We start from the raw sequence: 120160 nt of genomic DNA on the forward strand, positions 1-120160 counted from the left end.
CACATAATACCGGGGTTTAAAAAACTCAAGCCACTTGAGGTGGGATGTTTTTCTGAGGAAATACCTGGACAAAGGTGCATTTGTGTCCACTAAGGAAAATGCTGGAAATGCCCTAAACATTAAGAATAGGAGATTGGTAACCCCACAGTAACAGACATTCAAAATCTAGAACTATTATCATTGTAACTTAGCAGTGGTAAAGCCATAATTGGAAGCCAGTCTGTCTGATATCACTATCAGGTCTTACCCCAAGCTGCACTGCTTTCTATCTGCATTTCTCATTCATTTCACCTGGGCTGGTTCTCGCCGCAAATAAGGCAATGAATCTGGAGAAGCAGCTCCTACAGAACAATTTATATCAAGGCGAATGGATACTTTAATTTTCATACTAATGCAAGTTAACACTTGCTGTTGCCAAACTCCAGACAATGTGGGAAGGTTTTAAATCACTCTCTCGTTCAGTTCTTCATTTAGCCTTGGGAGGTGAGAGCTGGTTATTTTCTTTTCTTTTTTGAGGGGGATGGAGCCTTACTCTGTCACCCATGCTGGAGTACAGTGGCATAATCTCGGCTCACCGTAACCTCCGCCTCCCAGGTTCAAGCAATTTTCCTGCCTTAGCCTCCTGAGTAGTGGGGACTATAGGCGTGCAGCACCACATTTGGCTAATTTTTGTATTTTTAGTAGAGATGGGGTTTCACCATCTTGGCCAGGCTGGTCTCGAACTCCTGACCTCAAGTGATCCGCTCACCTTGGCCTCCCAAAGTGCTGGAGCTGGTTATTTTATGACACTGTGGTTATTTATAACACTGTGGTACACTTGTGTGCTCCTTCACCATTAGGTTCCCCCCGCCTCCCTCCTTCCAAACCAAGGTGGGGTAGGCCCTATAGGTGTGTGCAGTTTTCTCTCTCTTCAAGATAAACACACTGCTTGTAATTTTGAAAGGCATGTTACAGACAGATAACTGAGCTAATGCTGAATTTTAAAAAAATGGTCCAAAGACAAATTATTCAACTAAGTGAACAAATTGTGTAATTGCTATGTATATCTCAAAATCATAACAAAATAATTCATTGAAACTTGACAGTTGGATGAAATATAATTTCTCAGATGTTCTCTTTTTGTTTTGAGACAGGGTCTCACTCTGTTCCCCAGGCTGGAGTGGAGCGGCACCATCAGGGTTCACCGCAGCCTCAACCTCCCAGGCTCAGGTGATCCTCCCACCTCAGCCTCCCAAGTAGCTGGGACTGCAGGCACACGCCACCACACTAGGCTATGTTTTGTATGTTTTGCAGAGATAGGGTTTCGCCATGTTGCCCAGGCTGGTCTTGAACTCCCGGGGCTCTAGGGATCCGCTAGACTCAACCTCCCCAAATATTGAAATTACAGGCATGAGCCACCACACCTGGCCTCAGAATGTTATTAACTTAAAAATTATCCTGAGTCGGCAGTTTTGATAAGCTGCTTTCTCCTACCTATGCAGATTTTGTACACATAATAAACGTTGGCTGTACTAAAAATGCCCACGTCTGATTTTATGTCTTTCTGCTTCTTTTTTTTGAGACAGGGTCTCCCTCTATCGCCCAGGCTGGAGTGCAGTGACAAGCTTCGCCTCCCGGGTTCACGCCATTCCCCGGCCTCAGCCTCCCCAGTAGATGGGGTTACAGGCGCCCACCACCACGCCCGGCTAATTTTGTGTATTTTTAGTAGAGACGGGGTTTCACCGTGTTAGCCAGGATGGTCTGGATCTCCTGACCTCGTGATCCGCCCGCCTCGGCCTCCCAAAGTGCTGGGATTGCAGGCTTGAGCCACCGCGCCCGGCTGATTTTGTGTTTCTTTTAGCCCATCTTCCAGAAATGTCCAGACTCTACTGTCTTTGCTGTAAAAAGAGCATATTTTATTTTTTGTTTATTGTTTCTTCCTAGCGGTTTATTTTTAAAAGACAGGAAAATGATCAGCTTGCATCCTGAATCGGACCACTTATAAACGATAGTTCTTCTTTGGAGCAGACGATGACATTTTACTTTATATTTAAGGGGAAACACATTCAAATGCTATTTGGACTCAAATTTCTAAGGAAGAAAAGGAAGTGGTAAACTCTGAAGATAGAGCCTCAATTCCCTTGCTGAGTGACGGGGTCAGTGAGCACCAGTCGCCTGCGGGAGGCCAGAAAAGGCTGCGTGGTGCCCCCCTTTCAGGGCCTGGTCCTGTCCACCTGGGCCCTGGTGACGCGCAGCCGGGACTTTTGCTGTAAAGTGACGCAGTGCTCTCCCTGGGAGGACAGTGGGTCCAGCAAACCCAACTGAGCCCTCAGGGGGCACTTGAAATTGTAAATACCCCAGGCCTTTGGAAACAACCCTCAACCCTGAAAGGGGAAATTCCCAGTGGGAATTGACGCAAACTGTGGTCAGTTACACAAAAGGGTAAAGAATATACTGTAATCTGGGGGCTATTTTTGGTTGCAGAAAGAATCCCCGGAGTAGAGAAGGCGGCCAGGGAGGCTCAGTTCGCCGCTCGCTCAGAGCCGCCCAGGTGCGGGGGCGTCTTCACCATAAATCGCTGCTCCCGCGCGCCCCACCCTCCCGGGCCCTGCAGATGCTGGGTCCTGGGCCAGCACCAGGCCCTTCGGCTCCTGCTGGAGACACCAGAAGACCAGGCGACCAGGACAGCGGGTCGGGCCAGTGCGGTGTGACACGGGGGCTCGAGCGGCTTCGCAGTTTAAACCTGTCCGCAGCCTACACCTCCCACGGCTGTTTTGGATTCGGTGCCTTCGTGCACCTCAGCTTGCCCAGCGGCACGTGGGCCTCAAGCCTTGTCCCTAGCGGCTGCGCCCGCCTAGCTGTGTTCACCTTGGGGTTGCGAGGGCCTCCCACCGGCTGGCAGCCAATGGACACGCTGTCAAGATCGGGGGAAAAGAAGGAAGGATGGAGGCTAGGGGGACACAGGGCTGGTGGCCTCCGCACTCTTTGACCTGCGACGGGCGCGAGCGCACCACCGCGCCTTTTGCACACAGACTTTCCCCCAAGATTGGCTCAAGACGCCTCCGACCCCGAAGTCAAGGGCTCCCCGTGGCAAATCCTCACACGCCCTCCTTCTCCCCGCCCATCCCCGGCGCCAGGACTGACCGGGAGAGGGCAAGGCCGGCCAGAGGGGCTCTGGGCCTGGACTGCGGCTGTCGCCCGCGGCCCTTGCTCTTTTGGGCAGCCTCCGGGGGTGAATCCGCAGATCCCAGCACGTGACACAGGCTAGGCGTGGGGACGGGGAACTCCTTGTCGTCCGTTCCCACCCAGATGCTCCCTGAGGTTCCGGAACACCCCGCTCCCAATCCCAGGGTCTGACCAACCCACAAGCCACGGCCGGCCCGGGTTCTGCGAGACCGGGGGACTCTGAGGATCGTCCCCCCCTCCTGGCTGGGACTCCCCCAAGGCAGCCAACGGCCCCCAGTTCAGAGTGGCAGCCCCCCCACAGCACTCCCCGGGCCCAGGTCCCAGGTGGACCGCTCCGCTCCGGCTCCTCCGCCCGCCAAGCGCCCCGGGGATTCCCCGGCCTCAAAGCAGCCGCTGCCGGGTGGAGTCCGCCCCAAAGCCCAGGATCCCCCGAAGGGAGAAAACCCGCTCGGCACCTCCGAAGCCACGGGAGAGACTGGCCCCACCCTGGCGCGGGGGCCCGACGCCCTCGGCGGGGGCCGGCTCCAGGGATCCGAGGTTCCCGAAGCTGGAGGCCGGCTCCACCCCGGCGTCCCCCCACCGCCACCTCCGTCCCCATCCCGCGGGCCGCGGAGAGGGGGGCGGGGCGGCTCGCCGCCCGCGACTCGGGTTCGGCTTCTTTAGTAATTGCTTCTGCTTCTCCCGCGCGAGCTGTCCGCAGCTCCGGGGCAACGCTGCCAGGTGCCCCGTCCCCGCGCTCGAGAGAGCGCGTGCCTGGCTCTGAACTCTGGCCAGGAACGGGCCCCGGGGAAGGCCCCGGGTGAAGGCGTGTCCCTGCGCCCCGCCCCGCCCCGCCTCGGAAAGCCCCCGCGGTCCCGCCCACCCCAGGGACTCGCTCAGCCTCCGGAGACTTTTTTCGCTGAGCGCAGCCGCCTGGCGCCGGTTTCCGCCGAGCTGGAGCGCGCGGGCCACGGCTTCCCTGGGGACGCAGAAGCGAGAAGCGGGGACCTCGGCGCGCGCCCCGCGTCCCGCTCTCCTTGCCCGCGCCCCGGCCCCCGGCCCGCGCCCCGGCCGCAGGCATGGTGCTGCTGGCCGGGACCGGGCCGGAGGGCGGCGGGGCGCGCTGCATGACCCCGCCACCGCCGTCCGCACCCCGGGGAGCGCAGGTCGAGGAGGACCCCACTGACTACGAAGAGTTTGAGGACTTCTCGAGTCTGCCCGACACCCGCAGCATCGCCTCGGACGACTCTTTCTACCCTTTCGAGGACGAGGAGGAGCAAGGCGTCGAGAGCGCGGAGAGCGTCCCGGAGGGCGTCCCGGAGGCGGCCACTCTCCTGCGCGCCGCCTGCGCCAACAACGTGGGGCTGCTGCGGACGCTGGTGCGGCGCGGGGTGAGCGTCGAGGAGGCGCAGGAGACTGACCGCAACGGCCGGGTAAGCGGGCGTCCCCGCAGGATTTGGACACCCCACTGCCCCGCTCCCTTCCTCCCAACCATATCCCCGTGCCTCCCAGGTCCTGGCTCCGGACGCGTCCATTGGTCACTCAGCCGCCGCCCAGAGCTCCTTTTCGCCGCTGTTTGGGAGCGCGGTGTGTGGGGTGCCCTAGGTGGCCTCCCCGTCCCAGGCTGGGGGACGCGGTGCGGGGAGGGAGCAGTTTGCTCTGCCCGCGGTGGCAGCGCGGCAGGAAACGCCAGTCCGGCGTCCTCACCCCATCTCCTTCTCGTTTACCGGCCCCCAGGGACTTCCTGACTGAATTCGCGCTGGCGGCCAGTGCTGCAATCCAGGATTGGCTTTTTGCGGGGTTTCTTCAACCCGGTCCCCTCCTGATCATTACCTTTCCCCAGGCCCCTGGCAGGGGACCATTCCTCCTCGCCTGCAGGAGACAGCCCCTCCTGCCCAGCGCCCCATTTGTCCCCTGGGCCCTTCGCGCTGCCCTTGTTCTAACACGCTGGGGCTCAGATCGGCTCCTCCAGTCGCAGTGATTAGGACGCAACAGTTTATTCCTTCGCCGGGACAGCTTGGTCCCCTACCCCACCTCCGCTGAGCGTTGTGGCCCGCGCCGCGACCAGCCAACGTGATCTCTGACTGGTCTGTCCGCACGGTCACCTCCGCGAGCCAGAGACAGCCGGGGCTCCCCAGAGGCAGGGCCTGGGGAGAGCCCCAGAGCCGCGGGGGTAGGGCACTCGGGTAGGGCAGGCGGCGTGGAGGCAGGCACAGGCTATCCATTCGTTATGACCAGACTCAGAGAAAGCAAGAGATGTTTAGAAAAGAAAAGAAAAGAAAAAGTTGGCTTAAGAAGACCTGAGAAGGACTGGCTGGTGGAACACCTTCCACCAAGCAAAGCACTTCAAGGGAAAACTGCAGAGTGACCATGGTGGCCAAGTGCCCATTGGTCTGTGCTCAGTGGGCAAATGGCAGCGTTCTCACCTGATTTTTATATTCCCCAAGGTACCTTGTATCTGCAGATGCAGCCTAGCACAAATGCAAATGCTTTTGCTCGGGAGCCTGCAGCTGATAGAAAACATGTGCTTTCACTTGGGGATCTGGGTGACCTTGTGCCTTTGGTTTATCCTGCAGTGGGTGGGGCAGGTGGTTTGCCCTGACTGTGGTTTGGGCTGGGCTTAGGTGGATGGGAAGCCCTTGAATGTCACTTTCTGCTTGTACTACATTGCCCCGTGATTCCATTACCTCCACCTGGTCCCTCCCACAGCACTTGGGAATTCAAGATGAGATTTGGGTGGGGGCACAGCCAAACCATATCACACAGCATTTGAACTTGGAGGAAGGGTCTGCACTTGTCATGTGTTAGGCAGTGAGACCAGACGTAGGGTCCCCGTGGGTAGCATCACCTGGAGCCCTGTAGTTCCTGCTGCTGTTCCCCTTGCAGTGCCCCCTCCCCCAGCCCCAGCGACAGATGCCCTGGCTGGCATGTGATTAGGGCTTGGAGCCCCTCCCAAAGTCCTAGGGCCTGTTTCTCAAGCTCTACATTTGGTTTAACTATGAGTTTTCAGGCCCAAATGTGTGTCTCAGAAATCTTGCTTTCTGGAAGCCGGTATGGGGACCAGCTTTAAAGGAAGCCCCACCAAGCTCATAAAGGAACAGGTGGGGTGGGTCTCTCCCGCTTCCTGGGCAGCCTGGTTGTCTCCAGTGGGCTGGAATGGGCACAGGAGGGGCCTGGCTCGCCCAGTCCCCACTCTAGGGCACCACTGGGCTCAGCTTTATATAATGTTTGCTTTAGGGGCAAAACATAAATGTTTGAAAACAGCTGCGTTGGAGAAAACTGACAGCAACGTAAACCATCCCCAGGGGCTTGAGCCTAACAGACTGAGTCTCCAGGCCACACAGCAGAGAGGCAGGGGAGGGCTGTGGTATGGGAGGCTAGCTCCAGCCTCCCAGCAGCTCTCTGCCTCAGTTTCCTCATCTGTAAAATAGGGATAACGGCAGCCTTTCCTCCTAGGATGTGAGCATAAAATGGCTTCGTACCCACAGGGCTCTGAGAAGTCCTGGCCCCAGGCCTGTGTTCACCATCTTGTTTCTCGTTCACCTGCCTTCTCTTGGCTTGGAAGAGAGCACCTTCCAGTTTTATTTTGTTTTGTTTTGTTTTTTGTCTTCTGCCAGGCAAGGCTTTTTTCTCTCTCTGCTTTTCTTCCCCCTTGATTACAGCAGAAGTGAAGACTTTGTTTCTCTGTGTCACGTAAAATAATGATGTAGGCCCATACATAGCCTGCTAACTTAAAGACCCCTGGACTCCTTCATCTTTGGACCAGAGGGAGCAGGACCTGTGTTCTGTGCTTTGGGGGGTCAGTGGGGGCAGTGAGGCAGGAGCCTCAAGGCTGTTGATCAGACATCTTCCTGAAAAACAGCTGAAAGACTCAAGTGTGGCAAAGCCCTGATGGCCCGCTGTGTGGTCAATGCCGTGAGTCATTGCGAAAGTTTACTGCAAACCTACTGTGCTCCCGCTAGGTGCTTTAGCAGACTCAAAGCTGAATCCAGCAGCCCCTGCCTTGGAGAGTCCTCGCCTTTTAGTGAGGAGAAGAACTTGCAGAGGAAGAGCAGCTAGCTAAGACCTAGGAAAGTGGGAGACGGACTGCTTTTCGCATGATGGTGTCCAGTCTGCCCGACGGCAGCATGGCTCCTGCATCACTGCCTGCAGGCTCCTGGTTTAAGGGCACCTTCCCTGGGATGCTTTTCTGTTTCCTCTCCAAGCCTACAGAACCTGAAAGCTGAACAAGGGTAATGTAGGCATTCAGACATTGAGGGCTGAAATTATAAATAGGATGATCATTTAGAGAGCAGGTGACGTTTGGGCAGAGATGGTATCTAGGGGAAAGAGGAGTTAGACAGAGGGAACAGTGTGTGCAAAGACGGGGCGGGGGTGGGGAACCTCGTTGGAGCCTGGTCTCCAAGCTTATCATGATTAGTGACAGTGAAAACCTTAACGAAGGCCCGGACAGCTTTGGTGCAGTGGAGGGGTAATTGCATTAATAACAGAATGACAGCTCACAGGTACAGCCCACAGCCGGCCTTCTAGGAGGAAATGATGTCAAAAGGCGTCTAAACTTTTCTGGGACATGCTTGTTGAGCTCTTCATCTCTGGGCATTTAAGAAGGGAGCTTTGCCTGAGCTGACAGGCATTCCATTTGGTCTGGGTAACTAAGGGTCAGATGAGTTTTGTTTAAGAAAATGCATTCTCTCCTGCCTCCTGAGATTGATAGAATGTTGGATGTGGCTCAGGACACCATTTTCCTTCTAAAATATTTATTGCTCTAAAAGCATTGCATGATTTAATATGCAACATGTAAATATTTGTCAAATAATTGCCCAGAAACATTCAAAGGGTGCTCCTGATGTCATCTGGGTTTATGGTTGTTTTGTTCCTTCTGACTTCAGGCAGTGAAAGCTGCCATAATTCTTTTTCTTAATTCTTCTCTTCCACTTATTATCACCTGAAGTTCACCTTTATGGCCTTGGTGGCTCTTGAGATGACAGTGAAAACAAACGAAGTGTGCGGTTTTAATTGTTGCAGAAGAGCAGTTTAAATGTCAGACAGCTCTTGGACTTAATTAGGCCCAAATACGTGTTCAATTTAAAATATTGCACTCCTGTCTTGATGGGATTCTGCTTCTGCATGTTTGTGCTTGTTTGCTTTTGAGGCTGAGTCTTACTCTATCACCCAGGCTGGAGTGCAGTGGCGAAATCTCTGTTCACTGCAACCTCCGACTCCTGGGTTCAAGTGAATCTCCTGCCTCAGCCTCCCAAGTACCTGGGATTACAGGTGTGTGCCACCACGCCCGGCTAATTTTTGTATTTTTAGTAGAGATGAGGTTTCACCATGATGGCCAGGCTGGTCTCGAACTCCTGACCTCAAGTCATCCTCTTGCTTGGCCTCTCAGGTTCTGGGATTACAGGTGTGAGCCACCATGCCTGGCCCGCTTCTGCATATTTAAATTTCCAGGGTCTCTTGGTGACGTTTTCCAAAGGCCCCTCCATTGGTTTGTTAGGTCAGCAAAGCCCACATCACACCCAGTGTGGGTGTTTCCCTTTACTCTTGAGGTGTTTAAAATTAAAACTTAATTTTCATAGATTTATAGCTATGATCAGGGCTTTATCTTGAAATGTATGTAAGAAAATTTTATTTTTATTTTATTTTATTTTATTTTTTTATATGCTTCAAAAAGATTTATAAACTCCAGAATCACTTTTCCCCTAAAATGAGACTCCAGTTACTGGAACAGTGCTTCATCTTTACCGGGCCTCGATGCTCATGGCCTGTGTGTGCACTGAAATGGGCTGATTAGCATAGAAAGTGACTTCTCTGGTTCTTGTTAGTTACCACAGAAAGTTAATTCTGGCCTCAGGCCTCTGTATGCTTGCCAAGGGCCTGCAAGCACAAGGGAGGGGTTTGCTTTGCTTTATAGGAATGTATGTTAGGTTGGGCGTGGTGGCTCCTTCCTGTAATCCTAGCACTTTGGGAGGCGGAAGCAGTCAGATCACTTGAGCCTAGGAGTTTGAGAACAGCCTGGGCAATGTGGTGAATGCCCGTCTCTAAAAAAAATACAAAAATTAGCCAGGCATGGTGGTGGATGCCTGTAGTCCCAACTACTAGGGAGGCTGAGGCAAGAGAATCGTTTGAGTCCAGGAGGCGGAGGTTGCAGTGAGTTGAGATTGCACCAGTGTGCCCCAGCCTGGGCGACAGAACAAAACCCGTGTTTGAAAATAAATAAATAAATGCATGTTTGCTAGTGTTTTAGTTGCATCTCCAGATTTTGAACTGTGAGAAAGGGGATGAGGAGGGCAAATTGAGCAGAATGCTAGACCGGGAGTCCGAGGGGCTGGAGTCAGAGGACTCAGCTGAAGTGGGTTTGGCGGGGGGTGGGCGGTTGGGGGCGCTCTGGGTCTAGCAGCAGTAGAGAGGCCCATGTGTTTTTTGTTTGTTTGTTTGTTTGGTTGGTTTTTTTTTGTTTTGAGTTGGAGTCTCGCACTGTCACCCAGTCTAGAGTGCAGTGGTGTGATCTCAGCTCACTGCATCCTTCACCTTCCAGGTCCAAGCGATTCTCCTGCCTCAGCCTCCTGAGTAGCTGGGATTACAGCCACGCACCACCACGCCTAAGTTTTGTGTTTTTTTTTTTTTTCTTTTTCTTTTTTTTTTTTTTCATTTTTTTATTATACTTTAAGTTCCAGGGTACATGTGCATAACGTGCAGGTTTGTTACATATGTATATTTGTGCCATGTTGGTGTGCTGCACCCATCAACTCGTCAGCACCCATCAATTCATCATTTATATCATGTATAACTCCCCAGTGCAATCCCTCCCCCCTCCCCCCTCCCCATGATAGGCCCCAGTGTGTGATGTTCCCCTTCCCGAGTCCAAGTGATCTCATTGTTCAGTTCCCACCTATGAGTGAGAACATGCGGTGTTTGGTTTTCTGTTCTTGTGACAGTTTGCTAAGAATGATGGTTTCCAGCTGCATCCATGTCCCTACAAAGGATGCAAACTCATCCTTTTTTATGGCTGCATAGTATTCCATGGTGTATATGTGCCACATTTTCTTAATCCAGTCTGTCACAGATGGACATTTGGGTTGATTCCAAGTCTTTGCTATTGTGAATAGTGCCGCAATAAACATACGTGTGCATGTGTCTTTGTAGTAGAATAATTTATAATCCTTTGGGTATATACCCAGTAGTGGGATGGCTGGGTCATATGGTACATCTAGTTCTAGATCCTTGAGGAATTGCCATACTGTTTTCCATAATGGTTGAACTAGTTTACAATCCCACCAACAGTGTAAAAGTGTTCCTATTTCTCCACATCCTCTCCAACAACTGTTGTTTCCTGATTTTTTAATGATTGCCATTCTAACTGGTGTGAGATGGTATCTCATTGTGGTTTTGATTTGCATTTCTCTGATGGCGAGTGATGATGAGCATTTTTTCATGTGTCTGTTGGCTGTATGAATGTCTTTTGAGAAATGTCTGTTCATATCCTTTCCCCACTTTTTGATGGGGTTGTTTTTTTCTTGTATATTTGTTTGAGTTCTTTGTAGATTCTGGATATTAGCCCTTTGTCAGATGAGTAGATTGCAAAAATTTTCTCCCATTCTGTAGGTTGCCTGTTGACTCTGATGGTAGTTTCTTTTGCTGTGCAGAAGCTCTTTAGTTTAATGAGATCCCATTTGTCAATTTTGGCTTTTGCTGCCGTTGCTTTTGGTGTTTTAGACATGAAGTCCTTGCCCATGCCTATGTCCGGAATGGTACTACCTAGATTTTCTTCTAGGGTTTTTATGGTATTAGGTCTAACATTTAAGTCTCTAATCCATCTTGAATTAATCTTCGTATAAGGAGTAAGGAAAGGATCCAGTTTCAGCTTTCTACTTATGGCTAGCCAATTTTCCCAGCACCATTTATTAAATAGGGAATCCTTTCCCCATTTCTTGTTTCTCTCAGGTCTGTCAAAGATCAGATGGCTGTAGATGTGTGGTATTATTTCTGAGGACTCTGTTCTGTTCCATTGGTCTATAGCTCTGTTTTGGTACCAGTACCATGCTGTTTTGGTGACTGTAGCCTTGTAGTATAGTTTGAAGTCAGGTAGCGTGACGCCTCCAGCTTTGTCCTTTTGACTTAGGATTGTCTTGGCAATGCGGGCGCTTTTTTGGTTCCATATGAACTTTAAAGCAGTTTTTTCCAATTCTGTGAAGAAACTCATTGGTAGCTTGATGGGGATGGCATTGAATCTATAAATAACCTTGGGCAGTATGGCCATTTTCACGATATTGATTCTTCCTATCCATGAGCATGGTATGTTCTTCCATTTGTTTGTGTCCTCTTTGATTTCACTGAGCAGTGGTTTGTAGTTCTCCTTGAAGAGGTCCTTGACATCCCTTGTAAGTTGGATTCCTAGGTATTTTATTCTCTTTGAAGCAATTGTGAATGGAAGTTCATTCCTGAATTGGCTCTCTGCTTGTCTGTTGTTGGTGTATAAGAATGCTTGTGATTTTTGCACATTAATTTTGTATCCTGAGACTTTGCTGAAGTTGCTTATCAGCTTAAGGAGATTTTGGGCTGAGACGATGGGGTTTTCTAAATATACAATCATGTCATCTGCAAACAGGGACAATTTGACTTCTTTTCCTAACTGGATACCCTTGATTTCTTTCTCTTGCCTGATTGCCCTAGCCAGAACTTCCAACACTATGTTGAATAGGAGTGGTGAGAGAGGGCATCCCTGTCTTGTACCAGTTTTCAAAGGGAATTTTTCCAGTTTTTGCCCATTCAGTATGATATTAGCTGTGGGTTTGTCATAAATAGCTCTTATTATTTTGAGGTACGTTCCATCAATACCGAATTTATTGAGCGTTTTTAGCATGAAGGGCTGTTGAATTTTGTCAAAAGCCTTTTCTGCATCTATTGAGATAATCATGTGGTTCTTGACTTTGGTTCTGTTTATATGCTGGATTATGTTTATTGATTTGCGAATGTTGAACCAGCCTTGCATCCTAGGGATGAAGCCCACTTGATCATGGTGGATAAGCTTTTGGATGTGCTGCTGAATCCGGTTTGCCAGTATTTTATTGAGGATTTTTGCATCGATGTTCATCAGGGATATTGGTCTAAAATTCTCTTTTTTTGTTGTGTCTCTGCCAGGCTTTGGTATCAGGATGATGTTGGCCTCATAAAATGAGTTAGGGAGGATTCCCTCTTTTTCTATTGATTGGAATAGTTTCAGAAGGAATGGTACCAGCTCCTCCTTGTACCTCTGGTAGAATTCAGCTGTGAATCCATCTGGTCCTGGACTTTTTTTGGTGGGTAGGCTATTAATTGTTGCCTCAATTTCAGAGCCTGCTATTGGTCTATTCAGGGATTCAGCTTCTTCCTGGTTTAGTCTTGGGAGAGTGTAAGTGTCCAGGAAATTATCCATTTCTTCTAGATTTTCTAGTTGATTTGAGTAGAGGTGTTTATAGTATTCTCTGATGGTAGTTTGTATTTCTGTGGGGTCGGTGGTGATATCCCCTTTATCATTTTTTATTGCATCTATTTGATTCCTCTCTCTTTTGTTCTTTATTAGTCTTGCTAGCGGTCTGTCAATTTTGTTGATCTTTTCAAAAAACCAACTCCTGGATTCATTGATTTTTTGGAGGGTTTTTTGTGTCTCTATCTCCTTCAGTTCTGCTCTGATCTTAGTTATTTCTTGCCTTCTGCTAGCTTTTGAATGTGTTTGCTCTTGCCTCTCTAGTTCTTTTAATTGTGATGTTAGAGTGTCAATTTTAGATCTTTCCTACTTTGTCTTGTGGGCATTTAGTGCTATAAATTTCCCTCTACACACTGCTTTAAATGTGTCCCAGAGATTCTGGTATGTTGTATCTTTGTTCTCATTGGTTTCAAAGAACATCTTTATTTCTGCCTTCATTTCATTATGTACCCAGTAGTCATTCAGGAGCAGGTTGTTCAGTTTCCATGTAGTTGAGCGGTTTTGATTGAGTTTCTTAGTCCTGAGTTCTAGTTTGATTGCACTGTGGTCTGAGAGACAGTTTGTTATAATTTCTGTTCTTTTACATTTGCTGGGGAGTGCTTTACTTCCAATTATGTGGTCAATTTTGGAATAAGTGCGATGTGGTGCTGAGAAGAATGTATATTCTGTTGATTTGGGGTGGAGAGTTCTATAGAGGTCTATTAGGTCCGCTTGGTGCAGAGATGAGTTCAATTTCTGGATATCCTTGTTAACTTTCTGTCTTGTTGATCTGTCTAATGTTGACAGTGGAGTGTTGAAGTCTCCCATTATTACTGTATGGGAGTCTAAGTCTCTTTGTAAGTCTCTAAGGACTTGCTTTATGAATCTGGGTGCTCCTGTATTGGGTGCATATATATTTAGGATAGTTAGCTCTTCCTGTTGAATTGATCCCTTTACCATTATGTAATGGCCTTCTTTGTCTCTTTTGATCTTTGATGGTTTAAAGTCTGTTTTATCAGAGACTAGGATTGCAACCCCTGCTTTTTTTTGTTTTCCATTTGCTTGGTAGATCTTCCTCCATCCCTTTATTTTGAGCCTATGTATGTCTCTGCATGTGAGATGGGTCTCCTGAATACAGCAGACTGATGGGTCTTGACTCTTTATCCAGTTTGCCAGTCTGTGTCTTTTAATTGGAGCATTTAGTCCATTTACATTTAAGGTTAATATTGTTATGTGTGAACTTGATCCTGCCATTATGATATTAACTGGTTATTTTGCTCGTTAGTTGATGCAGTTTCTTCCTAGCCTCGATGGTCTTTACATTTTGGCATGTTTTTGCAATGGCTGGTACCGGTTGTTCCTTTCCATGTTTAGGGCTTCCTTCAGGGTCTCTTGTAAGGCAGGCCTGGTGGTGACAAAATCTCTAAGCATTTGCTTATCTGTAAAGGATTTTATTTCTCCTTCACTTATGAAACTTAGTTTGGCTGGATATGAAATTCTGGGTTGAAAATTCTTTTCTTTAAGAACGTTGAATATTGGCCCCCACTCTCTTCTGGCTTGTAGAGTTTCTGCCGAGAGATCTGCTGTTAGTCTGATGGGCTTCCCTTTGTGGGTAACCCGACCTTTCTCTCTGGCTGCCCTTAAGATTTTTTCCTTCATTTCAACTTTGGTGAATCTGGCAATTATGTGTCTTGGAGTTGCTCTTCTCGAGGAGTATCTTTGTGGTGTTCTCTGTATTTCCTGAATTTGAATGTTGGCCTGCCCTACTAGGTTGGGGAAGTTCTCCTGGATGATATCCTGAGGAGTGTTTTCCAACTTGGTTCCTTTTTCCCCCTCACTTTCAGGCACCCCAATCAGACGTAGATTTGGTCTTTTTACATAATCCCATACTTCTTGCAGGCTTTGTTCATTTCTTTTTCTTCTTTTTTCTTTTGGTTTCTCTTCTCGCTTCATTTCATTCATTTGATCCTCAATCGCTGATACTCTTTCTTCCAGTTGATCGAGTCGGTTACTGAAGCTTGTGCATTTGTCACGTATTTCTCGTGTCATGGTTTTCATCTCTGTCATTTCGTTTATGACCTTCTCTGCATTAATTAGTCTAGCTGTCAATTCTTCCACTCTTTTTTCAAGATTTTTAGTTTCTTTGCGCTGGGTACGTAATTCCTCCTTTAGCTCTGAGAAGTTTGATGGACTGAAGCCTTCTTCTCTCATCTCGTCAAAGTCATTCTCTGACCAGCTTCGATCCGTTGCTGGTGATGGGCTGCGCTCCTTTGCAGGGGGAGATGCGCTCTTATTTTTTGAATTTCCAGCTTTTCTGCCCTGCTTTTCCCCCATCTTTGTGGTTTTATCTGCCTCTGGTCTTTGATGATGGTGACGTACTGATGGGGTTTTGGTATAGGTGTCCTTCCTGTTTGATAGTTTTCCTTCTGACAGTCAGGACCCTCAGCTATAGGTCTGTTGGAGATTGCTTGAGGTCCACTCCAGACCCTGTTTGCCTGGGTATCAGCAGCAGAGGTTGCAGAAGATAGAATATTGCTGAATAGCGAGTGTACCTGTCTGATTCTTCCTTTGGAAGTTTCCTCTCAGGGGTGTACTCCACCCTGTGAGGTGTGGGGTGTCAGACTGCCCCTAGTGGGGGATGTCTCCCAGTTAGGCTACTCCAGGGTCAGTGACCCACTTGAGCAGGCAGTCTGTCCGTTCTCAGATCTCACCCTCCGTGTTGGGAGATCCACTGCTCTCTTCAAAGCTGTCAGACAGAGTTGTTCGCGTCTGCACAGGCCTCTGCTGTTTCCCCTGTTGTTTTTTAGCTGAGCCCTGCCCCCAGAGGTGGAGTCTATAGAGACAGGCAGGTTTCCTTGAGCTGCTGTGAGCTCCACCCAGTTCGAGCTTCCCAGTGGCTTTGTTTACCTACTTAAGCCTCAGCAATAGCGGGCGCCCCTCCCCCAGCCTCGCTGCTGCCTTGTGGTTAGATAGCCAGACTGCTGTGTTAACAATGAGGGAGGCTCCGTGGGCGTGGGACCCTCCCGGCCAGGTGAGGGATATATTCTTCTGGTGTGCCCGTTGCTTAATGCGCGGTATTGGGGTGGGAGTTACCCGATTTTCCAGGTGTTGTGTGTCTCAGTTCCCCTGGCTAGGAAAAGGGATTCCCTTCCCCCTTGCACTTCCCAGGTGAGGCGATGCCTCGCCCTGCTTCAGCTCTCGCTGGTCAGGCTGCAGCAGCTGACCAGCACCGATTGTCCGGCACTCCCTAGTGAGATGTCCCCAGTACCTCAGTTGAAAATGCAGAAATCACCGGTCTTCTGTGTCGCTCGCGCTGGGAGTTGGAGACTGGAGCTGTTCCTATTCGGCCATCTTGCTCCGCCCCCAGTTTTGTGTTTTGAGTAGAGAGGCAGTTGCACCATGTTGGTCAGGCTAGTCTCGAATTCCTGAGCTCAAGTGATCCACCCACCTCGGCCTCCCAAAGTGCTGGGATTACAGGCGTGAGCCACTGCACCCAGCCCCCATGTGTTTTTGATATGAGTGTCAGTCATCTGTGGCCACAATCATGTTGCCTAACAAATAGCTACAAAATCTCACGGGTGTTTACAACTGTAAATGTTTTGCTGGGGGTGGCCTGGCTTAGCTGATGGAGGCTGGATTTGCTCATTCACCTGCATTCAACTGGTGGTCAGCTGCGAATGGCAAGACCAAAACAGTCTTAACTGGGAGGACTCATCGTTGCTCCATTTGGTCTCTCATCCTCCAGCAGGCTGGCTCGGCTTGTTTTCCATGGCAGGGGCAGGGTTCCAGGAGAGGAGGCTGAGCAAATATGGCCTCATGATACTTCAGCTTGGCTGAGGTTCAGTATCACTTCTGCTGAAGCAAGCCGCAAGGCCAAGCCCAGATTCCAGAGATAGGAAAATAGACTCCTCTCAATGCAAAGTCACATAACAAGAGGTGTGGATAAAGGGATGGGAAGAATTGTAGCCATTTTTGCAGTCTGTCTGCCAGAATAAGGATGAGACTTTGATAGGGGTTTTCTGATGAACTCTCCCTCTGGGGCATCTCAGGCTGAACATGTGGTCTGCAGTGTGCTTCTAGCTTTTGAGCTGGGGTTGGGGAGCCGTGGAGTCCCTGGAGGGGAGCTTGAGGTCTGAAGGAGGCAGTAGGTTTTGCAGGAGTTTTCTGACTGATGCAGTGTGGCTGCTTTGTCAGGTATTGCTTCTTCATTTTATTTTATATTATTTTGAGATAGAGTCTCACTCTGTTGCCTAGGCTGGAGTACAATGGCATAATCCTAACTCACTGAGCTTGACCTCCTGGACACAAATGAACCTCCCACCTCAGCCTACTGAGTAGCTGGGACTACAGGTGCACACCACCATGCCAGGCTAATTTTTATTTATTTTTTGTAGAGACAGGGTCTTGCTATGTTGCCCAGGCTGGTCTCAGACTCCTGGTATCAAGCAGTCCTCCTGCCTCGGACTCCCAAGGTGCTGGGATTACAGGCATGAGCTACCATGCCTGGCCTCCTTTATTCTTTTCAATGAGATTCTTTAACAACATGACCCAATTATCTTTTTTTGTCAATTAGGACTCATTAAAGAAGAGAAAACAGGCATTGAGTTTTTAAAAAAAAATTCCTTGATATAAATGTGTTTGTATTTATAATATTGTAATTATTATTATTATTGGTCAGCTGCCAATCTGAAAACAAACAGAACAGGTAGAATAACCCATTTCAAGTCTGTACTTACAGTGCTGATTTCCCCCACAGTCTGTGACTTTGCCCCTGATCTTCAGTGTGAAATGGAGAGGGGGCTCTGCTGCGTTTGGGTTTCTTGAGTACTTATTTTAAAATCTTACTTGTTTATTTATTTTTTTTTTGAGATGGATCTCACTCTGTTGCCCAGGCTGGAGTGCAGTAGTGCGATCTCGGCCCACTGCAACCTCCACTTCCCGGGCTCAAGTGATTGTCCTGCCTCAGCCTCCTGAGTGGCTGGGATTACAGGCATGCACCACGACACCCAGCTAAATTTTGAATTTTGAGTAGAGATGGAGTTTCACCATGTTGGTCAGGCTGGTCTCAAACTCCTGACCTCAGGTGATTCACCCACCTCGGCCTCCCAAAGCGCTGGGATTGCAGGCATGAGCCACCGCACCTGGCCTCTTGAGTATTTATTTGCGCCAACAGGTGTCCATACTGGGGCTTGCGCCTGGACCCCAGAGCGTGCTTTTCGTTGCGTAGTCCTGATCTCCAGCTCTGATTTTTTAGATTGAGGAAATATCCATCACCTCAAGGAGTTAATAGTTTTCTGAAATAAATTTAAAAAACAAAATTTGGATAAATTTGAACAACAACAACAACAAAGTTTAAAAAAATGTGAGTCCAGATTTCTGAGGCATTTTGCACCAGGTAGTCTCCCAGCGACGGTGGTTCCCAGCTTGGACTGTACATTAGAATCATCTGGAAAGGTCTGTAAAAGTCCAAGTGCCCAGGCCACATCTCAGAATTAACTGAGAATCTGAGGGTGAGATAAGACATCAGTATTTTCTTTTTTCTTTTTTTTGAGACGGAGTTTTGCTCTTATTGCCCAGGCTGGAGTGCAATGGTACAATCTCGGCTCATTACAACCTCCGCCTCCCAGGTTCAAGTGATTTTCTTGCTGCAGCCTCCCAAGTAGCTGGGATTACAGGCACCTGCCACCACATCTGACCAATTTTTGTATTTTTAGTAGAGATGGGGTTTTACCATGTTGGCCAGGCTGGTCTCGAACTCCTGACCTCAGGTGATCCACCCACCTTGGCCTCCCAAAGTGCTGGGATTACAGGCGTGAGCCACCACGCCCGGCCAGGACATCCGTATTTTCTAAAGCTCCCAGAGTCAGTTCAGTGTGCAGCCAACATTGACAACCACTGGTGCAGACTCTTGAACTCAAAGTGGGGTCCTCAGCCCCGGAGCAGGGGGTTCCCTGCTGGGGAACTTGTTAGGCGTGCAGAATCCCAGCCCTCCCCACCAAGACCTGCTGAGTCAGGGCCTACTTTTCAGCAAAACCTGCCAGGGGCTTTGGAGGCAATGGAGCCTTTGAGAAGCCTTAGCACAGAGCATCTCATTCTACTCTCAGAGCACCGTGATGTGGATGTGGGTGTCTGTGGTGAATGGATGAAGTCACAGGTTCAGGGAGGTACTGTAGGCGCTCCGTGGTGGAGCCAGGAGGCAGTTCCAGTGCAATCTGAGTCTGAAACTTAGCATCCCCACAACACATGGCTTCACCTACTGCCCATGCTGCAGCATTAGTGACAGGCAGCCTGGTCTGGGCCTGTTCCCCAAGTGGACACTGGAATACGACTTCTATCTTTCCTTGTCTCAGAAAAAGTGTGCCACTATGAATGCACTTAACACCGTTCACTGGGCACCTCTGCTGAGCACAGGCCGACATGGTTATGCCTGCTTCTTCCTGGGCCTCCCTGTCTGTGCCTCTCCCAGCTGGAATGTCCCTTGCTAGAGGTATGGGTCGTAATTCAAGAGCCAGGTAAGCATCCCAGAAACAGAGGCCAGAGAGAAATGCTTCATTCTTCATTCCCGTGTGATCAGATGCCGGCTTCTGATCTGAGTTTCATCAGACCCGACAGAAATATGCCTCTGGAAGCTTACATTGTTGTTTCTCGGTTTCTTTGAAATTGCTCTCAAATCCCACCACTCCAATCCAATCAGTTGCCACTGAGCCAGCTGTGACATGGGATTTCACTTCTACCTCAATTTCTGTATCTCTGACTTAGTAGAAATAAGTAAAATCCACCTTCAACTGTCCTTTAAATTCAGGGACATCATTTAAAAATAATCTCTTCCAGCTGGGCGCGGTGGCTCACCCCTGTAATCCTAGCACTTTGGGAGGCTGAGGTGGGCAGATCACGAGGTCAGGAGATTGAGACCATCCTGACTAACGTGGTGAAACCCCGTCTTTATCAAAAATACAAAAAATTAGCTGGGTGTGGCGGCAAACTCCTGTATTCCCAACTACTTGGGAGGCTGAGGCAGGAGAATCACTTGAACCTGGGAGGCAGAGGTTGCAGTGACCCGAGATCGCGCCACTGCACTCCAGCCTGGGCAACAGAGCGAGACTACGTCTCAAAAAACAAACAAACAAATAAAAACAAAACAAACAAAAAAACTCTTCCAATTCTTTTATGGACATACATACTGTATTAGTCTATTTTCATACTGCTATAAAGAAAGAAAGAACTGCCCGGAACTGGGTAATTTATAAGAGGTTTAATTGACTCACATTTCTGCATGGCTGGGGAGGCCCCAGGGAACTTACAATCATGGCAAAAGTGAAGTGGAAGCAAGGCGTGTCTTACTACATGGCGGCATGAGAGAGAGAGAGAGCGCGAGGGGAGAAGTGCCACATTAAAACCATCAGATCTTGTAAGAACTCACTCTCATGAGAACAGCAAGGGGGAAATCTACCCCCATGATCCAATGACCTCCCACCAGGCCCCTCCTCTGACATGTGGGGATTACAATTTGAGATGGGATTTGCGTGGGGACACAGGGAAACCATATCACATACTTAATTACATCAAGGACTCCTGACACCCTGCTTTATCTTAAACTCTGACATCATCAGATCTACAAACAGGTAACACCATCATACCCCTCCACTCCCCATCACGACTAAAAGGGGCATCTTCTCAGTCATACTCTTCAGGTCTGTGTGACTGCCATCAACCCCTTCCTTGCCCATGGGCTCTTTTACACACGAACAAACATGAGTGAGCATGCGTATATACACCATACACACATATCATCCACTGGCTGTCTAAAAGAGTGCCACCTTTTGTGAACGAAGCATATTTTCTTTGTTCACATATTTTAATAACTTTTCTACACCCTTATTTCTTTTAATTAAAAGGATTTATGTATTCTTTTACATATGGAATTGTCTTGACTTAATTTGGAGAAAAATTTCACATGGTTATGATTTAGAATTATTAGCCCAGTAGTCTGTAAAGCCAAGCTCAAGAAAATGCAAAAAAGTGGCGTCATAAACACCATATTCTCTGAATTTGGTTCATTTCTTTTTTCTAAATCTAACACAATTGTAAACTCCTAGGTAAAAAGGGAAACCATAATATAAATTAGAGCTGAAAAGTAATAAAAATACTACATATCAAAATTTGTGGGGAAAAGCAAAAGTGGTATCTTGAAGGAAAATTATAGGTAGAATAAAAACTAAAGGAAGGAAATAATCAAATGAAAAGCAGGAATTGATGAAATGATGAAGATTATAGATCCAGGACAAAAGCTGATGCTCTGAAAGTAATCATAAAATAGATATTTTTGACAATAGTTGTCATAAAAAAGAGAAATAGCACAAATTTGAAAATACAGGATAACAGGTTATAGCACAGTTATAACCAAGATTACAAAGAGATCCTATAAGAATGTCATCCTATTACATTTTAAAACTGGCCAGGTGCAGTGGCTCACGCCTGTAATCCCAGTGCTTTGGGATGCTGAAGCAGGAGAGTTGCTTAAGGCCGGGTGCTCAAGACCAGCGTGGGCAACATAGCAAGACTTTGTCGCTACCCAAAAAAAAAAAAAAAAAAAAAAATTAAAAGTTAGTCAGGTGTGGTGGCACATGCCTGTTGTCTCAGCTACTGGGAAGGCTGAGGTGGGAGGATCACTTGAGCCCAGGAATTCAAGGCTACAGGAGGAGCTAGGATGGTGCCACTGCACTCAGCCTGGATGACACAATGAAACCCTGTTTCCAAGATACAAACAAACAAACAATTCTCACTTAAGACTCTTGCTGGTGGGCCAGGCGGGTGGCTCACACTTGTAATCCCAACACTTTGGGAGGCCGAGGTGGGCAGATCATGAGGTCAAGAGATCAAGACCATCCTGGCCAACATGGTGAAACCCCATCTCTACTAAAAATACAAAAATTAGCTGGATGTGGTGGTGCATGCTAATAATCCCAGCTACTAAGGAGGCTGAGGCAGGGCAGGAGAATCGCTTGAACCCGTGAGGTGGAGGTTGCAGTGAGCCGAGATTGCGCCACTGCACTCCAGCCTGGCGACAGAGCAAGACTCCGTCTCAAAAAAAAAAAAAAAAAAAAAAAGTCTTGCTGGATTTATTACTCCTTCCCCGTAGTCCTAATTCTATGCCATTGTTGGGCCTTACCTTTATGAATAAATAAACAGAGCCTGGCAAATGAAACCAGTTTTCTGTCCTTTAGAGCTAAAGCTAAGGGTAAATGTGACAGACAGAGTCCCCTATTTAAGTTGGAGAGCTTCCTATAGCTTTCCAGAGTATGGCTAACACCATCTCCAGAGACCTTCTGCTGCACATTCAAGCAGTTCCAGGCCACTCTGCTTCCCTTCACAGGGACACTGACTTACTCTTGCTGATTTAAAAATAAAGGAAGGCCAGGGAATTACAGGGAGTGGAAAGAGCCAGTCTCAGAAGGTTATATGCTGTGTGCTTCCATTGACGTCACAGTCTTGAAATAATGCTGTTGTGGAGATGGAGAACTGATCAGAAGCTGCTGGGGCCGAGGGTGGGGAGGGGAGAAGTGTTACCATAAAGGGGTAGCTGGAGGGGGCCTTTCAGTGCTAGAGCCATTCTGTGCCTTGTGGTGGTTACAGGAAGCTACGTGCATAGACGGACGTATACACACACACACGCACAATTGTGTGCATACAGGTGCAATCTGAATAAGCTGCTTGGATTGCAGCAATGTCAAGTTCATGGCATTGTTATTATATGGTAATTGTGCAAGGTGCTACCCTTGGGGAGGACAGGTGAAGGGTACAAGTTCTTGTGGGGCTGTAACTATTTCAAAATAAAAAGTTGAATGAGCGTGAAAGGCTGCACACATGACCTTTTTTCTGTAGCCTTGCTTCCATCAATCAATCAAATTTTGGACCTGAAAGCGGGGTCAGACCTAGTTGTTAATAGGTGGGAAGAGGACTCCCTGGAAATATTGGGCGACAGAACCTGGCTACCTTCACTGTGGCTCATGGGCCAGCAGCATTGGCATCGCCTGGGAGCGTCTACCAAATGCAGGATCTCAGGCCCCTGAGAATCTGCATTTTAAGGTCCTGAGATAATTTGCACATACATTTAAGTTTCAGGAGCTCTAGAACCTTTCTTAGAGTAGAAATCCAGTTTGTTGGTTACATGATCCTGGACAAGTCCCGCGATCTTTTGATCTTCAGGTCCCTTTAGATCCCCATCTAGAAATTGGGAGGCTTACTATGAAGGTAACAACACCTCCTAGAGGTACTAGGCAGAATTAACGAGTAAGTTATAGAGAACGTGCTTCTGCCGTAATAGACACTCAGTAAACAGAGCTGTCGTTTTTTAGGGGCGAATGAATCTCCAGATGGTTTTCCAGTGCTGCTAGTTCCATTTTAGCCAAGGGGAAAAGTGGAAGCAAAGTGAATGTTTAACCAAAGAGGAGTAGTTAAGAAAACAGCACATCCACGTGGTGAGGCCTCTTTTGTAACTGTTAAAAGTGGCAGCCAGTGCCATGGGGAGAAGCCCAGAAGGGAGCAGAGGAGGGTGCTGGGGCTTCTGGTGCATCTTGTGGGCACCTCTGGTGATGGCAGGGTGGAGCCTGAGACGCTGGCCCAGGAAATGGAATAGAAGCCTATCGCGGGTGGGAGGAGATTCGGAAGCGGCATAAGGAGAGCTTTTCAAGGAGGGGGAAGAAGCTCGTGCCGGGGATGGTCACAAGCCTTTCCCTTTTCTTTCTTTTTTTTTTTTCTTTTGAGACGGAGTTTCGTTGTTTTTGCCCAGGCTGGAGTGGTGCAATGGCGCAATCTCGGCTCACTGCAACCTTTGCCTCCCGGGCTCAAGCAATTCCCCCGCCTCAGCCTCCCGAGTAGCTGGGATTACAGGCACCCACCACCACACCCGGCTAAGTTTTGTATTTTTAGTAGAAACGGGGTTTCACTATGTTGGCCAGGCATGTCTCGAACTCCTGACCTCAAGTGATCCAACCACCTCGGCCTTCCATAGTGCTGGGATTACAGGCATGAGCCACCGTGCCTGGCTGCCTTTCTCTTTTCTTCAGCATTTCCCTTGAGTACCAGTTACTGCAAACACCCCTGGAGTCAGGGTCCATCCTGGGTCTTGCAGGGACTGATTCTGTCTGGTGTTGGGCTATGCACAGGTGACTGTGGTGGATTCCCGGGTTCTCCCCACATCTGCTTCCCTTGAACGCTGTCAAGGCAGCCATCCAAAGGGCCTGGCCCTCTCCATGTGTAGCGGGAGGGTCAGTCTGTATCGTTTGCTTCTAGACCTTACAGCTTTTGCATTTTAAAACTCGAGGGACAATAGTCATCTCCTAAAAATAGCAGCAGTGACATAGCTCCGCAGTCAGTTTTGCTGGCACTGGGAATTCAGCTTTTGTCTCTGGTGTTAGATAATGGGCAGGTTTCTAGGAAATGAATTCCATGTACAGCCAGGTTCAGTTGACCTCACTGGAGACCTTGACCCCACCTTGCTGCACTGTGGGGTCCTTTAGTCATCTCCCTGCTGACCTCCATGCTTTGGAGGGTCCAGGTCTTTGGGGGACATGTTTCCTTGGGAGTGCAAAGGCCCCAGACACATAAGAGTCACGTTTTAGGAAGCTGGCATAGCCTGGGATGGGCCCTCAGGAGTGAGGGAAGGGGCGGTGCCTTGTCACCTGTATGTCCTCTGTTGAAGGGTGAACTGCACCAGGCCATCTCTGAGGCTCTTTCACACACTGTGATGGGTGAAGGCCACTTTCAGCTGCAAGTACAGGCCCTGTAGGCAGTCAGCTCATTCTGGTTTGCCTGGGACTTTCCTGGTTTTTGTTTTTAGCACTGAAAATCTTGCATCCTGGGAAACCCCTCTGTCCCCAGGGAACTGGGATAGTTAGTCACCCTGCCTATGAACAAGGCCACCCTTAGGTTGAGGCTGCACACAGAGTGCTGCCTAAGAGAAACTGAAGGACCCACCAACCACAGAATTTCTCCTTTAGCACTATCTGGCCCCTGACTTTGGAGGAAAGCAGCGTGTTAAGTTACATTATATGGAAGGAAGCATTGAACTAAACTTAGTCCCTTATACTGCGTTCTTTTATCACACAAGAAAGCCATCACCCAGCCAGGGGCAGGGCCCACACGGGGACACAGGACAGATAGATCTTCTTGGGAGGATTTTGGGAGATAGGAGAGCCCTTGATCAGAGAGGGCCTATGGGGTGGAGGGTGGGACTGAATTGGAGTTGGGGAAAAGTAGATTAAATACATTTCTTGAAAAAATTCAGTTACTTAAGATATGCTAGAGAAGCTACGGTCCATTTCTTTTTAATAGAAATAATCATTTTAAAATTTTATCAAGTGTGAACAAATTTGAACCATCGGGTTTGTTTATGAGGCACAAGTGTTTTGAGTTAATTTTGAAAAACCCCAAACCTATCTCATTTGTTAGAGACAGTGACTTATAGTGACTCTACTAGTAACTTTATTGGGTCTAAGAATACTTAAGATACTCTTGGCTGGGCGCAGTGGTCATGCCTGTAATCCCCCCGCACTTTGAGGGGCTGAGGTGGGTGGATTGCCTGAGCCCAGGAGTTCAATACCAGGCTGGGCAACATGGCAAAACCCCATCTCTACAAAAAAATACAAAAGTTTTCTGGTCATGTGGCATGCATCTGTAATCCCAGTCACATAGGAGGCTGAGGCTGGAGAATCACCTGAGCCCAGGAAGTCAAGGCTGCAGTGAGTGGTGATTGCGCTACTGCACTCTAGTCTGGGCAAGGGAAGTGATACTGTGTCTCAAAAAAGAAAAAGAAAAAAAAGATACTCTCTTTTTTTTTTAAATTCCCTTGTTTTAATCTGGCAGAGGGACTTTGAAAATACTTAAATACTCATATCATTCTTATGGATTGGTTTGGGTGTGTGAGTTCTAACATAGGAAGGCTGTGTTTCCTATCAGTAAAATCCAAGAAGCCTGTGAAATAATGTTTTTTTTTTTGGAAAAGAATAGATTTTCCTGAACTTTATTAAAACAATATCAGGTGCTGAAGGGATAATTTTGAAATTCTGTATTTTGAGTGTCTTTCCAGTTGCAGAAGAGGTATGTAGTTTTTAAAAATTTCTGAATATAACTACTTGTGCATGACTTTGAAAAAGCCACTTTCACTCAAAAAATACCAGGGTCTTTATCTGGAAAATTAATCGATGCTCATATAGATTATCTCTAGCTCTAAAAATTGATGGAATTCTATCTTATGATTAAAAAAATTAAATGATTAGAATTAAATGATTAAAGTCATCACGGGATGACAAGGAACAGAAATTTTTTTTTAAAGAAACCTGACGTAAAAGATCAAAGTAATGGGAAATCCCCAAAAAGCATAATAAAAGAAAGTAATTTGAAAGGCAAAGTGAAGAAAAAGGAACCTTTTAAATAACAGCTGTATTGCTATAGAATTCACATACCATACAATTCAACCGCTTAATGTCTACAAATCAGTGGTTTTTAGCATGTTCACAGAATTGTGCAATTGTCCCCACACTTAATTTCAGAACATTTTCATCAATTCAGAAAGAACCACATACCTTTTAGCTTTTACCCTCTATTCCCCACCCCCTCCAGCCCTAAGCAACCATTAGTCTACTTTGTGTGCCTATTTACATGATTTATGGGAGGATTTTTATGAAAGAACCAGATCCTTATAACTTTATGTTACCCTGTCTTGATATTTTCCTCAGTAAAAGAGTAGGGCATTCACTCCACCACCAGGAGTGGCTGCCACATGCAAGACATATGCGGGTTCTACCTGTCAGTATCTCACCGTAAATTACCTGTCAATTACAGTGGAGGATGAGGGGCTGAGTCTTTTCAAGTAGGCAAAGCCCTAAGTCTGACTCATTCTGTGTTGAGCATTGGGTCATGCTGTCCGTTCATTCATCTCTAGTTGGTTTGCTGACCTGTCGCTGCAGAGGTCCTCAGGGTGTGGTCCCCACCCAGCCTCACTTGGGACCTCACCTTAGACCCCTTGCTGGGGCAGGGTCAGCATCACTGTTGAGCAAACCCTCCAGCGGGTTCTGTTGCCTGCTCGCCTTTGAGCACCATGGATGGACTGTTTTCAGGACATCGTCTATTTTGATGTTTCTTGCCCCCTCCACCCCTGGCCCCGCTGCCCCTACCCCACCACCCTTCAGGTTTTCTCTCCTGCTTTCTTTTCTGAAGAGAAGCTTGCGATTGGTTTCTCTGGATCTTGTCTGTTCCCTTCCTCTCTTTTCTTTCTTTTCTTGCTCCTGCTTCTGGTTTGAGGTGGGGGCAGCTCTGTGGAGAGTAGGCCATTTGGCTTTGCCCTTGGTGGGGTGTCCGGGGGTGGGGCTTGGGAGGGACTTGGGAGTGGACAGATGTTGATGGACATCTGCTTCTGCCAGTGGCTTGGGTCCGGACTTGCCCCTGGATCAGGTCTCGTCAGTGGCTTCCTCCCACTGCCTCCTCTGCTGGTTCTTTCCCTCCTTTTCATGAACATATTTAGATCCCTCCTGTCATAAAAACAGAACCAACCCAAAACCCCAAACTCATTTGGCAGTGGGTTGGGCTCTGGTAGGTCCTCTAAATCTTCTGCTTCCCAAGGCCAAAGGGCTGCCAATTGGTGGGTCCTGTGTCCTCGTCCTGCCTCCAGCCTTGGGGTGGACTGGTTCTGCCCTTGCCAGCCCAGGGCTTCTGCCTTCTCAGGCAGCTTCTCCACAGCATATGTTGGCTTTATTGGTGGGTGTCATGAAAGCATCTGTGCCTGGGGCCTGGCCCTACCCCTTGAGTCTTGATTTCTTCCCCATCCAACCCACTGAGACTTCTCATGACCTTGGCAGGGCTGCCTCCTCCTCCCCAAGCGTTTTGGGCACTGTTGTCAGAATTGGAACATGATGACAAACCTGCTTTGGGGGCTGGGATGCCAGGGCAGAGTCTCAGATTCCCTTAGCCCCTTGCCTCTCAACCAGGTGTCCTAGGTGTGAGCAGCCTGTTCAAGGTGCACAGTGGCCCGGCGCTCTGGGCTCGCCAACACTAGCTCCTGGGAACTGCTCTGCGTCTGGGATCCTGACACCACAGCCTCCACCCTGGACCCGGGAGCCTCTTTTTGCTTCTTTACACTGCTCAGTTTTGGTCTCCCCTGGATGGTCTGGTTTCCCTTCCTTTGCTCCACGAGGTGCTTTTCACGGGCTGGCCTCTTTACTCCCTGTCGTGGTTAGTTTTATGAGTCAGCTGGGCTAGGCCACAGTACCCAGATATTCAGTCAAACACTGGTCTAGGTGTTCTGTGCAGGTATTTTGTAGCTATAGTTAACATCTACAGTTAGTTGACTTTAAAGTCAAGGAGGTTACTCTCTATAATTTGGGTAGACCTCATTCAATCCATTGAATAAAAACTGAGGTTTCTTGGAGGAGAAAAATTCTGCCTCAAAGCAGAAACTCCTGCCTGAGTTTCCAGCCTGCCTTCCTGCCTGCCCTGTAGATTTTGGACTTGCCAGCCCCCACAATCCCATGAGCCAATTTCTTAAAATAAATCTCTTTATGTCTGTATCTCCTCTTGGTTCTGTCGCTCTGGAGAGCCCTGACTGATGCATTCCCATAGGAACATTGTCTGCTGGCAGAGCCTCCGCAGGCTCACGCAGCTGGTGCCAGCTCTCAGCCCTGGACCACTTTGCTAAGAGTCACGTGTGCATTTAACCTCATGTGCAGAGTTCCTCCTGCCAGTCTTCTCCCAGCTTCTCCTTCTTAACGTGTTCCTGTTGACTCCGGGGCCAGCTTCCTGGGTGTACAGCCTGTGCAGTCCACAGGCCTGTGCGTAAAAGGGCCCTGTGTCTGGTATAATGCTCTGCTGTTACTGTTTTGAAATTCTTAATGGTTTTGAACCAGGGCCTGCATTTTCATTTTGTACTGGGGCTGCAAAGTACAGAACTGGTCCTGGCTGTCCCTGCGTTTCTGGCTACCCATGTTTACAATCCGAGAGTCAGCCCAGCCTTCCTCGTCTCCTGTATCCAGTCACTTCCCAAGCAAGGGGATGTCCACCATGATGGTCTCCCACGTTTCACTGGGGTCTCACTTAAACAAGTGCTATAACTGCCCGCCCTGGAGTCTCTCACCAGTCTGTTCTGCTGCTGCTTCTAGATTTATCTTCATGTATGTGGCTTTTTTACTTTCTTTTTTACAGCAACTCGTCTTTGGAAACTCTCCCTGGAGGGCCCCTCCCAATAGTTCTCCAGATGCTTCCCTCTGTGTCACAGAAGCTTCCCTCTGTGTCACTTGCTGTCCCCCCAGCCGTGCGCTGTGCCTCCTGCTCCCTGATCCACCACAGTGGATCCTTGTTCTCCATGGACCACACACCTGTCCCTCCTTTGACTACAGGCCACTCAGAGGTCCCCTCCCACGGACTTCCCCGTGGGCCCCTTTGCTGCATGGCTTCCCCGACTTTGGACCCTCATTGCAGTTTGCAACCTGGCGTAGACGCCTTTCATTCTGCATTGTTTTGTACTGATTGGTGGATATTTTCTCTTGAAGCTCGGTCAGCTGCATGAGGGAGACACTCAGCCTCATTCAGTTTCTGCCCTGTGCAGTCCAGCAGTTTGTTGCACATGGTTGGTGGATGATTGTCCCTGCTTTTTTTTTTTTTTTTTTTCTTTTTTTTGGGATGGAGTCTTGCTCTGTCGCCCAGGCTGGAGTACAATGGGGTGATCTTGGCTAATTGCAACCTCCGCCTCCCGGGTTCAAGTGATTCTCCTGCCTCAGCCTCCCGAGTAGTTGGGACTACAAGTGCATGCTACCACGCCTGGGTAAGTTTTTTGTATTATTAGTAGAGACAGGGTTTCCCCATGTTGGCCAGGCTGGTCTTGAACTCCTGACCTTAGGTAATCCGCCTGCCCTGGGCCTCCCAAAGTGCTGGGATTACAGGCGCGAGCAACCGCGCCCGGCCTGTCCTTGCTTTTTGAACATGATTCAAGTACCGTGCTCTGTTGCCAGTTACATACATTATTTTGAAAGTTCTTAAAAATAAGGTAGGTCTCAGCACTGTGGACGTTTTGGTTCCAATAATCCTTTGCTGTGGGAACCCGTCCTGTGCATGGCAAGGTGCTGAGTAGCGTCCCTGGCCTCTGCCCACTGGATACCAGCACCTGTGCCTTCCCCTTTGTGACAACCAAAGTCTCCAGACATTGCCAGTTTCCCCTGTCGAAGTCACTGGAATAGAGACTGAAGGGAGTAACATTGTTGGAGTTGTGAACCTGGGCGCCTTCTTACCTGGAAGGATCTGCGGTATTTGGCACTGCTCGCTGCTCTCTCCTGCCTCTTCCTCACCAAGAGTTTTGTCAGGTGCTTTTTACAGTTAAAGAATTTATGTACTTTGGTAGGAAAATTGTGTTTACCAGCCCCTCCAACAACAAGTGGTCCTATTCTGTAAGATGGAAAATACCTACAATTAGAGTTCCTGGCTCTGTAAATGATTCTCTGTTTGTTATTTGGAGTGTTTGTTGTTTGAATCTTAACATTTGACCGTATTTTCCTCTTGGATTTGTAATAGGACAAGGGAGCTTTTAAAAGTGTAATCTGAGGAGATTAGCCCCAGGAGGCATGAAATATCCCTCTGAAGATCCCAGTTGGTCTTTTGAGCACACCTGCCACGTTTATCCAGTGCCTGGCATGAGCAGCCTAGAAGATGAGTGGCGGCAGCTGCCACCTGCCCGGTGTAAATGTAATTGACAGGAAGTTAATGAGGGGCCAGAGACGACTGTTTTACACCTAACAGAACCGCATGACACGTGTTTTACCAAGAAACCATGCATTTGGCTTTGATTTTCAAAGTGATTTTTATGAACTAATAACACTTCAAGCAGGCACTTTCTCTGTTGGAATTCTCCCTTTAAAAAGAACTATCAGCTGGGGGCGGTGGCTTATGCGTGTAATCCCAGCACTTTGGGAGGCTGAAGTGGGCTGGTCACTTGAGCTTGGGAGTTCGAGACCAGTCTAGGCATCATAGTGAGACCCTGTCTCTACAAAAAATGCAAAAATTAGTCAGCTGTGGTGGTACATGCCTATAGTCCCAGCTACTTTGGAGGCTGAAGCAGGAGGATCACTTGAGCCAGAAAGTTGAAGGTGCAGTGAGCCATGATCATGCCACTGCATTCTAGCCTGGGAGACAGAGCAAGACCCTGTCTCCAAAAAAATAAAAAATAAAAAATAAAGAAATGTTACAGAACAGTTTGCCTTAAATAAGCCTCTTGATTCAGCATGAAGTTGCCTCTTTTTCAGTTTAATGTATTTATTTATTTAGCAAATATTTATTGGACAGGGGTACCTGTGCCAGGCTCTGTTCTAGGGGACAGAATGCCAGACAGGAATGGAGGTTGCTGCTGAAGTGGAGCTTATGTGATTTTTGGGGAGAGAAACAATAACAAGCTTAAATACATGCACACCTTCTCAGGGGAGGGAGCAAGTGCTCAGGAGATGTGATAAGGCGGGGAGGGAAAGGGTTTTGCAGCACTGGGCTGAAGCTGAAAATTTCCATCATCACTGAGGAAGGAACCTTTGAGTAAAGAGCTGGAAGGAAGTGAAAGTCTTGCTGTTTGGAGGTCTAGGAAAGAGCCTTCCAGGCTGGTGGAGTAGGTGTTAGAGCCTGGAATGTTCTAGAAGAGCCAGGAGGCAAGGGGGACTAGAGCAGAGCACCGTGGGGAGAGGGCAGGAGATGAGGTCAGAGTGACCAGTGCTTAACTCACAAAGGGAAGGACAGACTCGGGTAAGGATTGCTGGGGGAGAAGGAAGAAGACCCACCTCCAGTCGTAAGTGAGAGCTTTGCTAGCGTCTTGTGGAAGTGTGGTCCTCTTTCAAGTGAACAGAGTCTTCCAGGGCAGATCTTCTTAGGTTCTGGTTGTGGTGAGCTCGTCTCTTATATTGTGCTTAATTAGATCAATGGCTTTTCAGTGTTTGTCTAAATCAACAAGTGTTTTCCTGGATGCATATAAAGCTGGAACCTGAGGTCCCCTAAACATTGTCCTTGATGGACAAATCCATATTTGGGATGCTGACCTGTGGTCCTCAGCTTAGGCGTTTTAGGTCTGACTTCAAGTCTCTGCAGTCATTTCCATTTGACAAAGACAGTTTAAGCATGTGATTAGATGGGGTCTGTGGAGCATGTGGCTTTGCTTGTTCTGGGGAAAAGAAACGCACTGAGAAACACCTAGAATTAGCACGTCCTGGGTGTTTGTGGCTTCCTCTGTTAGCCCCGGAGACGTGGCTGCCCAAAGGCCTGTGTGGCTAACAGGTGTGCTGGAGATGTCTGGGTTGTAGCCTTGGTGGGCGCCCTAATGAAAATGATGCCCTGGGCCCAGGTGTTTGATGGGTTACCATGCTGGGTGAAGGCGCTGTGCCAACAGCGTAAAGCATGGGGCCATGGGGGCCATGCGTGAAGCAGAGCTGTGGGTCTGATAGATGGGACTTACCGCAGGGCCCCTCCTCTCTGTCCTCACCTTAAGCAGATGCAGCCATCAGTCTTTCGCCCATCCCAGAGTTTTGGTGATGGCTTCTCCATGCCAGGCTTTCCACAGGAGACTGGAGGCCAAGAGAAGGACAAGCCACGGGGCTCTATCAAGGACCCAACAGGCGGCAACACAGGCTATGGTGAAGACCCTGAATTCTATGTTCCTGTGGGTCTTGGGAGTTTCTCTGTTGTCTCTGCTGAATGCCAATTGCATAGCATTTCTTTCTTCCATTATGTAACACCGAGAAATACAGACATTGTTCAGGACATGTGAGGGATTTGTTCCAGGACTCCCCCACCTATACCCAAATCTGCATATACTCAAGTCCCACAGTCCGCTTTGTGGAGCCCCTGTATACAAAGAGTCAGCCCTTTGTAGGTAGATTTGACTTCCTACTATTTGGTTGAAAAAAATCTACCTCTAAGTGTATTCTGAGAGTTCAAGAGTTGTTTAAGGTTCAACTGTAACGCAGCCCTATGTGAAGAAGAAAGAAAGGGCCAGTGTTGGTGCCACAGCCAGTGGCTCTTTACTTGATTGGAAGTTCTTGTTTAGACCTGATACGCTGTGAGAATACGACGTGCATTGGGTTCTTGTAACTTGTGTGTGTGTGTGTGTGTGTGTGTGTGTACGGCTTTCTTCTCTTTATTTTCCATACAGTTTATAAGAGGACATTTAGACCAACAAACAGTTCTCATCTTCAGTCTTTTAGTGCTGAATAAGTTTTGCTGTGTGGCATCTTAATGCACAATTTAGGAAATTGCTCTTGGTATCTTGCAGTCACAGCCAGAATCCGTTGGTGAAGGATCTTTCCAGTGCAAACATGGCCTTTTCCAATAATTTACATATCCTGGGACATTACTCATTTGTTTCCTGGCTTTTAACTTCACTGACTGCAAATATGGGCCTTTTCCGATACATTTACATGGATCAGGACATTTGTCATGTGTTGCCTGGCTTTTAACTCAACCGCAGTATTTGCTTAGCTAAGAAGTTGGGAGAATTTTTTGCTTACTGAATTTAAAAAAGCAATGAAGTTGGGAGTATGTGAAGTTTTCATTGTGGGAGAATGTTTCCGATTTTAGTGATTTTATTTTATTTATTTATTTATTTATTTATTTATTTATTTATTTATTTATTTATTTTGAGATGGAGTCTCACTCTGTTGCCCAAGCTGGAGTGCAGTGGTGCGATCTCGGGTCACTGCAACCTCTGCCTCCTGGGTTCAAGCAATTCTCCCACCTCAGCCTCCCAAGTAGCTGGGATTACAGATACCCGCCACCATGCCTGGCTAATTTTTGTATTTTTAGTAGAGATGGGGTTTCACCATGTTGGTCAGGTTGATCTTGAACTCCTGACTTCAAGTGATCTGCCTGGCTAATTTTTGTATTTTTAGTAGAGACGGGATTTCACCATGTTGGCCAGGTTGGTCTTGAACTCCTGACCTCAAGTGATCCACCTGCCTCAGCCTTCCAAAGTGCTGGGATTACAGATGTGAACCACCACACCCTGCCAGATTTTAGTGATGTTAAAGATCTTTCTGAGTAGAGTTACTTTATTTTCACTGTGAATGATAACATTCACAACATGATCCTTACTCTTTTACTCGGACAACATTGAATAGTAATATTTATTAGGTATTTTATTATTCTTCTGATATAATTTTTTTGTATGTGTGGAAAATGAAAAAAAAAAAAAAAGAGAAGTACAAAGAAAAAAACCAAAAACCAGTCACCTGTATTCCCAGTACCTGGAGCTAATGATAGTGAACATTCGGTGTTCTTTTCTGATGTGTGCTGTGAAATATATATGCTCTGTCTGATTAGCTATCTGTAAAGTTATCTATCTATAGATAAAGTTTTGAGTCCTGTTTTATTCACTTGGAGGGATCATTTCTATACTAGAAATACTTCAGAATCTTGATTTTAAAAATCCATCTTCTGCATGTATCATAGTTTATTCACTAATTTTAGGTGTTTTTTTGTTTCAGAACTTTTTGCTATATAAATAATGCTCTGATGTATGAATGTCTAAGTATGTGTCTATAGGCTCTCTGGGCATTTCTCTTTAGATCAATTCCAAGAAGGCATATTATTGGTATGTTATTACTGTACCAAGTTTTCCTCCCACCAACAGGGTATGAAATTGCCTGTTTCACTGTATCCTCATCACACTAAATGTTAATTATCAAAAATATTGAAATGGCTTTGCTGATTTTCAAAATATTAAGTCATGCATGCTTATTGTAAAATAGTCAGGTAACATAAAAAGGTAAAATGCCAAAGATGAAAAAAAAAGCGACTGCCAATTCATGATCTAGGCATAATTATGTATTTGAGGTATAACTTTAGTGACATTTAATATAACATGATGCTTATAATCTTTTTTCTTTAGCAACTTCATGAGGGCACCTTTCTTTGCCAGCAAATATATGTCATTTTTAATGACTACAATATAATCTTTCTGGATCTGTTTATTTCTTTTTTTTTTTTTTTTTGAGACGGAGTCTCGCTCTGTCGCCCAGGCTGGAGTGCAGTGGCCGGATCTCAGCTCACTGCAAGCTCTGCCTCCCGGGTTTACGCCATTCTCCTGCCTCAGCTTCCCCAGTAGCTGGGACTACAGGCGCCCGCCACCTCGCCTGGCTAGTTTTTTGTATTTTTTAGTAGAGACGGGGTTTCACCGTGTTAGCCAGGATGGTCTCGATCTCCTGATCTTTGTGATCCGCCCGTCTTGGCCTCCCAAAGTTGTTTATTTCTTTAACCTATGACTTCCTAGTGGTTATTTCTAGTTTGCAGTTTAGTAACAACACAGAGATTTGCACATCTTTGTACAAAAACCTACTGACTCTCTTAGGAAATTGTTAGATTTTGTTTGGATCTGTGCAGTAGGTTCTCTTATTTTTGAAAGTAAATCTGCCTTTCCCTGGGGTAGGATTAGACTTCTCTCCCCATAACATCACACTTGGCCATGTCACTTGCTTGGCCAATTCAGTGAGAAGTGACTTGTGTAACTTTTGGCCAGAGGTTTTAAAATCCAGCATGTGATTTGCCATATCCTTTTTCCCCCTTCCAGGCAACCCACAATTTTCCAGGTAGAGTTTTCCCTACCATCCTGAGTCCTGGAAGGGAAAACAATGTGGAAAAAAGCTGCATACCAAACATGTGGCATAAGCAGGAAGCAGACGTTTGTCCTGTGCCATTGGGATGTGGAGATTGCTTGTTCTGCTGCACAGTCTAACTCCCCCGACCCACCGAATGCATATTAGCCAGTGGCCCCCTAGAAAAAGTGAACTTGCGTATTGTCATCACTCATGCATATGAATACTGCCTGGGCATCCATCTGCTTGTTCTGTTCCTGGCTTGTCGCCCTTGGCTAACATATTTTGAGGCAGTCTTCATGCAGCTCTTGTTTTCATGTTCTGGGTGGATCAGACGCCATACCCTGAGCTGCTTAACCACATTACTTCTGCTTTAAGCCTGGGGAATCTGATAAGGTAATCCCTGAGTTCCTGTGCTGAGACTCATGCTTCCTTCAAATGAACTAATCCAACCGTGCTTGGGAAACCCACCTAGGTAACCCCATAAAGGATCCAACCCACAGGACCCTCCATTTCTCTCTTGTTCCCTACCTGCAGGTCGAAGGAGCAGGTCCTGGGTGGCTCCTTCCCTCTTCTCTTTGGTCTTGCCAGGGGTGCCGTCCTCTTCTTTCCAGACCTGTGAGTAGTAAACTTGATTCATTTTCCAGTCTGAGTGTCCCACACCATGCTGCACCTGACTACATCAAGCCTCACTACCTCATTTCACATCACAACACTTAAGCTTACTAGCAAGGTAAGGGAGGGAGTACATTTCCTTCCACACTTTTGCCAACACCAATTAATTTGACTCTTTTTACTTTTTTCCCACTTGTCAAAAAATGATACCTCACTTTTATTTGTATATTTTTGTTGATTAGTGAGGCTGAGACGTATTTCATATCACGTTTACTAGCCCTTTGTATTTCTTTCTTTGAACTACTTTGCCAATTCCTTTGTCAGTTTTTTGATTAGTCTGTCTTGTCTTCTTGAGGTCTAAGGCTATTTTTACATGTGCTAAAGTTATTATATGCTGCCTTCTTTTTCTAATTTGTCATTGAAAAAATCCTGTTTGGGGTTTATAGAATTTCCTGAATATGTGGCTTGATATGTTTTGTCAGTTTTGGAAAATTCTCTGCCATTATCTTGTCAAGTATTGTTTTTGTTCCAATCCCTTTTTCTTCCTATCCTGTGACACCAAATTCACACGTTAGACCTTTTACACCATGCTGCCTGTATGTTATGCTTTTCTTCCTATCTTTTAAACCTTTTTTTTTTTTTCTGGGCATTTTTGATTAAACTTATCTTTTGATTCACTAATTATATCTTTACCCTAATCTATTTAATTGCTTTTTACATTCTTAATTTCAATTATGTTGTATTTCTAAAATTTCTGACTCTTTATTGATTCTATTTCTGTGATAACGTTCTTCATTTGTCATTATTTGCTTTTACATATTAGTTATTTTAAAGCCTGATAATTCTAATATCTGGATCTTCTGGGGATATTTTGTATTTTCTGTTTTTCTCTTGGCAATGTCTCCTGATACATCTGGTAATTTTTGGAATGCTAGACATTGTGTATGAAAATTGGAGTAGCACCAGATTGTGTTATCTTGTCCAGGGAGTATTTAATTTGCCTCTGGCAGATAGAGTGGGACAGAAGATTCAGGCTAGGTTGTAGTTTTTGTAAGATCTGGCCTCTTTCTGGCCTGTCTTGTAGGGGATAGCCCTTTTGGCTTCCTATAGAAATATGGTCTGGGCAGACCATGAGTGCCACTTTTGTCTCCTTAACCCAAGCTTATCCAACCCGTGGCCTGCGGGCCGCACGAGCCCTAGGATAGCCCTAGGAATGCCGCCCAACACAAATTTGTAGACTTTTAAAAAATATTATGAGATTTGTGTGTCTGCGTGTGTGTGTGTGTGTTTGTTTTCAGCCAATGTTAGTGTTAGTATATTTTATGTGTGGCCCAAGACAGTTCCTCCATTGAGGCCCAGGGAAGCCGAAAGATTGGATACTCCTCCCTGCAAACCCTTGAGAGGATGACAGACTCTGCTTAGCTCCTCCTACCCTTCACTACTGCTCTCTGCTTGGTTTCTCAGCACCCAGCCTTAGGACTCAGCAAATGCCCTTAGGGAAAGCCGTGAGAATGGAAGCTCATCTCAGGACTTCCGCCTTCTTTCTGGAATACAGTCAGGCCTGCAAGTCCTGGTTGTCTTGGAAACTGGATGCCTCCAAATGGATATTTCGGGGGAAAAAAAGTATTCAGTTGTTCTCAGGGGAAAAGTGCCTCTGATTGAAGCCAGTTTCTCAGAGCTGAAAGTGAGAGTCCTTGTCATTTGCCTTTTTACTTTGTTTACACTGTTGTTTTGCTGAGAAGGTTTAAATTTTTGTGTAGTCAGATGTATCTATTTCTTTATGGTTTCCGGCCTTGCTATATTGCTTCAAAATGCTGTTTCTAAGCCAGGTTTGTAGAAATAGTCATCTAAATTTTTTTTAGTGTTTTTTTTTTTTTTTGAGATGGAGTCGCTCTGTTGCCTAGGCTGGAGTCTAGTGGCACCATCTTGGCTCACTGCAACCTCCCCCTCCTGGTTTCAAGCAGTTCTCCTGCCTCAGCCTCCTGAGTAGGTGAGACAACAGGTGCATGCCACTATGCCCAGCTAATTTTTTTTGTACTTTTGGTAGAGACAGGATTTCACCATATTGGTCAGACTAGTCTCGAACTCCTGACCTTGTGATCTGCCAGCTTGGCCTCCCAAAGTGCTGGGATTACAGGCATGAGTCACCGCACCGAGACTTTTTAGTGTTTTTATGGTTGAATATTTGATGATTCATTTCAACCTGAGATATGAGATGAAGATCCAACCTTACCTTTTTCCATATGACTAGGACCTTTGTCCAGAACCATTAATTAATTCATCTTTTGTGAGGATCTGAAATGCAATATTGATTGTTAAACATATGGTGTCATTTTAATTTCCATTATTTTGCTTACGAGTGAGATTCTATATATTTTACATGTATTTACTGGCTTTTTGCTATTTTTTGGTTTTTCTACTCATTCCTTTACCCTTGAAAAATTGTCCTCGTGGTGTATTTATGCTGATATTTAATATAATATTTCTGTTGATATTTAAATCATCCTGTGAGTGTCACTAATCTTGATTGCTCTTTTTCATTTTTCTTTCAATTTTACTTATGACTTTTATATAAGGGAATATTATATTTATGTAGTAAAGTACATTTATATATTTATTGTTATCTTCATTATTTTTAGCTTTTGAATCTCTTATCTCGATCAGTAAACTATTTTAGGATTATAAGTGTGGATGTATGTATGTATGTATGTATGTATGTATATTATACCCTTAACTTTTTAGTCCTTTTGTATTATCTTTTGATTGTATGGTGTGTGTGTTTGCTGCTCGGTAATCAACTTTTCCAGCAATGTTGGTTGAGTCATCCATCATCGCCCAGATTGCTCCTTCAACACAAGTTCCCCTTTAAAGACAGGGTCTTATTTTGGGCCATCTGCTTTATTTTCTTCTCACTAGTTTGTGGGGAAACTTTATTCTTGTTAGTATTCTACCTTTCTTGTCTCTCATTTTTGTTAAACAGAGCATGTATGTGATAGAAAATAGAATCCTGGCCGGGCGTGGTGGTGCTCATGCCTGTAATCCCAGCACTTTGGGAGGCCAAGGCGGGTGGATCACCTGAGGTCAGGAGTTTAAGACCAGCCTGGCCAACATGGTGAAACCCCATTTCTACTTAAAAAACAAACAAACAACAACAAAACATTGGCTGGGTGTGGTGGTGGGCACCCAGCTACTTGGCAGGCTGAGCATGAGAATCGCTTGAGCCGAGATTGCACCATTGCACTCCAGCCTGGGCGACAGAGCGAGACTCTGTCTCAAAAGAAGAAAAAGAAAAAGAGAAAAAGAAGAAGAAAGGAAAATAGAATTCTGCAGATGAGCTTGCAGTGAGAGACCCCAGGCTTCTGGGCCACCCGTCTGCTTCTCAGAGCTGTCACTTGCCACCATTCCTGCTTTCATTTCACCTGGCAGTCCCCTCCCTGCCAACTGCCACCTGCTCGTCATAGCTCCTCTTGGTTTGTCCATTTGAAGCAGTGGAGGTGATTGTGTGCAATGGCAGTGGAGCTTTTTGCTGACTTGCCCTTTTCACCCCTCTGATCAGACCCATCCACCCGTCATTTTTCGTATGTATTTTTTTCAACCCCAGTTCCTTCTCCGTCAATTCTAGCTGGCATTTCCTGACTTCTCCTCTGTTAGGTAAGGACCTTCCTAACCTTTTCCCACCACCCCGCATCCACCCTTCATATTGTCTTCACTAACTTTCCGCTTACGAGACTAATAACATTTTCTTGGATCTTAATTATGCTTATTATTTCAACCTTATAGTTTGATTCTAAAAGTAGAAAACAAGTAACCCTTATATTGTTATAATACTACAACTATTATTAGTTGGGTCAACTGGCATGCTAGGACTACCTTTTTTTTTTCCTATGCAGTAACATATTTTAAATTATTATAGCAGATAATATATTTTACTCTGTTTACTTTTTTTTTTAAAGTGTTAGCTATTAACTCTTTTAAGAAAGAACAAAATAAAGCAAAAACCTGTACCATCAATGAATGTACTACCCCATCTGCAATGAGAGAATACTTTCCTCCCCTTTAGACACTGAATATTTGAGTGGGGAGCTCCTCAAAGGGGCCATCTACACATTTGTTGTGTGACATTTACTTTTTAGTGCCTTAACTTCCCTTGCACTGTACCTCACCCCTGTCTCAGTCCACACCTGACCCTGCTCATCCCAACCCCACCCTGGCTCAACCTCCCACTCGCCATGGCTCCAGCTCAACTCCTCCAACCCTAGCTCACCTCGAGAGCCCTGAGTCTTCCCCTCTCTGGCCCCTCTCCAAGTCACCACCTCCTGGGCAGGGGGGCTCACATCAGACCCTGACTCAATGCCCCACTCACTCCTCAACCCCTCACCCTGGCTCAACTCCCCTGACCTGGCTCACCTGGATCCCCATTCCAGCACAACCCCCACCCCTCTCAACTCACTTACCCTCACCTCCCATGATCCCTCTCCCATTTAAGGATAGTTCATCTGCTTTCTGCTGTGAGACAACTCTTGGCTGTTGAGCTACAGTTTTTTCAGACCCAAAGCCTGTGCTGTCTCTGAGCCAAACTCTGGTCCTGTGGCAAGGCAGGACCTGCCCCAGAGTCTCTGCAGTGAGCAAAGCCCAGAGACTCAACAGCGAGAAGTAACCACATGTGGGAGCTGTCAGCTCATGGGAAATTTTCTCTCCTCTCCAGGGGCAGGAATTCTCTTCATTGTCACAGATCTATTCCTTATTTAAAGCTTTTCCTCACTTCTTATTCAGGGAGCGATGTTTAAAGATATCATATATTTATTTATTGATCTCCAGTGCTGCAGAAAATATACATTTTGAAAACACACATCCTTTTTTTTTTTTGAGACAGAGTTTCGCTCTTGTTGCCCAGGCTGGAGTGCAATGACACGATCTCGGCTCACCACAGCCTCTGCTCCGGGTTCAAGTGATTCTCCTGCCTCAGCCTCCCGAGGAGCTAGTATTACAGGCATGTGCCACCACGCCCGGCTAATTTTTGTATTTTTAGCAGAGACGGAGTTTCTCCATGTTGGTCAGGCTGGTCTTGAACTCCTGACCTTAGGTGATCTGCCCACCTCGGCCTCCCAAAGTGCTGGGATTACAGGCGTGAGCCACTGCACCCGGCCAAAAAACACATCCTTATTTCTACTTGTTATTCCCTTCGTGTGTGCACTCATTCCCGTGCGTGCACTTATCCCCATGCATGCCAAGGGCACATGTTCTGGAAGGTACCTGGGAGCCACATGGGGTTCACGGCCTCAAAACTGAAGCCCTCAGAGGGTATTTGACTCATTAGGTGGGGTAAGACGTGAACCTAAGAAGAATGACTCCTTGGCAGAAAATGAGGTAACAGGGAAGGAATTCACTGATACATGCCAGGAACCCAGAGCTGCCTGCGATGTGGGTGGGATTCGGCATTGGGAAACCTTGTGTGTGGGGCCTTAGGAGAAAGGAGGATTTGACTGCCGATGGGAGCGGGGTAGGAAAGTGCCTTCCAGGTGCAGGCAACAGGAGTGGTGATTGTCTTGGTAGAGGCTGGGTGAACTGCAAATAGAGTTGAAGGAGCTGGGCTGAGCAGATGGGATTTCACTCCCCGAGTGATCGGTGGGACCCAGCAGGGGCAGTCCTGGACTTTTCCTATGGCAAGTAACTCAAGAGTTGCAGGAGCAGATTTTTTTAAGCAGGGAGGAAACACCAAATATGGATCGTATCTCTAGAGAGCGTGCTCTGTGAGTATGGAGAGTAGAGGGGAGTCAGGCCAGAGACAGGTGCTCCATTGGGGCCAGACCTGAGGGTGACATTCTGAGCAGGAGAGGAGGGAGGAGGCCAGGTAGAGAAGCGGCCTGGGGGACATGGGCAGTTGTGATGCTAGATTGGCAGTGGATTTTTTTTCCTAAGGCTGCCATGACAGATGACCACAAAGTAGGTGGTTTAAACATCAGAAATGGATTCTCTCATAATTGTTGGGGGTAGATGTCTGAAGTCCAGGTGACGGCAGGGCTGCGCTCCCTCTGGCAGAGCCGGGGATTCTGTGGTCTGTAACAGCGTCGCTCCAATCTCTCTCTGTCCTCATCTGTCCTCTCTGCACATCTGTGTCTCAAATCTCCAGGATGATCTCATCTTAGGATCCTTAATTATGGTCTATAAAGATGTGATTTCCCAACAGAGTCTCATTCACAGGGCCCGGGGTCAGGATGTGGACATATCTTTTCTGGGAGATACATTTCAACCTACTACAGGCAGTTAGTGGGTAACTGAAGGAGAGGGGCTCAGATTCCTCCAGTGGGGCCCGATGTGCAGAGGAGAGACCCGGACACCCCTTAAGAGAAGAAACAAATCTTCAGAGGTTCAGCTATTGCTTGCGATGTCATCTTTCCTGGGCTTATCTCTGCACTCTAACCCTGGACATTTTCTCCAGTCTTTTCTAGTGGCCACCATCTGGATGATTATGACTCTGGAAATCTCTGTCCATCATCCATTTTTTTGTTTCCTCTGTGAACGAGCAGGTGTGATGGCCTGAAACCAGAGAGGGAGAAGGCTGAGGGTGCCAGGGCAGGGGAGGCGCTTCCTGGAATTACGTGTCCCAGGACAAAAGTGAAACTGCCTTCGCTGACTCATGGAAAAGTTTGAAAAGATCATGTTTCGCCTGTGCCTGGGGGATCTTTGTTTTTGGCATAAGCTGAACAGATTGTTCCAGGTCAGAAAAAACTAAGCCAAACAAAACAACAGAATGACTTAATTATGTACCAGCACCCTTTAAAATTAATTATGCTTGCTTGCTTTTTTCCCCCTCAACTTTCAGTTTAAGTTCTGAGGCACGTGTGCAGGATGTGCAGGTTTGTTACACAGGCAGTGTGCCATGCCCATTGTGGTTTGTTGCACAGATCAACCCATCAGCTAGGTATTAAGCGCAGAATTCTTTAGCTATTCTTCCTGATGCTCTCCCGCCTCCCTCCCCCGATAAGCCCTTGTGTGCATTGATTCCCCACTGTGTGTCCATGTGTTCTCATCGATCAGCTCCCACTTATAAGTGAGAACATGCGGTGTTTGTTTTTCTGTTTCTGCATTAGTTTGCTGAGGATAATGCCTTCACGCGCCATCCATGTTCCTGTGAAGGACATGATCTTGTTCCTTTTTATGGCTGCATAGTATTCCATGGTATATAAGATTATGTAAAGAGATTGAACCTACAACTGATTGGGGTACCTGAAAGACATGGGGAGAATGGAACCAATCTGGAAAACATACTTCAGGATATTGTCTGTGAGAACTTCCCCAACCTAGCAAGACAGGCCAACATTCAAATTCAGGAAATGCAGAGAAACCAAGTAACATGCTCCATGAGACAATCAACCCCAAGACACATCATCATCAGATTCTCCAAGGTTGAAATGAAAGAAAAAATATTAAGGGCAGCCAAAGAGAAAGGCCAGGTTACCTACAAAGGGAAGCCTAGCAGACTAAAAACAGTGGACGTCTCAGCAGAAACCCCATAAGCCAGAAGAGACTGGGGGACAATATTCAACATTCCTAAAGAAAAAAAATTCCAACTCAGTTTCGTATCCAGCCAATCTAAGTATTCGTAAGTGAAGGGGAAATAAGATCCTTTTCAGACAAGCAAATGCTGAGGGAATTTGTCACCATCAGGCCTGGCTTACAAGAGCTCCTGAAGGTAGCACTAAATATGGAAAGGAAAAAGCACTCCCAACCACTACAGAAACACACTGAAGTACACAGACAAGTGACACTATGAGGCAACAACATAAACAACTCTGCAAATAACCAGCTAGCATCATGATGAGAGGATCAGACTCACACATAGCAATATTAACCTTAAGTGTAAATTGGCTAAATGTCCCAATTAAAAGACACAATAGCATGCTGGATAAAGAGTCAAGACCTATCAGTGTGCTTTCTTCAAGAGACTCATCTCACATGCAAAGACACATGTAGGCTGAAAATGAAGGGATGGGGGAAAATTTACCATGCAAATGGAAAACAGAAAAAAGGGGCTGCAATTCTAATTTCTGACAAAACAGGCTTTAAACCAACAAAGATAAAAAAAGACAAAGAAGGGAATTGCATAATGGTAAAGGAGTCGATTCAACAAGAAGAGCTAATTATCCTAAATATATATGCACCCAATACAGGGGCACCCAGATTCATAAGGCAAATTCTTAGAGACCTACAAAGAGACTTAGACTCTCACACAATAGTAATGGGAGACTTTAACACCCCACTGACAATATTAGATCATCAAGACAGAAAATTAACAAATATTCAGGACCTGAACTCAGCTCTGGATCAAATAGACCTGATAGATATCTACAGAACTCTCCACCCAAAAACAACAGAATATACATTGCTCTCATCACCACATGGCACTTACTCTAAAGTAGATCACATAATCAGAAGTAAAACTCTCCTCAGCAAATGCAAAAGAACTGAAATCATAACATACAGTCTTTCAGACCACAGCACAAACTAATTATGCTTTCTAATATGAACCTCTAATTCTTGATTATATCTTGTACATACATGTGATTTTTCTTTTAGTTTTGGATTTCTGGACCTTGACATGTTTACCAGGAGTACTAGATTTTCTTGCTGTGTTCCTTTTCTTGGCATATGACTTTGATCCTTCTGAGGGGTTGAAGTCAGAATCTAATTACCACTGCTTTTTCCTCCCTCCTCCCACATCCAGGTGTCTGTTATCCAGCCTCCATCTCTTCTCCGTTTGCCTTCTCCTCTCAGCACCTGGATGCAACCACCCCATTCAGTGGTGTCATCTCTACCTAGTGACTCCTAGGAGCCTTTTGAGTATTTTCTGACTTCTAGCCTGCCCCTTCTAGCACTCTTAATGCCTTGTTGCGTTTTAACCATATTTTATATGTGTGTGTGTGTGTGTGTATGTGTGTATATATATATATATATATTTTTTTTTTTTTTGAGATGGAGTCTTGCTCTGTTGTCCAGGCTGGAGTGCAATGGCGCAATCTCGGCTCACGGCAACCTCTGCCTCCTGGGTTCAAGCAGTTCTCCTGCTTCAGCCTCCCAGGTAGCTGGAATTACAGGTTAATTTTTGTATTTTTAGTAGAGATGGGGTTTCACCATATTAGCCAGCCTGGTCTCGAACACTTGACCTCAGGTGATCCACCCACTTCGGCCTCCCAAAGTGCTGGGATTACAGGTATGAGTCACCGTGTCTGGCCATGTTTTTTTGTTGTTGATTTTTTTAATTAAAAATTTTTTCTAAATGTTTAGAGACAGAGTGTTACTATGTTGCACAGACTGGTCTTGGAACTCCTGGGCTCTAGCAATCCTCCCACTTCAGCCTCCCAAAGTTCTGGGATTACAGGCATTAGCTACTATACCTGGCCAATCATATTTTATGTTAATAACACTTGGTTAGCCAGGCGTGGTGTCTCATGCCCATAATCCCAACACTTTGGGAGGCTGAGGCAATCGCTTGAGCCCAGGAGTTTGAGACTAGCCTGAGCAACACAGAGAAATTCTGTCTTAAGGAAAAATAAAAGAAAAAAACTACTTTGTTGAGGTATAATTGACATATGATAAAGAACACAAATTCTAAATGAACAGCTCTATGATTTTGATAAATATATATACCTGTGCAGTCATCCTCCTACTCAAGATATGGAGCATTTCCATCACCATAGTAAATTTCCTCTTGCCCCTTTCTACTCAGTCCCTGTCCCATCAGAGGCAAAGACCTGTTCAGATTTCTGTCACCATGGATTAGTTTAGCCAGTATTGAAACTTAAGTGGAATCACACAGTGTGTTCTCTGGTGCCTGGATTCTTTCACTCAACATAATGGTTTTGAGATTTAGCCATGTTGTGTGTACCACTAGGTTGTTTTTTTTTTTCTTTCCATATTTAACAGCTTTATTGACAATTCATTAAAGTATACAACTTGATAGTTTGGGGCATATTCCATTATTAATTTTAAAAATTGTGGTGAAATATATACAACATAAAATTGTTCATTTTAACCGTTGTAACCAGTGTACAATTCGGTGGCATTTGCAATGTTGTGAAAACATTACCAATATTTCCAAAATGTTTTTATCATCCCTCTCCCCACAGTCTCTTCCTCCTTCTTCCCTCTTCCCCTCAGCCCCTGGTAACCTCTCCCCTATTTTCTGTCTTTATGAATTTGCCTATTCTAGATATTTGCATAAATAGAATCATACAATATTTGTCTTTTTGCATATGGGTTATATCACTTCGCATGGTGTTCTCAGTGTTCATCTATGTTATAAAATGTATCAGAGTTTCCTTTGTTTAAAGGTTGAATAACATTCCATCATGTGTATACCACATTTTGCTTATCCATTTATCTGTTGATGGACATTTGGATATTCCATGTTTTCACCACTGTGAATAATGCTGTTAGGAACATGAGTGTACAAATCTCTGTTTCAACCTCTGCTTTAAACTCATTTGGGCATATACTTAGGAGTGGAATTACTGGATCCTATGGCAATGCTAGGTTGAGCTTTCTGAGGTAAAACCAAGCTACTTTCCACAGTGGCTGCACCACGTTCGACTCTGACCAGCAATGCACAAGGGTTTGTTTACATCCTTACCAAACACTTGTTATTTTTATATATAGGTGTGTTTTAAATTGTAGCCATCCTAATAGGGGTGAAGTGATTTCTTTTTGTGATTTAGATGAGCATTTCTCATGATTCAATGACTAATGATGTTGAGCATTTTTTCATAGGCTTATTCACCATTGTATGTCTGCATAGGCAAATTTGCTTTTTCTGCTATCATTACTTCATTGAGAGTTAATTTACATACAGTGAAATGCACAACTCTTAAGTGTATAGTTCAGTGAATTTTCACAAATGAATATGCACATGTAAATATCACTCAGATTAAGATATGATTCCATTATCCCAGGAAGTTCTCTTGTGCCACTTTCTAATAACCCCCTTCACTACTTTTTATTACTGTATACAGTATTAGTCTTGCCTGACCTTGGATTTCGTTAAATAGAATTCAACAGCATGCACTTTTTGATGTCTGGCATATTTTGTTCAATGTAATATGCATGAGATCCACTGGTACTGCTGTGTGTATCAGGATTTTGTTCTTCTTTTGTTGTTCAGTAGAATTCTCAAGTTTGATTATAGCAGACTTTGCTTATTTAGTCTCTTGATGAATATTTGGGTTGTTTGCAATTTTTGGATGTTATGGATAAAGCTGTCCTGAACATTCTTATGCACATCTTCATGTGGATATAGACTTTAATTTATTTTGAGACTGTATCCGTGAATGGAATTGCTGGCTTATAAGGTAGACATGTGTTAAACTTTAATAGAAACTGCCAGTTTCCCAATGTGGTTCTTCCATTTTACACTCCCACCTGCTGGGAACATGAGAGTTCCACACCCTTGCCAACATTTGGTATTGTCAGTCTTTTTAATTTTAGCCATTCTGGTGGGTGTATGGTGGTATCTCATTGTGGGTTTAATTTGCATTTCCCTGTGACTAACGATATCGAGCCCTTTCACATTTGGAAAAGGTTATAATTTAAATTTTGTACATTAAAAAGAGATCAAGTTAGAAGACGTTAATGAACACCTGCAGAACAGACATGCCAAAGCCCAGAATGTCATGTGAAAGCCACTGCCCTGACAGCTATGAGTCAGACAGACAGATGTCAGTTTCAGTTACACCTTAAATCACAAATAAGTTGCCAACTCAGTTTAAAAAGAATAGGGTTGGGGGGCATATATTTAAAGAATATTTTGAAAATAGAAGAAAATGGCAAGGCTCTCTCCTCCCACACCAGCTCCCACCTGAGAGCCAGATATTTAGCAGGAAAATCTGATCACGACGCTTTCTAAGACCCTGCGAGATTCTCCACCAGCTTTGGATGCACTTCAGCCTCCTCAGCCCTCTGTGGAAGCCCGTCCTGACACAGAATTCCCCACTCGTCAGCTCCATGCCTTTGCACATGCTTGCCTCCCGCCTGGGACACGGTCCCTCCACTCTCCCTGGCGCTGCAGACCTCCCTCCTCTGTTGCTTGGCTAACGAGGCACAACCTGGCTGGATGCCGACTCCTCCCAGCCTGGGCCAGTTGCCAGTCATCTGTGCTCCCACCGTCCCCTGGGCCCAGCCTGGCGTGGTCATTGTTTACTTCTCTGCCTCCTTCCCCAGACTGAATGTCCTGAGGGGAGGGACTTGCATTTCAGCGATCTTTGTATTTTCAACACCCAGCCAGCGACCAGTGAGGCTGCTGATGGTGAATAAATGCTCGTGGGTGATGACAACAGCCAGCTGAAAGCGGTGCAGCCCTCCTCCCTGCGGGGCATGCTCTCTGTGGATGTGCTGGTTTAGTCACACACATTTTAAGTGTGACGACACCTATATATTCTTAAATCTGTAAGACAAAGTACACGCCACAATATCTCGAGATCTGTCCTTCTGTGACCACTCCACCCCAGCCTGTGACAAGAGGCTGCCGTTTCCCCCCACGGGGCCGGGGATGACTCTTGGGTAGAGCACCCAGGAGCTGGTGCAGATGAGAACAAGACCAGTTAGGGGGCATGTGAGGGAGTGCTATAGGCACCAAGGCCAGGACTAGGCAAGAATTTATTTGGATTTGTGTCTAGCAGAGACTGGGCGGGACAAGAAGGTGGGCGCATTTCCCCACTGAAAGAAAGCCAATCAAGTGAAAATGAACAAGAACAGAAGCTGAGCTCTGTGTCCTGTGTCCTGTGTCCCTGAAGGGGTGACTGAGCAGCCTCCGTGCCTGGGTGTAGAGGTGACACCACCACTGTCCATCCCGAAGCCTCACCCAGGGCATCAGCATGGCATGCTCACACTTTAGGTCCTGTAGACAAAAGTCATTACAGGCTCCCAGCCAGGAGCCTAGGCTGAGGCCGGAGAGTCTGCATCTCTCACACGCTCCCAGGGGACACTGATGCCGCTGGTCCTGGGACTGCACTATGAGTGGCCAAAGTCAAACCTGCGCCTGGCAGAAAACAGTAAATAGGTCATTTGGCTCAATCATTAGCCAGGTTGTTAATTCTGCATCCATTAGGTTGGGTTGTACTAAATTAGGCCACACTTTTTGTGAGGTAGACCAGTATTTGTGCATGACAGGCCTGATATTTGTGAAAACATTGCCTTGAAGATAGTTGGAGAGTTTTATTTCTCGTGAGTGGAACATGCTGTCGTCTGAGAGCCTGCCTCAGAGCAGCTGGCTGGGAGCCTCCGGAGTGGGAACCACTTGGCAGAGTAGGTAAAAAATCCAAAAAGGGTTTCAAGTCTTTGAGTCTGAAACAAATGGACAATGTAGATTCCTTTCTTGAAATTTTATGCAGCGTTTTGCAAGGAACTTATGAAGCTAATCATAGTCCATAGATCCTGAAAGATCCAATTTGCTTGTCATTTTTTTTTTTTTTTTTTTTTGAGACTGTGTTTCAGTCTGTCACCCAGGTTGGAGCGCAGTGGCATGATCACAGGTCACTGCAGACTTGACCTCCCAAACTCAGGCAATCCCTCTGCCTCAGCCTCTGGAGTAGCTAGGACTACAGGTGTGCACCACCACACCCAGCCAATTTTTGTATATTTTTGTAGACAAGGGGTTTTGACGTGTTGCCTAGGCTGGTCTCGAACTTCTGAACTCAAGCCATCCTTCCGCCTCAGCCTCCCAAGGATCTGGGCTTATAGGTGTGAGCCACTGTGCCCAATCTGATTGTCTATTTATGTCCTCCTCTCTCTTTCTAGAAAAGGATGGGAAGCAGCTTTCTGTCTTCTGTACTTTTCTCACAGCCCGTGAACCTACTTGTACACAGCTACAGTTAAGCAGGAGACTAGGAAGCTTCATCAGAATTTTTTCATCCTTAAATTTTTTTTTTTTTTTTCCCTCACCTAGGCTGGAGTACAGTGGAGTGATCTCAGTTCATTGCAACCTCTGCCTCCCAGGTTCAAGTGATTCTCCTGCCTCAGCCTCCTGAGTAGCTGAGATTATAGGTGTGCACCACCATGCCAGATTAATTTTTGTATTTTTAGTAGAGACGGGGTTTTGCCATGTTGCCCAGGCTGGTCTTGAACTCCTGACCTCAGGTGATCCACCTGCGTTGGCCTCCCAAAGTGCTGGGATTACAGGGGTGAGCCACTGTGCCCAGCCTCCATCCTTAAAGGTGTTGTATTTTCTGATTATTAAATAAAAATAGATGTTCATTGTAGGGGAAAATGAGGCTTTTTACAACTTTTTATAACCTCCTTATTCAGAATCAATGACTACTGAAGGTTGAGTGCATTTTCTTTCTTGTTTTTTGTAGTGCATTGTTAATAGATGATTTTATATCATTTTTTAAATGTATATTTTTTATGGTAATTTAAGCCTTTCCTCATGATTAACATTCTTCAGTTTCACTGATGTTTGTGAAAATACCTCAGTTTCACTAATGTTTGATAACATGTAAGATTATACAATAGCAAAAGGGTTTTTCTTTTTTAACTTTTAAAAATAATTTCAAAAGGATGACTTTTTTTTTTTTTTTTTTTTTTTTTTAAGATGGGGTTTCACTCTTGTTGCCTAGGCTGGAGTGCAATGGTGCAATCTTGGCTCACTGTAACCTCTGCTTCCTGGGTTCAAGTGATTCTCCTGCCTCAGCCTCCCCAGTAGCTGGGATTACAGGTGTGTGCCACTACACCCGGCTAATTTTGTATTTTTAGTGGAGACGGAGTTTTACCATGTTGGCCAGGCTGGTCTCAAACTCCTGACCTTGTAATCCACCCGCCTTGGCCTCTCAAAGTGCTGGGATTACAGGTGTGAGCCACTGTGCCTGGAATTTTTTTTTTTTTTTCCCTCAGATGGAGTCTTTCTCTGTCACCCAGGCTGGAGTACAGTGGTGTGATCTCAGCTCACTGCAACCTCCACTTCCTGGGTTCAAGTGATTCTCCCACCTCAGCCCCCTGAGTAGTGGGGACTACAGACATGCGCCACCACACCTGGCTAATTTTTGTATTTTTTGGTAGAGATGGGGTTTTGCCATGTTGACCAGGCTGGTCTCGAACCCCTGACCTCAAGCAATCTTCCCACCTCAGCCTCCCAAAGTGCTGGGATTACAGGTGTGAGCCACTGTGCCCTACCAAAAGGAGAACATTTTTGGAAAAAAAAAAGAGAAAAATATAGCACTTTCCTGATGTCTTCTGGGAATATAGTGAAATCCAGAGAGGAAATTTTCTTAGCTGATTTGTGGCATTAATTATATCTAATCTAGCTGCACCTAACATCTAGTAGATCTCAATGGCTATTAATAAAATACTAATGTGTTTTATTTCATTATATATTATCTTGTATAAGCATATATTCAACTTTAATGAATGATCCAGTTCATGGAAATTGTGTGTTAATATGACAGGCTTTGGAAAATTGTGACTAGATTTTGTCATTATTCTATCCTTATGACTTGTAGATGTTTGTATTAACTAATGCTACATGCATCACCCCAAAACATAGCGGTTTAAAATAATAATTATCATTTCTTTTCTCTCACAGCGTCTATGGCTCGGGAACGTGGGAACCTGGTTGGGCAGTTCTGACTGAGGGTTTCTCGTGAGTTGCAGTGGGGATGCTGGCTGTGGCTATAGTTGTCTGAAGGCTTGACTGAGGCCAGAGGGTCTCCTTCCAAAGTGGCCCTCTCTCGTGGCTGGCACATTGGTGCTGGCAGTTGGCTAGGGGCCTCAGTTCCTCTCCCTGTGGGTCTCTCTTGAGTGTCCACAGGGCATGGCGGCCAGCTTCCTCAAGAGCCTATAATCCGGGAGACCAGGGTGAAAGGTGCAAGATCTTTTAGGATCTGGCCTTGGGAGGCATACACCATTAATCCTGCCATATGGGGCAGGATTAAGCCTTGATTCAGCCCTGATTCAGCATGAGAGGTGATCACCAAGGATGTGAATACCAGGAGGCAACAAAGACCATTGAGGCCATCCAGGAGGCTGGCTGCCGAAACTGTGGTTGTGAATATTAGAAGTACAGGGTGCAGAATGAATAAGAATATTATACTCATGAGCTCTTTCTCATTGAGTGAGTTTCTTTCTTTCCTTTTCTTCTTCTTCTTCTTCTTTTTTTTCAATGAGCTGGAGTTTTGTTCTTGTTGCCCAGGCCTGGAGTGCAGTGGCAAGATTTCAGCTCACTGCAACCTCTGCCTCCCGGGTTCAAACGATTCTCCTGCCTCAGCCTCCCAAGTAGCTGGGATTGCAGGCACTCGCTGCCATGCCCAGCTAATTTTTGTATGATTAGTAGAGACGGGGTTTCACCATGTTGGCCAGGCTGGTCTTGAACATCTGACCTTAGGTGATCCGCCTGCCTCAACCTCCCAAAGTGCTGGGATTACAGGCATGAGCCACCAACCCTGGCCGAGTGAGTTTCTATATTCTGCTCTTCTACTCTTGCTAGTTCCTTTAAGTTCTCTGTCAAGCTTTGTCCATCCATTGTAAAAATTCCAAGCTTAATTTCGAAAAGATTAAGTGAATCAATGGTCAGAAGAACATGTAAGTGTTACTGACAGTCACTGCCTTCAGGTCAACTGTTAACAGGCTTCGTTTTCTTTCATCACAGAACGCTTGTACGATCACTGCGTGGAAACCATTCCCTGTGTCGGGAAAATTAGGCGAGCCTCTGAGATAGAAATAGATTAGGTATATACGTGAACTTGGTAGACGGATTAGAGTTGAACAAAGTAGTAGTTTCATACATTACTAATCTAAAATCATAAATCCCAACAAGAGGTTTGCAGTGATAATAAGATTTACATTTTATGCAAAATTTAGTCTAAAGGGTAATTGTTTCGAATTACTGACAACCTTGAATTTATCAAATCCTAATTACAGGGCTACAAGGTGACCCCATGTTGGAAAGAATTATCTTGATGTATTTTACATATTTATTTATTTTATTAGTAAAATGTCTTATTTCTTTATTTAAAACAGTTTATTAGGCATCTCTATTTGAAACAGAAAAGCATAGATAAAAATACAAATATTGGCCTGTCGCAGTAGCTCACGTCTGTAATCCCAGCACTTTGGGGAGGCTGAGGCAGGCAGATCACAAGGTCAAGAGATCGAGACCATCCTGGTCAATATGGTGAAACCCCGTCTCTACTAAAAATACAAAAATTAGCTGGGCGTGGTGGCGGGCGCCTGTAGTCCCAGCTGCTCTGGAGGCTGAGGCAGGAGAATCGCTTGAATCCTGGAGGCGGAGGTTACAGTGACCCGAGATCGCACCACTGCACTCCAGCCTGGGCGACAGAGAGAGACTCTGTCTCAAAAAAATAAAAATAAAAATAAAAAAATAAAAAAACACAAATATCACCTGTAGCACTGCTGCCAACATAACTTTATTTGTGTAATTTAAAAATATGTGACCTCAAAAGGACATTGAAACAGACCCAAAATCTATAATAAAATCCCCAAAGACTCCGCCCTCTCAGTATGTGCCTTGATGATGGCCACTTAAATTTCCTACCTCCCCTTTCAGAAAAACGAAAGGCCTTTTACGAATATAGCCATGCCAGAGGCACGCACACATTTTAGAAGTTCACACGAGAAGAAACAATACGATATCAGCTCCTCTGACCTGTGGTTACCATTATTACTTCTCACCAGAGACTCTCCTGTGAAGATCTTCCCACATCAGCACGTGCATCACAATTTCATTCCTGTCTTGGGTGAGTGACATCGTGTCCCATGGCATATATTTATTTATTTTTGTTGTTTTTGAGACAGAATCTTGCTCGTCACCCAGGCTGGAGTGCAGTGGCACGACCTCGGCTCACTGCAACCTCTGCCTCCCAGGTTCAGGTGACTCTCGTGCCTCAGCCTCCCGAGTAGCTGGGATTACAGGCGTGCACCACTGCAGCCAGCTAATTTTTTGTATTTTTAGTAGAGGTGGGATTTCACCATGTTGGCCAGGCTGGTCTTGAACTCCTGACCTCAGATGATCCACCTGCCTTGGCCTCCCAAAGTGTTGGGATTCCAGGCAAGAGCCACTGTGCCTGGGTTCCAGAGCATGTATTTCATTAGCCAGTCATCTCTTGATGTATGTTTTATATTTGGGTGTTTTTCAGGCTGTGTAGTTACAGGTCTTTGTACAGATACAAATCTTTTGACTTCCTTTTCTTTTTTTTTGAGACAGGGAGACAGGGCCTTTCACCCAGGCTGGAGTGCAGGGCCATGATCATAGCTCACTGCAGCTGATTCCTGGGCTCAAGTGATCCTCCTGCCTTAGCCTCCAAAATTGCTGGGAGTACACATGTGTGCCATTGCACCTGGATAGTTCTTAAATTTCTTTTTAGGCCGGGCACGGTGGCTCAAGCCTGTAATCCCAGCACTTTGGGAGGCTGAGATGGGCGGATCACGAGGTCAGGAGATCGAGACCATCCTGGCTAACATGGTGAAACCCTGTCTCTACTAAAAATACAAAAAACTAGCTGGGCGAGGTGGCGGGCGCCTGTAGTCCCAGCTACTCCGGAGGCTGAGGCAGGAGAATGGCGTAGACCCGGGAGGCGGAGCTTGCAGTGAGCTGAGATCCGGCCACTATACTCCAGCCTGGGTGACAGAGCAAGACTCCGTCTCCAAAAAAAAAAAAAGAAAAAAAATTTCTTTTTAGAGATAAGGTCTCATTACGTTGTCCAGGCTGCTTTTGTACTACTGGGCTCCAGCATTCCTCCCGCCTTGGCCTCCCAAAGTGCTGGGATTACAGGTGTGAGCCGCCGGGCCCAGCTCTTGACGGACTGTTGTCTCTGAAGTGAATTCCTCAGAGTGGAGTTCTTGGGTCCACTTTCATTTTTTTTTGAGTTTGGCTCTTGCTTTCAGATCTATATTGTTCATCCCCAGATCTGGGGGCACCTGCTGAGAGTGATACCACACTGGAAGGGAGCTGCGTCTTTGAGGTCTCTGGGGACCTGAAGTCATTTCCTTTCCTGACTGTAGAGGAAACATAAAAGGCTTCAAGCTCATGGCACTGCATGTGGCCCTCAGTTTAGAGTAACCTGGGCATTATTCCGGGTAGGACGCGCTGACCCACTTCAGGGCTGTGTGCCTTCATTCAGCAAATGCTTATTGAGCGCCTTGTAGCTGTCAGGCACTTGGAAAACAAAATTAAAAAGATGTGATCTTCCTCCACTTGGAGCTTATTGTTCAGTGAGGGCTGGTGTGTGAACGGCAGCCCCGTGAGACCGTCAGAAAATGGGCATCAAAGGGCATGGGCCATACTGGCAGGAGACTCAGAAATGTGGAGGCCGACTTGGTGATAGGGTCAGGGGCAGGGAGGATGGGCCTTGCCGGCGGAGGCCACTGCACCTGCAAAGGCTTTGAGGCCTGAAAACATGAGGCACGGCACCTGGGGGAACCCAGACCACCAGGGGCTTGGTGTCGCCATGGGGGAGTTCAGAAGCTATGGCTGCAGCACGCTCAGCCGCTCAGTGGCGCAGCACAGGACCATGGCACCCAGACTGCTGGGTTCACCTGGTGTAAAATAGTTTTGGAATAGGTGGCATGATGTGATTGCTAAATTATTGTTTTGCAAGCTAAGAAATAAATTAAAAAGTCATAATGCATGTCTTTATTTATTTATTTATTTATTTATTTATTTATTTATTTATTTATTTATTTTTGAGACAGGGTCTCACTCTGTCACCCAGCCTGGAGTGCAGTGGTGCGATCTCGGCTTACTGCAACCTCCACCTCCTGGGTTCAAGCAATTCTTGTGCCTCAGCCTCCTGAGTAGTTGCAATTACAGGTGTGCCTTACCATGCTTGGCTCATTCTTTTGTATTTTTAGAGACAGGATTTCACCATGTTGGCCAGGCTGGTCTTGAACTCCTGACCACAAGTGATCCACCCACCTCAGCCTCCCAAAGTGTTGGGGTTAAAGGCATGAACCACCACGCCCAGCCCATTTTATAAGTATGTTTTGTGCCCAATCAAGTAGCAAAGACATAATCTTAAAATAAAGGACAGTTCTTCCCAAGGGGAAAAAAAAGTAGGCAACCTGACACATGCATAGATGATGTACGCTACTGTTACACGCACACACACACACTCAGAATAGACTGTGTTGCTGTGATAACAATCCACCTCAAGTCTCAGTGGCTTAAAATAACAAAGGTTTGCCTCTCACTCATTCATGCTCTTGTGCACGGGCTGGAGGGGGCAGGGCTCTGCTCTCTCTGCCCTCACCCCAGAGGCCCAGGCTGGGAGCCGTCCCATCTCTGAGCTTCATGGGCAGTCAAGACAGAGAAAAGGGAAGGTGGCACATCGTCCACCGTCTCTCGAAACTTCCTCCTGGAAGCGACACCTGCTATTTCACTTACATTTCATTACCCAAAGCAAACCAGATGGTCAAGTCAGAACTCAGAAAGGGTGGGGAAATGCAATTTTACTGAGAGGCAGGAAGAAATAGATAATGGAATAATGCCAGTGCGTACTGCAGCTGAATCCAGTGCAACTGAATAGTCCTGGTTCTAACAATTAAAAAGACTTTGTGTGTGTACTTTCACCAGCTTCTTCACAGACCGTCGCCCATACTTGAATGAATCTTCCTCCTGTGCGTGCTACTGTATAGGATAAATGGAAGAGAATGGAGGGTGTTGTCAGGGACATTTTTGAGGAATACTGAGGTCTACTTGGGGCAGTGAAACACACTGGACGATGAGCTTCCAGCTGCTTGTTTTCCTGCTGGACTCTCTGTGAGTTCATCTTCTTATTTATAGCTCCTTGCTACTGAGTACCTCCCAGCAGCAGCAGCTTCCTTTAGCCCTCTCTAGGAGGAGCACAAATGCCTATTCCTGGCAGTCTGGGCATGTCGTCTTAGGTGTCCTCTGGTGACCTATGGTCTGGTGTTTTGCACAGTCTTCTTCACCACGTCTTCTAGGAGGATTGAGAACTGAATTTGATTTTTAAAACGAAGCTTGGTAATCAAGAATAGTAACAGCAGGCTGAGTGGGGGGGCTCACGCCTATAATCCCAGGACTTTGGGAGGCTGAGGCGGGTGAATCACTTGAGGTCAGGAGTTTGAGACCAGCCTGATCAACATGGTGAAACCCTGTCGCTACTCAAAAAAAAAAAAAAAAAATTAGCTGGTCGTGGTGGCGCATGACTGTAGTCTTAGCTACTCAGGAGGCTGAGGCAGGAGAATGGCGTGAACCCATGAGGGTTGCAGTGAGCCGAGATTGCGCCACTGCACTCCAGCCTGGGCGACAGAGCGAGACTCCGTCTCAAAAAAAAAAAAAAAAGAGCCATGGCAGTTCTGAAGGGGAAGAGCAAGGAAAGTTTCTTCTCTGCAAAACACAGGGCTGCAGTATGGAATCAGGATTGCCTTGGGGCCAAAGTAGATTGCTAGACCAAGGGAAGCAACTCTCAGTGCATTCGTGTGTTTATGGGGAGGTGGGATGTGCTTGAGCATGCTGTTACTACCAATGGCAAAAAAATGCATGTGTTCATATATTGTGCTAGGAAAACAGAAAAAGGTAAATTTAAATTTCCATAATAAAAACCATGGTGGATTCAAGACCTCACTGTGAAAAAAAAAATAAACTTCGAAACTTTTGAAATTAAATACAGAGGAATATCTTTAGGGTTTTTGAATAAGAGACATTGGTTAAACACATGACAAAAAGCATTCCCATAAAAGAAAAGATTAATAATATGACTGCATGGAAATGTAAAATGGGGGCCGACTGTGGTGGCTCACACCTGTAATCCCAGCACTTTGGGAGGCAGAGGTGGGCGGATCACGAGGTCAGGAGATCGAGACCATCCTGGCTAACACAGTGAAACCCCATCTCTACCAAAAATACAAAAAATTAGCCGGGCGTGGTGGCGGCGCCTGTAGTCCCAGCTACTCGGGAGGCTGAGGCAGGAGAATCGAGGGAACCCGGGAGGCGGAGCTTGCAGTGAACCGAGATGGTGCCACTGCACTCCAGCCTGGGCAACAGAGCGAGAGTCCGTCTCAAAAAAAAAAAAAAAAAAAAGAAAGAAAGAAATGTGAAATGGGATGGTAAATGAAAAAGCAAGTGGTGTAGAGAAAACAATGGCAACACCCTCGACAGAGCTTCAGGGGCAACATTGACAGAGGCACCTACTCTCTGTGGTGCCTGAGAGGGAGCACCTCTTTAAATTTGGTGTCCCAGGGCCTCCTTTGCCACATCTTAATGTCAGTCTTGGGCACCAGTGCCATCCTGATGCCAGCTTTAGTGTCCAGGGTTGTGTTGCCCAGTAATGTAGCTGGTAGCTCCAAGTGGCTGTTGAACACAGTGCAACTGAGGTGTGCTGTAAGTGTAAAATATGCACTAGATTCATCCCCCAAAAGTAAAATAGCTCATTAAAATTTTTCTATTGATTGCATTTTGAAATGGTAATATTTTGGATATGTTGAGTTAAATACAATATATTTATTAGGATTTCATTTGGCTTTTATTAATTTGGCCACTAGAAAATTTAAAATTATCAGCCAAGGGCAGTAGCTCACGTCTGTAATCCCAGCACTTTGGGAGGCAGAGGAGGGCAGATCATTTGAGGTCAGGGGTTTGAGACCAGCCTGGCCGACATGGTGAAACCCCATTTCTACTAAAAATATAAAAATTAGCCAGGCATGGTGGCAGCTGTAATTTCAGCTACTTGGGCAGCTGAGGTGGGAGAATCGCTTGAACCTGGGAGATGGAGGCTGAACCTGGGAGATGGAGGCTACAGTGAGCTGAGATCGTGCCATGGCACTATAGCCTGGGTGACAGAGTGAGACTCTGTCTAAAAAAAAAAACAAAACAAAAAAGAATTCATACTGATCAATGAGGAAGAGACAAAGAAGCCAATGGGAAATGGACAAAAGACATAATTAAATCCTTTAGCAAAGAGGAAATCCAGACAGCCAATAGATACATGGAAAGATAGCCAGTCTTACTGGCAATCAGGGGAATGTGAAGTGAAAACACAGTAACAGTGTTTACGCCTCCGATTGGTGAAGATGCAAAGGTATTGGGAATTGGTGAGAATGAAGAAAAACTGTAACATTCACCCATGAGTGGTGGAGTTGAAGTTGTTACAGCCGCTTTGGAGAGGACTTTGGCTCATGTTCTACCCCTGGCTTGTCCACTTAGAGCACTGGTTCTCTCCTGGGGACAATTTTGCTTCCCAGGGTGCATTTGGCAATGTCTGGAGGCATTTTGGGTTGTCATAAATGAGGGTAGAAGATGTTCCTGACATCTAATGGGTAGAGGCCAGGGATTGTATAGTACAGGGCACAGCCCTCCCAGAATAAAGAATTATCTGGGCCGGGCGTGGTGGCTCAAGCCTGTAATCCCAGCACTTTGGGAGGCCGAGACGGGCGGATCACGAGGTCAGGAGATCGAGACCATCCTGGCTAACACGGTGAAACCCCGTTTCTACTAAAAAATACAAAAAAAAAAAAAAAAAAAAAAAAAAAACTAGCCTGGCGAGGTGGCAGGCGCCTGTAGTCCCAGCTACTTGGGAGGCTGAGGCAGGAGAATGGCATGAACCCGAGAGGAGGAGCTTGCAGTGAGCTGAGATCCGGCCACTGCACTCCAGCCTGGGTGACAGAGCAAGACTCCGTCTCAAAAAAAAAAAAAAAAAAAAAAAAAAGGAATTATCTGGCCCCACATGTCAATAGTGCCCTAGTCGAAAAACTGACACAGACAAGGATCCCAATTAATTTCCAGCTGAGATGCATCAGGAGATACAGATGAAGGTTTTAATTTCAGTGCTCTGTGTTTGTAATCACAGAACTTTGGACACAGTGTCTGTCAGTTTAGGGGCATGGATGGATATGCAGAGACACTATAGTAATCACAATGCATTTGCCAGTGATTTGGCTAGATCACGTCCAGCACTGTGTGAATAAACCAAGTTTCAGGCTCAAATGTACATGGAGAGCATTTTGTGCAAATATTTGAAATAGGAAATAATGCTCTCTATTAAATATATTGCTTATGGGCCGGGCACAGTGACTCACATCTGTAATCCTAGCACTTTGGGAGGCTGAGGTGGGTGGATCACCTGAGGTCAGGAGTTTGAGACCAGCTTGGCCAACATGGCGAACACCTGTCTCTACTAAAAGTAAAAAAAATTAGTTGGGCGTGGTGGCGGAAGACTGTAATCCCAGCTACCTGGGAGGCTGAGGCAGGAGAATTGCTTGAACCTGGGGGGCGGAGGTTGCAGTGAGCTGAGATTGTGCCACTGCACTCCAGCCTGGGCAGCAGAGCGAAACTCCATCTCAAAATAAATGAGTAAAAATAAATAAATATATTGTTTATGGATACATGCATACGTAATAAAAACGCAAAAGCAAAATCAGAGCATTCACAGCAGCACCAAACAGTGATCACCTCTGGGAGGGATGGAGAAGAAAGTACAAAAAGGCATTTCAACTTTTTCTGTAATGTGGATTCCTTTAAAAAGTTTGAAGCAGGCCGGGCGCGGTGGCTCAAGCCTGTAATCCCAGCACTTTGGGAGGCCGAGACGGGCGGATCATGAGGTCAGGAGATCGAGACCATCCTGGCTAACACAGTGAAACCCCGTCTCTACTAAAAATACAAAAAAACTAGCCGGGCGAGGTGGCGGGCGCCTGTAGTCCCAGCTACTCGGGAGGCTGAGGCAGGAGAATGGCGTGAACCCGGGAGGCGGAGCTTGCAGTGAGCTGAGATCTGGCCACTGCACTCCAGTCCCAGCGACAGAGCGAGACTCCGCCTCAAAAAAAAAAAAAAAGTTTGAAGCAGTTATGACAAAATATTGACCTTTGTTAATGTAACCGATGAAGACATGGGTGTTTATCTTACTTATCTTACTTTCTATTTTACTTTTCTCTATATTTGGAATTTTTTTCGTAATAAACACTCATACACACATACCAAAGGGCACTTGGAACAGGGGCTGCCTGAGTCCAGGCAGCTCAGTGGGGTTGTCCCTGTGTCTGTGTGGTTCGCCCGCTTTTCCCCAACACTGATCCATGGTTAAGATTTGGTGCATGGAACGTTCCACGGGATTCTTTATTATGAGCTGGCTTTGGAGAGGCAGTGGACTGAAGTGGTGGTGTCTGACCTGCGGTGCTGGGGCCACACCCTGCAGGGATTGACCCGTGGGTCCTGCCTCCTGGCCAGGAAATCCTCTCCCCTTGCCACTTGCCACCCTGCTGCACTAGAACTGGACCTGACCTTTACCCTCCAAACTTCTAACAACACATCCCAGAAAGTATCTGGTTCAAGATACTACCAATCACACTTAGGGAGTGTATTTACAAGAAAGTAGATGTCATATCATAGAAATTGCAGACAAATCGGAATTCCTGGGGAGACCCTTCAGAAAGGAAATTTCCTGGCTGGTCTTTGCAGTTGAATTCATTTGCCAGCCTTGAGACTTGACCGGGAAGGGTTTGCCTTGTATGACACCCAGTGCATAGCGTAGTGTGGAATTTAAGGCCAGCAGTGGTGGTTGATGTGCACACTTAGTCTTCTCTACAAGCCGCATGTGTTGAAGACTCCCTGCCTTACTGGGGCCTCCCTCTCATGCTCTTTCATTCCATTTAGGTCCAGGGAAAGGATTCCTGCCTGTGGCGCTGGGCTTGTGGCTGCAGTACTCACTGCTTTTCTATGATATGTTGAAGCAATGAACTGGTGTTGAGGGATCTTAGAATTTTTAAGACTTGTATGAAGTATCCTTTCCTTTGGAATCTTGTTTGGAGAATAGGTTAATTAGATGATGTCTTAGTCCGTTGAGGCTGCTATAACGCAGTACAGTAAACTGGGTGACTTATAAACAATGGAGATTTCTTTCTTACCGTTCTAGAGGCTGAGAAGTCCAAGATCATGGGCCTACTTTCTGGTTCATAGACAGCACCTTCTTACTGTGTCCCCACAGCGTGGAGAGGGCAAGGCAGCTCTCGGGGTCCTCTTGTATAAGGGCACCAATCCCATTGGCGCTGCCCTTATGACCTGGTTACCTCCCAGCGGCTGCATCTTCTAATACCATCACCGTGAGAGTTAGGACTTCACCATATGAATTTTGAAGGGACACAGATGTTCCGTGCATGGCAGATGGTAAGGCACTGTCTCCAGAGGACATTCAGAAGGAACACTGGAGTCAGTCTTCATTCACGCTGCCTGAGTATTCCTGAATTACCTGTGTGAACTGAACTGGGAAGTCGCCTCCTCACAGGGAATCCGTCTCTCTTGTGCCATTGCAGCTGCTGTGACCAAATGCTATCATTGATGTTTATCCTGGATGCCCACCCCTGTCCCCAGTGCAAGATTCTTTTCTTAGACCCCTGATGATTTTAATTTGCATTGTCTTAAAATATCCTGAGATGATTGAAACTTGCCTAAAATAGTTTACGCAGCAAATCACACATGTGTTAGTAGGAGCTCATGGCCACCTTTTAGAAATATAGTAGCTCTTGGCCGGGCGCGGTGGCTCAAGCCTGTAATCCCAGCACTTTGGGAGGCCGAGACGGGTGGATCACGAGGTCAGGAGTTCGAGACCATCCTGGCTAACATGGTGAAACCCCGTCTCTACTAAAAATACAAAAAAAAAAAAAAAAAAAACTAGCTGGGCGAGGTGGCGGGTGCCTGTAGTCCCAGCTACTCAGGAGGCTGAGGCAGGAGAATGGCTTAAACCCAGGAGGCGGAGCTTGCAGTGAGCTGAGATCTGGCCACTGCACTCCAGCCTGGGCGACAGAGCGAGACTCCGTCTCAAAAAAAAAAAAAAAAAAGAAATATAGTAGCTCTTTAGAAGCCAGAATTCTTGCATTCATTCATAAAGCCACACAGACATCTCCCCTGACCTATTGCTGGTGTTATTATGGGGTTTTATAGAAATGGATTTTTAAGTGTCTGAAATGTACTCTCTTGGTTCTTGGAATTTTTTCTCACACTCAAGCATGGTGACATCCTTTTTCTTCTGGGTCATCAGGATGATGGCTCCCCTACTGTGGTACCATAGGCCCCACGTGGCTCTGGGGCTCCCTGGGCCTCTGGTGCCTCAGTCTCTCCCCTGGCTGTCGTGGACTCCCGCTTCTTCTGTAGACTGTGCTGGGCCTCACGCAGCACCCAGCCCTCCTTTTTCCTTCACAGACAGCTCTTGTTTGCATTTGTTTACAGTGGTTATTGTAAAACTATTTCTTAATGAGGATGTTATTAATGTAAACATTGTGTTTGCTTGCTTTTTTCAATGTTAATTAAAACGATATCATTTCCCATGAATACAGCTTTGTTTTACATAAGAATTCTAACTGCACAGAATCATACGGAGTGGCTCACGTCTGTAATCCCAGCACTTTGGGAGGCTGAGGAGGGCGGATCACAGGGTCAAGAGATTGAGAACATCCTGGCCAATATGGTGAAACCTCCGTCTCTACTAAAAATACAAAAATTGGCTGGACGTGGTGGCACGCGCCTGTAGTCCCAGCTACTTGGGAAGCTGAGGCAGGAGAATCGCTTGAACCCAGGAGGCGGAGGTTGCAGTGAGCTGAAATCGCGTCACTGCCCTCCAGCCTGGTGACAGAGTGAGACTCCATCTCAAAAAAAAAAAAAAAAAAAAAAAATTTGAAAGTAGTTCTTCCAAAATATTCCTTCCCCACCCTACCCACCCTGGATTAGTCAGGGGTCTCCAGAGAAATTGTGTGTGTGTGTGTGTGTGTGTGTGTGTGTATGTGTGTGTGTACATATATGTAGAGAAAGAGAGAGATTTGTTTTAAGGAAGTGGCGTGCGTGATTGTAGGGGCTGGCAAGTTCAAACCTAGAGATCTGGGGGAGAGTTGCAGTTTGACTCCGAAGCAGTGCTGCTGGTCAAGTTTTTTCTTTCCAGGATGTGGGGAGGCTAGTCTTTTTCCTCTTAAGGTTTTCAGCTGACTGGATGAGGCCCACTCCCATGACAGAGGGCATCTACTTTACTCAAAGTCTGTTGATTTAAGTATCAGTCTCATTTAAAGAATACCTTCACAGAAATATCTAGAATAATGTTTGACTAAATACTTGGGTACTGTGGCCTAGCCAAGTTGATACATGAAATTAACCATCACATACCTCCCATTCATGTTCCTTCTGTTCTTAATATTTTGGTGTGGTTCTTCTAGATGTTTTCTATGCAGTTTCCTGTGTGTGCATGTGTATGTGTTGAGAGCTTTAACTCACTTAGATAATAATCATCTTCCTCCCATCCCCAATTTTTTTTTTGACAGGGTCTTGCTTTGTCACCCAGCCTGGAGTTCAGTGGCATGATCTCGGCTCACTGCAGCCTTGACTTCCCAGGCACAAGCAATCCTCCCATCTCAGCCTCCTGAGTAGCTGGGACTGTAGGCATGTGCCACCATGTATGGCTAATTAAAAAAAAATTTTTTTTTGTAGAGATGGCATCTCACTGTCTTGCCCAGGCTGGTCTCAAACTCCTGGCCTCAAGTGGTCTTCCCACCTTGGCCTCCCAAAGTGCTGGAATTATAGGCACGAGCCACTGCACCTGGCCTCATTTAATTTGTTAATATAATAAGTGATGTTCTGGCTGGGTGCCGTGGCTCATGCCTGTAATCCCAACACTTTGGGAGGCTGAGGTAGATCATTCGAGGTCAGGAGTTTGAGACCAGCCTGGCCAACATGGTAAAACCCTGTCTCTACTAAAAAATACAAAAATTATCTGGGCTTGGTGGCAGGCACCTGTAATCCCAGCTACTCGGGAGGCTGAGGCAGGAGAATCGCTTGAACCCGGGAGGCAGAGGTTGTGGTGAGCCAAGATCGCACCACTGCATTTCAGCCTGGGCCACAGAGCAAAACTCCGTCTCAAAAAAAAAAAAAAAAAAGTGATGTTCTTAGGTTTCTAAATATTATATCAGCCTTCTCAAGGTGGCTGCCAGCAGGTGCCTGCTGCACATTTTGGGAAGTTTTACCTTAGGAAGCTGGAGGAGTGTGGTGGGGAGGAGGAGGGGCTATCTGTCCAGAGCAGAACCCTTCCCTGGTTGAGGTGAGAAGGAGGGGAGGGGAGGGTGGTCCTGAGAGAGACCTAATTCAGGAGCCAGATACTTCCGGAGCCCTGAGAGCGTCCCTCTTGTAGCCACTTAGGGAAGGCGTTCCTTTTAACCTGAGCCCTTTAAGTGCAGGTTGGATGTCAGGGTTGGCAAAGGCAGATGCCATCTGGGACCTTCCTGAAGGGCAGGTTTGCAGTATATGCTAAAAGCTTTCAAAATACCTGTTTTCTTTCATCCAGAAATCCTGCTCCTAACAATGTTTCCTGAGAAAACAAGAAAGAAAATACACAAAGCCTTAGCTCCAGGGCTTTTCGCTGCAGGTTTTACTCATAAGAAAGTGAGAAACAGATCATCTGAGTATCTGAGAACAGGGGTTTGTTAAATAATGGCAATTCTACCCCACATAGAATAGAATACTCTGTATCTACCAGAAATTTTGAAACAGTTACTTTTATTGATGTGAAGATATTGCTGATATAGTCCTAACTAAGACATACAGCAAATGGTCCTGTTTTAGTTTAAAGAAAAATGTGGGCATATGTGTGTGTCTGGTCTATAATTTTACTTCTTCTCTTTAATTTTTGGATCTTTTTCTGCAATAAATATGAACTACTTGTGTAATTATATGCAAAGGAAGATGTTACATTATGTTCAATATGTTTTATTTATAAGTCAGGAAATTGTAGAATACTAGAGCAATATCTCCATCCAAAGAAGCTAAAAACGGTTTTTGGGCGCTCCCTGGGTGGAATGACAAGTTTTCCAGCACATTTATGCGAAAGCAGGCTGGTAGGTTAGCTGGGAGAATGGAGGTGGCGGCGGCAGCGAACTCTTAGTTCCCAGAGAGGCTGAAAACCTCAGCGGCTTCTAAGGAGAGGCTGCCTGCAGCCCAGTCTTTTCTATTTAAGATTAGATTATTGTGAAACATTTCACTGTATGGACGGAATGACCTATTTCAAAGGGTGCATAAGCTAGAGTGTATTAAAGACCCTTTGCCATAGTCAACAGTTATTGAGTTGATTATGCCGTGGTATGGATGTCAGTGTTAGAAAATCAATGGTATTCTGTAGAACTTTAAAAACGTGAATATTTGTGATTTAATTTTCTTCTGTGGGGCAACTAGGAGCCTTATTGAGATAAGTGGGCAGAACTACTCGAGTCCTCTTGTTGTTCCATGAAAAATTATATTCTTACTAAAAATTGGCCTGGCGTGTTGGCTCACGCCTATAATCCTAGCCCTTTGGGAGACCGAGGTGGGTGGATCACAAGGTCAGGATTTCAAGACCAGCCTGACCAACATGATGAAACTCTGTCTCTACTAAAAATACAAAATTAGCCGGGTTTGGTGACACATGACTGTAGTCCCAGTTACTTGAGAGACTGAGGCAAGAGAATCACTTGAACCAAGGAGGTGGAGCTTGCAATGAGCTGAAATTGCGCCATTGCACTCCAGCCTGGGCAACAAGAGCGAAACTCTGTCTCAAAATAAATAAATAAATAAATAAATCTGGTGAAAATCAGCTGGGCCACTGTGGAGTAGCTCTCAATGTAAACTTTGTGCCTCCCATGCAGTGGTGGTGTGGCTGGCACTGCCAAGAGTGACACTTGATTGCTTGGTCATTAGCTCCTACCCTGGGTCGAATTTTAGCATCTCACTTTATCTCCGTCTGTGAGGCGGTGAGCCTCACACCTGAGTCTACGCTGTTTTCCTTCGTTATGAAGTCTCCTTGTCAACTTGGGCTGCTGCAACAAAACATCATAGACTGGGTACTTATTCAGAATGGAAGTTTATTCCTCGCAGTTCTAGGGGCTGGAAGTCTAAGATCTTACACAGAGTGGAGATTTATTTCTCACATTCCTGGAGGCTGGAAGCCCAGGATCAGGGCACCAGCACAGTGGGGTTCTGGCCCGGGCCCTCTTCCAAGATGCAGACTGCAGACTTCTGTCTGCGTCCTCACTTGGAGGAAAAAGGCACGGGAGAGCTCTTGAGGTCCCTTTTATAGGACACTAATCCCATCCATGAGAGCTCCGCCCTTGTGATTTAATCACCCCACCAAAGTCCCACTGCTTGCGCCATTCCACTGGGAGCTAGGATTTTAACATTTGGTAATATTTAATTGATAGATGTACAAAATCAACTATCAGTGTATCTATCCAGCTTGGTTCTCTCTCCATGACTCCATGCTGCTCTCCATCTCTACCTGACGTCACCACTGGGTTGTCCAGAGACAGTATCACACAATACACTGAAGTCTGCAGGCCATCTGTCCCCATGCCCACCCTGTCCCATAGCCTGTCCCTCTCATTTGATGGCAACTGCATCCTCTCAGCTGCTAGGGCCAAAACTTTGGGGTCATCCTGGACTCCTTTTCGATTCAACCTCGCCTCCCATTCTAACAGCAAATCTTCCTTTCCAGAATCCAAATTTGCCTCCCCAACTGCTGCCCCCACCCTGGTGTGACACCATCCTCGCCTGCCTGGCCCCACAGTGGTCTCCCACCAGCCCCCGCTTCCACCCTATTCTTCTAGAGCCTGTTTCCTGCCCAGCAGCGAGAGTGGATGCCGATGATTGGCAGCCGACGGCTCAGGACACTCCCCCTACTCAGGGGGTCCCCAGGGCCCTGTCCACGGCCTCTGAGACCCCCTGTTGCCTCCTGGACCCAGGTTACTCCTCTTCTTCTCACTCACTCTGCTCTAGCCCCTCTGGCCGCTAGGCTGCTCCCTGGATGCACCAGGCACGGTCCTGACTTGGGGCCTTTGCTTGAGCTATTTCCTCTGCTGGGGCGTTCCCCCTCTCTTTATCCCTGTGGCCCATTGCCTTGCCTCTTTCATGCACAGACCCCAACATCACCTCTGCCAAGCCCAGCCTGACCATCCCATTCCCTAGAGAGCTGCACCCTGCCCTACACGCATCTTTTTTACCCCATCGCCGTGTGCCGCGCTCTGTCGTTTATTTCTCTACGAGCCCCATAGCACACCCCAGGAGGGCTGAAAGCTTAGCAATTCACTGATGTTGTCACGTCTAGGCCCTCACTCGAGTCAGTGCTCAGCACACATTTGAGAAGGATCGAGCAGCTGGCTCACTCTAAACCATCTCTGAGAATTGGGACTCCAGGTCCCTGTCATTGCCCTGTCCAGCCCCCTGGAGGGTAGTGGGTGCCCCTCGGGGTCCCCAGTGCTGACCCACCATGCTCCGGCTCTGCCCCTCTGACCCGCTTCCCCTCTTCATTTCTAGACCGGCCTTATTGTCGCCTGCTACCACGGCTTTGTGGATACCGTGGTGGCCTTAGCAGAGTGCCCCCACGTTGACGTCAACTGGCAGGACAGCGAGGGGAACACAGCCCTAATCACAGCTGCACAGGCAGGTAAGAGCTGGCTTTCCCCTTTCCTCCCAGAGCCGTGGCCAGAGCACCGCCGCCAGGCAGCCCGGGCTCCCGGTGCGATGCAGTCAGGATGGAAATGATCAGAAACCATGTCCTGCTACCAAGGGGTGCCAGGGAAGGGCTGATCGCTGTGAGTGCACAAGCTATGCATTTGGGACACTGCATTTACCCACTCGTTCAGAATTCAGTATGGGCAGATCAAGCTCTGATACTGCCCAAAGTTTTTGAATATGAGTCTGCACCAGAAAGTCACCCTTGTCACCACTTCACCTGGAGCTTCACACTCCATCCTGCTCCAAAGACAGGGGGTGGCACGAGGCTGGCAGACCCACCAGTGGAAGAGACACAATCATGTGTCTCAGTGATAGTTAATCATGAAAGTACACATGTGTAGAAGGTGACCTTACACTTTACCTGTAGAGTTAGAGAAATGCCAGGAACTGTTTCTGAGAGCTGTTAGAGTATCCGTGTAACAAGCTGAGACGAAATTTGTGGGAGCCTCTTGTGAGCGGGTATTCAAGCATGTGGCCCCAGCCCATCATAGTCACTGAGAGGACGGCACTTATGTCACTGTTGCCAAGTGCATTGCGGCTCTCCTCCTTTGGAATTGTATCCAGACATTTTTTTGAGAACTGACATGAAACCTCTGCTTGCCGCTTCATAATCACACTTCATTTGAAACAGTGGTCTTGACCAGGTTTATCACTGACCCCTTTCAAATTTCTTGGCTTCCAAAGATTCTGTCTGTTTCATTGATCAGGTTCTCAGTTGCAAGCAAAGAAGCTGCCTGTGGCTGAGCTAGGAAGGACAGGCACTTGTGTGTTGAGGGAAGGAGGGGAAGCTCACACGGTTGTCAGGTGTTGTTGAGAATCCCACTCAGGGCCCGGAAACTGGAGGAAATGCCCCAGACCAGACTGTATGTTGATTCTGGTTGGGAAACGGCTGTTGCTGTCACCAAAGGGAGACCTCCTTGTCCCTTGTTGCTTCACAAGCCCCTGTACCAAAGCCACCTTGGGTGGATCTGATGGGTGGGGGGCCAAGGAGGCTGGAAAAACCAGTGTTTGACAGTTTCATCCCCCATGGTGGGAGTGGTCTGGGCACCCCACTTTTCAATCAAGACGAATAGAGTGGGGAGCTCTCCAAACTTAGAAAGGGCCAGGGGCTGTGCTAACATGTGCTCACCTCCTCAGGTTTCGGAGCGTGAGGCATCACCTCCATGGAGGATTCCAGGCTTTGAAAGCCTAGCAAGAGTGTGAAAGAGCTTTGTAAGGCATTCAGTGATTCATTTCCTCTCGTGGGTCAGCCGCCATGTCAGGGACCAAGAAGTACAGGGCAGCCCCATCCTTGAGTAATTCTGCAGCTCATGGGACAGAGAAACAGATGCGAAGCCTGGCACCATCTGTCTGCTGGAGCTCGGTGCTGTGGGACAAGAACACTCCATCTAGCCTGAAGTTCAAGACGAAGTCTTGCAAGAAAGGGGTTTGAGCTGGGGCTGAGAGGGAGCCGGGCAGTTCTCAGGAGTGGCGAGTCTTAGGGACAGTGTAGGTGGGCATGGCTGTAGGATGGCGTGTGTCTAGGAGAGATGAGGGGAGGACGGGGACCAGACCATTAAAGGTCTAAACACAGTGCAAGAGAATGTATTTCAGTAGTGCGAGGCTGCGTGAGTGGTGACAGGGGTGAGAGGATCCTGGGGGCTTAGCAGAGGGCTCAGAGCACAGGGAAGGGCCGGGAGCTGTGTGGCTGGAAACACAGGTGGCGGTGGTGGTGTTGTGGGCCATTGAGGAGAGCTGAGGATCTAGGATGGCTTTGGGCTTTGGGACAGGGGATAACACCAACTGCAAAAGGCATATAAGTAAAAGAAGAGGAATGGGAGGAACACTGGTTTTGAGCTGGCTATCATAACTTTGAAATGCTCTGAGACCTCTAAAGAGGTCTCCATGGCAAGTCAGGAAGAGATGGAGCTCCAAAATCTGGTCCCTGCTAGAAATCCAGATGAGGGACAGGTGTTGCTGGTGAAAGCTGGGACATGGATTAGGTCATGACGGTGTGAGAATGTACGATAAGAAGGGATTTCTTTTCTTACTGATCTGCCAGAGCTCTTTGTGTGTTAGAGATAATAGCTGTGCTTTGATACCCGTGAGGTACTTCCCAAAGTCTTGCCTGTTTGCAGGTGTTTTGATTTTGTATTCACCCATGATTGTTTCTTCAGCGTCTGGAGCACAGTGTATATTTTTGGCAAGAATATGGCATTGGCTGTGCTATGTCCTTGGTGTGTCCGATCAGGAACAAATACCACCACTTTGTCCTGATGTGGGTGATGCTAAATTTGACCAACTGCTTACTGTGAGAATCACCACAGTTTTTGTTTGTTTATTTATTTATTTATTTTACCACAGAGTCAGAAATTAGAATACCAGCACTGCGACCAACATCAGACCTGCTAAGTAAAAGCCCGTATTTCTTTGTCATTGTTTTCTTCCAATAGATTCCACCAAAAGTTATTGGTCTTATACACCGTATTCAAAAACGCAGTTAAATTTTTTTTAACTTCATGCAGTCTCTCCAGATTTGAAATTGCTTCCCTTTCCACAAATGCTTATGTTTTTCACTGAATCGGTGACCTATTGAATTCTTCTAAGAATATGGATTGTTAAAATTTGAAAAATTTTCTTTTGCTTCTTGCAATAAACCAGTTTCATTTTTTAAATTGTTTCCTAGGCACTAGACAACCAGGGAGCAATAAATCTATTTCAGATGAAGATGCTGCCCTGACCCTGCAGCCCAGCCGGTTTCTTTTTGAATCTCACTGTCTTTACGCTGATCCAGGGTTTTTTTTTTTTTTTTTTTTTTTTTTCTGGCTTGCTCATCCTTCTGCTGGGACTGCAGTCATCCTTTTCTGGTTTGTTTTAAGTCAAGGATGACACAGGTCCTCTTGAAGATTGGAGGGCGCTCTGGCAAAGAGAGGAGGAAAGGGCTCCAGCTGCTTTCCAGGCTCAGCGCCCAGCAGCCTGGGGCATGGTGGGAAGAATTCGGGGCCAGGTGCAGGCCCCACAGCCACTCCCCTCCTGCGCTGTGTAGTTTTACTTCCAAGTTGAGTATGGCAGGGGAGGCTGTAACAACCAAGGAGGAGCCCCAACCCTTTACCTCGTGGCACCTTAGGGGGAAGGTGGCATCGGGAGCTTAGTGCCCTGCCTGACCTCGTGCCTGGGGTGTTGAAAAATGGCTTTGGTGGGTCTCAAAGCATCCCCATAGACCACCTCTCCTTTTCTGCCCTTCTGTCTGTGGGGCATTGCCCGAGTTTTGCAGGGTTCACTGAATTAGGTGTAATACCTCATCCTCCCCATCAACAGGGGCCTGTCTCTGCCATCTTACTTAAGAAACAGAAATTGGGTGGTGTTCCTTGATGGTTGTAGTCACACTCCTGGCTTCTCTCTGTTGCCTTTGGTCACGGATGGTGTCTTCAGCTGCTCAGGCTGCGATAAGGAAATAAGGAGCTCTCTGGGGCCTCTTTTGTGAGGGCACTAATCCTACCATGAGGACCCCCTCCCTCAGGGCCTAATCACCTCCCAAAGCCACCTGCTGTAGCATCGACCTGGGTACAGGATTTTCGCACGGCAATTTTGGAGGAAAGAAACATTCAGACTGTGGCAGGTGGGAAGCTGGGTAGGAGTGAAGATTCCTGTGTTCTCAGCTCTCCTGGGAGCTGGCCCACCCAGGGGGACCCAGGCTGCCAGACAGAGCTGGAGTCCAAGTCAAGTAGCAGGATTGGATGGCCAGGGTGTGGACAAGGGTCCGGGCTGTCCTGAGGGCAGGGTCACAGCTGGCAACCTGCCTGGGTGGACAGGAGGAGGTGAGCAGAGGCCTCAGCTGTTATCCTGCTTCCTCCACTTGGCCTGGCTAATGTTCTTGGAGTCTGATTTTAAAATACAATACAGAGTGGGAGAAAGTAACCCCACACAAGCAAGGAAATTATGGGTGAATATCTCCTGCACCTCACTCTCAGCCCTCCTCCAGTTCTGCTCTCTGGAGTTAGCTGTTGTTAATGATTTGATGCCTAGATGGGTTTACTCTGTCTTTTAAATTTAAATAAAATCATTATTATAATGTATTTTGTCTTCTTGTTTTCCTTCTTTCTTTTTTGAGTCTGAGTCTTGCTCTATCGCCCAGGCTGGGATGCGGGGGCACGATCTCAGCTCTCTGCAACCTGCATTTCCCAGGTTCAAGTGATTCTCTTGCCTCAGCCTCCCAAGTAGCTGGGATTATAGGCGCCAGGTCACCACGCCCAGCTACTTTTTGTATTTTCAGTAGAGGCGGGGTTTTACCATGTAGGCCAGACTGGTTTCGAACTCCTGACCTCAAGTGATCCACCCACCTTGGCCTCCCAAAGTGCTGGAATTACAGGCGTGAGCCACGGACCTTTTTTTCTTTTTTACTGGCTTTTGTTATCTTCCCCTATTTACTGATTTGCTTGAGCTCTCTGTGGCCAGCTCGGTGTGCACCCACCCTCTGGCCTGGGCTCTGATCCCTGGACACCCAGCCTAGGCCGCTGCCTGAGGCTTTGGGACTGAATTGTTGAGGTTGCACAGTGGGGCGGAGGGGAGAGGGACTTCATGTCATTTAAACAAACACAGATTAAAAAGCTTCCTTGTGTGTGTCTTCATTGCCTCAACGTGCAGAAGAGATTTTCCTTAATTTCTTTCTGAAACTCTAGGGGCTGCCCCTATCCCCATGGGCACTGTTGCTTAGACACTGGCTCCCAACCTTGCACCTCTGGCATCAGCATCACCTGGGCTGGTTCATGTGAGCCTTAACACAGGTCTGGTGGAAGCACAGACTGCCAGGCCCTGCCCCGGAGTCTTTCTTTGAATAGGCCTGGGGTGGGGCCCAAGAATAAGCAAATCAGCGGGTTTCCCAATGAGGCTGATGCCACTGGCCCAGGGACCCCACGTTGAGGATGGAGGGCTTGGAGGTTTTTAGTCTGATGACGGCAAAGGGCCCCTCTCAGGGGCATTGAAGACGGTCAGAGTCACAGACCCCGGGAGAGATGTTGTCGGAAAAGACGCAGAGGCATCAGGGAATTAAAGTGAAAATGAGGAAAGCAGCTGAGCATCGGTTCATGACTTTCCTGTGCTGTTTTGCCAAAGAGGCTGTTTAGGCTCAATCAGGTGATGTCCCCTTTTAATCAATTTCATAACCAGTTTTATTTATTTGATGATTTGTTAATTTCAAAAGTTGTCTATGCCTATGTGCTTACAGCCAAAAATGACTACAAAAGTATTATCAGAAAGGAAGAAAAAGATCGCTTCTCAATCTCCCAAACATTCCAGCTCCCTTATCAGCACTCAGGAGTTACCTCTTCAGACCTCATTCAGTCCTTTCCAAACACACACGTATGTATGTGCACTTTTTATTCACATGACTAGGCTAGTTCTGTTGAGATTGTGTGTTTAGTGGTTTTGTTCACTTAGTAATTAATCTAGGAGCTCCTGCTGCATCGGTGTCCCTGAGCCCTCCCGGGTGCTCATAGCCCTGCCTTCCTGCATGGGATGTGTGGCGCATGCCAGCTCCCCAACCAAGACTTCAAGTTTGGGAGGCTTCATTCTGATTGATTTCATTCATTGTGGTGGACCTGGCTCTTAGGCCAGTCCTTGGACATGAAGTACTTGCTTCCTAAGTATTTGTTTGAAAAGAGGATATTGTGTAAAATGCATGAACCATGGTATACTTAACTGTCCCAGTTATTGGACAGGTGAACTTTTCAGTTAACCAATGGCAGCAAGGCTGTTGTGAAGTCCTTGGGTTTGGGGTGCATCTCTGAGGACAGCGTGTTAGGGTCCTGGCAGGAGGCATGTTGAGCGACAGGTGTGCTCAGAGGGCTGAACAGAGGACTTGATGAGGGCCTGTCAATTACAGGGGAAGGATAGAGGTAAGGGAACCAACATTGAAAGGATTAAGGGGAGGGGCTCTGCAGAGAGTGACCCAGGCCAAGAAGCTGGAACCTGAGAGGCAGCCTCAACCTAGAACCCCAGTCAGGGGTTGGAGTAGGAGGTAGGGCTGGATATCCCACTCCTTCCACCCTGGTCCCCTGCTGAGCCACCCCAGAAACCTCACTGGGGTGGAAACCGGGCAGGTGCTGGTGGTGCAGGTCAGCTTCCTAGGCTGAAAGCAGGGCAAGGAAGAGGAGAAGCAGTGTGCAGACACACTCTGAGAACAGAATTGCTTCAGCAAGGGCTGTGCCTGTTTTAAGTGTACACAGCTGCCAAGTGGCCGTTAACTGTACACAGCTGTGGCGATTTCTCCTTTCCCCTGAGTGTCCAAGAGTGTTCTTGCCAGCCCTGACTGAGATCAGTTTTTTCAGTTTTTCCCTACTCACAGTGAACCAAAACTCTGGTTTTCAGTTGTATTTCCCAGCCCTCTTTTGAGCCTAGTGCCTGTTAGGATGCTTTTGGCTTCAACCACAAGGGCGCTGCCTTCTCTTGCAACACAGGACATCTGCAGGTGATGTTGCAGGGCTGCTGCACTGAGTAGCTGGGTGATGCTGGGACCTAGAGCTCCTTCTCAGAAATACTTTTGCCTTTTCCCTCATGGTCCCAAGCTGGCCCCAGCTGCTAGAAGTGGCACGGCTTCACGTTGCAACACTCAGGGATGTCAAGGAAGAGGAGCAAATCCCTGTCGGCATTTCCTTTTATAACACAGGAAAACATTTCCAGAAGGCTCCAGAGGAGTGTCGTTGTCATCTCACAAACCAGGGTTGTGTCACAAGCCTGTGCCAAACCAGTGATGGAGGATGGCTTATGTAGACGGCAGTCACACTGAGCAGAATCAGCATTGTGAAGCAAAATCTTAAAGCAGCCATATGTTTATATTATTTGCTATGGCAACTGGGTTGGTTGTCTGGGAGTTGGGAGCTCTGGGTTTCTGGAGGACGCAGCATTTATGAGCACAAATTCGGATGCAAATGCCTTCATCTGCCATTTGAGTGTTCTCTAAAAAGTCTAATTTCCTCTGCTATTTAATGCACAATAAAAATACAGCCAAATCTGTACTAGGTCTGTAAATGGAGAGAATGTATGAAAATAAATCCTCATGTAATCCCTAAATCTCATTTAGCCAGTCATTTCAACTTTCACCACCTCTCCTCTAACAAAAATAAAATAAGATAACCAAAGGAATGAATAAGGACTCCCATGGATAGAGCTGTGTGTTTATTTCTGTTTCCTTGCTGTGCTTTAACAGAACAGCATGAACGTGGTGAAGTGAGGAAACGCCAGGGGTCTCTTTGAGCTGGTGATGGGATAGAGCCCGTGAAGCTTGTTTTGGGTGTAAGGAACCTCTGATGTGTGCTTGCAGCTTGTTATTTCTTGCATTTAATTGTAAAATTCTGAAGGCTATGTGCTGAGAGCCAGCCTGGCAGGATGCTGCCCGGAGACGGGGACGGAACGGCAGGGATTCTGAGGGGTGGCTGTGGGTTTGGGCTGCTGCGGAGTCCTGGCTCCTGAGCTGAAAGGGAGAGTCCCAGTTCAGAGGAGAATGCATGACTTGGTCGGAAGCCAGGAACAATGCCTCTTCGTGCTATTCATCTTATTTTATTAAGCAGTGCACATGATCACGATCTTAGTGTGATCTCATTGTGATGTTCATGTTGTTTGGAAGTGCTTTCTTTTTTCTCAGTTTGTACCGCTTCAAATAAGAGAGTAGAACTTGGCGAGTCTTGGTTTCCCAATGTTGCCTTATCTTTTCCTGAGAGCTTTTCTGAGCTCTTCTGATTGGCCATGGCAGGGCCACACCCCTGCCCACTGGCCAGCCAGGAGGGCTCCTTAGCCAGGTGGAGGCTTGCCCGGTTCCTCCATCAGACCCCTGCCTGCTCTGCAGAGAGCAGGGATGCTGCCCTCCCCTACTAACCCTGCCCGGCCATCTGCATGGTAAATGCCTCATGCTAAGAATTCCTGGAGTCTGTCCATGCCGCGTGGCTGGTATGAAGTTGTATTTTCAAAGCCGACAGCCCCCTCTACTGGCCTCATCTGGAGAACTGCAATTTGAATGCCTTGAGTCAGTCAAGTCTTAGACAACCCAATTCTGTAACATTTTCCCATTTTTAGAGCAGTTTATGTTCGTTGCCTTTTTTTTTTTTTTTTTTTTTTTTTTCCCAGATGGAGTTTTGCTCTTGTTGCCCAGGCTGGAGTGCAATGATATGATCTTGGCTCACAGCAATCTCCGCCTCCCATGTTCAAGTGATTCTCCTGCCTCAGCCTCCCAAGTAGCTGGGATTTACAGGTGTCTGCCACCACGCCCGGCTAATTTTTTGTATTTTTAGTAGAGACGGGGTTTCACCATGTTGGCCAGGCTGGTCTCAAACTCCTGATCTCAGGTGATCCATCCACGTCGACCTCCCAAAGTGCTGGGGTTACAGGCATGAACCACCACGCCCGGCCAGCCCTGTTAATTTTAATTTTTATTTTTTGAGATGGGATCTTGCCATGTTGCCCAGGCTTGTATCTAACTCCTAGGCTCAAGTGATCCTCTAGCTTCAGCCTCCCTGGCCTCTTCTGGTCTCGGCCTCTCGGCTGGGATTACAGGCATGAGCCACCTTGCCCACCCTGATACTTTCAATAAATAAACTTTTCCCAAAGGAGAAGTAGGAATGTTTCAGCCTTTTCATCCAATGCATATTTATTGAGCACCCCAGAGCATGCAGTCAGTTGGAAGTTTTAGGCTTGTGAACTGGGTGATGAGGGCTGTGGCGGCTGTGGGAACCCCACACGTGCATGGGAATGTGGGCAGTGAGACACCGTGGGGCCGGGGCACCAGCGAAGACCTGGCATTGGAAGGGATGGCTCATCAGGTCACCATGTAAAAAGAGGAGGCAGAATATTCCAGGTGGAGGGACTTCTTGTGCAGAGGCCACTAGATTAGAGGAAGTGTGGCTCATGGGTGAATTACATGGAGAGCTGGCTATGTGACCATGAAGTGGACTGGGAGGGCTTTGGCGGTGAGAGCTGAGGGTGAAGAGGTAAAAACCAGCTCATGGAAGAGTTGAGACGTCATGTAAAGAGCAGAGCCCACGGAGAGTTTTGGATGAGTAGTGGGGATGGTCAGAGGTCCTGTTGGTGTCACCGTGCTGCTGGTGTGGAGAACGAACGGGGGCAGAAGTGGGACCAAGGAGCCTAGTCAGGACAGGAGCTGTGGCCCCATGGGAATGTGGTAGCCCAGGTCAGGGACGGAGAAACAAGGACAGCTTTGGGACATCTTAAATCGTTTTTGTAGAGATGAGATCTTGTCATGCTGCCCATGCTGGTCTCAAACTCCCAGGCTCAAGTGATGTCAGAGGTGCAGTTGGCAGAGTGTGGTGATTGCTTGGGTGAGGGAGGACGTGGAGGGCTTGAGACTGAGTCCAGCTGTCTGGCTTGGGTGATGGGACGACTGGTGGTATTCATCACTGAATAAGGGATGTGGGAGAGGAGCAGCTTCGGAGGAAAGATGTTTTGGGTTTGATGCATTGAGTTTGTAGGATACCCATGATGAAATACTCAGTAGACAGACACTCAGGTAAAAAACTGAAGAAAAGAGATAGAACTGGAGAGGGTCGATATGGAAGCTTTAGAGCTGAAACTTGGATCCACGGGAGTGTATAGGATCACCGAAGGAGAGTGTATGAGATGAGGAGGGGGTTAGCAGGCAGCTGAGGAACAGCAGCATTTCAGGAAGGAGAGAACAGGAGCTCAGAACGTTGAGAAGGTGGAAAATCAGAAGGGTAAGCATCCGCATGTCCATGGAAAGAGCGTGTTTCAGAAAGGATGAAAGAGAGGAATGAGTGGGAAATGCTGTGGAGATGTCGAGTGTGATGAGAACTGACAAATCACCACTGAGTCTCATTGTAAGAAGGTCCCTGGGGACTGCTGGTGCGGTTTCAACAGAGTCAGAAAGTGTTGGTAGCAAGAGTGAGATTAGATGGGTCTGGAAGTGGACTGAAGCAGAGTTGAATGGTTGATGGAGAGTGGTGGGAACATGAAGACAGGCCCACAGGGGTTGCTGTGAGTCACATATGCTTTTAAGATGACAGACCCTTGAGCATGAATGTCAGCTAGTTATTGCTGTGTAACGAACACCTCCCACGCTCTGGGACATTTTTATTGTTCGTGCATCTGTGGATGGGCTGGGGATTGGTTGATCTAAACTGTCCTTGCTCAAGTCTGTGGGCAAGTTGGGGACCTGTTCTTGGGTACTTTGGCTGGGGCAGCGCTGCTGCGTGCATTACTCATCCTCTTCCTGGGAGCAGTGAGCCAGCCTGGGCATGTTCTTCCTGGGGAGACAGCTGAGGCACCAACATGCGTGAAATTCTGGATAAGTACATTTCAACTTTCTGCTTCCATCATGCCTGCAAACATCCCATTGGCCAAGGTTCCACTAGACAGAAGAACTGAGAAGTTACTTAGCAAAGGGCAGTGTGAAGAATATGGGCCATTAGTGCATTGTAGGAACTAAGGGCCTTCTGAAGGTTCACTGAAATCAACTTGCAAAAGGCAGGTGAATAAGAGAAGAGGCATACAAATGTACTTAACATGCGTACATGGGAGCCTTCGGAATGAAGACCCAAAAATGCAGGAGGAATTTTTCATTTTTCTGCTTAGGTTCAACAAAGTGTGGACAGTTACGCAGAAATATAGTTGGACAGGCCAGGCGCGGTGGCTCATGCCTATAATCCTAGCACTTTGGTAGGCTGAGGCAGGAGAATGGCTTGAACCCAGGAGGCAGAGGCTGCAGTGAGCCGAGATCGTACCACTGCACTCCAGCCTGGGTGACAGAGTGAGACTCTGTCTCAAAAAAAAAAAAAAAAAAAGAAAAAGAAGAAGAAGAAATATAATGCTAATAGACTGAGTGGGGAAACCCCACGGGCCTGCCTGTCTAGATTCTTCCAGGTTTCTCTGAGCAGCATTCCTTCCTTCTGGGAATGATGCTCCTGGAATGGGGATCTTAAGACCTACGGTCAGACATGGCAGGTCAGATAATTTCTTTATGTTAGAGCAGTACTTTTAGGTTTTATGGCTGGCTTTAGGGAAAAGGGGTTCTGGTTTCAAAGATCTGCCTTGGGGAAGAGGGATTCCAGTTTGGATGGTTGGCCTCTGGGAAGAAGGGACTGAGAGACGGGAGCGCAGGAGGGCAGAGAGAAACCTTTGCTTCTGAGGCCTTCACTGTGGGGTATTGCTTTCTAAGCCCCAACAGCATTCTGAGGGAAGTGAGTCTGCAAGGAAGGAGAGATTGAAGAGAAACAGGAGGAATCTGATAAATATTCCACAGTAGTGGGCAGGGAGTGGCTGTCAAGCACAGGAGGGGAGAAGCAGGGATGCGCCTCTTTCAGCAAGAGGAGAATCCCCTGCGTTTTCCATAGGAAATGTGAACTGAGGACTGACGAGGTTCATAAACTTGGAAAGAAGAGCTTTCTTCTCATAAAGGGTTGCAGCCTGCAGGGTGGCCATTGTGGCAGGGAAGCAGAGCCTCTGGCCAGAAGCCAGAAACAGACCCTTCCAGGGGCAGACGAACAAGACAGAAGAACAATGCATGTGAACGAGGTGGCTCAATACACACATTCTGTAAGCTATGGGAGAAGCATTGAATATTGATGAGAGGAGAAACATGCACGTGTGCAATCGAGCTCCGTGCCTCTCCCTGGGACCTGTGTTGAAAAAGCGACAGCGTTAGCATGATCCGAGGGTGGAATGCTGGTCGGTTGTTTCGTCCAAATCACGGAAGGGCACAGGGGCAGCATCAGGCGGTTAGTTTTTATCAGTGGAGGAGTCTTTAGAACGGGCTGGTTTCTGTTTAGCTTTAGGAAAGGAAGCCTTGCGGTGGTTAGCAAGGAATGGGTATAACAGGCACATCGCCCTTCCATCCTGTCATAGCCGGGAGTCAGTTTTCAAGGGTTCTCTGGGGTCTCCTTGGCCAGGAGGGGGCTGGTTCAGTCCGTTGGAGGGCTCAGGATTTCACTTTTCCTTCTCGGAGGCCCATGAATGTGGGCAGCGTCGGGGGCGACAGGGGAAAGTCGTGGGACTTCCCTTCTGGTGGTTTCTGTTCCCTCTGTGAACTTGAAGATGAGTCATCCACGAGAGGGGTTTGCCTGAGGTAGGTGACTTCCATATGAGAAGTTTAACATTTTCCCCATGGGGCCTGGGGAGGAGTCAGCCGGGAAGCACAGGAGGGCTGTTGGGCCAGGCTGAGAAGCTGGTCGGGCCCAGGTGGCATGGGTGTCCACCTCTGTGTATCTCCCAATGAAGGCGCCTTGGCATCCATGCAGAGCGGAACCAGGGGCATGGCGGGGCCAGGCGTCATCTCCAACTTTCCTCTTTTGCATACCACAGACCTGTCCATCCACTCATTTAGGAGCTCTCTGAATCAAACACTCCTCTCCCTCCTCCTGCCTGCCTGGGGTTGGGGGCTGGGCTCCATCTCTGCCTCCTGAATGCTCCCGTGGTCTCCTGGTGAGCTCCCCACCACTGGGAGAGCCTCGGGTCCAGGGTGGAGAGGCCCCACACCAGGCTGCACAGCCAACCGTGAATCATCGTCCTGACCTTGCACTCATTTTGAACGGCTCTGTGCTAGTTCTCCCCTTTTTAAATTTTTATTTATTTATTTATGTATTTATTTATTTATGTATTTATTTATTTATGTATTTATTTTGAGACAGTGTGTTGCTCTGTTGCCCAGGCTGGAGTACACTGGTGTGATCTCTGCTCACTGCAACCTCCACCTCCTGGGTTCAAGTGATTGTCCTACCTCAGCCTCCCCAGTAGCTGGGATTACAGGCATCCGCCACCACTCCCAGCTAATTTTTGTATTTTTAGTAGAGACGGGGTTTCACCATGTTGGCTGGGACGGTTTGACCTCTTGGCCACGTGATCCACCTGCCTCGGCGTCCCAGAGTGCTGGGATTACAGGCGTGAGCCACTGTGCCAGGCCTGTCTCCTCTTTTTTAAAATAAACTTTTGATTTGAGAATAGTTTATGCTTACAGAGAAACTGCAAACACTGTACAGAGAATGCCTGTGTGCCTCACACCAGTTCCCTCTGTTGTTAAGATCTGATGTCTGTGATGCATTGGACACAATGAATGGACCTGTGTCAATGCACCATTATTAACTGAAGTCTATTCTTTATTCAGATTTCCTCAGCGTTTCCCGGATTTCCTTTTTCTGTTGCAGGATTGCATGTGGCATTTAGCACTCATGGCTCCTCAGGCTCCTCTTGGCTTTGAACTTCTCCGACTTCTCTTGTTTTTCATGACCTTGACAGTTTTGAGGAGGACTGGTCGGGTACATTGCAGAATGTTCCTTAATTTGGACATGTCTGATGCTTTTCTTGTGATGAGACTGGAGTTATGAATTTTTGGAGGAAGGCCCCCGATAAAGGGCCATCCTCAACACATGGCACCAGGAGACACACTGCCAACCTGGCCCATCGCTGATAATGTTGGCTTTGGTCCCCTGGCTGAGGTCATGTTAGCAGGTTTCTCCCCGGCAGGTTCTCTCCCTCCTCCCCCGTTTCTGTGTGATAGTCTTTCACGGGAAGTCATTGCACACAGCCCGCGGGTTAAGGAGAGGGGAACACGTTCTGGCCCCTTGAGAGTGGAGTGCCTGCCTAGATTACTCAGAATTTTTCTTCCGGATTTTTCCATTCTGCTGGTCACCTTTTACACATATTATCTCCTGTAATTTTCAGAAATGGGAGGTCAATATTATCCCTCATTTTACAGATATGGAAAAGCTGACTTCCAAAAGCCACCCAGATGCTGAGTGGCAGGCCTGGCCCTTGAACCTGGCTGTTCTCAGAGCCAGCTCTCCTCAGTACTGAGCTCTTTGTCTACACTGTGCCCGAGTGATGCAATTTCATTCAAATTCACTTCCTCCCTAGGTCACTTGTCACCTTCTCTTAAGCAGAGTAGGGCTCACTGGGGAAGAGGGGGTGTTCTGGGGTTCTCTAGGTGAACCTACCCTTTAAAAGGGCTTCTCTGAGGATTTCAGGAATGGAGTCAGATTCCATAATGTCCAAGTTGGACTGGGCTCAAACTAGATTTTTTTTTTTTTTGGAGGCAGAGTCTCACACCGTCACCTAGGCTGGAGTTCAGTGGCGTGATCTCAGCTCACTGCAACCTCCACCTCCCAGGTTCAAGCAATTCTCCTGCCTTGACCTCCTGAGTAGCTGGGAATATAGGCATGCACCACCATACCCAGCTAATTTTTGTATTTTTGGTAGAGACAGGGTTTCAGTGTGTTGCCCAGGCTGGTCTCGAACTCCTGGCCTCAAGTGATCTGCCTGCCTTGGCCTCCCAAAGTGCTGGGATTACAGGAATGAGCCACTGCGCCTGGCCTTAAACTAGATTTCAATATGGCGTGTGTTTGGGTTCCCTCGTGCAAGGAAGGCTGTGTCTCATATATATAAAGAAAAGGAAAGCTGCATTTGGTTACTCATCACTGTTTTTAGAGAATAAAGATCGATACTTATACATTCTTAGAAGTATTGGGTCTACCTTTGATTTCCATTGAATGGGGTCATCTGTGTGATGAGAGGTATTATTCTGCCATCCTGGGAAAACCCGTGGGAAGCAGGGCGTGATTTCTTGGATCATCAAAAGCTCGGGCCTGTAGTCAGAACGAGCTGGCTGCATGTTGGTTTTTCTGAACGCAACATAATATGCAGAACAGATCTGTATAATGGGCGGTTTGCTTTGTGGACTTTCAATTTTTCCTCTTTCCACCTGTTCAGAGCGCTTAGGATAGATCAATGCAAAGGAACATCCTGCTGAAGATTGTGACGGACACGCTATTTCACAGTTTAAAGAAATGGCTCCCAACGAATTGCAATTCATTTTACTATGACCCTGGCTAAATCTAACTGACAGGTGCCGCCAAGCATTTAACTGGACCATAAACCAAACTGAGATCAAAGGATTCCCCTAGCTTCCCGCACCGCCCAGTTGAGAGTAATTCAGCAGCTCTGGGTACTTGACAGCTGGCCTTATCCCCTCTCAGCACATAGTAAAGGACGAGGGAGGGCAATGTGGTGTAAATGAGTCAAAAAAGCACCAGCGACTGGCTGTGAGTCACGCCGTGAGGGGATCCAACCCTTTGTTTCCTGCTTATAACTCGAACACTGTTGTACTCAAGGCTTCTTTTTCAAAAAGATACAAGGTTCCCCTTTTCGCATTTGTGGTGAAAAGGAGATGGGCTGAGGTCAATGGCGAGCTTGCTCCTCAGGAGCGTTCGCCCCTGGTTTTGGTTACCCGTTGCTTCTTCGCTTGGATTGGTGGAGAGCAAACCCACAGGATTTCATACTGGCGGGGCAGCAGCCCGGAGTGGCCCTCAAAGGGGGAAACTGGGTTCCAGCCCCGGCAGTACTATCCCTCGGGGTGCGGCTGGGGAGACAGAAGCCACTTGATATATCGGAGGGTTTCATATCGGATTTGCTGAACTGAAGGGGCTGGGGGAGCAGAGGCCAAGGGCGCCCAGCCCTGCCTGCTGGCGATCTCAGCCGCAGTGGGGAATGCTGGAAGCTCCGCAGCCTCATGCTCCCTTAGTATTCTGTCTGCAGAGGTGGACTGGGCTGGGGAGGCACCTCAGGTCTCATGCCTGCCCGACCCCAGAGTAATGTCCTTGCCACCTCTCTCCCATCCCCAATCTCAGGCAGTGCCACCCATTGGAAGTTTCTGTGCAAACCAGATGCCTGTGGGGAGTCTGGGCCCTGGGCCCGGCTTCTCCATGATTCAGGGGTTCCTGGGGAGAGGTGATGCCAAGTTAAGGAGAGAGTGCATAGAAATGTCCACGAGGCCCCTGCAGCTACAACAGTGGAGGCTGAAAGGAACACGCTTGAGTTGGGACAAATACGTGGGGATTTCTGAATGCTGCATCCCCGATGCATCAGGATGGGGGACTGTGGCTAGGCACAGTGGCTCATGCCTGGAATCCCAGCACTTTGGTAGGCTAAGGCAGGAGAATTGCTTGAATGCAGGAGTTTGAGACCAGCCTCGGCAACGCTGGGAGATCCCATCTCTACAAAAAAAATATTTTTTAAAATTAGCTGGGCATGATGGTGCTCTCCCGTGAGCTCAGTTACCTGGGAGGCTGAGGAGGGAGGATCTCTTGAGCCCAGTAGGTCCAGACTACAGTGAGCTATGATCGTGCTCCTGCACTCCAGTGTGAGTGACAGAGAGAGACTCCATCTCTTAAATAAACAAAAAAGATGGGAACTGGGTACCCAGCACCTCCCCTGGGGTTCAGGAGGAGAGACTCGGGCAGACTGCTCATATTCCCAAGGGTTTCAGACCTCATCAGCAGGGGCCTGGATGGAGGTGGCAGCTAAGGGGAGGGTGCAGCGGAGGGAAAGAGGAAGCTCGCTCCACCCGCTGTGGTTGGTCATGAAGGAATGAGATCTGAGCTTTGGGGACAGTGGTTCTCACCTGCGGTGTTCTTGCCCCACTGATGGTGATTTGGCAGTGTCTGGACACAGTTTTGGTTGTCACAACCTGTGCGGGAGTGGGGGTGGTTGCTACTGGCATCTGTTGGGGTAGAGACCAGGGATCTGCCCAGCATCCTGCAGTGCACAGGGCAGTCCCCACAACCGAGAGTCATGTGGCCCCCTGTGCCGACTGTGCCAAGGCTGGGACTGACCCTGCTCCAGGGCACTGTAGTGGGGGCAGTGTACTCACGCAAGGACCTATGGGCTAGCTGGCATCAGGCGGCATGGACAGTTGACCCGAGAGGATGCTCTCCCACTCCATTTTGGTTTTCCTTGGGTGAATCCTGGAAACAGCACTGTTGCTGTGATGGTCTCCTTATTCACCATTAACTGAGAGCACCATGGGTGTGCCGGGGAATGAGCAGAAAGTTAGATCCTTTTTGGAGGTGCAAGGTGAGAAAGGGGAGAAATCTGTGTTCTTTAAGAAATCTTCTTACCTGCTTTGCTTTATAGCTGAGGGCCTTGCCTGTGACACTCTGTGGGATGTGTGTGGGGGGGTAGGTAGGTGGAGAGAGAGAGAGAGGGAGAGAGAGACGGCGGTGGGGGGAAGGTGGGGTGGCGGGTACCGGTGGAGAGAGAGACTGCTGCTTCTGGGTGGGAACAGAGGGTGCCAGCGTGAATTGGCACTGTCCTATTGCTGTGATGATGACTTTTTCTTCCCTGCAGCTGCGGAGCACTTGGAAGTGGTTCTGAAGCTCATTTGCAGCTTTGCATCTGTTTGCACGGTCTGCTGCTGGGAGTTGAGGCTTCCTGCCCGCATTGGCTGTCTGAGGCTGAGCTCCCTACCTGCCCGCAGAGTCCCTGCCCCCCACATCCACCCCCAACAGTGTGATGGGACAGCTCCTCCCCCAAGTGCTTTGTGGAAGGAGACCCGCAAGAACCCAAAACAGCAGTGCTGCAGCCAGGGCGGTGCCCTCTGCTTTCCTCTGTTTCCTGGGCTCCGGAGAATTCTATCTTGGGGTCCGAGAAAAACTCACACAGCAGACCGGCTGGCCCAGGGCTGACTCGGTGTTTCTTTCTCTCTCTAGGAAGGCCTGGCTGGAATCAGCACATTTTGTGGAAGTGGGAACCAATACACGTGTACACTTCTCTTTACAGGGCACGCTATCATCACTAACTACTTGTTGAACTATTTTCCCGGTCTTGACCTTGAAAGGAGAAACGCGTTCGGGTTCACCGCCCTGATGAAAGCCGCCATGCAGGGTCGAACGGACTGCATCCGAGCCCTGATGCTAGCAGGTATGTCCACCTGTCCCGTGCAACTTCCAGGAGCCCCGGGACACCAGAGTTGCTCCTTTAAGGAATATGTTTTGAGATGAGAATCACTCCCATAGAAACAACGCCTAGTGGCTGCAATAAGGAATAGTTTCTTCACTGAGGTACATGGCTGTAATTATCTGAGTTTTTAAAAAAGCCAACAACAAATGCTTTCAGGATCACAGAGAGAAGCCATGCATTTGTTCCCTTCAGGACGCCCCTTTCTCTCCCTGCTGAACTTTGCAGTGGGTGGCATCTTCCCTCACCTTCTGTTTTCCTCCTGCCCACCCATTTTCTACACCCCGAGCCCTGTCCATATTTGTTCTTCCTCAGAAAGGGGTGATCTCTTGGCTGTAAATGGCAAGACTGTGCTGTTGAAGGTGGGCATAGGGATGGTGGAAACGGCCCAGGCCATCCTAGGTCCCTGCTTGCTGGTGGGTGGCATTGCATAGTAACGTTATGAGGTGATGTGGAGTTGCATGGTAATGTTAGGAGGTGAGGCGGAGTTGCCTGGTAACATTGGGAGGTGATGTGGAGTTGCACAGTGACATTAGGAGGTGATGTGGAGTTGCATGGTGACGTTAGGAGGTGATGTGGAGTTGCATGGTGACATTAGGAGGTGATGTGGAGTTGCACGGTAACATTGGGAGGTGATGTGGAGTTGCACAGTGACATTAGGAGGTGATGTGGAGTTGCATGGTAACATTAGCAGGTGATGTGGAGTTGCATGGTGACGTTAGGAGGTGATGTGGAGTTGCATGGTGACGTTAGGAGGTGATGTGGAGTTTCCTGGTAACATTGGGAGGTGATGTGGAGTTGCATGGTGACGTTAGGAGATGATGTGGAGTTGCCTGGTAACACTGGGAGGTGATGTGGAGTTGCACAGTGACATTAGGAGGTGATGTGGAGTTGCATGGTGACGTTAGGAGGTGATGTGGAGTTGCATGGTAACATTAGCAGGTGATGTGGAGTTGCATGGTGACGTTAGGAGGTGATGTGGAGTTTCCTGGTAACATTGGGAGGTGATGTGGAGTTGCATGGTGACGTTAGGAGGTGATGTGGAGTTGCATGGTGACGTTAGGAGGTGATGTGGAGTTGCATGGTGACGTTAGGAGGTGATGTGGAGTTGCGTGGTGACGTTAGGTGATGTGGAGTTGCGTGGTGACGTTAGGTGATGTGGAGTTGCGTGGTGACGTTAGGTGATGTGGAGTTGCATGGTGACGTTAGGAGGTGATGTGGAGTTGCTTGGTGACATTAGGAGGTGATGTGGAGTTGCGTGGTGACGTTAGGTGATGTGGAGTTGCATGGTGACGTTAGGAGGTGATGTGGAGTTGCCTGGTGACGTTAGGAGGTGATGTGGAGTTGCCTGGTGACGTTAGGAGGTGATGTGGAGTTGCCTGGTGACGTTAGGAGGTGATGTGGAGTTGCCTGGTGACGTTAGGAGGTGATGTGGAGTTGCCTGGTGACGTTAGGAGTTGATGTGGAGTTGCCTGGTGACGTTAGGAGGTGATGTGGAGTTGCGTGGTGACGTTAGGAGGTGATGTGGAGTTGCGTGGTGACGTTAGGAGGTGATGTGGAGTTGCCTGGTGACGTTAGCAGGTGATGTGAGTTGCCTGGTGACGTTAGCAGGTGATGCGGAGTCGCGTGGTGACGTTAGGAGGCGATGTGGAGTCGCGTGGTGACGTTAGCAGGTGATGCGGAGTCGCGTGGTGACGTTAGCAGGTGATGCGGAGTCGCGTGGTGACGTTAGCAGGTGATGTGGAGTCGCCTGGTGACGTTAGAAGGTGATGTGGAGTCGCCTGGTGACGTTAGCAGGCGATGCCGTGGTAACGTTAGCAGGTGATGCGGAGTTGCGTGGTAATGTTAAGAGCGGCGTGAAGTTGCATGGTAATGTTAGGAGGCAATGTGGTATTGCATGGTGATGTATGTGGCAATTTCTGTTTTCTTTGATGTGTCATAGAGTAGAAAATTCTCAGGCTATCAAACTGAATCAACCCCTCTTTGTCTTTTGCGCCATCCTGGAGAAAGCACTTTCCTGTTCCATCTGTAAAATGGGAGTAATGACCTTTCTCCTTCACCTCCCTGAGGCTAAAATATGACAATACTTTATATACTGCTAAAGGCTATCTAGCTGCAATGAGCTACTAAGCTAAATGCTACACAACTAATAGCTTTAATTCTTTTCTTCACTCTGAAATAGAATCAACGATCATCCTTCGTGCAACCTCTTCGGGTTATTTTGAGAATTAAATGAGAAAATGTGTCATGCACATGTCATGTTAGATTCAGTTAGCAGCTGAAATCTCAGTGAATGTGCGATGCTGCTTTCACCGTTACTTAATTCTGTTATTTTAATTTCTCTTTATTTTTGTTCTTGGCACTGGGTTCAGCCAGTCCTGCTTGGCGCTGCAAGTTCCTGAAGAAGTGGATTTCCTCTCTGTTCTTAGTTGTTCTGCTGCTGTAACAAAATACCTCACCTGAGTAGTTTGTAAACTGTAGAAATTTAGAAATTTATTGCTCACACTTGGGGAGGCTGAGAAGTCCAAGATCAAGGTGCCGGCAGGTTCGATGTCTGCTGATGCCCATTCCTTCTTGCTGTCTCCTCTCATGGCAGAGGGGATGCCGAGGCACCCTCAAAACCTCTTTCATAAGGCACTAGTTTGATTCAGGAGGGCACAGCCTTCATAATCTAATCACTTCCTCAAGGCCTCACCTCTTAATGCCATCCCAGGGAGTCTGAAGTTCTAGCATAGCAATTTTGGAGGGTCGTCAACATTCAGACCACAGCACCACCCCTGTCTTGGTTATCCTGAGGGTGGCATCAGAGTTTTCCCAGGCATTGGTGCTTCCAGTAATGTCACTTTTCTGTTCCAGGACCCCTGCTGCGCTCCCATACGTAGTTGTCTTCTTAGTTGTCCGCAGTCTTTTTCTTCTTTTTTTCCTTTTTTGAGACAGTCTCACTTTGTCACTGTCCCTAGTCGTCGTCTTCTTTCTAGTCTTCTTTTTCTTTTTCTTCTTTCTTCTTTTCGAGACACAGTCTGTCTCCCAGGCTGGAGTGCAACAGCACAATCTTGGCTCACTGCAACCTCCCCCTCCCGGGTTCAAGTGGTTCTCCTGCCTCAGCCTGCCGAGTAGCTGGGATTACAGGCACCTACCACCACACCCAGCTAATTTTTGTATTTTTAGTAGAGACAGGGTTTCACCACGTTGACCAGGTCGATCTCGAACTCCTGACGTCAGGTGATCTGCCCGCCTTAGCCTCCCAAAGTGTTGGGATTACAGGCGTGAGCCATCGCATCCCACCCCTAGTCTTCTTGGGTCTGTGAGGTTTCTGTCATAACCTGTTGCCCGTGACGGGATAGTCTTGATTCCAGCCAGTGTGCAGCGCTGCCTCGTCTGAACCTATCTGTTGTTTTTCTCGAGATCAGTCTGGAGTTACAGGATTCACAACTGCTTCAGATTTATCTTTCCTTCTGCCTTAACCTTAGGAGATTCTTTAGTCCTAGGGGATGCTATAAGAAAAATTCAGTGAATGAGAATAGAGGCTTCAAAGATGAAAACTTTCTTGGAAATAAAAAAAAAATCATAATTAAAAATGAGTCCCATTGATTGTATTTTTGATTCAGAGATGATAGTTTCATTTAAAGAAAAAAACAACGAGATATCAGTTTCAACAGAGTTTTGGCCCTGCCTGCCCTTATCAATGAGAAATGGTTCCTTCTAATTAAATGGTGATTATTTGGTGCTTTTGTGTTTAGCGGGAGCTTCAGATGCTTTTGCTATTTCTGGATCTAGTTATAATTGAGTGTAGATCTTTGGTAATTTACTTTTTCAACTGAACATTTATGATGTCAGTCACATCAGTGCACTTTCCGACTGAATTAATTTGAACCGCAAACCTTTCTTAGGTCAGTTGCCCTCTCATCATTTGGTTCAACTGCTGTGCTTTCTTCCCTGGATCTCCTGGGGGTTTCAGGCATGTGTGACAGCATTTAGAGGATTCCAGAAACACCTTGCACATCTCTTGGAACGATGAGCCTGCGGGCAGTGGGTTTGCTGCTGACATTGCTTTTCCCCCATCAGTTATTTGGATACAAATTTGGCATTAGATTTTATACTCTCCCTCCCCTACTCCCCAGTTTGCAAGCCCATCGCCCATCACAGTCTAGAACAATCCACAGATTATTGTCTGTCGGATCCTCTAGTGAGCCGCTCCCTGTCCTGTACAAGGTACAGAGCAGGGAGCTGAACAGAAATAACGCAGGAGCCAGGACCCAGTTTCAAATTCGTCTTCTCCACTTCCCGTCTCTACACCTGCAGCCTGTCACTCACCTCTCTGGGACTCAGTTTCCTCTTCTATAAAATGAGGCTAATGATAGCACCCACTGCAGGAAGGCAGGATGCGGATTGAGCAAGTTCACGTAGGAGCAGCCCCCAGGTTCCTGCCGGGCTTGGAGAAGCCTTCTGGACATGTTGGTTGTGATTATTGTTGTTATTATCATTATTGGTGAGTTTATGTGTTCAATAGTTATCTGTTAAGTGAATGAAAAAATATGGTTTGTTTTTCCCTTTGAAAAATATCTTGTGAATGAGATACTTAAACTTTCTTAATGAGGGTAGTAAGCCCCTACTTCAGGGTTTTTGTATTTTGCTTTTTTTTTTTTTTTTTTGAGACAGAGTCTCACTCTATCGCCCAGGCTGGAGTGCAGTGGCACGATCTCAGCTCACTGCAATCTGCACCTCCCGAGTTCAAGCAATTCTCCTGCCTCAGCCTCCTGAGTAGCTGGGACTACAGGCGCCTGCTACCACGCCCAGCTAATTTTTGTATTTTTAGTAGAGACAGGGTTTCTCCGTATTGGCTAGGCTGGTCTCAAACTCCTGACCTTGTGATCTGCCCGCCTCAGCCTCCCAAAGTGCTGGGATTACAAGTGTGAGACACCGCACCTGGCCAGGGGTTTCTTAATTTCAGCACTGCTGACATGCAGAGCCAGATAGTTCTGTGTTATGGAGGCTGTCTTTCAAATTGTAGGATTTTTAGTGGCATCCCTGGCCTCTACCCACAAGACGACTGTAGCACCTCCCCAGTTGTGACTACCAAAAATGTCTCTAGATGTTGCTAAAAGTCTCCCAGGTTGGGGGAAAAATTGCTTCCCGTTGAGAACCACTGATGTAAATAATTTCAATGGGAAAGGATATACAAAGTGAGAAGAGACATTTTCCCCTCTGTGTACTCTTCCTCTCTTGTTCTGTATTCCTCCCTCAAATAAAAGTGTGACATCTTGGCCGGGCACAGTGGCTCACGTCTGTAATCTCAGCACTGTAGGAGGCTAAGGTGGGTGGATCACCTGAGGACAGGAGTTCGAGACCAGCCTGGCCAACATGGTGAAACCCCACCTCTACTAAAAATACAAAAAAAATTTAACCGGGTGTGGTAGCACATGCCTGTAATCCCAGCTACTCAGGAGGCTGAGGCAAGAGAGTTGCTTGAACCTAGGAGGTGGAGGTTGCAGTGAGCTGATATCGTATTACTGCACTCCAGCCTAGGCAACAGATGAGACTGTCTCAAAAAAAAAAAAAAAAAAGTAACGTATTTTTTAGGGAGCTTTTGAGCTGCCCTGTTAAGCTTTGGTTGTAGTGTAGAACTTATAGAAAATTTTCATCTTCTACTATTACTACTAAGCTTACAGTTCGCCCAAGAAAAGTGGGTTTTATTTTCCTTTTCCAGTAGATGGATAAGTAATGTAAAAAAAAAAAAAAAAAAAAAAGCGTTGAATTGCTTCCCCAGGATTAGTGGACAACAGTAAGGACAGAGGTTGGTATATTTCTAAAATTCGCACAAATATTTTAAGTCTTATTCTTTCCATTTAAATATGTGATATTAAGAAAAATTAAACCATTTAAAGAAACTAATAGCCAGAGCCTTTGTTTTAGACGGACACTTCAGATTTCAATAAAAAGTATAACCGGGTTCTGAGAGGCTGATTGATTGCATCCTTGGTCCTGGCTTCGTAGGGAATAACTCAGGCTCTGCTGAAGAGCATTGCAAGGGGAGTCGCAGAACCTTGTTAATTCATTGAGATAGTGAGGCCCACGTGACAGGCCTATTTAAATAGGTGACTCTGAGAAGCATATTGAGGATATTATTTTTTTCTGAAGACAGGCAGAATCTGTGCAGGTTGGCAAGTTCCAGGCTTGCTTAAGGGAGTTCACTTTCAGACATGAAGTGTGGTGTAACTGCCGCAGGCTTCAGGAAGCAGAAACAAGCAGCAGTAACCTCAAATCTTGCTGCGATTCCAAGGAGCAAAGTGGATTTAAAGGACGGTGAGGAACAGAGATCAGAGATGCTCCCACTGTGGGTTGGAGGGTTGCTGTTGTCTCAGGGAAGCCCTGATATCTCCTGGAAAGTCAGATGATTTCCAACCAGATAGAGGTTTCTTTCTGTTTATAAGGAAAACATAAATTTCCTATGAAGTGTGAATTTGCCATGTAGAATTGTGTGAAGTCATTAGGCAGAGGAAGGATGAAAAGTCAAGCGTTCTGTGTCACCTGAAAAGCAAACCTTGAGACAAGGACTTGGGGGCAAGTAGTTTCATGGGAAGGTGGCCCCAGGAAGTGAAGTGAGGGAGCGGGAAGTGAGATTGGGAAGAATGGAAGCTAAGAAGTGTCCACCAATGAGCAGATTCCCCTTGTGGGCAGCTGGGACTCAGACCCCCTGGACCCTCCAATATGAGGAAAAGATATCGCAGAGATGCTGGGACGTTTATTTTCCAACTCCAGTCACTCTTTGAGGGGAGATGAGAACTTTGAGCACACTTTCCACCTGCTGTGTGGTGGGGGTGGCTTGTCCTCCCTGCTGGGCTGGAGCACAAGCTCTTTCTCGGGACCCTAATCCAGATTTGTCATCCCGATTTTACCCACAATGCCCAAGATACAGGCTGGAGGTGGCACAAGAGGAAGCAGTGAGGGCTGGTGGTTAGTGGTCCCCTGTGGCCAGGAAAGGCCCCCTTGCAAGAGAGAGACCTGAGCTGGAGTTTATAGGGTGGATAACATGGGGGTGGGTGGGGGCTGGTGGAGAAACAGGAAGGGAAGTGACACATTCAGGGCTTCACACTCCACCCACCTCCCTAGTCCTGGGCCTGGCCATGGCTCCTGGAGAAAGCCTTCTTGAGAATGAGTGATGGAAAGTATAGATTTTTTTTTCCCATTAGCACCTGTTCGGAATGTTTTTGGCTGCAAGTAACAGAAATCCTGACTAGGCAGTGGCTTAAAGAAAACAGGCTGCATTTCTCAGCTCCCTAGAAGTCTGAGGTTGGCAGTCACCCTCCAGAGCTGGCCCTGGACTTCATGAGGACAACAGAGACCCCAGTGGTTTCCTCCTGTCCATTTGGCTCCCCTTAGCCTGTTGATCTGTCACCCCTTGATTCCACAAGAATCACCCAACCCGTATTTCAGACAGGAAGCTGCAGCAGCACCGACCATGCTGGTCCCTTTCGTCAGGAGACAAAACCCTGTTTAGGGCTCAGTCACCGCTGCTGGGTTGCTTGGCTACTATGTAGCTGTAAGGGAGGCTGGAAGAATGGGGAACAGGATTGCAGCCATTAGATTCGACTAGTGATTGTCAGCTGGAGGTAAACTTGCCCCAGGGGACATTTGGCCGTGTCTGGAGACATTTTTGGTTGTCACAACTGGCGGAGTGCTACTGGCATCTAGAAGAAGGTAGAGATCAGGGATGCTGTTAAGTGTTCTCCAATGCACAGGACAACCCATACCAAATAATTACCTGGCCTAATATGTCAGTAGTGCTGAGGTTCAGAAGTCCTGGGTTAGACTGATCGTGATGCGTTGCCAAGAACTGAGGATGTTGCTCCCTCAAGTGAAATAGAGGATTTTTGTGTAGACTTAGAGCACTCAACAAGGCAGCAAGTGGACCCATGGGCGGCAGCCCCACTTGTCCATATGGTTGAGCCCTGGGCAAAACGACACTGGTGGGAGGTGAGGATGCTGGGGGTTCTGCTGGCAGGAAGATGGATACAGTGGCATTTCAGAAATCCTCTGTATTCTCTGAAAGGTGTTTGTATAAAATGTTATTAATCAGTACTTATCTTTTATAATTTAATTACTGTGTTCAGGTCATTAATATGACCCTTTACCGTCTCTTCCTAAGGCAGCGGATCCCTGATTTATAGCATGACTCGGACTCTAGGACTCAGTGGCCTTGGTTCCTTAGAGTGTTTGTCTTTCCTGAAATCATTTTGAAAAGATAGGTGAACATCAGGACGAAGAGTGCAAAACTTTGGACAGCTCTTCCTCTGGTTTTCCATTAGCATTTGAAAAATGTCTCTTTCAGGCAGTGTTCATTACGATTTTAATTTTGCAGTTTGTTCCTTTTTTAAGTGACATGCAATTAATTAAGGTTTAATGTGTCATCTATTTTTTGCTATGACACTTTTACTGCCCCCTTTTCATTTTAGTCAGTTTATAAATTGTACTCTCGCTAATGAGTTCCATCCTGATATCCAGTTCCAAATAATTACCACTCTTCTAATATGGCTCTTCTTTAATGTGTCACAGAATTCAGATCCTTACCAGGCAAGCTCAGGTGAGCTGGGTCTGCTGGAGCCATGAGGCCACTGTGGGCCGGCAGGCCAGGGCAGCGGCTGGGGACCCAGCCTTCCTCAGTTCAGCACATATTGATCAGCCATCACATGTCAGACAACTGGGTCTGGGTCTGCATGGGATATACATGAAGAAGCGTCTTGTTGGGCCCAGTCCCCAAGGAGCTCACAGACTAGATAACTGCCCTAGTTCTCCACGTTGCTTTGCTGGTGGAGATAGGACTAATGGGACTTGAAATCCTCAATGATTTTTTTGGTTTTGAAATGGAGTCTCGCTCTGTTAGTCAGGCTGGAGTGCGGTGGTGCCATCTCGGCTCACTGCAACCTCCGCCTCCCGGTTGAAGCGATTCTCCCGCCTCAGCCTCCTGAGTAGTTGGGATTACAGGTGCCCGTCACCACGCCAAGCGAATATTTTTTGTGTTTTTAGTGGAGATGCGGTTTCACCATGTGTTGGCCAGGTTGGTCTCAAACTCATGACCTCAGGTAATCTTCCCTCCTCGCCCTCCCAAAGTGCTAGGATTACAGGTGTGAGCCACTGCGCCTGGCCCCTCAATGATTTTTAACAGTATGTGAGATTGAGATTGGACCAATATTAATTGAACAGCAATTCCATATTAATTTCTATACTGCAACATTGAAATTTATGCAGATTTCATCAAGTTGAGTTGAAGTTTAACTTTGCAATATTTAATATTTGGGGCAGTGGGTGGCCTGGGGAGATTTATTAGGTGACTAGTGACTAATGTCAGGGAGACTGTGTAAGGGGACCTGTCAGTCAACCAATAGGATGTGGATATCAAGAGATTTATTTTAAGGAATTGACTGTGTGGCTGTGGGGATTGGCGAGTCTGAAATTGGTGCGGTAGGCTTGAAGGCTGGAAACTCAGGCAGGAGTACGTAGATGCTGCAGTCTTGAGGAGGAATTTATTTTTCTCCAGGAAACCTTGGTCTTTACTCTGAAGGCCCTCAACAGATTGGGCGAGGCCCACCCACATTATGGAGGGCAATCTTGACTTAAAGTCAACTGATTATAGATGTTAACCACAGCTGCAAAATACCTTCGGGGCAACACTTAGATCCATGTTTGATTAAATCACTTGGTATTCTAGCCTAGCCAAGTTGACATAGAAAACTAAAACTAACCATCACACCGGGCCTGCCAGGTGGTAGGAAGTACATTAGACTGAGGTTAGGACACCCAAGTCTTAGACCCTCTCTCTGTTACTAGCTTGGGGGTCTCAGGCAGGTCCCACAGCCACTGTGACTACCATTCATTTTACAACAAGCCTTTTTAAAATTCATGCCCCCTACCCACCAGGATGAGATGTGTTGAGCAAACAAAAATGAATTTTTCTATTCTGGAAAAGCCCACCGTCTATTAAAGATAGACAGAGCCCGGCCAGCTAGCCCGCAGTGGGAGAAGCAAAGGACCACCCACTTCCCACCCAGTCCAGGACCCATGGCAGTCCTCAGAGTGAGGCCACAGCTGGGTTACCACCACTTTGTGAGTCACTGTTACTAGTCGTATTTTTAGAATATTCTAACCACAGCATTCAGGTATCCAAGGCAGCTTTATTGTCTGTTCTTCTCTCCATTGACAGAAAGCTATAGGATCTTATTTCTTTAAAAAATTATGTAATTTGGCCGGGTTGGTGGCTCATGCCTGTGATCCCAGCACTTTGGGAGGCCAAGGCGGGTGGATCACCTGAGGTCAAGAGTTCAAGACTAGCCTGACCGACATGGAGAAACCCCCTTTCTACTAAAAATACAAAATTAGCCGGGTGTGGTGGCACATGCTTGTAATCCCAGCTACTTGGGAGGCTGAGGCAGGAGAATCGCTTGAACCCAGGAGGCAGAAGTTGCGGTGAGCCAAGATCGCACCATTGCACTCCAGCCTGGGCAACAAGAGCGAAATTCCATCTCAAAAAAAAAAAAAAAAAAAATCTAATTTAGGTGCTGAATTCAGGCAGGGTTTCATTCAAGACAGATAATCAAATGGAGCACTTAAAAGGCAGGTTGGACTGGGCTGGGCAAGGGTGGCTCACGCCTGTAATCCCAGCCCTTTGGAAGGTGGAGGTGGGAGAATTGCTTGAGCCCAGCAGTTTGAAACCAGCTTGGGCAACATAGCAAGGCCCCATCTCTACAGGTGGGCCGTGGTGTAGTCCCAGCTACTCGGGAGGCTGACTTAGAAGGATGGCTTGAGCCCAGGAGGTGGAGGCTGTAGTGGGCCGTGTTCCCATCACTGCACTCCAGGCCCAATTTTGGGTGCTCAGATGAGCACAGGGTTCACGCAGTGGCAGGGTCTGGGGTGCCCTCTGTTAGGAGGCTCGGCTTTGCCCCAGGCTCTGCCTTGGGAGGGAAGAGTCCTTGTCGCCGCCACCCACTCCTGTTTGTGTTTTGCGTTTTGCAGGGGCGGATGTCCACGCGAGGGACCCCCGCCGTGGGATGTCGCCGCAGGAATGGGCCACTTACACGGGCCGCGTGGATGCCGTCCGCCTCATGCAGAGGCTGCTGGAGCGCCCTTGCCCGGAGCAGTTCTGGGAGAAGTACCGGCCCGAGCTGCCGCCGCCCCCCGAAGCGGCGCGGAAGCCCTCGGGCTCCAAGAACTGCCTGCAGAGGCTCACGGACTGCGTGCTGTCCGCGCTGACGCCGCGCACCATGCGGGGCCCGGAGGACGGGGGTGCCCTGGACCACATGGTCCGGATGACCACGAGCCTCTACAGCCCCGCCGTGGCCATCGTGTGCCAGACCGTGTGCCCCGAGAGCCCCCCGTGCGTGGGGAAGAGGCGGCTGGCGGTGCAGGAGATCCTGGCGGCGCGGGCGGCGCGGGGCCCCCAGGCGCAGGAGGTGGATGAGGTGGGAGGCGCAGGGCAACGCGGGCAGACCGGCACGGAGGATGTGGACTGCCGGGAGGGCTCCCCAAGAGCCAACCTCCCGCCCCCGTCCCGGGGCCCCGCCGCGCCCTCCTCGCGGAAGGCCAGCCTCCTGCCCTTGCAGCGCCTGCGGCGGAGAAGCGTGAGGCCCGGAGTGGTGGTGCCCCGGGTCCGAGTCAGTAAGGCGCCGGCGCCCACCTTCCAGCCCGAGCGGCCGGCGCGGAAGGGCAGCACCAAGGACAGCGGCCACCTGCAGATCCCCAAGTGGCGGTACAAGGAGGCCAAGGAGGAGAAGCGGAAGGCAGAGGAGGCCGAGAAGAAGCGCCAGGCCGAGGCGCAGAAGGAGAGGCGCCCCGCGCCCTGGAAGAAGAGGACGTGAGGGCCTGTGTGCCTGGCGTGGGGGCCGGGGCCGGGGCGAGGCCGCGGGGCTGGTCGCGGAGAAGGAGGCGGCCTCGTTGCGCATCGCACCACGGACGCTCCATGGACCACGGGGCCGCGCGCATTTCCAGGCTGGCTGTCCAGGCTGCTTCCAGGAGAGGGCTGGGAGAGCCACATGGATTCGCCTGTCACCAGCCCTCCTAGCAATCAGTACACCTAGCGGGCACGTTGCCTAAAAGGCTCCATTTAGAGAACCTCAATTAGGATTTTTTTTTTTTTAAAGATCAATTTATCAAAGGGCGTTTTCTGCGTAATTTTGTATTTTTAATCATTATCAAATTTGCAACGTTTTACAAGTGATAGGGCCCCTTATATCCAAGGCAGTTTTAATACACTTGCCTGAAGACCTTTTGTTTAAAATACTGTTTCTAGCAATAAGTATTCATGATACCTGTATGAGTTCACACAGACATCATGGGATTCTCCCTTTTGGTTGTTTGGTCTTTTCTCCTCATCGTGGGTGTCGGTGTACACTGGATGTTCTTACTAATTAGATTAAGTGATGCCAGATATTTTTGTTTGACAGAGGCATTGACTCGTTCAGCCACATGATCAGGTGAGACAGAGAGATCAGATGTTATCGTATCTTTTTAAAACTCTTATCCATACAGTAATATATTGAGGGAAAACATATTGTCAAATTATAAAACAATGGAGAGATAAACATGTATTTATTGCTAGAATTAAACTCATTTTAAGCAAGGGGTTTTAGATAAACTCGATAGGAAATCTTTAACATTAAAAATAGATATGAGAAAAAACTGTCATTCGATAAAATGGGGCAAATTTAATAAATGATTACCAGAAATACAAAATTAAGCCATATGTGCTCTTAAGTAATTCAAATCCAGATATCCTTAATATGTCAAAAAGATGCAACAAGAGTCAGGAGCCCAGAATGATACAAATTACAACAATGGGGAGGAGGCAGTTTTTAGAACAGGCAAGAGAATGGAATGGGGAACAGACTTGTTTTTGGCAAATTCTCCTAGAGTAGACCGGGCAGCCCCCTCCTCCAGGCTCAGTTCCAAAGAGTCCCTTGTGTGGGTATTTCTTTTATTTTTCCTTGGAGGACTGCGCTTGTTTAGTTCATCCTCATGCTGACCTCATAGAATTTCCAAGATGCGGGGCCTTGAGCAGGGCAGGGCACAGGTGTGATTTGCCTTGGGTCACAAGTTCTCGGTGAGAGTTTTAAATCCACACTTTTCTCTCCAAAGTCACATGGAGATCACTTTTCTCTCCAAAGTCACATGGAGATCACTTTTCTCGGTGATCAAATTTGAATTTATCAAAGGGAGTTTTCTGCATATTTTTGTATTTTTAATCGTTATCAGATTTGCGGCATTCTAATTCGGCAGTGCAGGGTATGAAAGCTGGAAACTCAGGCAGGAGTTTCTAATTCTAATGACTCTGGCTATGTGGGTTGTAGAGTATCTGTCACATATGCACTTTATTTCAGTATTAAATACTTGGACACGCACGATCACAGGCCTATTTGGAGGCTCTGTACTATAACCCTAATAACCCTAGATACATCGTGATACGGGGTATCTGTCTCAGGACGCAGGCAGGGCTGGTGCAGGCTTCTCCATACTCCCTTCCACTTGGCACCATCAGGCATCGAGCAACCAGGGATCCTAAACTGGCCTCTCCCAAAACTCCATTGAACAGGACTGCAGGCTGCACCCAGGTTAATGGAAGATTGGTGTGATGATGATACAGTGTTTAAGGTCAGATTGCAGTGAGTTCCTCCTTAATCCCAGAAAGGCACCATGATGAATGCTGCAGGAGACTGGACCCTCTTTGAGAACTGCAGATATTAGTTGACTGTGGGTCACTCTCGTGGCCAAGGCCTTTGAGGAGGTGGGGACTGTGACTGACACCGGTTATCTTTGGGGGTTGTCTTTTCTGAATCCTTTGGCATGTGGCACCTTCCTGCCACACGTACATAATTCACAGCATTACCAAGACACCATGAGCCCCACCCTCACCTCTGTCAACCAAGGACCCAGCCAGACAGTGCCACGTGGTCTCCCAGGCATGCTTCTCAACACCAGCTACCCCTGCTGTGAAAGTTCTCAAGGTCCTGGTCCCAGGAGCTGAGCCTTGGGAGCGTCCTAAAACTCTGCAGGTGACTGCACTGCAGCCTGCATTGAGAACTGCGGCTCTAACACAGTGATTGCGAGAGGACACCCATTCTGAGCTCCCATAAAGGCTCCACCTTCCCAAGAATGTCTGATTGTCATTGGAACAGCCAGGGTCAGGCAGCTTCTGCTGGGGCTGACGTGGCGTCTGACCCTCGGTGGGTTGCCAGGCATTCCTGCCTGTTTCCTCCATGGGAAGCTGACACTGGGAACGGTATGGAGCCCCCACTTCTACCCCAAGCCTGGGTGTCTGCTGCTTCCATATCAAAAATGGACATTTCTGGTCCTGCCCAGCTGCTACCTCACCACAACCCATGCTCAGAGTCTCCAGGGTTGTGTGGAACAGCAGTGATGGGACAGCAAACGACTGGTGATTCCCCAGGTCCCACGCTGTTCTGGAGTGGGCATGTTGCGGCCCTGCCTCCGATGTGTTCCAGCCTCATTTAGGTATACAGGATACTCTGGGGCCAGCAAAGGACTTTTCCAGTGATGCTCCTGGTGTCCACAAAACAGCCCTAGAGATACCTGCATTTTGAAAAGCCTGCTGAGCCAACAAGCGTGGGGCAGGACATGGATTTCTTTGGCAAATCTGAAGGAGAGCTGGCCGCTTGCCTGGTGAGTGGAAGCTGCTGTTACCTGGCCAGTGTTTGCAACTTGAGGGAAAATGACAGCTGCATGGGGGGAAGCCTGACCTCCTGGGGAGCTGTGGTGTGGCCTCAGTGGAAAGATTGGATTTTGAAAACCTGCCAGACCCAACTGAAAGAAGGGTCATTCCTGATTGAGTTGGAGACTCTCCCCAGTCCCTCTCTAGACTCATTCTAGCCATAGCCTGCCTGTGGACAGCCCTTCCCTTTGGCCCATGCAGCAGGTCCAGGCAGCCCCTGCAGCTGTGCTCATGGCTGCTGGCCCAGCACTTCTCATTTTTGCCATGTGGAAGCAGATTTGCTAGTAGAGGAATTTTTCAAGTCAAGGGAAGTGTTGCCAAGCCTCTAGCCTCGACCTGTGGGGGGCCTTCCGCTCTTTGTTTCTTGTTCTCTTTGGAGTGGGCACAGAGGGGACCAGTGGGCCCCTAGTCAGGCTCAGGGAGTGCAGGAGACCAGGGAGGGAAGCCCAGATGATGGGGAAACAGAGCCACCTTGAGGGGGTGTCATGGAGTCAGTGTCAGGGTGACCTGACAGGTCAGCTTATACTTAAGCAACATTATTATGTTCACTTCTTTTGGGTAAGGGATTCCTCACGGGAGGTGTGGTCATCTGGTCACAGGTGGAGAGAAACACCCCCTCATCTTCCTGAGCCATTTGGAAGCCCTTTCCTCTAGCCCTAGGTACTGGTGACACAGGCCCCTCGGTCTCAGGATGTGGACAGGCCTGGAGGGGCAGGCTTCTTGTCCCATCCCCACTCAGCACCGCTGGGTATCTGCCAGTCAGGGGTCTCACAGTGGCCTCTCCAAGAGCCTAGTGTCTTTAGAGAACATTTTTCATTTCTGTCTATTTTCGTTGCTTTGAACAGGTGCTTCACTCACCGAGGGCTCACCCTCCCTGCATCCCCAATGTGGTTCAGGGAGGAGGGGACCGAAGAGCACTGACCCCTTCTCCTCTTCTGTCAGTGGCCACCGCAGTGCCCTCTCTGGCTTTGCCTCCACGTTCTCCTGCCCCCATCGCCTCGTCTCTTCTTCCTCATTAGCCTTCCCTTCCTTTGCCTGTTTTCTTTTCCCAGCTGGTTAAGTTCTTGATCATCCCTGGCACCACCTACACTAAGGTCTACCAAGGACAGAAAAGCCAGGGCCTCTGCGAGGCAGTGTGGTGTCCCTGCGGGTTTATCATGGTGGGACCTCCTAGACTCCAGAGTGAATGAATGGCAGGCCTGCTAGTGTCTGCGCTGATGGCTTAGAATTCCTCCACAGCCGTGCCTCTCCCACCCCTTCCTCTTTGCTCGGAAGGGAGTCCTGGTTTGCTCTCCTGCCATGACAGCGCAGCCCATGCTGTGCAGAGGGATGGGGCTCGGGGTCCCTACCTGCACCCTGATGTTTATTAACTGTAGATAGTGAATTTCAAGTTGACAGGTACCTTCTCAGGGATTTATATATAAATTTATATATAAAAATAGAGGAAAAGTTGAAGTCTATTTTACTACTTTTTAGTGTTTGAGTAAATTTTGCTTTAACTGGACAGAAGAAATATTTCTCAGACAATGTCGATGCTGCTGGTTATATCTGAGATGTCTGGGGCTCACCCTTGATGGAGACTTCCTTGGTGATTCTAGATCGGGGACTTTGGTGGCAGAAATGGCTTTGGGGTGGGTGTGAAGTCGCTTCAGTCCCTCTGAGTTGCCTCTTGTGGATGGAACATGTGTATCAACAACAATGAAATCCACCTCCGTGTGCATGGAGGCGGCTGATGAGAACACAGGCCAGTCCTCACTCTTCCCTCCGGAACCGGCTGCTCCCGGTCTGACGTTGGAGCACATGAACCAAGAGTGACGATTTTTTCTACTTGTTTCTGTAAATAAAGTGTTCTACAGTCAGCCCAGCACTAAACTCACCAGAAAGGAGGAGGGAACAGCATGGAGCCGTTCATCTGGAATTACCTCGGTGTGCAGAGGCTGCCCCTTGGCTGCACTTGGGAACATCGTGGACGTCTTCCGTCCTGTCAAGCTCCTCCTGACAGACTCCTGGCAGCACTGGAGACCTCAGGACTATGGAGATCAGAATTGCAATGGCTTTGTCATCTCAGCATGGCCACTCCTGAGGCAAGAGGCTCCTCCTCGGAGTGGGAGAGAGGGAGTTCGTGATGTCGGTTGGAAAATAGGATTTATGGATGCAGGAGGGCCATGCTGGGCCCCTCTGCCCGCTTCTCTCCCTGCTGTTGGTGGTGACCAGGTCTCAGGAGTGGAGATGAGGCTGTTGTGAGTGAAACAGAAGCCCCTGGAGTAGGGCCAGCCCCCAGGCCTGAAAAGGATGCAAAGCCTGCTGTTTCCAGGCTGTTGGGAAGAAGCGTGGGTACCGAGTGATTATGATGAAATGCATCCCAGAGAGGAAATGAATGGGCCCTGAAAAGTGGGTCTGCCATATCCCTGGTAGCCCGCCTGCAAGAGCACTACATTCCCCCCAGCCCCGCTGTCCACACTACATGACGTGGGAAGGCTGTCTGTTCATCCCTACCCTGGGGACCCGAGTGTGCTCTGCGGAGTGAGGCACAGCCCTGATGTGCGCCCTGCGCTACTCTTTCCCCAGGTGCGCCGGAGACTCAGGCTTGCTCATTTCCGTCCTGACACAGCTCACTGTTCCTGAGTGGTCAGAGTGCCCCTGTGCTGTGTCAGCTCCTAGACACCATTAGTCTTTCACATGCTAAAACGCAAGCACTTTTTCCCTTTTGCAGTGTTTGGGGAAATTCTAGCACACTCCCTGGGAATTTGCAAAGGTCCCTCCGCCTCCCACAGTGGGTAACTGTGTGGATTCTGCACCTGGCAATCAGCGCGCCCCCTTGGAAACACCTGGGGACCCTGTTTCTTCGGGCCTGGTCCTTGGTTTCTACACCAGCCCCTTTGAGCCGGCACCTGCCTGGGACTGCCTAGGGGGCCACGGTCCAGGGAAGGACAGGTGGGACCCTGACTATGACATCTTTCTAAAACAATAAAGTCCCATTGACCACAACTGCAGTGGGATGAATGCCGTTGCGGCGGTCATGCTGGGAGCTGCCGAGAGCTTACAACAAAAGCAGTGTCTCTCAGGGCGCTGCTTGCATCTTCCCCTCCACGCCTCTCGGTGCGTTTGGAACTTGCTGACGCACTGGTATAACTCTTGAATCAGCTGCTCATGTCTGTGCCCTTGCACTCACAGGTTCCTTCATTAACATTTTAAGTAAGTGACTAAAAAAACTCTTCTAGAGGTTGTTTTTGAAAGAAACGGGAAAAAGAAACACACTACCTGGCTTGCTTTGACTTATTTTCGCGCGACTCAGCTGAAAGCCGGTATTACATACACAGTTTCCTCAGGCTCACCCAGCCTGACTAAGACTTAATAAAAGGCACAGCCCTCGGCAGCAGGCTGTGCCAATGTGGACAGTGTACACTAAAGTGTGAGTGTGTGCACAGGCGAGCACACGTGTGTGTACTCATACACACAAATGAACTAAAGGGACAATGGCCTTTGTGCTGGCAAAGGTTACAATGCTGCTATAGCTTGGCCGTGGGCAGTGTCAGATGGAACCTGCTTTGATGGTGTGTTGTTCAGTGTACTCAGTGGGGTCTCACTGTCAGCATTCCGCCCGCTGTGGCACAGAACACGGCTAGGGTCATCATAGTCCAGGTTTTTATTGAAAGGCAGCATTGACCCAGGCAGCTCATAGAGAACCCATTTGGTCTGGGCCATCTCTCTGCCTCTGCCCTACCTTGGCTGCACGGAGGAACCCAAACCCAAGGGGCCCAGGTCCAAGAGGATTCTTTATCCCTGGAAGAGCTCCCCAGGAATTCAGCCTACAGCCCTTGACATTTGGCTGCAGGTTACCCTTAGAATCAACACCTTATCCTGAGGAAGCCCTGGTATTTCCCCAAGTCCGCCTATGTATTAGATACTCTAATCAATGCTAACAGAGTTTGGTTTTTGAAGGAACTAGTTTTGTCATAATACTACACCCTTCTATTGTATTTAAATAAAAAGAAAAAAAAAACCACGAAACTTTCCATCCGGTAAAGCAATGGTCCGTGTTGGCCTGATGCTTTTAGAAGTTTGGGGAGGTAGGTATGGAGGCACCTTAACACCAGTTTTTTGAGCAAAAGTTCTAGTAGCTGGTTTAGAACTGCACAGCTATGGATACACCTGATGAAAACTGCAAAAGGCGATGACAGTCCCAGAAATATGACCAGCATCCCTGTGAACCTTCGGGGCATCCGAAGGAATTTGAAAATTATACCCTATTCAGATGAACTGTAAAAGCCAACGTACTGGAATTGTCTTTGTTCTGCCTGGCATTTGGGGGTGTTCAAGGACCTGTGTTTTTAACAAAGATGACTATATGACCGTTCTAAGGATTGAACAGATTTCTGCACAGGGTGCCAGGTTGCAAGTTAGGTCCTCTTAGTATAAGCTCTCTTTTTTTCTGAATGTAAACCTATTTGCATTGTCATTTCTAATAATCCATTAGGTTTCTGGATATTGTACAGATACTAAGTACAGATATAATTGTGTAAATTTCATAGTGTTTTATTTTGAGGTGAGAGTTTTGTTATAGTTTATAAAAGATATTTTCCTATTCAGACCTCAGGGCTATTTGGGAACCTACAAATAAATGTGATTCCCAGCAGCTTCAATTTTTGATATTCAAAAAGTTAATAATCTTTAAGCTAAATATAATGTGATATTATTCAGAAAAAAATGTTTTTCCCTTTTAATTTCTAACAAATTATGTACTAATGTTTAAAAAAATATGGAAAAAATGGGATAATGTAAAAATGTGGGAGAATTGTGATGAAAGAATAAAAAAATCACTTGTTAAAACACATTCTTATGGTCCCAACGTGTGATATTTGAAGAAACTTAAGTGTGTATAAATTAGAGAGTGATACAATGAAACATACCAGGATTTTTTCATATCACTCCCTTCTTTTCATTGAAATAGACATGCACCTTCTTATTGTGACAAACTTTCACTTTTTCAAAGGTAATATTTAAAAATTGTGAGTTTCCCACAAATAGTTTGTTATATGTTCAGATGATCTCATTACAATCTGCCTCACTGGGGGCGGAGCAAGATGGCCGAATAGGAACAGCTCCAGTCTCCAGCTCCCAGCGCGAGCGACACAGAAGACAGGTGATTTCTGCATTTTCAACTGAGGTACTGGGTACATCTCACTGGGGAGTGCCGGACAATCGGTGCTGGTGAGCTGCTGCAGCCCGACCAGCGAGAGCTGAAGCAGGGCGAGGCATTGCCTCACCTGGGAAGTGCAAGGGGGAAGGGAATCCCTTTTCCTAGCCAGGGGAACTGAGACACCCAACACCTGGAAAATCGGGTAACTCCCACCCCAATACTGTGCTTTAAGCAAACGGGCACACCAGGAGATTATATCCCACACCTGGCCAGGAGGGTCCCATGCCCACGGAGCCTTCCTCACTGCTAGCACAGCAGTCTGTGATTAACCGCAGGCAGCAGCGAGGCTGGGGGAGGGGCGCCCGCCATTGCTGAGGCTTAAGTAGGTAAACAAAGCCCTGGGAAGATCGAACTGGGTGGAGCTCACAGCAGCTCAAGGAGACCTGCCTGTCTCTGTAGACTCCACCTCTGGGGACAAGGCACAGCTAAACAACAACAACAACAACAAAAAGGCAGCAGAAACCTCTGCAGACGCAAGTGACTCTGACAGCTTTGAAGAGATCTCCCAACACGGAGGTTGAGATCTGAGAACGGACAGACTGCCTGCTCAAGTGGGTCCCTGACCCCTGAGTAGCCTAACTGGGAGACATCCTCCACTGGGGGCAGACCGATACTCCACACCTCACACGGTGGAGTACACCCCTGGGAGGAAGCTTCCAAAGCAAGAATCAGACAGGTACACTCGCTGTTCAGCAGTATTCTATCTTCTGCAGCCTCTGCTGCTGACACCCAGGCAAACAGGGTCTGGAGTGGACCTCAAGCAATCTCCAACGGACCTCAAGCAATCTCCAACAGACCTACAGCTGAGGGTCCTGAATGTTAGAAGGAAAACTAACAAACAGGAAGGACACCCACACCAAAACCCCATCAGTACGTCACCATCATCAACGACTAGAGGCAGATAAAACCACAAAGATAGGGAAAAAGCAGGGCAGAAAAGCTGGAAATTCAAAGAAGAGCGCATCTCTCACTGCAAAGGAACGCAGCTCATCGCCAGCAACGGATCAAAGCTGGTCAGAGAATGACTTTGACGAGATGAGAGAAGAAGGCTTCAGACCATCAAACTTCTCAGAGCTAAAGGAGGAATTATGTACCCAGCACAAAGAAACTAAAAATCTTGAAAAAAGAGTGGAAGGATTGATAACCAGAATAATTAATGCAGAGAAGGCCATAAACGAACTGACAGAGATGAAAACCATGACATGAGAAATACGTGACATATGCACCAGCTTCAGTAACCGACTCGATCAACGGGAAGAAAGAGTATCAGCGATTGAGGATCAAATGAATGAAATGAAGCGAGAAGAGAAACCAAAAGAAAAAAGAAGAAAAAGAAATGAACAAAGCCTGCAAGAAGTATGGGATTATGTAAAAAGACCAAATCTACGTCTGATTGGGGTGCCTGAAAGTGAGGGGGAAAAGAACCAAGTTGGAAAACACTCTTCAGGATATCATCCAGGAGAACTTCCCCAACCTAGTAGGGCAGGCCAACATTCAAATTCAGGAAATACAGAGAACGCCACAGAGATACTCCTTGAGAAGAGCAACTCCAAGACACATAATTGCCAGATTCACCAAAGTTGAAATGAAGGAAAAAATCTTAAGGGCAGCCAGAGAGAAAGGTCGGGTTACCCACAAAGGGAAGCCCATCAGACTAACAGCAGATCTCTCGGCAGAAACTCTACAAGCCAGAAGAGAGTGGGGACCAATATTCAACATTATTAAAGAAAAGAATTTTAAACCCAGAATTTCATATCCAGCCAAACTAAGTTTCATTAGTGAAGGAGAAATAAAATCCTTTACAGATAAGCAAATGCTTAGAGATTTTGTCACCACCAGGCCTGCCTTACAAGAGACCCTTAAGGAAGCACTAAACATGGAAAGGAACAATAGGTACCAGCCATTGCAAAAACATGCCAAAATGTAAAGACCATCGAGGCTAGGAAGAAACTGCATCAACTAACGAGCAAAATAACCAGTTAATATCATAATGGCAGGATCAAGTTCACACATAACAATATTAACCTTAAATGTAAATGGACTAAATGCTCCAATTAAAAGACACAGACTGGCAAACTGGATAAAGAGTCAAGACCCATCAGTCTGCTGTATTCAGGAGACCCATCTCACATGCAGAGACATACATAGGCTCAAAATAAAGGGATGGAGGAAGATCTACCAAGCAAATGGAGAACAAAAAAAAGCAGGGGTTGCAATCCTAGTCTCTGATAAAAGAGACTTTAAACCATCAAAGATCAAAAGAGACAAAGAAGGCCATTACATAATGGTAAAGGGATCAATTCATCAGGAAGAGCTAACTATCCTAAATATATATGCACCCAATACAGGAGCACCCAGATTCATAAAGCAAGTCCTTAGAGACTTACAAAGAGACTTAGACTCCCATACAATAATAATGGGAGACTTCAACACTCCACTGTCAACATTAGACAGATCAACGAGACAGAAAGTTAACAAGGATATCCAGGAATTGAAGTCATCTCTGCAGCAAGCAGACCTAGTAGACATCTACAGAACTCTCCACCCCAAATCAACAGAATATACATTCTTCTCAGCACCACAAACTTATTCCAAAATTGACCACATAATTGGAAGTAAAGCACTCCTCAGCAAATGTAAAAGAAAAGAAATTATAACAAACTGTCTCTCAGACCACAGTGCAATCAAACTAGAACTCAGGACTAAGAAACTCAATCAAAACCGCTCAACTACATGGAAACTGAACAACCTGCTCCTGAATGACTACTGGGTACATAACGAAATGAAGGCAGAAATAAAGATGTTCTTTGAAACCAATGAGAACAAAGATACAACATACCAGAATCTCTGGGATACATTTAAAGCAGTGTGTAGAGGGAAATTTATAGCACTAAATGCCCACAAGAGAAAGCAGGAAAGATCTAAAATTGACACTCTAACATCACAATTAAAAGAACTAGAGAAGCAAGAGCAAACACATTCAAAGGCTAGTAGAAGGCAAGAAATAACTAAGATCAGAGCAGAAATGAAGGAGATAGAGACACAAAAAGCCCTCGAGAAAATCAATGAATCCAGGAGTTGGTTTTTTGAAAAGATCAACAAAATTGATCGACCTCTAGCAAGACTAATAAAGAAGAAAAGAGAGAAGAATGAAATAGTTGCAATAAAAAATGATAAAGGGGATATCACCACCGACCCCACAGAAATACAAACTACCATCAGAGAATACTATAAACACCTCTACACAAATAAACTAGAAAATCTAGAAGAAATGGGTAATTTCCTGGACACTTACACTCTCCCAAGACTAAACCAGGAAGAAGCTGAATCCCTGAATAGACCAATAGAAGGCTCTGAAATTGAGGCAATAATTAATAGCCTACCCACCAAAAAAAGTCCAGGACCAGATGGATTCACAGCTGAATTCTACCAGAGGTACAAGGAGGAGCTGGTACCGTTCCTTCTGAAACTATTCCAATCAATAGAAAAAGAGGGAATCCTCCCTAACTCATTTTATGAGGCCAACATCATCTTGATACCAAAGCCTGGCAGAGACACAACAAAAAAAGAGAATTTTAGACCTATATCCCTGATGAACATTGATGCAAAAATCCCCAATAAAATGCTGGCAAACCGGATCCAGCAGCACATCAAAAAGCTTATCCACCATGATCAAGTGAGCTTCATCCCTGGGATGCAAGGCTGGTTCAACATACGCAAATCAATAAACGTAATCCAGCATATAAACAGAACCAAAGACAAAAACCACATGATTATCTCAATAGATGCAGAAAAGGCCTTTGAAAAAATTCAACAGCCCTTCATGCTAAAAACGCTCAATAAATTCGGTATTGGTGGAACGTATCTCAAAATAAATAAGAGCTATTTATGACAAATCCAAAGCCAATATCATACTGAATGGGCAAAAACTGGAAAAATTCCCTTTGAAAACTGGCACAAGACAGGGATGCCCTCTCTCACCACTCCTATTCAACATAGTGTTGGAAGTTCTGGCTAGGGCAAGCAGGCAAGAGAAAGAAATAAAGGGTATTCAGTTAGGAAAAGAAGAAGTCAAATTGTCCCTGTTTGCAGATGACATGATTGTATATTTAGAAAACCCCATTGTCTCAGCCCAAAACCTCCTTAAGCTGATAAGCAACTTCAGCAAAGTCTCAGGATACAAAATTAATGTGCAAAAATCACAAGCATTCTTATACACCAGTAACAGACAAACAGAGAGCCAAATCAGGAATGAACTTCCATTCACAATTGCTTCAAAGAGAATAAAATACCTAGGAATCCAACATACAAGGGATGTAAAGGACCTCTTCAAGGAGAACTACAAACCACTGCTCAGTGAAATCAAAGAGGACACAAACAAATGGAAGAACATACCATGCTCATGGATAGGAAGAATCAATACTGTGAAAATGGCCATACTGCCCAACGTCATTTATAGATTCAATGCTGTCCCCATCAAGCTACCAATGAGTTTCTTCACAGAATTGGAAAAAACTGCTTTAAAGTTCATATGGAACCAAAAAAGAGCCCGCATTTCCAAGACAATCCTAAGTCAAAAGAACAAAGCTGGAGGCATCACGCTACCTGACTTCAAACTATACTACAAGGCTATAGTAACCAAAACAGCATGGTACTGGTACCAAAACAGAGATATAGACCAATGGAACAGAACAGAGTCCTCAGAAATAATACCACACATCTACAGCCATCTGATCTTTGACAAACCTGAGAGAAACAAGAAATGGGGAAAGGATTCCCTATTTAATAAATGGTGCTGGGAAAATTGGCTAGCCATAAGTAGAAAGCTGAAACTGGATCCTTTCCTTACTCCTTATATGAAAATTAATTCAAGATGGATTAGAGCCTTAAATGTTAGACCTAATACCATAAAAACCCTAGAAGAAAACCTAGGTGGTACCATGCAGGACATAGGCATGGGCAAGGACTTCATGTCTAAAACACCAAAAGCCATGGCAGCAAAAGCCAAAATTGACAAATGGGATCTAATTAAACTAACGAGCTTCGGCACAGCAAAAGAAACTACCTTCAGAGTGAACAGGCAACCGACACAATGGGAGAAAATTTTTGCAGTCTACTCATCTGACAAAGGGCTAATATCCAGAACCTACAAAGAACTCAAACAAATTTACAAGAAAAAAACAACCCCATCAAAAAGTGGGCAGAGGATATGAACAGACACTTCTCAAGACATTCATACAGCCAACAGACACATGAAAAAATGCTCATCATCACTGGCCATCAGAGAAATGCAAATCAAAACCACAATGAGATACCATCTCACACCAGTTAGAATAGCAATCATTAAAAAGTCAGGAAACAACAGGTGCTGGAGAGGATGTGGAGAAATAGGAACACTTTTACACTGTTGGTGGGATTGTAAACTAGTTCAACCATTATGGAAAACAGTGTGGCGATTCCTCAAGTATCTAGAACTAGAAGTACCATATGACCCAGCCATCCCATTACTGGGTATATACCCAAAGGATTATAAATCATGCTGCTATAAAGATACATGCACACGTATGTTTATTGTGGCACTATTCACAATAGCAAAGACTTGGAATCAACCCAAATGTCCATCTGTGACAGACTGGATTAAGAAAATGTGGCACATATACACCATGGAATATTATGCAGCCATAAAAAAGGATGAGTTTGCGTCCTTTGTAGGGACATGGATGCAGCTGGAAACCATCATTCTTAGCAAACTATCCCAAGAACAGAAAACCAAACACCGCATGTTCTCACTCATAGGTGGGAACTGAACAATGAGGTCACTTGGACTCGGGAAGGGGAACATCACACACTGGGGCCTATCATGTGGAGGGGGAGGGGGGAGGGATTGCATTGGGGAGTTATACATGATATAAATGATGAATGGATGGGTGCTGACGAGTTGATGGGTGCAGCACACCAACATGGCACAAGTATACATATGTAACAAACCTGCACGTTATGCACATGTACCCTAGAACTTAAAGTATAATAAAAAAATAAAAAATAAAAAAATATAAAAATAAAAAAATAAAAAGATTCAGGCTAGCCAGAAAAAAAAAAAAAAAAAAAATGGTGAAAGGATTCCCTATTTAATAAATGGTGCTGGGAAAATTGGCTAGCCATAAGTAGAAAGCTGAAACTGGATCCTTTCCTTACTCCTTAGACGAAAATTAATCAAGATGGATTAGGGCCTTAAATGTTAGACCTAATACCGTAAAAACCCTAGAAGAAAATCTAGGTAATACCATTCAGGACATAGGCATGGGCAAGGACTTCATGTCTAAAACACCAAAAGCAACGGCAACAAAAGCCAAAATTGAGAAATGGGATCTAATTAAACTAAAGAGCTTCTGCACAGCAAAAGAAACTACCATCAGAGTGAACAGGCAACCTACAGAATGGGAGAAAATTTTTGTAGTCTACTCATCTGACAAAGGGCTAATATCCAGAACCTACAAAGACCTCAAACAAATTTACAAGAAAAAAACAACCCCATCAAAAAGTGGGCAAAGGATATGAACAGACATTTCTCAAAAGAAGACATTCATACAGCCAACAGACACATGAAAAAATGCTCATCATCACTCGCCATCAGAGAAATGCAAATCAAAACCACAATGAGATACCATCTCACACCAGTTAGAATGGCAATCATTAAAAAGTCAGGAAACAACAGGTGCTGGAGAGGATGTGGAGAAATAGGAACACTTTTACACTGTTGGTGGGATTGTTAACTAGTTCAACCATTATGGAAAACAGTATGGCGATTCCTCAAGGATCTAGAACTAGATGTACCATATGACCCAGCCATCCCATTACTGGGGATATACCCAAAGGATTATAAATCATGCTGCTATAAAGATACATGCACACGTATGTTTATTGCGGCACTATTCACAATAGCAAAGACTTGGAATCAACCCAAATGTCCATCTGTGACAGACTGGATTAACAAAATGTGGCACATATACACCACGGAATACTATACAGCCATAAAAAAGGATGAGTTTGAGTCCTTTATAGGGACATGGTTGTAGCTGGAAACCATCATTCTCAGCAAACTATCCCAAGAACAGAAAACCAAACACCGCATGTTCTCACTCATAGGTGGGAACTGAACAATGACATCACTTGGACTTGGGAAGGGGAACATCACACACCGGGGCCTATCACGGGCGGGGGGGGGGAAGGTATTGCATTGGGAGTTATACCTGATGTAAATGACGAGTTGATGGGTGCTGACGAGTTGATGGGTGCAGCACACCAACATGGCACAAGTATACACATATGTAACAAACCTGCATGTTATGCACATGTACCCTAGAACTTAAAGTATAATAATAAAAAAAAGAAAAGATAGAAAATAAAAACAAAAAAAAAACAATCTGCCTCTTCTCAGAAGAACCCACTGGCAGGTGGGCATCCTTCAGGGCTGTTGCCATGAATTTATGTACATACATAAAAACAAGAATATAGTTCAGTTTCTGTGTGTTCTTTTGCCTAAATGGTATACTGTACAGGTTGTCCATCAGTTTCTTTACTTAAAATATGTCCCTAGCGAGATTTTTAAAGAATTTAAAAATTAGTTTTATTTTCTTTTGACAGCTAAAAAAGTAATACACAAATATGAGGGGGGAAAAATCTAAACATTTTACAAAGTTCTCAGATGAAAGTGACTTTACCTTCCCCCAGGGCAGTCCCTCAGACCAGCTATTTGTACATCCTTCTAGAAATATCTTTTTAATGCCTTCTTCCCTCTGTGCTGTGCAAACAGGACCCCATGGGACATAGAGTCCCATTCACTCACCGTGTTTTGAGAAGGGCGTGTTGGTCCCCACTTTGTTCTTTTTCACTGCTGTGTAATATTCCTTAGCAGAAGTGCACCATGGTTCATTTAACCATTTTCTCATGGGTCAGCTATTCAAATGGTCCCAGCTGTTACGATTTGCTTGTACCTACCCAATTATATACACAAATGGATGTCTTTTAAGATAGGAGTGCAGAAGTGAGATCTGCCAGGGTTTAAAGAATATGTGTTTTAATTGCCATAGTCACTGCCATGGCGGCCTTTTCAAAGCTCTGCGGTGTGCGCAACCACCAGCAGGGGGCAAGAGAGGTCCTTTCCCAACAGTTAGAAAATTGTATCTCGTTTTAATTTTCATGTTCCCAGTTGTTGATGAGGCTGAACATCTTTTCACCTGTTTTTCAGCCATTTTAATTTCCTATTTTTACACATTATATCCATGTCTCATTTGATTTTTTTTTTTCCTTTCTAAGGATGGGAGTGGTGGGTGGAATTTTATTTTACTTTTTTATTTTTGAGACGGATTCTCGCTCTGTCTCCCAGGCTGGAGTGCAGTGGCATAATCTTGGCTCACTTCAACCTCTGCCTCCTGGGTTCAAGCGATTCTCCCGCCTCAGCCTCCCGAGTAGCTGGGATTACGGGCACTAATTTTTGTATTTTTAGTAGAGATGGGTTTTGCCATGTTGGCCAGGCTTGTCTCGAACTGCTGATCTCAAGTGATCTGCCCACCTCGGCCTCCCAAAGTGCTAGGATTACCGGCGTGAGCCACCACACCTGGCCCCTCATTTGGTTTTTATTTCACTTTTTGGTGTCATTTTTGCTGGAGGTTGATACATATTTGGGATCATATTTCATTCATGTGGCATGCATTTTCTCTTGTTTTATCACTTATTAAGTTATCTTCTGTAATGTAGAAGATTTAAATTATAATTTAGTCAAAATTTGACCAACTTTTGTTTTGGTATTTGTATCCTGTTTTGTTTTTTTTTAAAGGCCTTTCCTACCCCCAATGAACAATCTTTTTCTTCTATAGTTTCTTCTAATGACATATAGTTACTTTGTTTCCCTTTAGCTGAAAGACACGTACATGTATACACAACTCATTTAGGTTATACCTGATGGGACTAAAAACAACTAGCCCCTATTTATTTGGGAAGCTGCATTTTGAATGTAGGAAATTGGAAGTGTCAATCGTTAAATATCATAATCCTACGTGATTATTAAGGAAGGGTCTAAGTAGGGAATAAAATGTTATATATGAATTTTGTCCTAGGGGGAGATTGTTATGGGAGATTATTTGTGCTCATTTGTGAAAGAGCCAATGTGCCTGTGTGTTGGGTGAAATATGATTGAAAAGGAAGGTAACACACAAGGGAGGATCCCCATAGGAAATCCAGAGAACTGGGATGGGAAAAGGGAAATGGGGTTGGGGAGGGCTAGGAGAAAGGTGGTCTTGTCTCCTTCATCTTCCTGACAGGAGATACTGGGGGCACGTGTGCTAAGTTCTTTCCTGTGGAAGACAGGAGCACCTTCCCAGGGAGCTCACCCACTCCAGCTGCCTCGAGGCTGTGTCTGCCCACGCTGGGCTGAAGCGGTCAAGAATGTCCGCTGAGGATTTTGCACATAGCCCCTTGTGCTCCTCCTTCACCAAGACCCTTTACGTGGTCTTTGCTCCCAGCAGGTCATGCCTGCCATTTTCCTTGATGATGTCCAGGCTGGTTTCCATCCAGGGACATGAAAGGTGGCCCCAAAGCTTCCAGTCTGATGACAACTTTGATGTGCAAATTGCTCAGGCAGAAATTGTCAGCTTGCCAGCCAGGGGCTTCCCAGTCCTGAGGGGTCACTGTTCCCCCAGCAGTGTGGCCTGGGCAAGAGTGGGGAAGGGGTGACAGCCCCCGGGCAGAACGGCCACCACTGCCATACCCCTCACATCGCCTGTACTTCCAGCCTTATGCTGCCTAAGCCCTTTACTGCTCTCCCTTAATAAAGCCAACAGGAACCTAGCAAAAGGTTAATAGGTTCTTTTGGGTAAGAATAATTAAAACACATCAGTCCAACTCAAAAGCGCCTTGATATTCCAAAAGCAGTATTTTTAAAACAAGAAATCCAGAAATCGGTCAGCTGCAAGGAAAAGACTTCACCTTTTTGTCAGCTCTTATGTAAGAAAGAAGCCTTATTAATCCCCACAGCCTAGGTGAGAAGCTAGACCAGGAGGCCCCTCTCTCGGCCATGGGAGACAGGAGGGTTCAGGTGCACGAACTGTGCAGGGAAGCCGGTGCCCTGTACTGAAAAAGGCTGTGGGATGTCCTCACTCCCAGTGCAAGGGGGTACTCGGGGAAGCCGCCCTCCAGCCTGGGCTAAAGATGGCTCGTCTGTGTCCTGCAAAAAGGGCCTGCCTTGGTGTCAGCCCTGAGCACCCCAATGCCCCTTCACCCCTTGACAGGGGCCCTTACCTGCTCGTAGTCCAGGGTGACCATTTGAAGGGATGAGAAGTCCTGCCTCGCCAAGCCCCATCTGAAAGAGCCTCCCAGGTGCACACGAGATTCTCCTGGCTTGATTTAAGCCCACAATGTCTGTTGGAGGGTGAGAGGGGGCAGGTAGGGGTGGTAGAACAACGGCCACCTGCGCTTCCTCCCCCTGCTTTGCAGGTGCTGCCCCTGAGGGTCTCCTCCACGTGCTCAGCCCCAGGCTGTGTTCCTCTAACTCCACATGCTGGTCCTCATTGTGGACTCAGGGCAAGGGGGCCCTTGAGACGTTGCAGCAACTCTCATCTTCTCAGTGATGAACCGCAGCTACCTGCACCGTGGCTCTCTGTGGGCGGGTCCGGACCAGTAACATCAGCATCACCTGGAAAATTGTAGCAATGCAGGTTCTCCAGCCCCACCTGTATGCCTTTCTTCGCGTTGCCTGAGCCAATTACCACAAACGTGGATAGCTGGAAACAAATGTATTCTCTCAAAGCCTTGGAGGCCAGAAGTTCAAGATCACACGATGTTGTCAGGGCCGCGCGCCCCCTGAAGGCTCTGGGGGAATTCCCTCCCACCTCCTCCAGCCTCTGGCGGCTGCTGGCGACCCTTGGTATTCCTTGGCTTGTGGCAGCATCGCTGTAGTCTCTGTCATCACGAGGCCATCCTCTTTGTGTGTGTGTCCAAATGTTCCTCTTTCTATAAGACCACCAGCCATTGGCTCATCGCTACCCTCATCCAGTGCAACCTCATCTTAACTTGCTTGTATGTACAGAGACCCTATTTCCAAATAAGGTCACGTTCACAGGGACATGGGTTAGAACTTGAACATATTTTGGGGGGAGACACAATTAAACCCACACCACTACCACAGACTATTGAATCAGGATGCTGAGAGCCTGGGAGGGCCCTCGCCCCACCACCCTGGCCAGCTGCAAATCTGATGGCAACTTCTCCATCTGTGTGAGGGAGAGATTTCCACCTCGGGGCATCGGGATGGCTGCACACCCAACACCCGACACTGGACACACTCAATCAACAGTGGTGTATTTATCACACGCACTCACAGCCCGGGAGGAGGCCACTGCCTGTCAGACCACAGGGGGAACAGCATGAACAACCAGGGCCTGGGCGAGGCAGGCTCTGTGGTATCGAGAAGGTGGGGTGTCCCCACCCCATCTCCACAGGAAGATACAATCGGCTTGTTAGGAACATTGCAGGGGCTGGTGGGCCATGGAAGCCGCTCTGCAGGGGTAGCAGGACTGCATCTGGTCCGGTGACAGGAGGGCAGGTTGGCTGAGGGCCGTATCCACAGCAGCAGAGCAGTACAGGACTGCATCTGGTCCTGCAACAGGAGGGCAGGTTGGCTGGGGGCCGTATCCCCGGCAGCAGAGCAGGGAGCACAGCGCATGGTTGGACCACTCGGTTCTCTCCTGGGTTCACCCAGTGTCAGGAGCAAAACATCTTGAATTTTAATCTCAGGCTTTATATTGTATTATTTGTAAAATAGACCTCAAATCCTTCACCCGTTCTCTGCTACCAGCCTAGCCTGAGCACCTCTCTGACAACGGCCTCATTCCACGTTCGTTCCCCACAAATCCATCCTTCCCCCAATGGGCAGAGGATCTGTTGAGGGTATGGATGGGATCCTGCCGCTGTCCTGCTCAAAACCTGCCAGCAGTCTTTGGTTGCACCTAGAAAAAACACCCAGCCCCTGCTCCATGGCCTGGAGGCCCATGGGGTGTGGCCTGCCTGCTTGTTCCTCTTCCTGCTTTCCCTGCTCAGTCTTCAGCCCAGTGTCATTGCTCAGGTCCTTGCCGGACCCCCAGCTAAATTTAGCTCCCCTTGAAGTGCACTGCCCCCCGTCACTCTCCTCTTTCCTTTATGGCATTTTCTATACTCTTCTGCCTGGAGTCCATTCCCCATGATGCGTCCGTCTCAGCACCTAAACTGGGCTTGGCCCACGGGACTTGCTACCTGGTATTTGTGAGCTGACGGAGAGGAGAGCCGGGGCCACTTTTTGACTTGGGCCTCACTACTGAGCAGAGGCCATGAGCAGAGCCCAGCTCTTCACCCCCGCGGCGGCAGCCTGGACCTCGGAGTCACGGCATGGCCTGTGGGTCAACCCTGCCCGTGTTGGCTGTGGCGTGGGCATGTTATTTAATTTCCCATTCCCAGGGTCCTCATTTGTAAAGTGGGGATTGTAGGGTTTGCATAACAATTTAATTAGATGACAGAAATTCTACTCAGATCTTTAACGAGGCTGCTGCAGAGTTGGAGGTCACTGAAAGGTGGTTTCCTGCCTTCCTCTGTCCTGCTTCAAACTAAATTAACAGATGGCTACAAAACCCAGGACCACCCAGGGTCATCTTCCCAAGGGTCAGTCAATGAGGCTGCAGGTGAGGGAGGGGAGTTTTAACCCTCCCCCAACCTGTCTCCCACGCCCACCGGCTCACTTTCCATCAGCTCTAAGTTTCTTGACTGTCCAGGGCCCACAACCGTGGCTGCCTGGGCTTTTCCATTCCTGAGACTAAAAGAATGTTCACAGCTGGAACCTGCACCAAACCCACCCAGTGACCCCAGATGAAAGCCCCCTACACCCCACAGAGAGGCAAGAGCGGAGAAAGGGCCTCCAGTCACTCCGTGCTCCAGGGCCCAGGGCCCAGCTGGGGTTTCTGGCTCCCCCGTTGGCACCTGTACCCCTCTGCATCTCTGGCAGTGACTCATTCCCAGGGACAGAGCTGCCTTCCTGGGAGAGGAGCAGGAGCTGGAGGAAGCCAGAAGCGAGGCTCAGGGCAGTGGTCCACCTCCTCACCCCTTGTGCCCAGGGTTCAGAAAAGTGACCTGCCACCAGGGGCTGCCTATTGGCCTGTGGGAGGTGGCTGTCCTCCCAAATGCTGCAGGACATTGCTGATTAGCCTGCTTCAATGTGGGCGTTGTTTGACTAGGGACATATTAAATGACAATGGAAACCAGCGAAATCAGCCCTCCAGGAGACAGCAACGCGGAAAGTACCTGCTCCATTAGGCTCGGCTTGGCTCTCCTCCCAGAAAAGCAGACTGGACGAAGGCACTATGCCAGCTTAATGAAACCCAGCAGCAGTCCGCGTATTCTAGGCTGTGTGGGGAGGGGCTTTGGGGCAGAGACGGGGTTCCAGTCCTGGCTACACAGTTTCTCCAGCCTTGGATGCATACTCTCTGTGTGACTCTGACAGGGTGTTACGTCCTAGAGAAGAGTGAATTTCTGAATTCGCTGCACACCCTGCCTGGGCCAGTCCTGGACAGAACGATGCTGGGGGCCACTCTGAGCATAGACTCTGTGCCCATCACCTTGGCTGACAGTCCTCAGGGGTTCTCCATCTCTTCTCTGCCTCCACACTCTCCCAGTGATCAGGAACAGTTCCCCAAACTCCCCCACCCCCCAGCAATTCTTGATGGAAGGTAGATCAGCATAATACAGCCTGCAGTGGGGTATGTTTTAAAGCAGGGTCCCCAACCCCTGGACCAAGGCCACACAGCAGGAGGTGAGCAGCGGGTGGGCGAGCATTACTGTCTGGGCTCCGCCTCCTGTCAGATCAGCAGTGGCATTAGATTCTCATAGGAGCGTGAACCCTATTGTGAACTGCGCATGCGAGAGATCTAGGTCTCACACTCCTTATGAGAATCTAGTACCTGCCTCATGATCTGAAGGGGAACAGTTTCATTCTGAAACCATCTGCTGCCCCCCCACTGGCCACCCACCCACTCCCAGTCATTGGAAAAATTGTCTTTCACGAAACCAGTTCCTGGTGTCAAAAAGGTTGGGGACTGCTGTTTAAAATCCTTCTGAATGATCACGCCTTCCATTATAGGTCTCCAGGAGAATCAGGCCACAGCTTTTTGCCCCAGGCCCTGTGTCAGCCCTGGCTCTGGTGCACTGCCTTACATTGTGCACG

General features: G+C 47.2%; 1 protein-coding gene across 2 annotated transcripts; it reads left to right on the forward strand.

Annotated features, from left to right (window-relative positions):
• Positions 1 to 4083: 4083 nt before the first annotated feature.
• Positions 4084 to 105552, forward strand: ANKRD33B (ankyrin repeat domain 33B). 2 transcript variants are annotated; one of them, XM_010356621.2, is made up of 4 exons: positions 4224 to 4577; positions 68078 to 68207; positions 85826 to 85966; positions 97010 to 105552. In XM_010356621.2, the coding sequence occupies exons 1-4, from the start codon at positions 4224 to 4226 to the stop codon at positions 97849 to 97851; spliced, it is 1467 nt and encodes a 488-aa protein (XP_010354923.2). In that variant the 3' UTR covers positions 97852 to 105552. The 2 variants fall into 2 exon arrangements, with proteins under 2 accessions (XP_030783270.1, XP_010354923.2); XM_030927410.1 differs by lacking the exon at positions 85826 to 85966 and having other exon boundaries at positions 4084 to 4577.
• Positions 105553 to 120160: the final 14608 nt, after the last annotated feature.

This window comes from Rhinopithecus roxellana, chromosome 3, assembly GCF_007565055.1.
Source record: "Rhinopithecus roxellana isolate Shanxi Qingling chromosome 3, ASM756505v1, whole genome shotgun sequence".
Lineage (NCBI taxonomy): Eukaryota > Metazoa > Chordata > Mammalia > Primates > Cercopithecidae > Rhinopithecus > Rhinopithecus roxellana.

Bases quoted from the DNA above. Each gene is read 5' to 3' on its own strand.
- ANKRD33B (XM_010356621.2), top strand. From the start codon at position 4,224: ATGGTGCTGCTGGCCGGGACCGGGCCGGAGGGCGGCGGGGCGCGCTGC. The intron at 68,208-85,825 runs GTAAGAGCTGGC...TTCTCTTTACAG, and splicing joins AATCACAGCTGCACAGGCAG to GGCACGCTATCATCACTAAC. The intron at 85,967-97,009 runs GTATGTCCACCT...TGCGTTTTGCAG, and splicing joins CCGAGCCCTGATGCTAGCAG to GGGCGGATGTCCACGCGAGG.